Source organism: Paramormyrops kingsleyae, chromosome 14, assembly GCF_048594095.1.
Source record: "Paramormyrops kingsleyae isolate MSU_618 chromosome 14, PKINGS_0.4, whole genome shotgun sequence".
Classification (NCBI taxonomy): domain Eukaryota; kingdom Metazoa; phylum Chordata; class Actinopteri; order Osteoglossiformes; family Mormyridae; genus Paramormyrops; species Paramormyrops kingsleyae.
The window spans coordinates 1,486,476-1,605,192 of record NC_132810.1 but is presented as its reverse complement, the minus strand read 5'-3'; the positions used below and the strand labels follow the sequence as shown (position 1 = coordinate 1,605,192).

Sequence of the window (118,717 nt, the reverse complement as noted above, 5' to 3'; positions counted from 1 at the left end):
AACTGTTAGTTTTGGATAATGTGGATTTGCTACCAATGAGGATAACCTCAGTTTTATCACTGTTAAGTTTAAGAAAGTTAAGAGTAAACCAGGATTTTATTTCAGCAATACAATCAGTGAGAGTAGTGGGTGGTAAAGTGGCTGAAGGCTTTGTAGTGAGATAGAGTTGGGTGTCATCCGCATAGCAGTGGAAATTAACATTGAATTTACGTAAAATATTACCGAGGGGAAGAAGGTAAATGATAAAAAGAAGGGGCCCCAGGACAGAGCCCTGGGGCACACCTGTAGTGAAAGAAGACACGATACACTCTTTTTGGAAACCATTACCCATCGTAAACGACACCCAATTCATGCCTAGGATGCTGACCCAATTTTTGCTCTATTTATACCGAAAATGAAGTGAAATGATGCTTTATTTGTCATTTGCAACTACAGGTATATTGCAATTCTTTTTTTTTTTACATCACATCTTGCTCTCCTTTTTTGAGACATAAACTGCGTGCAAACTCATCAGAAGCAGCTTGTTCTTGGAGTCTGGCCAAGTCCAGCCTCATTCTCCTAGTAGGTGGTACTCTGATGAATCTAAGCTGAATCTTCAGAGTAGCAACAACAACTCTGTGGTCAGAATTCACAAACTGAACCCTTCTGCAGAGCCTGCAGTGTCTGCCTATGAGAATGTGATCAATCTCCTTTGCCGCGCAACAGTACTGGAGTACCAAGTCACATTGAAGTCACCCATACATTTTGGGGACAGGGGGGGCAAGTTTGTTATTGCCCTATCATTCACTGGGGATAATTCCTTTCTTACACCCTGCTCACTAGAAGAGGTCAACTTATAAAACAAAATGTGTAAATAAATTTGTCAAATATGTGGCAGTGCACATAATATGTAACATTTATTGAATGCATGTAAAATATTTAAAATTAAATTAGGAATATTAATAAAACGTAAATATAGTAAAATGAGCAAAATCTTACATAAATATATACAGGACACATAATAATTAATTTAATATTTTGTAGATTTAAGAGCTTTTTAAAATGTGAAACCTGCCATGTTCAGGCATTAGTTCAGCTATTAATATATGCTTATTTGTGTACCAGTATTGTAAAGTGATACGACTTTATTCAGTGTTTAAACAAATTACCTAAAGTTAAATCAGGAAAGTCCACGACTTATCGTCTGTGATGTCAAAGTGCTTCCTGCGTCTGCACATGAGGAGGTGGTTCCTGCATTTTGACCTCTTTTTTTCGGTGTCAGTTACCAACTGAGAGGTTTGCGGACTCATGAACCCACAAGTCGGTTTTAGTTTGACAGCATCATCTCTGCGACCTATTTTGCGAAGAAGTCGAATGCACAGGCCGCTTACAGCCCTTTCTCCCTTCTCCCCTTTAATGCTCGGCCTGAAAATAAGTCAGTTAACCTAGTTTCTGGAATTTGATAACGCCGCTGATCATTATCATGAGCACAAAGTCATTCTTCGAAACCAGAAACGGAGAGCCAGGATTTTTTTTTTACTTTGGAGAAGTCATTTTCGTAACACGTTACTTAAAGCAGTCAACATAATGCATTATAGATACTTTCATAATGCAATATTAAAGTTATATAAACATGGCTGTAAATTATAAACATAGCTATAACTATTTAGAAAAAGGCATACATTATAGCCATGTTTATTATGCATTATGAATGCTCTATGAAGCTCTCATCTATTATGCACTATAGATACCTTAATAATGCATTATAATGGTCAGTAAAAGAATTAAGGATGCTTTATAAACGTAGTAATAGTGCATTATAGATGAGTTTCATAGAGCAGTCATAAGGCATAATAAACATGGCTATAATGTATTTATAATACTTTATGAATCCATTATAATGTATTATGAAGGTATCTATAATGCGTTATACATAATGGCTTTAAGTAACGATTAATAATAGTTCTTTTTCACTATATTCAGGACTGCAGTAAAATGTGAATTTTCCAGCAGATACAGATTTAAAAATTATTTCACTGTTTAAAACATTAATATACTGTTTAGTTATATTGTAGCCTGAATTACACTGTAACCTTTGCATGTCTGTTTGAACCACAATGCTAAGCTATAAAGAATTTGGTTCTGGTCCATAGTGAGTGATATTTCAATGTGTCTTCTATCAGAGTAATTAGCACTGCATTCTCACACCTCTAGGGCTTTGTCAGCTCCAATTGTAAAATAATGAAACAATTATGGCTATGATTTGTGTATGCTTATACAATTCTGGCAGTTACTAAACTCAAAGTCACATGCATGCCCTTGGGGAAATTGTTCTGCATTGTATGGCCAACATCACTCAGAGCCATAAACATTGGCAGGGTACCCATACAGTTTTGGGAGGTGGGATCCCATAGGATTCACCACTGTTCTTTGGTTGCAGGTTCGATTCCCATTGCTAGTTTGGTGTATGTGTGTGTAGAAGTAGACTTTTCTGTCTGTGTTTGTGCAATTTCCTTAGGTACTCTTCTTTACTCCTACAGGTTAATAAGTGTATCTGAGGTGCCCATAATGAGTGTGTACTCTGTGGTGGCCTGGCTTCGTGCCACATGCATCCTGGGAAAGGCTCCAAGTTCACCTTATGATGAATGGATGCATTACATAAAGAGTGGACATGATGATCTATCAGTGAAAGGCAGCAATCCACAGTCTGGGATTTACCGAGGTTCACATTCTAGAGTTTATGTCTACTGTTATAATGATCCTAGAATGTCAAAAAAAAATACAACCATATCAATTTGATAGGTTGTTGCAGGCATGACAGATAACAACATACTGAAATATACCCATATAATGAAGACAAACTGTGTTATAAAGAATTAGCAGAAACGTGTTGGCTTTAGGTCAACAGTTCTTATAAATAATAATAATAATAAAAATATATATATATATATATACTATACAACCAAGGGTACAGAGGATTATTCATTGAATGATTACTTGATGGGGAGGCACAGTGGTTAACACTGTTGCTTTGGGCCTCTGGGACTGAGGTTCGAGTCTCCGCTGTGGAGTTTGCCTGTTCTCCCCATGTCATCTTGGGGCTTCCTCTGGGTGCTCTGCTTTCCATCCACAGTCCAAAAACATGCTGAGGTTCACTGGATTTACAAAACTGCCCGTGTGTGAGTGAATGGTGTGTGATTGTGCCCTGCAATGGGTTGGCACCCCATCCTGGGCTGTTCCCTGCCTTGTGCCCTGCGATGAGTTGGTGCCCCATCCTGGGCTGTTCCCTGCCTTGTGCCCATAGGCTCTGGACCCCCCCCCCCCCCCACACCCAGAATAAGATTAATGGTTTCAGAAAATGAATGAATTACTAGATTCTTTTCCCTAACAAAAAGTTGCACTTTTTGGCAAACAAGCAGGACTGAAACAAAATGTAACAATAGCCTTTTCAATGCTTCATTCATGCATTCACCATGCAACATCCAGTCTGGATTGCATCCCCAAAAGCCCAGGAGACAAGGGTTGGAAATATCCTGGACAGGATGCCTGTCCATCGTATACTTAGCAATACTTAATTATCTTTAATACTATCACATTTTATAGGTGTCATAAAGACTCTTTGATAATTAAAATGTCAGTATTGGCATATACATATCATCCACCGCATTAGCATCATTTGCTTCTGGTGTACAATCTGCGGTGAGACTTATTGGAAGTGAATAGCTATTTGTCACTCATGTTTCCTCTTCCTCCTATTTGATCATCATCACAATGAGGACGCCACCGGAAATGCTTACATAAGAAACGACGCCTTTAAATCAGTATATAAATTTGCTGCCCTGACTACAAAAACAGCCCACAGAAACTGCAGTCACTGTAGGTGAGATAAGAGGAAAAATGACTTCAGTGATCAGTCTGCTGACTTTGACGGTGAGTGCTAATTGCAAATGCTCCTTTTAAAACAATTAAATTACATGGGCACTATCATCTTGCATATTGTGCAATATTCTAATTAAATCTGGATTTCTAGTCACAGGGTTTAGGCATTATGCAATTATTATCTTTCTTTTTGACTAGTCAGGCTGAGAGATTTTTTTGGCATTTTTCTGTTGCATTACAGATTCATTTTCTTTATGAAGCAGCTTTGGTAACTTGAGGAGGCACAAATAACGTAGTAAAACTCTTACTTAATGCATTGGTTGACTGGTTGACTAGAAATTAAGTGTCAATTACCGTGACAGTTTACAGGTTGCTATACATTTGAGATCTGACAGATATTACAAAATAAGTTAGCATGTTGCAAGTTTTTGCACTATTATCCTAGGAAAATATATTTAACTATGCATTCATGGCAATGAATAGAACATAGAATTACCAAATGCAAGAATCTGCTATATGGAAATTATATAACCATCATACAGTAACATTTATTTGTAACTTATTTCTAAGAAGTACTGTATTGGTTATGTATGGGTGATCTTTAGCGTAAACAGAGAACAACTGTCTGACTGTGTAAACTGCCTAATGGTTACTCACTGTCAGTTTTCTCTCATGGCTGTTCCTAGAATGCAGTGGGAACAATTAATGTAATAGTACACTCTTAATGTATTGATTAGCCAGAAACTAAGTATTAATTACATACCGATTCCATATTTGTTCATCATTAATCAATCCGAACAGTTCATGTATTTAATTCAGTTACTATATTGTGATTTGTACCTGAGTAGTAACTGAGTTACTAAGTTACTTGTGCCCCCTCTAATAAAGTGGGTAACACTTTACTTAAGGCCATGTTTTTAGTAATTTATAAACACATTTATAATGCATTATAATGCATCCATAAAGCATTATAAACACAGTTATAAATATTTATAAAGAGGCATGACATATTATAGCCATATGTATTGAGCATTGTAACAGCCTTACGAAGATCTCATCTACAATGCACTAGATACCTTTATAATGCAGGACAAAGCATCCGTAATGCTTTTACCAGTCATTATAATGCACTATAAAAGTAGTGCATTATGGATGAGAGCTTCATAAGGCTGTTGTAATGCATAACACGCATAGTTATAATGTGGTATGCCTTTTGCAAAATATTTATAGCCTTGTTTATAATGCTTTATGAATGCATTATTATTTGTTATGTAGGTGTCTATAAATTACTAAAAACATGGCATTTAGTGTTCCCGCGTAGTTTTAAGAAGGCGGTGTTTACCTAGTTAAGCTGCTCATGTGAGATTCTTTAGATGTCGTGCAGTGAATTTCCTTGGCATATTTATTTGCTTTAATGCCTGCGTTCTCCAGGTTCTCGCAGCATTGGGAGTTCTCGTGGCCATCCGGGGCTCCGAGGCGCTACCTAGACTGAGGGTTAGCCGAGCAGAGTATCGACTGGAGAAAACCAAGAGGGCTTCCAAAGGGATGGAGTCACAGGCTCACACAGAAATGGTGAACCTCATGCTGGACCCCAGTGTTTTGATCACCTCTGACCCAGTACCCCAGCTGGCTAATCACTCCTTGTCCCCATGGATGTACAGGTGACATGTTAATAACTCATTTTCCTGAATCTATAGTGTATATTAAAGCACTGAAGTGAAAAGCATTATTTTAGTTGCTTAATCTGGCTCAGGGGCATAGTTAGAGATGAATGGACAGGGGGCTGAGTCTTTACTAGGGGGCGCTGATGGCAAACCATTTATGACTTAACCAATAAATACACATTTACTTGGGGGGGGGGGGGGGGGGGGGAGCAAAAATGTGGGAGCAAGAATGTGGACTGTCCTGTCTGGCAGGGAGCTCAAAGGGAGCAAAAACATGGACTGATTGTGGGTCCTTGAGGACCGGATTGGGAAACACTGAGCTAAATAACCAGCAAGCTGGTTAAAATGAGTAAGACTAATGCCCTGGTTCTCTATCTGCTTGCACCTACAGAACCACCCACGATGACACACGATTTCCTGTAGACATCGCCCAGGCCAAGTGTTTGTTAGCTGGCTGTCGGAATTCACTGGGGGAGGAAGTGATGGATGTGGAGTCCCGACCAATTTTCCAGCAGATCCTGGTCCTGAAGAGGGTGGAGGGGAACCAGAGGAAGTACTACTATAAGCTGGAGAGCCAGACCATCGAAGTGGGCTGTACTTGTGTCCGCCCAAACACAGTGCATCAGAAGTAGCAGGCTCCAGCGATGGAGGCTGCAGTACTTCAGAATCTACCAGAGGTAGACAGTTCAGGTCCAGAAAGTACAAATCCAGACCAAGGTTTTTTTTCCCAACCAACAAGTTGAGTACTCTGTGACTGTGACTCTTTATGCTCATGGGAGTTTTACTTACACAAAAATGTTATGAGGGCATAAGGAAAAATGATTGGTTCAGAGAGATAACCAATCAGATTGTAGAAGAGGTGGGTCCAACCAATCAGATGTCTTGGTCCTGCCTCCTCTAGTCGCTTGTCCCCACCTCCTCTACAATCCACCTCTGGAATGAACATTACTGTTAGCGTTTTCATAATCATTGTTTATCTTCTTTTTAATCCATTTTTACTCTAACTCATTATGGAGGATGTATTTATTTAATTTATTAATGTATTTGATTGTGCATTAACATTTAGGAAATAAGGTTTTAAGATTTTATCTATTTATTGAAATAATACATACATTTGAATAATCAGTGACTCAATAAAGTTAAATATAATTGCTATAAAATGGAAATACAAATAGTAGCCATTCAATGTTCAGTCTTTCCTGAAATCCCCCTAAGATTTTACGTAATATGAAGCCACCAGAGCATTTTTTGAAGCATCATTGTGTAACTTGAAGGCACGAATGGATTAACCAAAAAGCAGGTTGTTCTAAGCACTGAATAAAGTGGTTGCTACAAATGTACATTGTTATTACAGTTTTGTAATGTGCTACTGTGCAATTTTAAAACATAAATTTTGTGCAATAAACCCACAAGGGAACAGTGGTATTGAACAGCAGTTTTAATGATCTTTGCTTAAAATATATTTCTGTACATCACTGAACAGACATATCAAATGTGTTCAGAGAATTGTTAATTTGATTAACATTTACACTGGCTTTGCCAGATCCTTCCATAAAAACAACTAAATCAGCCATCGACGGCATATCGTGGGCTGAAAGCACATCACGCAGTCCACTCAGCACTAAACACGCACACACTCATACATGTTCGCACACATGCGAGCACGCACTCATGCACACGCTTGGTTACGGTAGCCTTTCTTCTTAATGTAGGTCTTAAGATGAGCACAGGACCACCACGTACAAACTCACGCTGTTGGCACTATTGGCGCGGGAGCAAAAGACAGAGACGGCTTCTCTAGAGCCTTATAATCAGTCCAGAATTTGTATCAGTCTAGGTCCACACTTTGAGGTAGACCAGGCACTGTTCTGCTCTGTAAGCTTTTCCATCTCTTCGGTTGTTCACTGTTTGTTCTTCCAGGGAACAAGCTGAGTAGTAAAGTCAGTCCTTTGGTGAGATGCCTTCGAAATGTTTGTCGTGGGAACCCCTCATGGGACCTGAAATGCAGAAACGTTGAGAGGAAAAGCCCGGCACAAATATGACAATGAAGTTGTGCTGTATGAGATATACCACCAGCCAGACGTTTTTGCACACCACAGGTTTTCCATTTATTTCATAAACTGCCGATTTTTTATTCCTGTTAAGCACTGGAAACTTGCGTGAACAACTATAAATGAAATTACAAGTCAAACAGAGCAAGTTTCCTTTATAACATGGAAAGAGTATGTAACGTCCTACATGTCTGACATCCTACTGTGTGGTTGTGTGGTGATGGAATAGTCAAATTCTAGGCCGTCCTTTAGCTTTACATACACTAGTTAACTGTTTCATCCCATGAAACAGAGCAGTATGTAATGTCCCTTGTAGAAAAGAATGCCTCGAATTTTCTCTGCTGTTATAACTGCTAGAGGAAGTTACTTTGATGAATCAAAGATGTGTCATTTTCTTGCTGGTAAAGGTACTCAAATGGTGAACATACTGTACATGTAAATGTATTTGTTTATGTATTTGTTATTTCTTTATTTATTTATTTGCTAGCAAGGAATATTGAGTGTGTTTTTAGTAACTGTTAAGTGAATCTTAGTGTGTGCAAAAACCTTTGACTGGTAGCATTAACGGATATATAGAAACACTCTTCCGCTAAGTGTTCGGTTAATCCAGGACTAAGGGTGTAGGTTTGCTTTCAACATCGGAAGGGACCGAATCAACCCTGAACCGCCCACCCCCCTAAACATACAGTAGCCCCACAATATGGGCAGGGACACGTCTACTGCCACACCCAAATCTATGCCCTTGCCCAGAACCGACCGTAGGAAGCAGAAGGCCAAAGGCAGGGTAAAGGCTGAATGGAAGTTTATCCGTTGCATTCATATAGTAACAGGCTAAAGATTTATTTAGAATTTAGAACTGCAGATTTATCTATATGATGCGTCTTTGTATTGAGAGCTGAAAACGGGGAATTGAAGGTGGGGGTACATGAAGCCACTGGATTACTGTATTTAGAAGCCACTGGATTGCTGTATTTAGCAGCCACTGGATTGCTGTATTTAGCAGCCACTGGATTGCTGAATTTAGAATCCACTGGATTGCTGTATTTAGCAGCCACTGGATTGCTGTATCTTTGAATCCTTTTAAATGAAAATGACTAAAAGAAGGATATTTATCCTGCATGTATTTTATTAGATTAAGCAAAAAATAACAATTGCAATACCTTTTCCTCCTGGCTTTCAGCAGAAAGGATGGCTTCTGTATTGCTCAACTCTTCTTTGATCCTGCGTTCAGAGTGTAGACCCTCGTCACCATACTTTTGCGTAGTTTTATGTTTCCTCTCCTCCACTGGGGGCTCTAGCAGTTCAGCTTTCTCACACTAGGGGGCAGATGAAATTCTTTGTGAGATCATTTGGATGCGGTCATCAGGATATGCAGGATATGCTCAGCTAATATGTAATTATCTCATGTAATGAATGTGGCTAAGATATATGGACAGCAACTGTTCAAATGACTTCAAAGTATTAAAGACCTTCCTCGAGTCAAGAGTCAACAATGAACCAATCAATCAAAGTGATTTGTCATAATGCATTTTTTAATAAATAAACTTCAAACATCAAACCTAAATAGGAATTCAATAAACACTATACAGAAATGAACAATAAGTGGCATCAACACTATAATATGACTTTGCAGCCTCTAGAAAAGTGATCAGTTACAATGGAAAAGAAAATCCTAAGAAAACAATATGGAGCAAATGGAAATTTGATTATTGAAGCCTAAAGATGTACAAAATGATCCATTTTCCATGACCACTGGTCCTATTCAGGGTCACGGGGGGGCCCATAGCCTACCCCGAAGGCAGGGAGAAACCCGACATGAGGCGCTAACTAAAGAAAACGTGGTTTACTGATAATTAGAAGGACGTCACCAGCACACCTATGTCTCCCCTTAAGTTTCTCCACCTCAGGTTTCTCACCTTCCTTCTTTCTTCTGCGATGGGCAGCTTCCTCTGGATTTGTCCCTGGGATGGCTCTCCACGCTGGGGCAGGGCTGCACTAACCTCGGGCACGCCATCGAAAGAGGGGGGCCTGAGAATGACCTCGAAGGCCTGTCCGGACACCCGCTTATTCAACTCAATTACTTCCATGTCCTTGATGACGCATAAGTTGAGGTCCACAACATCTGCAGAGGCTGGACCAGTAGATAGAAAGACCAAATAGAAACAATAGATAAGCTTAAAATATATAAGCATGGTGCTAGCGTGATGCTAAACAGTGTTGCCCACAGCAAATGAGAAGCCACAACGAGGGACTAGGCATCAGCTATCGGTATCTTACTGCATAAGTGTGAGCATTTTGCTTGCAATTGGAATAAACTTACTCAGTTACTCCTGAGGTAAGTCAAGCATAGAAGACGAGGGGTTTCTCCTCTTTACCTTTTGTTTTCTGAGGCTTCCCTTCAGCATCACGGAGCAGACAGGTACAGAAGAGAGACACTAGGGGGAGCTCTTTTATCTTCTCTTTGTATGCTGATGGAGGAAACAGTGAAACCACTAAGCCTGTCATAAATACTCAAAGCATACCATGGCTGCCTTATCGATACTAATCTAGATCATAGTGGAGTAGAATTATCTGTGCACACTGGATTATCTCTGACGCAATACTGATTGTCCACTAATGGAGGCTTTTGATGTGATTTCCTATCAGATGCTATTCAGTGCTTCACTGTGTCATTCAAAAACCATGTTCGTTTGAATGACTAATCTTTGAAACCCCTCAAAAGCAGCCAATTCCCAGTAATTCTTTTCATATCAACAAATATGTCCCAGTTAAAATTATTTTCCTTTGAGGACTTTATTTTCAGGTATGTTCACAAACACCAAAAACAGAAACAAAGGCAAAGGGTAAGCTCTCTAACATACCTGAAAGTGTCATTTTGCCACAGTTGTTAAACATCTCAGTGTGAAATGTGTAGCGGCTCTTGTAGAGTGGGACCTGGTACGAAAGGGTATGAAAGTTGGATTAAAAATCCTGCCAAGACATTACTATCAACAAAACTGCACTTTAGCCTCATCCTATAATACCACAAATGTGCCAAGAATATTCACCAACAATCCTGAGAAGTATCCTACATGATACTGAAAACTCCTTGAATGTTTTTCCACACCATGTTTGAGTTTGGTCTCCTAACAATCAGGGCCTACTTCCTGGTTCATTCCAATTCTTAAACATCTGTTGCTATGATCTCTGCCAACATAAAGATCAATTGAAGATATACAGAACATTACCTAATTAACTTATAATGTTAATTAACTACCAAAGTATCACTTTAGTAACAGGGCAATTTCAGGTAAGAGGAAGATAACCACCCAGGTTAATTATATATGCTAAGCCATTGCATAAATTAAAAATATCTGGTCTTAAATAAACTGCTATGAAGTAGGACACTAATCAGTAAATTCTGAAAAACATAATTAGCTACCATTCAGAAAACATTATTTTCACTTAGCAGAAATTATCATAAAAAAATCCCACTGCATTTCTAAATGAAGCAAATGAAATAATGAAAGTCCCGCAGTAAAGGTTCCCATACCGCCCACACAATCGGTTTGGTTTTTTTTTTTTTTTTTGCAGGGGAAGTTGAGTCAGAACTGACAGAACAGTAAATCAGAAGAGAGAGAAACATCCAGAAGACTGTGGCCATAAATTGGCAACATGCCAAAATAGAAACAGCACAATTTTTGAAGAAATGCTGCTGTGGGAGAAATTTAGACTCTGATTTTTTTTTCCCCCCAAGACAAAATCGTCATCTACGAGAGGACCTCCTCTGCTTAAATGTGTCAGATTTTTAAAAATCTATTCTAAAGAGTGACACACAGCAACTGTGCAATAGCTTAGCATGCTGACATGAGTCTGCATTCATATCTGTAGATTTAATATATCTGCCAGTCTGACCTGCAATGCAGACAATATTTTATTACTTGCAAATATTTATTTTAGAAGGTGGTCTAAGAATAAAGGCCCCTATAATATGCATGCAATCCTCTTCATGTCAAGCCAAACACCTTGAAATCCCACTTAATCACAGAGCAGAAAAAAATGTAACTGAAATGCACTTGTGGGTATTTCAGTAGTATAGCTAATTCACAGTCTGTCCACAAATCAGAACAACCACAACCAAAGTGTGAGGACGTAGTACTTCGACGACAGTGTGACATCATATCAGAGCCTAAAGTCATTTTTATAGTCTGATCATTGCTATTTATGGATCTGTCTTGCACACATTAGGAGCATTAACTTCTTATTTATACTGTGGCCTGCATGCATTCGGAGTGACAGGTGGTTCAGTCACACTCAGAGCTGGGCCTCGTTGATGAGTCAGTGGGTTCATAATTAGACACACAGTCATCTCTGATGAGCAATACATATTTTTCCCTCTTCATTCAGTATATTAAATCCAGGCTCAATTTTTAAAAAATCCTCAGTTATTCACCATTATTGTTTTTATCCCTTTAAATTATGATCTGTTTGCTATAACAGTTAGAATGGCATCCAGGCAGACTGATGAGTTTGGTAGCTACTGATGTACAGAGAAGCAAATCCCCAAGCTAAAAATATATCAAATATATATCAAAAATACACATTATGGTGTAGGTCACAGTATCAGCCACCCAATTTAAATGGGAGTTATTAAAAAGTTTGTCTCTTGTGTGAGGATGGCAAGCTCCTCTGCATCAACAAAACTCAGCAACATCCCCATTTCTAAGAACTCTCAGCCCACACTCTGCAAGCACCCGCTTTCAAATAAAACTCTGATCAATACGAGCTTCCTGCACAGGTGAACATTTAATGACGTCCTGTCAGTCTAAAGGAAAAGGGGAAACCCCAGTCTGTAGCTCTTTACGGGGCTGTTTGAAGCATGCATGCTTTTGCATTGTCTTTCACATTCCTCACTTATAAAACACTCCCCAGTAACCTATGTCCAAAGCTCCCAATGCAGTGAATAATATGACCATTTTTTTGCTTGTAACACTATGCATTGATTACCATTTAGTATCTTTTCCTAAAAAAAAGATAATGCATGCCCGATTTCATTCCACAGCTTTTTTGTGCAACAGTTTCCTCAAACCCAGGAAAAAAACACACTGTGCAAAGTCAAAACAACAACTGAGCAACTGCATATGATTCATAATTTATGGCATCAGCAAATGTGCTAAAACCAAGTCCTTTTGAAACTGCAATTGCAGTGGTAGGGAAGCAGTGCAGGATGCCTGTTTCATTAAGGATATACTCAAAAGAATGATTTAACAGTAACTGCTTATTAACTATCATTAAAATAATTAGCCTACTGCAATTATGAAAGCTGACTTACCTCTCTAAAGACAGGTTATATTCTTCAGCTTCTCTCTTGTCAAGCTGCTGTTGTTCTGATACAGAGCTCGCAGCAGCAGCACCACCAGCCTTACAGCATGACATCACCTCCTAGCCACGCCATTGGGCGAGAGGGATGCTGGCTGCTGATGGGCTAGCATCTTTCAGAGCACAGCACACGGGTGGGGGAGAGTGGGATTACCTGTTAACTCTTTGTTGCAAGCAGCAGGCATCAATCAAGAATAACAAAGAGAAGCTTCCCCTGCTGTGTGCACTAAAGAATTCAAACGGGAGATTTTTATGCAGTTATTGTTATAAAATTATACATATATACATATAAGACAAGCCCGTTCTGGTGTAAAGGCATATACTGTAGAGTATGAATTATACATCTACAGAAATGTGCAAAGCCATGTTTTCTTTTAGCCACAGCAAAGGGAAATCTGAGCCCTTTTGTCCTGAATAATGTGATCTTTGGATGGCTTCGTAGCAACTAACATGTGCTGGCCTGTTTGTAAATTTAGGCACTTCTAAAAATAAGCACACAAAGGCTCTCTCTTCTGGGTCCCCCAATGCATCAGTGCAAAAGCACCAGTGGTATCGGAGCCAGAGCACTTGTTTGGCTAATCTGAAAGCTTGCTTGTAATGTTTGAGCAGTCTGTCAATGGCTCTTTCAAGCTTTCAATCTCTCTCTCTGGTTCTTACCCAAATGCTGCCTTTTATTTATTTCCTCCTTTGCACTATCTATACCCAGTTCAGGAAAACGACTTCTGATGATCTCAGGTCAGTTTTGTATATTAAACAAAAAAACAAGATGCAGTCGATTTATCTGTAGTTGAGTTCTATTTTCCTTAATTGCTACTGTGATTAAAGTGTAAAGTGAAAATAATTTTAATATTGTTTCACTGCATATTATGCAATACCATCTGATCTATTTCGATGAAGAATTGATGATGAAGAATTAATAACACCAAGAAATCCTACTTTATATTCAAATATTCTTATGACTATTGCTTTTGAAAATGAAATGTTTTTGAAAATGTTTTTGAAAATGAAACACATTAAATGCAATAAAATCCTGCAGTAAAATTCTTACAACAAACATGTATGTCTTTGCACGTAATTCTTCATTCACATCATACACATCATTGCACATCACTCATCATTTTTCTTTGGACATCATTCTTCTGCAACAGTTAATTCTCCTATGCAAAATAAAACCCAATTTAAACTAATTTAAACGAATTCCCGCTATCACTTAGCATAAGTAGAAACAAATAGGCACATATTTGTCCACTTTTTGCCTAATAAAACAATGAAATATTTTTACTCTATGAAAGGTTATGTAAAGCAAGCATTACTACTGTAGATGAGACAATCCAGTTTTACAGAAGACAAATGTTCACCAGATTCAAAAGAACATAACTGAGTGCAAAACTTTCCTTTATTACTTTGCATTACAGGCATTGATAGGTTTATGACTGTATACCCAAAAACTGGAGGAGATTTCATGCCGCACAATAACAATAATAATAATTTTAAAAAAAAGGGTCATATTCCATCTCGAATGTCATAATATAAATTTTTAATATTGGTTAATCCAAAATGAATAAACCACTACCCACATTTTGATTACAGTTCTTTAATATTTCAATTCACAGCAATAAAACACAGACACTGCAGTTTATATAGACTTCTGACGTTTTAATATAAGAATGGTCTTAATTGTAAATGCTTGCAGCGGTCATGTCACAAAACATTAATCAGAGCTTTGCTGCATTGATTGGACACTGCTTGTGAGGTTTAAATGTCTTGTATATGTCATAAATAATGTTTTAGCATATTTTATAACAAGTTATTTTGGGTTAAAGAGTCTGCCACAATGACAAGTAAACTGACAACAAATAAAAGCAGTAAAGCATGTGAATGAGCTCTTGTAGAGTTTCTGATGCTGTTTTGCATGATGTTGTATGCATGCATCCCAGTGGAAAATTAATAAACACAGGTTATGTGAGGACAGAACATTTCAGGCTTATTCTCTGGGGTCTCTGTCAGCGCATGTCCGGTGTGAACGTGGCATCACACATTTACAACAAACCTTACATCTGCAATAAATGACTTTAAAATCATTTACAAATGCAGCAATCAGGCCTAATAAGCAGGATAAAGTGGCTCCAAGACTTGCGATTAAAACGACGAATCCCATAAGAGCAGCATGCGAGATATAAGGTAACAGAAGTTGGCAGTGCAATGCAATGCATGCAGGGTTTAGTTCACTATTGGTGGGTGGAGTGGGGGGGAGTGGCCACATTTAGGGAGACACACGTCGTCTTGTTTTGCTGCTTGGCTTGCACCGGCGAGATGATGTCATCCAGCTGCAAGGCTGCCGTGGGCACGCAGCCCTGCCCCCGCCCTCACTGGAGGGGAGAACGTGGAGTAGAGGAGGAAGACGTGGGGGTGGAGCTGTTGGAGGGAATCCAGGAGAGGAGCAGAGGGACATTATGTTCAAGGGGGGAAAAAGAGAGGAGAGAAGGGGTGACAGGGAGGGGAGGCAGAGAGAAGCGGAGGGAAAAGGGGAGGAGTCGCGGCTGCCCTGCATCATCTCTTTGGGCTGTTTGTGGAATCAGCTGCATCTAGCTCTGTTCAAAGACGTGAACAGAGCCAGTGCAAAATAAACCTGTATGAGCCTCTGACCTCAACCTTGGGTTGGAGGGGGAGGGAGGCAGGGAGGGGGGATGAAAAACAATGTGCTGGAAAGGAACATCTCATCATCAGGGACAATCTCCCAGTGATGTAATTTCCAGCCAATCCAGTGAAGCCTTTATTCGTATTTTCAATACAGTGCAGATGCATTAACCCTTGTGCGCCGACAATGCTCTGAAACCAGGAACAAACGGACGCATGCAAACAGGCTCCCGAAATCGCATTTGTCAGTCACCCTTTGCACGTTAGGGCCATTGCATGCAGCATAGTTATTATCGTTGCATGTGGCAATTTAAGAGTTATACATTATTTACCAGAAAAAATACACCAGCTATATTTTATTTAAAGGCTATAATTGCTAGCTTTGGCGACAGTATTTTATTGCTTGATAAAAATGCAAATAAAAATGATCAATGCAGAAAATGTGATCATAATACACAGCTCTGCCTCAATGGTCATACATATTAGACCAGCGGGGAAAACCTATTAGCTGTCTACCAGCTGGGGCTGGGCAAATTCAGGTATCCAAGCAACAGGGTGGAGCTGGAAAGGGCCATGTGCTCTACGGTGATGTCATTGCCAAATATTGATCACTTACCCTAACAAAACTGCATGATGAATAATTCATTAAGCATCTTTTTCTCCTTGGAATGGAATCTGTGGTCTTTTTAATAGTAGTGGCTCTTTTATGAAGTCTTACCTGTGTTCACAGATCATATAGATCAACAAAAAAACAATATAGTAAACAATATAGCACATAGAATATTCTACGTTTTATCTCTGACAAGTAGGCCCTATGAGTTGTGTATCATAGCAACACTTAATTCAGGACCCAAAAAAGCAAATTAAGATTAATAAGCACAAATTAGGAAAAAAAAGATCAATCTGGAAGAGAAATGTATTATTCACCGCTTGGGTAATTTCTCGATGATGATGAAGAGGTTGATGAGGTCCATTCCCAGGTCATGGTTAACCTGATACCTTCCACCATGTCTGACAATGTCGTCACCCCAAAGCCTACTTCAGCCACAACAGAGAACCATGCTGACCTATTTCAAAGGGGTGACGAACCCATTAGGTAATAAATGTGTCACATTTCCTTCATGACATACCTTTGGAGTCTTGGTTAATGGGGTGGGGGTGAAGCATATGCAGATTTCCTTTAACAGAAGACAAATAAAACTGTCAATCACAGTGGGGAGGGGAGGGGGGGGAGTATAGTTTGCCAAACAGCCACTAACCAGCGATTCCCCCCCCCACAGCACAGCTTAAATAACATGCCCACAGGAGGCGTGGATCGGAGCGGCGTTAAATACCACCGCGGAGGTGATTCACGCTCTGCGGCCGAACTGGCATCTGCCACTGCCCCCCCCCACACCCCCCGCAGCCGCGGCAATGGGAGCGCCGCTCGTCCGCCTCGAATGAAGTCACCTCCGCTGGGAGATGGGCGCCGCCGCCCACCCGCTTTCAGCGAGGAACAAGAGCTCTGTGACAGGGGGCCGTCACCACGTGCGAGGAGGTGGTCACGATGCCGCTCTTCGGGACCGGGGGGCTCGCCGGGGGGCTGTTACTGTCTCGCTGCCTTTGGCAGGCCCTTTGAAATGTATAGACTGAAGCTGTGCGCTTCTCAGAGCTGAAACAGCACGGCAAATAGCTGCTACTGCCTCCCACAAGCTGCAAAATGTTTAGATGCTGTGAGTTTTACACCTGAGCGATTCGGGTTACCTAAGGGGCCGATCGCCAGCCTGTAGGCTGTGATTTCGTAACGTTAACCACCTCAATACTTATCAAACCTATCAATATGAAACCTTTTACCCTAGCCAGCCAGACAGCCCACATTTTTACTCCCTCTAAGCTCCTAGCACACCTGTACCAGGAATTTGATGTTCTTGAATGTTTGACTGTTTGGTTCAGGGGGACAGTGTGGAGGTTCCTGAGGACCGAGTTGAGAAACATTGGTTTATGTCAGGGGTCTCCAACGCCGGTCCTGGAGAGTTACTATCCAGTAGGTTTTCTCTCCCACTTGGCTTCTGATGAGCCACACCTGCTCCTGCTGGGTAGGATAGAAAACCGACTGGACGGTAGCTCTCCAGGACCGGAGTTGGAGACCCCTGGCTTATGTAGTACAGGTTCACGGTGAAGCTGCAGGTTACCTCAGGCAGCTCTGTCACCTCAGACCTGCAGGACGTCGTGTTGGGGATCCATGTGAATCTATGTTTGTTCCATGCATGCTCCATGTATGTATGTTTGCAGTTTGTGTGTTTGCCCTATGCTGTGCAGATTTCCGCCTGCGGGGCAGTTAGACTGTCTCTACAATTCCCCAAACTGACTATAACCATGAGCTGCCATGAATTTGCAACCTGTCCATGATGCATCGCAGCCAGAATTTGCAACCTGTCCATGATGCATCGCAGCCTGAATTTGCAACCTGTCCATGATGCATCGCAGCCTGAATTTGCAACCTGCCCATGATGCATCGCAGCCTGAATTTGCAACCTGCCCATGATGCATCGCAGCCTGAATTTGCAACCTGTCCATGATGCATCGCAGCCTGAATTTGCAACCTGCCCATGATGCATCGCAGCCTGAATTTGCAACCTGTCCATGATGCATCGCAGCCTGAATTTGCAACCTGTCCATGATGCATCGCAGCCTGAATTTGCAACCTGCCCATGATGCATCGCAGCCTGCCTCAGAACCGGCTCCCTGGACTCTATACTGGGTTAGAAGCTGGAAGACAGATGGATGGATAAATGCAATATGGATTCACCAATCCCTGTCCAACGACATCATAGCTGCAGCAAGATCACACTGGGTCTTTTGCATTGTGGACGACACCCATTACCTTCCCCAGAGCAAACACAATGGTATATCCCCTAGTCAAAAATGCATGCAGTTGCAATGTATAGTCAGTGTTTCCAAACCCGGTCCTTGGGGGGCCACCAGACTGTTCACATTTTTGCTCGCTTCCGCCACACCTGAACCAAACAATCAAGAACATCGGAACACCTGGTACGAGTGTCCTGGGGGGGGAGAACACGGACAGTCCGGGGGGGTCCGCAAGGACTGGGACTGAGAAACACATCTAAAGTGAATGGAAAGAGTTTCACAGAGAAACAGAAGAGGGCACCTGCCACGGAAGTGTCATCGGCGTGCTGGAGAGCCAGAGGGCCGGGGTCTCCATGCAGAGACACTGCGAAGCGTGCCGAGTGGCAGATGGTGGGGGTGGAAGCGTAGGACCCGGCATCTGAAGGCCGCTCCGCGTTTCCGCGCCTCTTTGTTTCATTCACATTTGGCATTTCACAGCAGCAGCCCACACTGAGACATTCACGAGCACAGGCTCTGCTAGACATCCTCACGCCTTTATTCAGCTCAAACTGGCTAGAACCTGATTTTTCCAGGCACAGCGGAACACTGATAGTACATTCATCCAGTAAAGCCATCACTTGCCATGACAATCCATTGAACATATAACTTCTCCGAAATACTCTATTTCAACTTCTATATGCTGGTAATTATGAAACAATAATTGTAAAAAGCATATCAAAACAATTTATTAGGGGATTTGGAGAAGGATATACTTCAGGAAAAACTATGTTGATTTAATTTACATTTACAGAAAACGGTAAAACTTTCAAATTCAAAATTTACATTATAGATTTTAATAAAATCAAAAATAATCATTCATGCGCAAAAACTGCCTTTGCCATTCACTGAAAAGATGTCTTTAATGTCCCTCGCTGAAAGAGCTTTGTACAAACATACAAAAATAAATGCGGGAAGCAGCAGTCAGACGACCAGTTTATCCGACTGGTTTTTACCTACAGCAGTGTTTAACTTCCCAGTCCTTGGGGGCCCCAGACAGTCCACATTGTCACTTCCTCCCAGTGGGCTCTCTGGGGGCTCCTTGAGGACCGGGCTGGGAAACACTGACCGCCAGTGCTGGCTGCAGTGACCAGGCAAACCTCACACCAGTTAGAATGTGAGCAAAACATGAAAGACGAGAAAAGGCTCTCCAGCGTGCGGCTGGCATATGTCATAGCTTCTTGTTGCGGATGTCGACCACATCTCTCCGCTCCTGCAGGAAATTCTTGAAGGCCGTGGCCTCCTTGCTCTCATCTGTGGCTGAAGGACAGCAGAGAGACAGAAATGGGCACTGAACCTCAAGCCTGGAGGTGTCACATTAGAACACAGCGTGAGGCGTGTCGTCCCCAAACAGGAGGCCAGTGTGAGGTGGGTCAACATGTGACCAACGGCCTCATTTACGTGACGAGCCTCCGAATTGAGGACATTGTAGGGGGGTGGGATGGAAATAAAAAGATAGCATCTATCATTCCAGTAACGCCATTATGGTGGCACTTAGGCCATGTAAAGCCAAACGTACCTGTATGGTCAATATCATCAGTGTCACTGTCAATCTCCTCATCCTTGTCATCCACATTCCCCCGGGTGAAGATGAGGTCACTGGGCCCACTCTGCTCTGAAGCTTCTAGAAAATGTGCAATTGCGCAAAGAAATCAGCTGCTACCACAAAACTAAAGGACAAACGAACAGAAACCCGGGGGGGGGGGGCATTATTATCACAAAACCAGCTGAGAAACTCACTGTGGCCGTCACCTTATAAATGACGGGACCCAAAAGCAGACCCCAGCAGGTACGGCCTTCCTCAATCAGCTGACTTTTGAGACAAACCGACTTCCTTATTTGTCTATGCAACATTATTTAGTACCCAAGCTTCAACACTGCACAAGGAGAGGGTCACACTAACCTGTTGCAGTGCAGGTTTCCATGGGAACAGCTCCCATATCCTTTCTTAGTCGTTCTAGCTGTTCATGCTGTTTTTTGTTCTGGGCTTCGATCTGAGGTAATCACGCACCAAAAGAGAGACAGTCAGTGACACACACGGTTCCACTCGTTTGCTATTCCGCTTCCCTGTTTTTCATATGGATTGAGCTCGACACATCACACACGGGGAAACCCTGCAGACCCCTTTAAATGATCTAGATTTCCTCACAAATGGCTCCAAAAAAGTGATTTAATCCAAGGTATACCAATTACTATTTAACACACAACACAGAGTCCAACATACGAAACAAAAGTTACCACAGAGTGATTGCGGCATGGCTCAAGTTTCCTAAATACCAACTGGATGTTCCACAGCAATAATGGACTGATGTTCTATACATAGACAAGCACCAAGTGGGATTTTCTGGTTAAGCTACAATACTTTAAAAAACATGAAAGCATGACATTGTTGCACTAAGGTCTCATCCCAGCCCAGAAGCATGGTGAAGGAACAACATATAAAGCTGTGATCCTGTATTGTGGTTTGTGCGGCTTGCACACATTGAGCAACTAATGAATTGCAAATAGTATCAGAAAATCCCACAGTAGAATGTCAGTGATAAAGTCAAAAGAAGCTGGGTCACGCAGCATGACAGTGATCCAGAAACAGGAGTAAATCAACAAGAAAACAGCTCAAATGGCAGAGGTGGAGGTCTCAGGTCCAGAGAATACAAATCCAGACCAGGATTTTGTTTCAACCAACCAGTTGAGTATAAAGAGTCACAGTCACAGAGTCCTCAACTGGGTGGTTGAAGCAAAATCTTGGTCTGGATTTGTACTCCCTGGACATGACACCTCCCACCTCTATCAAATGGGATGCCTTCCATACTTCAGAATGGCCAAGTCAGACCTCAGTTCCACTGAAACGTGGGAGTGTCATCAGAAGCAGCCCATTCAAGCAAGTCGTAGCATAAATATGAAAAAAGTCAAACAGATCTTAATGACGCAAAATACCACCGGACCACTGCAAAGGTCCAATGAGTAGGTAAAGAAAGCAATTCATTGCATTTATTGCCAATAAAGGGATGTTCACATACTTTTTCCATCAATGATTGTTTAAACTGCCTGTTACATAAGACTATCTACAAACATAGATGAAGATAATGCAATTTTAGAGCCATTGATGCAGCAATTCAGATAATTCCAAAGGTTACGCAAATCTTTTCTCATATCTGTATATAGTAACATATTTAGTCACCAAAAGGTACCTGCAGTGACTTGCCGATGAGCTGAATCACTTAACAGAAGGAATCATCGGACGCCTCCCTCTTCCCAAGCAAATGTACCATTTTAAATTCCGTACCAGGCTTGACTGTCCACCCACGCTTAAGCAGGGTGAGATGTCCTCTGATTAACCCCATGCCAAGCCAATCACCTCCTCTGAAGAGCACATTTTACCAGGTGCTGTGCAAAAGTGCCTAACCTGCAGGCCCCTGACGGGTGAGGAAGTGAGTATTGATCAGCCTACATTAGCGGTTCCCAACCCTTTTGCTCCCTCCCAGTTGCCGGTAGGTAGGGAACAAAAACGTGGATCATCTACAGGTCCCTGAGGACCGGAGCGGCACACTGGGCTACATAACCCAGCCGATTTTAACCTGGACCACCCTCCTGCACATGGCAATCATGCTCTGGAATCCTGACAACCAGGATGAACACCAAGAAACAGCACGACGACATCACAGCTGACGAGGAGAACTGTGCTGAGACAAGCATCTAAAAATGCGATACAGATCTGCCGTCGATAATAACGGAAGCGATGTGAGCAGACTGAAGCGCAAAAAGAAAGAAAAATGTTTCGTATGCAATTTATATATTGGCTTACTTATATTTCATTTAAACTATATAACTAGTATAAATTATTTTGCTGCTACTGCTACACTGACAGGCAAAACCAAAATTCAGACACTTAAATAATCAGGAAATGGCACTGCAATGTGTCACAACCTGTAGCTACAGTAAGCAAACTCATACTTGTCTCAGTTAAACTATGATGTCCATGTGTATATGATGCATCATTCTTATTGATACAAATAAAAATCTCTCCATGTTTTTATTCAGGGAATGACGTACAGAGCACATGATACTTACCAACTCTCTGTGAAGTCTTTCGTATTCTGGCCGATATTCCCTGAAAGGAGATACACCGTATTGTGTTACACGGACTTTAATGTTTAATGGCACACAGCAGCCACTCCACCGACATACCATGAACCGTCACAGACACATTACTTTATTTCAAGTCACTGCAGATGCAGTTATTCTCTATTATTTGTTACATTGTTTCTCAACCCAGTCAGTCAATGTTTCTGCTCCCTCCCAGCACACCTGAAACAAACAATCAAGCAATGAAACACTGTATACCTGGTACAGCTGTGCTGCCAGCTGGAAGGGAGCACAGGAAAGGACTGGCTTGAGAAGACACTGATTTGGACCATATCAGATCCATGCCATCTGGTACATTCGGCCACGTGCCATGCTCGTACACGACATATTTTAGAAACGGAAAGATGGCCTATCATCTCAGCAAAAATGCATTTCAGACGTCTTTATCGGCTAGTGAAAAAGTAGTTCAAGCAGAAAGTCCAGGTAGTAGGGGAAGTTGGGTGAGAGCACAACTCCTTTGTCAGGGTTTTATAATGGAGATTACTGGGCAGAGCCGCTGAGTCAGACCCCGTGGCACATCAAGCCACTTGCTGGGCCGACAACTCAAGCCTGTTCAACGTGGGCCAGGTTTTAGGATTATAGATGTGGATTTTGTGTGTTCAGATAAGCTCCCTCCGAGCATAAACCCTCCACATGCTTTACATGCCGACGACTGATGATGCTTCAAAGGAAAGAGCACTTATTTAAAAATAACTCTTAATCCCCCCCTCTTTTAATTAACAAAGTTGCGTAACGTAAAAGGACGCGCCGTCTCAGAATAGCAGGAACTTGGAGCCCAGCTCGCAAACTGTTTACAGAGCAGATAGCAAACACAGTTGTGCCCTGGCAGGTTTTTCTTTAAAAAAGAACTATTGCGGGAATTTTGCCACCTCCAAGCGGCGAAAAGCCCAGAGAGAAATCCACAAAGGAAATGGAAAAGCAATTTTACATGACTCACGTTTCGTACTCTTTCGCAGCCTCTGACACCTGCACAAACATCTCATCCAGCCCACTGCCCGTAACCGCAGACACTCCAACCACCTGTGTGTGGAACACAAACCAAAGTGCACAAGAGAAACTGGCAGCACATCGTGCCCAAGGTCTGATAAAACATGCATTTTCAATTGCCGTTCTAATATCCTGCACTTGCATATGAATAGCCCCCGCTAACAAAGCCTGGGACATTAACATTTTCTTTATTCAAGAGATGTTTACTGTCAGCCCATTAATATACATGTATTCATCTAGGACGAAAAACATTTCTGTGTACCGTGCTGTTACATTTACATACTAAATAATGTACCAGGACATACTAACATGCACATATTAACTACACAGTATACTACATTTACAGCGACTAGACGACATGCTGCATACTACACTAAGACATGACGCGACAGTGCTAGAACTTGATGGAAACTGTGTACAAGTGCAGACAGGGCAGTGCAAGTATTGCTCTGATTTAGGACGTTAATTTTTTTTAAAGTATCCTTGTGCAATGAGTTTGGGATTAGGTAGCAGTGCAAGGAGGTGGAAGGGTGTTCAGTCCCCAAATAAAAACTTAAGATGATATCAAAATTTATTTTTGAGTAGTTGAGTAGTTCTTTTCCTAGTACCCGTAGATTGCTGTAGAACTCATCCAGGACCAAACTCATAGAGCGGGTCAGATTGCTGACGTAAGATGTCTCCTGGTTCAGGGAATCCTGAAACGCTTCAAAGTCTTGCATCCACTCCACTGCAAAGCTGTGATCGATTATGTCTGTCTGGAGTACCAGAAGGACAAATGAATGTTAGGGCGCATTATCTCGGAACTCTACAGGAAGACTGATAGTAGCCGTTTTTGAAACCATACACAGCAACAAAGACAAACTAGTTTCTTGATGCTTTCTTTTACGTACATCCATATACATGAATGGACACATCTAATGAACACTGTACTTCCTATATCACTTCAAAATATCAAGGCTGAAATTAGCCCAGTTCTCACCACATGAATCATAATCTGCACAAATTATTTAAATGAAATCCTTGGTTGCATGATTAGTCTAAAGCACCTGAGAAAGCTTCGATTCCAATTTCTTACATATTCAAAGCATTACAGCAGAGGCAGCAACACAAACCCTTAAAAAATTGACATTAAATATACATAGACATGTGCACAAACATTTTGACATTTTATTACCGTAAATTGTTGGTTGCTAACGTTACAGAAAGCAGCACAGACTTTATATCCATACCTTATTCATAACCACAATGAAGGGAAGCTTGGTCTTGTACAGAATGCTGTGGGAACAATGTAACAAGATGAGAAACACCGAACAATGTAACAAGATGAGAAACACCGAACAATGTAACAAGATGAGAAACACCGAACAATGTAACAAGATGAGAAACACCGAACAATGTAAAAAGATGAGAAACACCGAACAATGTAAAAAGATGAGAAACACCGAACAATGTAATAAGATGAGAAACACCGAACAATGTAATAAGATGAGAAACACCGAACAATGTAAAAAGATGAGAAACACCGAACAATGTAATAAGATGAGAAACACCGAACAATGTAAAAAGATGAGAAACACCGAACAATGTAAAAAGATGAGAAACACCGAACAATGTAAAAAGATGAGAAACACCGAACAATGTAAAAAGATGAGAAACACCGAACAATGTAATAAGATGAGAAACACCGAACAATGTAAAAAGATGAGAAACACCGAACAATGTAAAAAGATGAGAAACACCGAACAATGTAAAAAGATGAGAAACACCGAACAATGTAACAAGATGAGAAACACCGAACAATGTAACAAGATGAGAAACACTGAACAATGTAAAAAGATGAGAAACACCGAACAATGTAAAAAGATGAGAAACACTGAACAATGTAAAAAGATGAGAAACACTGAACAATGTAAACTTGATGTCATTTGTAACTGGGGGACCACATTTTATTAACATGTTGTTGTAGTACAGCAGGCTGTTCAGGACAATTTGCCACTTATAAATATAAAAACTGATTAGCGTAATACAGAGGCAATGATCCTGAGAGCAGTTGATCATAATGGCCGAGTGTGTAGTTGTGCATTCATGTTCCTCTTATTCGTGTTGTGGGGAATGAGAGCAGATGGGAGCACTGACCTGCAGGCATACAGCATGTTGGACATGAACGTCACGGGGCTGACGCTCCGGGAAGTGTCCATCACATACACGACAACACAGGGGAAGGAGGAGGCCTGTGGGATGAGTGTCACCATCAGCTCCTCTCTGCAGCACCAGCTTTCTGGCCTTACAGCACTCAGGAATGGGCTGACTCACATTAACGATATGTGCAGTTTGAAGCCCCCTTACAGGGCTACAGCAGTGCAAATGGAGAGTAAAGTTGTGGAGGGCAGAGTAAGCGGCATGGCGCTCGCCTTTCACAGCACAGGTGAATGAGACCACAGTTATTGATTACGAGTGTGTCAGAAAGCAGTGGCTGTCCATGGCTGAGGTCAACCATTTAGGTTACACGCGTGTTTTCACATACATACCAGAGCTTCCGTGATGATGGTTCCGGAAGCCGACCACGTGAACACTTCAATCTGCCCTGGTGTGTCGATCAGAACATACCTATAGGTGGATGGATTCCACATTATAATACCAACATTATTTAACAGAAACTTTTTCCAAAGAGACATACGGGTGAGAATGAGAGAGTAGGGTTCAGTAGTATCCCCGGAGCTGACCACTGAATACTTCAATACCTCACACCAGTAAGTACATTCAGTCTCAAGAGTGCTAAATTAAGAGTCAATTCTGTAAGAAGAAACAGTCAAAAATACTAACAAATTGTGTCAAACTTACTTGTGATTATTCTGTTTTTTCTCAATGAACTTCATAACCTGGGGTTAAGATGTTGAGAAAGCATTATTATATGCAAATTAATACAAAGTGACGCTATCAACAGCAAAGGTGACATCTAGTGGCAAGTGATCAATGCAGCAAACAGGCATTTCTGCTATAACAAGATGAATCCACAGTCGAGTCAAAATCTAAACAAACCATTACATTGAAAATGCTTTACAATGTTAAGCTTGTCTTAGAATCACAACTTTTACATTCCAGAGATTTCACTATTACATTCCTGTAAGCCTTTACACTTCACATCAAGTGCATTTCACCATGGACCAGTGAGATTGGGTGTCCGAGTGAAAATATGTACAAGACAATGAGAGATTTCCATCATAAAGACTCCCCTATTTACGTTCTGGAAACTCACATAATAGCTTCTGTTATTCACATCAAAAGGGTGAAAAGTTGTTTCATTTTATTATTGTTACCTGGTCAAATCTGGTTGCAAACAGATTCAAAGACGTGACTATTCCACCATTAGGGCCCAAGCCATATCTGCATGTACGTTGAGGGAAAATTTAATTTTATCAGCTATGGATCTAAAAACTTTCCACCTACAAGCTCAGTAATTCAGATCAGCTAGTGCCAGTTTCACTGTCTGTACATTATGCTAATCATTTTTTTATATTTAAAACTGGAGAAGCAATTGTTGCGAACAGTCAGTCTGTTGTACTACACAGCATGCTAATAGCACTGCAGTACTAAAGAAGCATGCAAGTTTAAATATGCGATTCTAAAATCCATATTGCAGGACTGATCATTCCACCTTTCCAAAGCAAGAAAAAACCTTGCAAAAGTATAGAATTAATAACAAAAAGGATACTGCTTCATGACTTCTTTGTAGTTGACAGTGTCACGAATATCTGCAAATCAAAAGTGAGAGATTAACCAAGCCGCTAAGTGCACTGTGCATGGAAAAAGCTGGAGATGAACATGCACTGACCTGGTTACGGTTCATTTCTAATTTTACACTAAGTTACTCCACAAATAAAAGATACAGAGGAGAACCGAGTAGACATGTGTACTGTTTAAGCACAGGGGCTGTTTAACACAGCAAGGCAATAAACAGACTTCTTTATGAGTTATAGTTGAGGTGATGCTGATGCACAAACTCAACAACAGATGGGGCCAGGATTTACACCTGCAGCTGAGTGGAACAGCTGGTAAAACAAATGGACAAGTTTTGTAAAGGTAGAGGTAAAAATGGGTTGCAAAGCAATTAACAGAAAAGAACCAAAGGTAACACTAATGTGTTAAGGAATTAATAGTAACTGTTTTAAGATCAACAAAAGAGAGAGATAATGAATATGAAATTTTGCTCCCTCCCAGACAGTCCACATTTTTGCTTATTCCCAGTTGGGAGTAAAAATGAGGATTATCTGGGGGTCCCTGACGACCGGGTTGGGAAACACTGGTTTAACTGAAAGGCAATTGGTAAGTAGACATCATCACAAAGGTTAGAAGATACAGAAGACTACCAAAAGCACGCCTCTATATTATTACATTGTTTGACCAGCCAGTGTGAAATTGCTTACCGATATTAGCTGGAAAAGGAACCTCGTGAACAGCGGGGTCAAGATTTATTACATAAGGAGGAGACTTTTTGGTGTGGAGGAAGGCTGTAAGTCGCTGGAAGTAAAAGAACCATCATTTCTTAGGTAAAAAATAATGTACTTATTTTGGTAACTTTACAGCAACCCCTACACGCTACTAAAGTCATTTTTTCTATCCAATTAAAAAAAATTCTATCTGCATAAAAATTGTTAAAAATTATTTTTCAGTAAACCATGTAACATATCAGCTAAGCTTGTCCAATATTTATAAAGTTAATATAGAGTTGAGTTAGCTATCCAAAGGGAAAACACGACTCAGACGTTGCTCCTACACGTGGTGTTTTTGGGCAGATAATGTAAGAAACGGGCACTACAAACATCTCTTCAAAATTGCTCATTATGACAGACATGCAGACACGCACGAGCCCGATAACGGTAACCGCGAATGACATTAGCGTGCCAGCTAACTACCTGAACAAAAGTGGTCTTCCCAGACCCGGCCATGCCGAGCACGATGAGACACACGGGTTTCTGGTCCAGACATTTTGCCGATGCACACTCCTGAGGTGTTCCCGAATGTCCTTCTCCGCCACAGTCTTCATTTTCCCTTAAAAAAGACCCATCTCCACCCGGACTGCTTGACGCTGCCGCCATCTCTGTCTACGTAAAACAGTCGATGCCGTAAAGAATATATACTGTCGTAAAGTAGTCCCAATGTACGACAGTTAATATTTGTACCACCTCAGAACTGTACCACAGTTTGACAGAAACCTATAACCTATAATTTACGGTGGCTGTACAGATATTTTCAGGAAAGAATGTTAAATGACACATTATATAATTTCTAACATATAGGCCAAGACGCCGCAAACCCTGACCAGGATAGGCGGTTGTAAGACGGATGGGGAAGGAGACAGCGACAGGACGATTACATAATTATTTCAAAATCCTTGTAAAAGGTATGATTAAATTATATTGGATAATGATATTGATTAGATTAGATGCAAAATGATATTCTTATACACTTTAATTCGTGGTCGCCAAAACTAAGGGATGTAATAATAAAAATAGACACTAGAGGGCAGGCTGTCCGTTTTCCCTAGACAAAAAATGTTCAGGTCCTATGAATAAACGCGAAAATGAAGGGAAAAAAATCAGAATATTTTTCTTTTAAAAATGAAGTCAAAAAAATTCTAACATGTTTTGCTTGTTTTATTGTAGCTTACAAGGGACCTGAAAATAGTCATGAAAAGCCACCCCCACTCCACCAGGATTTGGCCCTCCAAAGACAATAATCGGCCAGACCTGATTTTCCCACTCAGCCAGTGCATGGTGGCGATGAGCCATCAGGAAATACACATAAAGTAAGTTACACACTGCATATATGCAATTTAGAGATACTAGATGACTGGGCACTGAGAGAAGGGGGCATCCTTCTTCTTCGTATTATTATTGTTATTATTCCTAAATGCAAGCAGCGCTATTGGAAATAACAGGTCACCATTTACCAATTATATGGCACGGCTTTGGTTGCCTCGCCAGGGATTTTCTTCCGGTAAGTGTTCCAGCCTCAGGGGTCACTGAAAGTGATGACTGTGGAGGAATGTAAACAGAGGAATGGCTGTTATTTAATTTAAGGGTAAGCACCTCTGTAAAGATATGGAGCAGATGTTCAGTGTAAAAATCAAATGCTAACTTTGGGGAATATGGTTTGTGCCTTGAAGGCCATAAATTTGAATGCAATTTAGGATGGCCATCCAGGACAATGTACTGCTCCTTTGATATGGCATGTCCATCCAGGTTTTTTCATGCACCATGTGTGATCTGTTAGTTATTATACTGCAATTTCTGTTCTAATATCATCTTACAAAAATATAAGAAAAAAAAACAATGATATTCAACCAAGTAGCACCAGTAGCATTTAAATTCAGAGGTCAATGTTCCACTAAATACTGACAAGAATATATATATATATATATATTAGGGTTATTGTTATATATGTTGCTCTCCAAAACAAAAACGCACGAGCCACAATTATTGGCACCCCTAAGAAATTATAGTGAATGCAATGTATCTGAAATATGCTCCCCATGTAATCTTTGAGTTGATTGGAGTTGACTGAGTGGAACGTTCAAACTGTAATCCATGACTTCGTGATTGAATGGGGAACAAACATGAGGTGACAAAGAGGCCAAATACCCTTAGTCATCCATCAGTATGGGAAAGGTAAGAGAAAACACAGACCAAATGAGGGAGAAGTGTGCTGACCTTCATAAGTCAGGGAATGGGTGTAAAAAATAGCTACTCGCCTTAAAATGCCCTTTTCTACTGTTAGGGCAATAATAAAAAAGTGGACATCAACTGGAATTGTTACAAACCTGCCTGGAAGAGGACCCAAGTTTATTTTGCCCCTATGAACAGTGAGGAGGAATGTAAGAGAGGCAAAAAAAATCCTATTGGTGAATTAGAAGACCAAGTAAAATCTTGGAGTCACCACGTCTCCGAAAAAGCCATCAGACGCCACCTTCATGCTAACAGATTATTTGGAAGGTGTGCCAGAAGGAAGCCTTGTCTGTCGGTCAACCACAAACGTAAGTGCCTGGAGTTTGCGAAACACTGCTACAACTTTGACTGGAACCATGTTCTATGGTCTGATGAAACAAAAATGGAGCTTTTTGGCAATAAAAATTCGAGGTGGGTTTGGCGTTAAGAGAAGGATAGCTATAAGGGAAATAACCGTATCCCCACTGTAAAATATGATGGAGGTTCTGTCATGTTGTGAGGCTGTTTTTCCTCCAAAGGCCCTGGAAACCTCGTTAGGGTACATTGCACTATGGGCTCTATGAAATATAAGGATATTTTAAATCAAAATTTGGCTGCTTCTGCCAGGAAACTAAGACTGGGTCATTATTGGATCTTCCAGCAGGACAATGATCCTAAGCACATGTCCAAATAAACACAAAAATGGTTGACTGACCGCAGAATCAAGCTTCTGCCATGGCCATCTCAGTCCCCTGACTGGAACCCCACTGAAAACCAGTGGGCTGAGCTGAAGAGCAGAGTGTACAAGAGAGGGCCGAGGACCCTGGGTGATCTGGAGAGATTCTGTACAGAGGAATGGACTCAGATGCCCTGCTCTGTATTCTCCAACCTTATAAAATGTTATAGGAGACTCAGTGCTGGTATACTGGCAAAGGGAGGTTGTACAAAGTATTAAATGCTGGGATGTCAATAGTTGTGGCACATGTGTTTTGTTGAAAATAATTATTTCTCGATGAAGGATTTGTTTTTCTTTGATGAAATTCATTTCAATGAAATGTTGGATTTTTTTCATTTTTTTCATCACTGTGACATGAAGCTACTTATCCAAAAGGTGGATTTTTTTATAACCCCTTTTGCAAATATTTACAAGGGGTGCCAGTTATTGTGTAGGGCACACACAGATATATGTATATATATATATACACACACACACAGACACACCTTAATTTTTATTTTTTTATCAGTGTTTTTTCCGTCTCAGGTTTATATGGATAATATGTGGGGTGACGCAGAGAGCTGGAGGGATTTTACTTTCATTTTAGACACAGGTGATACAAGCTTTATGTATTTGCACTTATTGTGTGCGGAAATTCATACTGTTTTTGCTCCAAACATTCACATGCTCTTCCACATACAACAATAAACAACACACAGGACAATGCAGAATGGGAAACCATCCACGTCACACACAAATGCAATCCCTCTTGCTCAACAGTATGGCAGTAAAATCAGTATGATGCTAGGGGTCAGACACAGCTGGGATATGTCTAATCGTATCTCAAAGAGTTACGGTGGCCCTGCGATTTGCAGTTGTGTAAACGTCATTAACAGTTGTCAGGTGCAGATCCTAGTACATATGACAGTGCGATTTCAACCACTGCCAAGTATGAAAGAAATAGTCCTCAGCAATGCATCTTAAAACCTCCTGTCATCTCTTAGCATCAGCATAGTGGTTTAAAAAAAAGAAGAAACAAAGCAAAGCGTTTTATTAGCTTTTCTCAGGTGGTCTGTCATATGCCACGACGTGTTGCAGATCATAAATAATATAAACACGTGGATATACACATACAGGCAGACATTTGTGAGTGTGCTTACCTTCAGTGCAGATAATCATCATTCCTTCATGGCTCATGTCCAGATGAATCAGTCCTGCCCCTCATTGGCCACAGCTTGAGCATGAAGCGAAATGATATACTGTAAGGGAGCACTGCCAGAGGTAAAAACTTCTAGTTTGGAAATAAATAAATAACAGAGCCTTGGAACAGTTTACACAGTAGATTTGACTTCATTTTGAAAGGTCAGGTCACTGTCTGCTGTTTCCATCACTGACTGGGTTTACACAACCTCTTTTTCCTTTTGTTTATGTGGTTTAATGCTATAGCAGGCACAGAAGGATTTACTGAAAGATTGTATACAGTGATTTGTTTTTTGCCTGTAACATAACTAAACCTTGGCAAGGTAAAGCGTGTATAATACTTAAATTATCATAAAGCATTTTCAACAGCATTCCCACTTTTTTAAGAGTGCAATGTCCCTATTGTAAAAAAGGATTTCATATTCTTTATTGACTCATTAATGAAAAATAATAAATGATAAAGTTTAAACACTGGTGTGTGTCTTCTAACTGCTAAAATGCAGTTAACTTTTATGCATGATTTTCCAGTATCCAGCAAAAATCTTTAAATTTGCAACATTTATTAATGTATGAGTCTTGTTGTTATAGTTCAAACCGTTTGTAATTAAAATGCCTGCTTTGTAAATACATTGTGGTTGGTGTTTGTTGGCCATCCTGAGTTTTTTGACATAAGAATAATATGAATAACAGGAACATGGTTATTGCTGGATGTTGTGTATTTTGTACAGGATATTTCTGATATAAAATATGGGAGGTTTTATTTTACAGTCCATCAGCTGTGTTAGCATGTGATGTCTAAGCACTGATGGATCTAAGGATAACCTGTGTTGTAGACAGCAGTTATCAATGCCCAGCTTTGTTCTCATAATTCCTTATAAAAGCAGAGTACTCTGCAGCTGCTTCCCTAATAACAAAGTTGTGTTCTGCGTCGTGACAGAAATATGACTGTGGACAGAGCCACACCTCTCTGAGCTGAGTGACATACACTCACCTCCCTCTCAGGAACACCACTTTAAACACCCCCTTGTAACAGAATAGCCATTATTATCCATAGGGCTGTGTGCAGAAAAATGGGGCCAGCTATTAAAGTATCACGGAAACTATTTTACATTGTTTCATAATATTTGCATCTAACATTGCTACATGCTCAGGATTCTTTAAAGTAATAGTAACCTTAATTCAATTTGTCTTTTTATTTTAAGTCTATTTTTAATCCCTAACCTGATTTACAATGTTGGTGCAATGCTTATTGTGGCTGGAACTAGGGTCCCATGTGTAAGTGCATTGACTGGAGGAAAGTGTAAAAACTGGTCCGAAATGCTTCAGATTCAACTTCTCATATCTGTGTCCAGAAATGTCACATTTAAATATTTCTTTTCAAGAAAGTAAAGGATATTTCTCACTCATTTTGCCAACCTATGCACCAAGCTATGTCCTTATTTCTTTCAAAAGCCACACTGAAAGTTTCCATTGACATGCAATGAGGTTAGACCAAAAATATTAGTCAATGTCACCCTAAATTTTCATCTAGAAGCCTACAAAAAGCCCAACTAAACTAGATACTAAAGTAAACCTTGAACAAGTAAGATTTTTTAGAGATTTGTAGCAAAATCCCATAATCAATGTCGGAAATGTGCCATGGAAATGAAATTGAGGTCTCCCCACTCATGTGGTCTGGGAGTACCCTGAGAGCCATATCTCAAAAACTATTCATTGAATTCTTGTGTGACCTTATTTGATATCCATCCATCCATCCATCCATCCATACATTTCTGCTACTTTTCTGAGGTCAGGTCACAGGGTCCAAAGGTGAGGGTAGGAACAACCAGTAAACTGAAGGCTTTGCCTTCCAGCTCAGCTCCCTCTTTCCCACAACAGACCAGTACAGTGTCCGCAGTACTGCTAACGCTGCACCGGTCTGTCTGTCCATCTCCCACTCCCTTTATCCCTCACTCGTAAACAAGACTCTGAGATACTTAAACTCCTCTGCTTGAAGCAGCATCTCATCCCCCACCAGGAAGGGGCAATCCACCCTTTTCCGGTCGAGAACCATGGCCTTAGACTTGGAGGTGCTGATCCGCATTCTGGCCGCCTCACACTCAGCTGCAAACCGCCCCAGTGCAGGCTGCAGGTCTCAGTCTGCCGACGGCAACAGGATCACATCATCCGCAAAAAGCAAAGACGCGATCCGGAGGCCCCCAAACCAGACCCCCTCTGCCCCTTTGCTACGCCTAGAAATTCTGTCCATAAAAGTTAAGAACAGAACCAGTGACAAAAAGCAGCCCTTGCGGAGTCCAACACCCACCGAAAATTAGTCTGACTTACTGGTGGCAATGTGAACCAAACTCTCGCTCAATTTATACAGCTACCTGATGGCCCACAGCAAGAGACCCCGTACCCCATACTCCTGGAGCACCCCTCACAGGACCCTCGGTCGTGTGCCTTTTCCACAGTAAAGAATTCTGACATCTAACCTCTGCCAATTTTCAATTTGCACTTGCTGATACATATTGGAACATACAGTACCAGTCACATGTCTGGATGCAGCTTCTAAATATCATTTGTTTTTCACCAAGATAACGACCCCAAGCGCACCTCTGAGTCATATAGTAAGTATGCCTTGTGAACACAGAAATAGCTGGAGTGCTGTGACAGATGACCTGGCCCCCACAACCCCACAACCAACCAAAACCCTATAGAGCTGCTTTGGGATGAGCTGGATCAAAGAGTAAGAGCAAAGTAGGCAACTTGTGCCCAGAACTTGTGGAAACTCCTTCAGGACTGTTGGAGAAGCATTCCAGGTGGCTACATCTGCAAGCTGGTTGAACGAATGCCAAGAATCTGCAATGCTCAGTGAAGCAAAAGGCGGCTATTTAGAAGAGTCTAACATTTCGGAGATGTTTAACACTACTCTTGGTTGTTGCGGTAATTGATTTGTGTTACCTCAAAGCCCTTTACTATAAGGTGAATAACAGATCTAAAATAGAGACAAATGCATTAAAAGCAAGTGTGTCCAGACTTTTGACTGACACTGCATGGAATGATGACTCACACTTTCTTTTTGATGGTCCCTTCTGGGATGCAGTGTGCGATGTAAGAATCGCTGTTTCGTTTACGCGTCTTGTTGCTTGTGCCTAGCCACCCAAAACAGCAGCCTCCTTTTCCCATTAGCACCACCAGGAGCTCATGCCAGCAGCAGCGGGAACAGAAGTCTGCCACGTGTGTCTTTGTGTGTGTGTGGTGCTGCTGTCGGGTGCGTTTCATGCTCCCTCTGGATCATAACAAGCTGGTATGCGGGTGCGAGCCGAGACCATTGGGTAATCACTCCCGGAGACCCCCTGCTGTTCCTCTGAAGCCCTGCGTGGGGCGCAGTAATGAGCGCTATCCTCGCCTCCATTCTCATTTACCTGCTCGTTTTCCGTCTCCGGTGTCTTTGTTGTGACCGTGTTTCTGCTGTGTTGTGGTTCGACCTTAATGTAAAAATGGACCCTGAGAGAGACCAACAACCATTGATGTTTTATTAGCACAGTTAATGGTGCCTGACATTTGGTTCTGATCAGTGTTGAGTTGGCACCACCCATATAGGTCTGCTGCTCATTACAGAACAAACAAACAGCAGTTAGATTTGGTTATTCTACCACCCCATTGCTTTACTGGCTACGATATGCATGCACCTCTACATCTATGCTATTTTGGCCTCAGTAGTGGAAAAATAAAAGCAGTAGGCCTATTACAAATATACACCAACGACAGTCTTAGAATTTATGTCAATGATGAGGTTGGAAGTGCAGTACAGAAATACATGAATTCTTGGTTTTTGCAGTGCGCTACATCTGGTGCTATAAAATAAATAATCAAGTGAGCGACAACGAAGTGGTTTGCATGACGCATTACATTCATCCTGGGTGTCTGGCTATACTTTCTAATCTGGTCTGTCAGCCGCCGCGACGTTACACTCTATATCTCGTAATCATCAGCGCCACTTAGTTCATAAACCGTCACCCACTCCAGATACTACATCCAGCCCTTTGTTTTTTTTTAGTTTGCATTTTTTTTCAGCAGATAACAGTGGTTCACAACAGAAATGGGGACATTGTGCCTTAAGTTTAATGAAGAGCTGAGATTTTAAAGTCAGTGATGAAGAGGAAATATATTTTGTCTCTTTATTCAGGGACATTTACCTATATTCAGTCACCAAGATCAATTTATACGTGACTATTAACACCTGATAACATGAAATTCCTTTATCAACCATCTGCTCTGCCGAAAGGACCATAATTCTTGGGTGACCTTTGCTCGTAGTGAAGTATCGAGATCCAGCGTGATTGAAGTTTCCAAATGCAAACTGGATTTAGTGAAGATACCAAGCTAATTGTGTTGCTGTGTGTCTCATTTCCCGTGATGAGACAGCGAAGGGATACAGCTTTGATTTATGTATTTGGCTAAGCGTAAATGTGCTTTCTGGGCCAAAGAGCACATGCTGCAATCTCAACAGATGTGTTTATCAAGACCGTTGCTGTCTCCGGCCGACCTCGCAAATTTACACATGCGTGTATGCAGCAGTGACAAACGGTGCCCCTCTGAGCAGAGGGTTTTCAGTAGTGTCTTGTCACAATTCAAAGATTTTGATATCTTAGGTTCTAAAGAGGGTGTTCCTCCACATCATACTGGAACCTGAATACACCACAATTGCTTTTTATCAGTCTTATTCTCTGGCTGTTCAACAAAGAGTAGTTTTGTTGAATATTCAGGAGTATCGCTAATGTCATAGCAAGCAGAGGCCAGTTTCAGGGCCTGTTCCAGAGAGTGCGTTGCCTGATTGGGAGATCCCTCTGAGATGCCCTGACTAACTCAGCTGACTCCTCTGGATCCAAAAGAGCAGTGGCTCTATTTCGTGCTGAACCTGGCAACCCAGTAGAGGAACCTTTTTTAGGTCTCTTGTCCCCATGACCTTTGTCGTTACTTGCGGCTCATGACCATAGGTGAGCGTGGTCTTATAACTCGCCATCTGCTTCTCCACTGTAAACCTACTTGGTTCCCAGAAAACTGCAGGCACCGAACATGTGCAGTTTAGTCTGTTTTCCTCTTTCATAGTTAACCATATGTATGTATATACTGTATATCAGCTTCAATTTCAGCTTTTACCTTCCTGCAAATCTCAACAGGTTTATTTACTTGCCTCATTTCATGCTGAAACTTGAAATGCACATGTATGATGGAAGAATTTAAAATAATTACAGTGTAAATCGGAGTTCCTGTCCTGGTATATTCCCTGCCTTGCTGGTATATTCCCTGCCTTGCTGGTATATTCCCTGCCTTGCTGGTATATTCCCTGCCCTGCTGGTATATTCCCTGCCTTGCTGGTATATTCCCTGCCTTGCTGGTATATTCCCCGTCTTGCTGGTATATTCCCCGCCTTGCTGGTATATTCCCCGCCTTGCTGGTATATTCCCCGCCTTGCACCGTAGCGCCTGTGATAGGGGCTCTGCACCCCCTGAATAGGACAAGCAGGTGTGGAAAATGAATGAATCAATGTATTTTTTCCCCCCACTGTACTTGCAAAAATACTGTCAAATGTATGTCTTAAAATAAGTGTGTTCATTTCACCTAGTTTATAAATGATTGCTCATTGGTTAATTAGTAAGTCACTGTTGGAAAAAAGCAATTCTTGTATCTTATCTTTAACACAGATGCCACAAGAGCAAATGCAGATTTAGTTTCTTTCATTTCTAAACAGGGAAATGTACTCAAGTCTGAAGAGAACGTCTGTTTAGAGCCAAACTAAACAACCTTACAGGCTCGTTGATGTCAAGAGTGTCATAGTTACACAAATGCCATCAAGCTTGCTTGGCCCTGATGTTTGGAGAATATCTTGGTGGTGAAACTGGAAACTAGTCTAATTATTTCTTCAGGTGTTACCAGTTTCCAGGAGTTAAATACTGGAAGACTGCATATAGAGTAAAACATAAATTGAAACATAAACCGCATTTGTATCCATATAGAAACATCTATGAAAAATCTTTGAAAGTCGTGACATGGAAATATTTAATATTTTTTTATTAATTTTTTTTTACATATAACTATGAATTCAATTAGGGAAGCAGAGGGTTATGTAGTGTGTATTTGATTAACGTCAGCTTGACTATTTAATTTTGTTTTTTTTCCTTCCTACATTTTTTCACCAGTTTGCCAAAAATAAGCATCAAAAAGCTACAGTGATCAAAATTTACTGTGCTTTCATGCACACAAAAATACGGCACAGAACACAAACACAAGCCAAGTGAACACCATCCACCATCCCAGATGCTATTCTATATGAGATGTACCACATATATTTTATAACGGTACTTTTAACATTTAATTTGTATTCAGCAATATATCATAACTGCCTTGAAATTCGTAGTGATCTCATTTAAGTTATTAGCTATGAGGGAATTAAATTATAAAGTCATCTAATAAAATACAACATGCACATACAGTATGAATATGACATGTATAGTTACGAAGAAAGAAAGGAAAAACAAATATTCCACTCAATTATTTGCAGGGAACTTGTAACATTTCAGTGTTAATTATTAAAATTATCAGTATTTCATGGCACATTCAAATTCCAAAAAAAGGATAACCCAAAAAAATGGATCAAAACAGAACCAGGCCCATAAAGCACTGAAAAACATCACCAATTAAATGGGAAGATGAAGGAATATTTTACTGCCTTCTGGCATAGTATAGCACTATTATGTAATTCCTGGTTATTTTTTATGCACTTGGTTGAAACAGATGAAGAAATAGTCACATAAATCAAATGGAATATCATACAGTACCAAAATAAATTCTATCATGCATTTCAAAGGCTTGTTCTTTACCTCTCGATGTCAAAGTCTGCTCTTAAAGGTGGTCAAATATTCTTTGACAGTGCAGGCAGCTTAACGTTCTAACATAGTGGAGGTTCTGTATTCTGAGTGCTTTGAGGTGTGAAGTATAGATTCTGAAATTACATTAAAGTAGGTTAATCTATTGAACTAGAAGGAAGAATTTGGGTTCCCCAAGAATCAGCCGTTTAAAGGAGGATTCCTCACTTTCTCTCTCCCTCCATCACCGTAACTTATAATCCCATGGGCTTGGCACAGTTTAAGACAGGAAACACTCAACACTATCCAAACAGATGGAAACACTGCGATGTAGTCACAGCACAACTTCAAACAACAGTCAATCCAAGAACATTTCCACACAACTGTTTCAGAGGGAGTTTGTGTTATAGGTCAAAATGGTGTTCACAGAATAATAATATATACAATAAGAAAAAGAACATTTTCACCTTGGAATGTATGGTGACTCTTTGCCATTATAAGAGAACTATATTCAATGTATTGCTTTTACATTGTTTTAAGGCTGTAAATCATGTTAACTACAATCACTAAGCAGGCAGCTCCTTTGTACTAATAGAGTCATCATACACTATATATTAAGTTCTGGTTCTGAAGATTTAGAAAGATATTTTTTCCAGCCAGAGACTGAACAACGAAGTTAATCTTGGGATATCCTCAACTAATAAAATTTCACTGGTTTACTGCTATTGATTTATCCAGAAGTGCCTTTTGTTGAAATTTTACGACATAAGAGTTTTTCCTGGAGTTCTGTCATCCAAATACTAATACCATTTAATCCTGCTTGTGTGTTTGACTAGCTAGTGTGAAAAGTTGGATTTGTCCACAAAGTATAAGACCTGTGTTTTCAGGTTTGAAAATCAATGGAAATTTTACCTTGACTTGAAGGGCTGACGAAACCATTGTAGCAGAAGGACACGGTGAAGACACCCTACTCTCTCTGTGGTTTCAGTGGCATGTACATCTCTGCATGCTGGTATTCGGTTCTTTGAGTTTTGGGACTATTACACTCTCCTAGGAAGATTTATTATTGTTCCAAAGTTCTACATTTGGAAAATACGGCTCTGCCTGTAATTTAGAGGAGCCCTAGAACCTTAGAAATATGGCTTCTGCAGACTGATAGGCATCAACAACCCCCCCCCCCCCCCACCAGGAGTCTTCAGGAAACTTATTTGACCATGGAGTAATGTAGCTCTTGAACCTATGATCACTTTCCTCTGATAGTAAGAGTCATTATTAGTCATATTTATACTGGGTAAGGCTAAATCAAGTCTTGTATAATTATTCAAACCAGTGCAACCAAGTTGTCCCTTTATTTGGGTTAAATTAACTGTATCTTCTTGGTTGCATGTCTGATTACCAAAAGCAGAAACAAACTTTACCATCATTTCTTGATCAGTAAACATGCTGCAAAAATATCTGGTGTGATGGCATTATGGCATCGTGCAGTAGGCAACAATCCATTTAAGCAGCTCCAAGACAACAGAAAGGTTTAATGGGGAAACTGAACACACCAGGTGAACTAGAAAACAAAAAGGCCACGTGTGGTCAAAAGCAAATGGAAACAGGAACTAACTATAAAAATCTCGAAAAAGGTAACAAGAGAAGAGCAACACAGGGATGAGACGTAGGAAAACCAAACGGGGCAGCGGCACAATAACAGTAATTAACACAGCGCAGGCACCACATACAGTGACTCACTGAAGAGCAGAGTAGGGCAGGCATGTGAATACACAAAAACCTGGGGCAAATAAGGAACAGGTGGAAGAAGATCAATTAACAACAAGCAACAGAACAATCAACAAACACTGGCACGAAGAAACGGGCAACCGGTGGAACTAATAACAATTAATAGGCACAGAAACTAGGGAGCTTTACAAATACCAGAAACTAGGAAACATTAACTGGGAATTAAATACTAGGAATAGAATGTAAGGATAATTAAACAGAACCAGAAAGGAGCAGAACAGAACACAAGCAGGGAAAACCTTGGACAAGAAAACTAATATAGAAAATAAACACTGAGAAACAAAAATCCAAGAAATACAAATGAACAGAGGAGGCTGAGCGGCACGACTCATTCTGTGAGCCGCACATTCAGCCCAATGAGCTGTGCAGCAGTTGGGGAAGCTTAAGAAAACACACAAGGGTTTGACAGGGGGTGACAAGATGGGATGGCTACTGACACCTGCTGGCCAAATAGGGAAGAGACATGAGGTACAGGACCAGAAGAGTGCTGATCCTGACAATCTGGCAAGATCAAATGTGAGGAATATGTAAAGAAAACAAAAAAAAGAACATCAAACAAGTAAATACTTTATCGTGGATGCTGAATCATCACTTGTAGCATGTTTTATTACAATAATTATTGTACCCTCTATTGTTAATTTTAAGAGGAGCAGTATGGGGTCTGCAGCAAGCCTTGTCACTTCATACATTGAGCTTTGACTGTTCAAGTATTTCCAGTGTTAACTGTCCTTTCGGAGTTTGTGTGAGCTTCCTCTGAGGTCTTTGGCCTGCTGCTTGGGAGGTTTGGCAGTTATGAATCATGCTTACTGTATGACTTTGCGAGTGAATGTACTGCATGATGGGCTGATTTTTACATGGATGCACATTACTGGTCCTAGGGGAAATTCCTGCGCATACACAAGCAAATAAATATAAAGTGTTGAGATGCATGTGTAGGTCTGCTGTGTGCTTCCCAGGATAGGTGCTGAATGACTGTAACAGATTTCATTAAACACTAGAAAATCCAGCCAAAACACAGCATTTAGACTATGCATTTACTGTCACTTTCGGCATGACTGCTAATTGTCTGGATCCCCTGACAGGTAGATGCCCCTTAAACTTCTTGAAGCACTAAGAGAATCCATTTTGTCAAGAACCTTCTTAATTGAACAGGATAAAATCATGTGATGTGCATTACTTCAGAAGGCAGAGCATGCACAACATCAGCACGGAATGACAAATGGCCTGTACTGTCCCCAGTCAGCCTGGTCCGTTAGGGGCCGTGACATGCAGGGGTGGAGTCGCGAGAGGTCCTGGAACAATAGCTAGTGAGACAGGAGGCTTCCTCTGCAGCACGACTGTCCGGTCTCCGGGGGCGCAGTGGTGAGAGTAGCTGGCCATGAGTGGGCATCAGCCCAGGCTTTTCTTTATTTAAGAATGAAAGAATGACAGCAGAGGGTGGATCAGGAGGTGGACCAGGAGGATATCCACGAATTAACAAGTGACCTTGCAGACGGCTTCCTTCTTGTCAGGAATAATTCAATGCAGGGTGCTGTGTTTTTGAAGGAAGGTTCCCATATTCATTTCCAAGAATATCCCACTGAATACAAATGAATCACATGACCTCGCTTTCCTTTAGGTCACATCCACATTAATACTAATTTCAAATAACTTTTGAAAAACGCAAACTTATTTAAAATTTGTAGTCTAAGCGGTTTTTTTTTGTGTGTTTTCTTACTATTTTCACTGTATCCACTACTTTATATGAACCATATTATGATTCAGGTCTACTGAGATGTTTTAAGCAAATAAGAAGCAGCTTTCCTTTGAGAGCAGGGTTCATTGAGGATTTCCATTTGCCGGAACAGATGACAGCTTTCCAGACACTGTCAAAGTTTACTGAGGTTATTAATGGCCCTTCATTAGTTGGTGACGTACAGGATATGCCTTTCACGCCCCACTTATTTTTCCCTTTGCTTATAGCACTTATTCCCGAACAAAGTCAAATGTCAGTGTTGTAACCTCTTCTATATCTTCATTGTTATTCTCTAGTTTATGGCTGGGATCTCCATCCATTCTTTTGTTGTGTACTAATATCATCAATTTTACAACCCAAAACTGAGTAAAGGAGGATTGAAAGAAACAGAAATAACGTTTGTTCGCTTCAGGAACTAGTAATATTTATCCATATGTCTGTATTGCTAAAGAATATAGAATGTCTGAATGAAAATTCAGCCAGTCAGTGGTGTTTTCTAAGTAGTTCTTTTTGTGGGATTTTTATTTTTTTTTTTGCAATCAGGGAATTAATTATGTTTAGTCAGAAAAGAGCTCTGTAGCTAAAAATCAGCTACTGACTGAAAGTGGCAGTACATAGGTTATTGACGTTTGCAACGGTGCTGTTTTGTATCCAGAAAATGACTTTAATTAATCAGTGAAGTCCTGGGATTTGGTGACAACCCCCCAGACCATGAATCTGGCAGCTATTTCAAACACCTTTTGACCCTTGGGTCAAACATGCATAATGTCACTCCTGGGGAACTGGTTTAAAAAGTAAATCATTAAATCAATGTCAACATACCGAGTGAAAAATGGTTTAAAAACCAAAATTCTTTCTCCCTTTTGTCTTGTATAATGATATGGGACAAAGCAGTGCATTTGGGGTAATCTGGCACATTCCAAGATAACATTTATTGATCTGAAAGACAACTTTTATATGACAAGTAGCTTGCTAGTAAAGCAGAGGTCTACATATGAATGGTGCAACTCCAGATGGTAATTATATCAACTGTTATATATTTTTATTGTACAGCATTGTATTGCAAACTAGGTTTTGAAGCTCACATTTTTAAACCAGTTCTGATGTTTTCCAGGATGTTGTTTTGTCGTACTAGCTGTCATATGTTATAAAGGAATCATCATTGCATGATGTCTTTGAGGTACTTTGGGCAACTGAGTACTTATTAAACGTTTTTTTCCCATTGCCTTCAAGAATGAGAAGATGACTTTAAAGCTTGCAGTAGAAATATCACTTTCTGTTTCAGAATGCAGTTAAAACGCAAGGAATAAATATAGCAATATATACAAATCTCTGACATGACATGTTTCTCTATACATGCCGAGGTGGACATATCAGGTCCAGAAAGTAAAACTACAGACCAGGATTTTGTTTCAACCAGCCAGTTGAGTTTAAAGAGTCAGAGTCACAGAGTCCTCAACTGGTTGGTTGAAACAACCTTGGTCTGGATTTGTACTTTCTGGACCTGAAATGGCCGCCTCTGTATGAATGTGAATGTCATAGTGACATAGTCATAATGTGTCACAGTCTTTTTTGGAGAGTGACCTGGAAAGCTATATGGGACATTAGTGAATTTGCGATTAAAACACACATTGATTGTCTGATTTGTAAGTGCAGCTGCTGTACAGGCTTCTGCCAGTGTGGGAAGGCCTTTCAATCAAACTCCAAACCTCTGAGATCTGATTTCAAAACATAATCCATTTACTTCTCCTCAGGTATACACTTAAGATATCATTTGTAGAGGAATATTCCCACAGCCTCTGCTTTTCAAATTCACTAACGTTGAGTACGTAAGCGTCAATAATGCTAAACCTTCACCACAGATCAAGTATCAAACTACCAGTCAAACCAAATGTAATATATTTGAGGAAATATTAAATTATTTTTTATTCTGAAATTTAAGACTAAGTCTATCATTTTTTATGACAACAAAGTTCTTTACTGCCATTAATAAATTTTATGTGCAACAGATGAAAACTAAATTTAATCTGCATACAGAATCAGCTGTCTTTGTCAGGTCAGGCAGTTGAGTTATATGCTTTTCAATGAGAACAATTGTTGCGCGTGTGCAACATTGTAAAATGTAGCACCTTTGTCCGTCCGCGTCCGCCATGCATAACGTCAGGCTCATTACATTTGTCGGGAGGCATGATGAATGGAGGCTCTGTCCCTTTGTTCAATTTCCCTCTTGAGCTAACTAATAGAAAGCACATTGGCCCCCTCTGAACACTTGATGGTACTGGGGGTGGACAGGTCGCCCCTTGGACTAAGGACCTCCAAAGTGGCTTCAGGAAGTCCTCTGAAGTACGCCGCCCTCTCTCCCTGTCTCTCTTGCTCACCCTACCAGGGCATGAAAGGTCTCTCCGTCACAGTCATCTCTCTGTATTCTTTGTAATTGTATACCCAATGGAAGTATTTCAAATAGGATTTGCCCTTCCACTGTTCTGGCCAATGGCCAGTACAGGCCAAGTGAAAGTGCTTGACTGGTATTATTTGCAGCTAGAAATATTGGAGCTCTCTGCTTTTTCAGAGAGCAGGCATCTTGAGGCCGAACAGAATCTCTGTGCTCTGCTGTCTGATGAGCCAGACTAATACAAAATGTGAGGTTCCTGGCTGGGACATAAAGAGCATGTCAACACATTTTGGCATTAGATTGGTTTTGCTTTGTGACGTGAGACACAAAGGTTTGGAAAGGAGGTGATACAAGGACTCACATCTGGAGGAAAGTTTTCTTCACTGGGGCCGGAACTGCTTTTCCATTCATTTAAAAGTGGTATAACGAGACTGCGGTTCTGGCAAAGGTCTATTGTGGAGTCAGAGGGGGCTTAGAGAAAAAGAAATCAATTAGGAATCTGACATGATACAGAGGACCATGATCTGGTCCTTTTGGCGGATGTCAGAGGACCATGATCTGGTCCTTTTGGCGGATGTCAGAGGACCACGATCTGTTCCTTTTGGCGGATGTCAGAGGACCATGATCTGGTCCTTTTGGGCGAGGCACTGATGTAAAGCAAATCACACTCAAAGTCTTCACTACCATTTTTTTAAATGTCATAATGTGTCACAAACCTGTTAAACACTCCAGAAGGACTTTAGAAATGACGTCATTTAAATGCACACTTTCTGGAGGCGAATAATTTCTTTCTAGAAATCTGAGCTTTAACGGTAGGTGTGTTTTATTAGGGGGGAGTGCCCCCTCCCCGTAACTCTGGAAATAGTGCACAGCCCGTCAGCAACATGGGCCTCACTGCAAGCAAGTTGCTTGTTTATTCAGGGGGTCTGGGTCACGCGGAGAAAGCATGCACCCATCCAAAAGCCAGAGCTCAGGCTCACTCAAGGGGAGGGGCTGTGATCTGTTAAAGGAAAGGGAACGAAACTCTGGCAGGATCCCACTAAACGATCATGTTTCAGGATACAAGTTCATTTGTAACTTCAAACATCCCGTCACTGCGGAGATGCACCATCGACGGCTAAAGAGATCGCTGAATTCGCAAGAATAACATAATACGGTCGGAGGGAAGAACTTTTGAAGCCAACAGAATTAAGGTTTAAAAACCATGTAGCACCGTGTGTTTTTAAAAACACAACTTGTTCGTCAATGCTCGAGTTCTCAACTAAGTGGGTAAAAAAATTCGCTTCCAAAGTTTCCTAAAATTGGACCATAATTTAAATGTTAGGTATGCTGCCATGTGATGGTGCCATGGTGACCCATCCTGAGTTATTCCCTGCTCCCGTCTTGGATCGGCTCCGGATGGATGGATGGATATTATACATGTTCAACAATTACACATTAAATTGTGTTGCTTAGTGGAAGGTCTGAAACCTGCTGGGTTTGCAGTTTATTAACAGCTGGATGCTTCCAGCAGAATAGCTCACATTAAGTGTATTTTGGTGTTTTTACTAGTGCATGTTAAGTGTCTCACTCATGAGCAGAGTCCCTGCTGAAACTCAGGTGATAATTCACTTTTAGCCATACGCTACCTACTGCCCCTTTATAAGGTATCAGAAGCCTTTATCGTTTAATGAAAGTGACTATAGTTGACCAGCATGATATTTATTCAGAAAAGAACTTTGCCATGCTACATTCTTTTAGTCCTTGTAAACAGACTCTGTGTATGGGAATAAATAATCTTTTAGCAGTATTTCATTTTTACTGTTGAGTAACCACAGGGATTTTATAAACACTTGTCAGTATCGCATGGCAGACACAAAATGCAAAAGCAAAATCATCCCAGAGGTGGCTTCTGCAGCACTGCCAGTGAAACGGGGGGTGAGGCTACATAAATCGCATTCTTCTACGCTCTGTTCAGTTAAGCTTCTTCTTAATACATTAAATGTTCTACCTGTATTGTAAAATATATAGTGTCTACAGCAGTTGGTAGTATTTTTGAGTGCCTGGAGTTTCTGGAGTTTGTTAAGGAAACTTGGTCTAGGGCTGAGGACAGAAATAAAATGTAGCGTTTCTCCTGGTAGAGTTGGCCTGAGATGTGCTTTTTTCCTGTGCAATGGACAGAAAACAGAAACAAAGAGTATTCCCAGATCCATCATCAATATATACTAGTGGCTCAATAGCTCAGTGGCTTCAACTGCTGTGAGTAACCAGTGTGTGCTTTACTATAGGTACACTGGTTTTATTATGGATTCCATGTTTATGTGGTTTAGGTATATTATTCTTTTCTGTGGGATTCATAATTATGTGACGGTATATAATGACAAAATTGTACCCATTTTAGGGAATGAATATTTGCCAGGAAAAGTTATGCAGACAAAATATGTGGATGTGATTCGTTTGTTTTAAAAGGCCAAATGTTTTTCCTGTGTCAGTCTTTTTTTCCTGGATGGAATTTCCCCAATCTCGATTTTCTGAAGGAAAAAAAGACCTTTAGATTGAATAAATTTCCTTAAAAAATGGCACTGATCCTTGTGTGTCATTGAAACTGTACTCCAATATTGTGTATTTCTTGTAATATTGTAACATTTACTGAGAGGCAATTGGTAGATAGTATCCTATGTTGTTCTGGCTTTAATGTCGGGTATAAATTTTTCAATTCGTTCCAAGAATTCTCCTGAGGGTCTGGAAAGGAAAGGAATTTTATATTTTGGGAGTCTCCTGCACAATAACAAAATTGTTGATTCCCATATGAGGGATAAGTATGATCTTATTTCATTCTTATTTGTCCTGATATAATTTTGGCTTGATTTTATACTTTGATCAATACACTGGCTTATTATGGCAATACAATAGCTCATTGTGAACCAACTGCGGACTTCATTGACTCAGCTGTGCAAAAACACTTGTCATTGGTTGACTGCCTTTGTAAAAGAGCTTCTGATGGCAGAGAAAGAAATGTAAGCGAGCATGTAAATTACTCATATAAACATGACACAAAAAAAGTAACAGGCAGTAATGTTTTAAAGACTGCTGAAAATATTCATGTTATTAAAAATCACTGGTATGGAGGTAGGGGGGGGGGTGACTTTATTTGGGATGTGGGTTTAACGGATGGTGACGAGGGAGAGAAAGAAAAGACAGGCATTTTGACTGCGGCAGAGTCAAAAGGAAATAAGCTGAGTAACAAATTAATTATTAGGGTCTTGGAAAGGACAGCTAGGTCTAGGAGTGTTGTCCAAGGCAAGAAGAAAACAGAGGGCTTTTATGTTTTTAAGTTCCTGCTACTTTATGTTGTATTATACGTTAGTTTATATTACTGATGAGTAAATGGGCTTATCACCTAACCCTGCCCCAGGAAGTCTATGCCCCCCCCCCCCAGCCCATCTTAAAATCATCTTGGCTCCCACCTATGAAAATATTTCACAGTTAAGTCCCATGTTAAATTTTAAGTGGGCAATATTTTCCATCTGGGAAATGAATAGCCCGTAAAAATCCTGGTATCCCACAATCACTGGGGTAGGAACAATGCTACGTTGTTACATGTTTTTTGTCATGTAGCTGCATTGAGCAGTAAATACGTACATCTACCCATTTTCTGTAGGTATTTCATTTTGCTTACATGCCATAGATGGATCTGGACACAATAAATCTTGATTAAGTTCTAATTAATTGTCACATCGCACCATTTTGAATAAGGAAGAGCATAATACTCCAGTAAAAGCTGGATGCAGGACCTTTACTGGTGAAGTGCTGTGTAATAAAATATTCATTTCATGCAACAATGAAACCCAATGACAATGAACATATTAAAATATAAAACTTCTAAAAGCCATACATCCATTTTCTGTACCCGCTTATCCTATTCAGAGTCACGGGGATCTGGAGCTTATGAGCACAAGAGAGGGAATAACCCAGGATGGGGTGCCAGCCTATCACAGGGCACGCCCACACACCATTCACTCACACGTACAAGGCAGGGAATAACCCTGGATGGGGTGCCAGCCTATCACAGGGCACGCCCACACACCATTCACTCACACATACAAGGCAGGGAATAACCCAGGATGGGGTGCCAGCCTATCGCAGGGCACGCCCACACACCATTCACTCACACGTACAAGGCAGGGAATAACCCAGGATGGGGTGCCAGCCTATCACAGGGCACGCCCACACACCATTCACTCACACATACAAGGCAGGGAATAACCCAGGATGGGGTGCCAGCCTATCGCAGGGCACGCCCACACACCATTCACTCAGTCACACACACACACCTACCGGCAATTTGGAATTAACCTCAGCATGTTTTTGGACTTTGGGGTTAAACCCCACAATCACACGGAAAACATGCAAACTCCCCACACATGGAACCATGGGGGAGACTTGATTCCTCTTCCCAGAGGTGGCCACTGCAGCACCATGCTGCCCCACAGAATGATCAAAAATATGAATAAATATCATAAATATAACCAGGGACCTCATTTATGTCGCATGTTCAGTTGTAGTCCTTTTATGGATTGAATGAGTTTGAGTATGTTATAGTGTGTGGTTATAGTAAGGATATGGTCTGAACAGTTAAATGATGTTGCAGGAAGAAGACTAGCTGGAAATGACACATATGGAGGAAGGGATGGACCTTTACAGTCATAGCAACTGCAGTAAAGTGCAGTGAGCTAAGCTGCGGCCAGCCACTGCATCTATATATTTATGTCTGAATAACTGGTAACAGTTTGGACCTTGTGGAAAATGTGTTTTAGGTAAAACAAACAAAAAAAAAACACTGCAATGTCGTTACCGAGTTTGCATAAGAACAGACAATAACTTCCTTTTACATACATAGTAGCAGTTTTACCTACATCTACCAAAAATTGGTGACACTATATAATCTTTATATTCAAGAGCTGTGAATCTAGACAAATGACAAGTAGGACAGGAAGTTACTCAGAATTAGCATTTTGATGCTTATGAAATCTATTTTATGTGGCCATATAATTAGAAAAAAATCTGGAGAATATTTCAAGTTCCCAACATAAACCTACTTCAGCCAAAACAGTACTGAAACTGGCTTGGCGTCTAGGGAATGTGACGGGAATTTAATGAGCTGCGGGGCTTTAGTCATATCAGGGTCTCCAGCCTTGAACTCATCGGGCCACAGCATGTTTGAGGTATGAAGCTGGCCACTTGGACCAGTCCTGGAGCTCTCCTGAGGCTTATACCCAGTACGTGGTTTGCATGGAAATAAGATCATGTAGCTTCTGAGTTCTCTTATTACAGTCTCACTTTACTCCCTGCAGCAGCACATTTGTGCATAGATGTTTGATAAAGTGGCTGTCGCTGGACAAGTGGGGGAACAAGGAGAAGAAGCAGCTGTTCCTGATGCATCATAATGCTGAGGAATGGATTTGTGTTGACTAAGGGCCGAATAAAATCCAAACTCAACCACTTGCTAAACACAAATTATATAGTAAATGTTATCAGTGGTTTGGTTTAGGGTCAGAGTTGTAGGATTTTCATTTTATTTTATTTGTTTAGATTTTGAAAGTCAGTGCTTTCATTTTGTCTGCCTTAACTTTAATTGCACTAATTGCACACATTTTGTTAAAATATTTTATTAGATGGAGAAATATTTCTAACATGCAGAGTGTCTTCTCGTCAATGAATGAAAATGTTGATTTTAGGGTATTGCATGAAATTCTGAACAGAATTAACAATGGTTTAGCTCTACTTACCTTGACAAGAACATTTAGAACATAAATGTAGGAAAGGAATAATAAAGAGGTGCAATATAAGCCATTTTTATTATGCACACGTCAAACTCCAGACTCTTCATTCTTCATCTCATTTGAAACGGTATAAGTCAATTGTGCAGGTTGTAGAGCAGAAACTAAATAGACTCCATAATACCTCTTCACTGCATCAATTGGCACCAGTAGATCAACATATGTCTAATATAGAGCATGGCAATACATGCAAACAAATGTTTATTTCATATGTAAACAGTACAGCACATATTTAAATTTGTATTGTTTGACGGTTAATTTGATACTTGTTTTATTGCAGAGACTCAGCATCATGAAGCAGTAGTCAGGATACTAAAGCACTAATAGAATGAGAAATACAAAAATATACAAAATTTCTACATATAAAATCATAATTTTTAGCTGGTTGGCTTTTGTTTTGTTTATGAATCGTTTGTTTCCATACTACCCCAGGACTGTTCACGCTGTTGTCAGAAAGTGATTTGTTGTTGGTGGACATATTTGCTGTGGAGACCTTTAATGGGTGTCAATGAATTTTCGTGCTGGGACAGTATAAGGCAGCGTGGCAGAGCGTATAATAAATACTATAGGTACTCATCCAGTGCAGGAAGCAAAAGGTACAAGGCAAGTGACATCCTGGACAGAGTAACAGTCACACTCACACACAATCAAGTGCACACTCATCAAGTGCACACTCAAAAATAATAAAAATAAAAAAATAATAATAATAATAATAACAAACAGCAAATGGATATGCAATCATTACATCTACATTGTACATTCAGACTCAAAATTTTACAAGGAAAGACAGTATCAAAAAAAGTAATGGCAAAAGGGCTCATAATGTCATTTAGGTTTTACATGCTTCCAAGATTCACCTCAGTTGTTAAATCTCAGGTTAAATTCTAATGTAACAATATTATGTTGAAATTTATTTTTATCCACATAAGTTACATTTGCTTTATTTTTAATTTTAGCAATGAATTTATTGACTTGGAAGACGGTTTCATTGTACGTCATCTGGACTACTAAGGCATTTCTTTTTTTTACATCTAGATTATGCTGGAACAAATTATTCTCAGAATGTGATTGTGTTTTCAATTACGGAAATGTGTTCTAAATTTCAGGGTCGGTTCTGATAATATGAAAGAAGTAGCATTTATTTATTGTTTGTTTGCCACCCATAAAGAAGATATAAACTGACAGCTCATAAACAGATTTTCTTCTGGGCTGCCATCGACACTTTGAAATTAACATTGAATTCACATGGGTTTGTATTTAAAATTCTTCACTTATAATCTGCCACCTCAATTTAGCATACTGCTGATTCTAGATTTAGCTTCTTGTGGATCACCTCTATCTCCCTGGGACTTGAAACAGTGACCTAAGCATTAATTCAGTAGGCTACTTAAAAACATTTTATAGGTGAAATTCGTGCATGACAATAACAACCCTTTTGAAGAGCAGGAAATGCCCTCCGTAACATAGAGAGCCTCACATACTGGGATTACCAAGTAAGTACATGATGAGTCCCTAGATGGGATGGTACTGCAACCTATTTCCTCTTATGGATGAATGGGTTTCCATCGTGTGTAGCCTGCCTTGTCAGCTGTCAGAAGGGCTCTTACCAAAGTTTATGCCTTTTTACCCAGTTTTCTTCCATGTGGCATAATGCTTGGTTGACACGTAGCTGTTTCTTTGCGTCAGCTGACAAGGGCGAAAAACAGCGTAATCAAACCAAAGGCTGAGCGACTGCATTCGCCAGTGAATAGGCAATGTGCTCTAAGTCCGACATGGCGCACTGCAGGCTGCTGTTTGTAGCTGAGGAACACAGATAACTTTGAAGCATATGAGCTGTCCCACATACAACAGCTCTGCAAGATGCAGAGACCACAGTTCCTAATAACTGTATATAGCATCAGCAGCCAACTTGGTCATTTTTGAGTACAATGACATCACTGCATTATTGGCGCACTGGAGGCTATAATAAATTGCCTTGGGCTCAATCTCCCAAAATGGCCCACCAACATTACACACATCTATTTCCAGAATAAAACTAAGCCCACCAGTGCACCATATTAGGTTATACAGTATGTAGCGCAGTAATTCCACCCAGGATGTTAACACTATTCCACCCATCTCTGTTTTCTCATGCATTTCGGGTTTGCAATTTTGCTATTTTTTTTTTTTGATAGATTCTTTTGTTTTATTTTGCTGTAAGTTAGGAGCTAAAACAAACCACAATTTATTCTTTGTAGTGGTTTTACAAAAGCTGTATATTAATTCGACTCAAGTCATGCAACTGAATGGCATCTAGCTAAGTAAATGTTTTACTTCAGAGTTTTTTGTAATACACAGGAATAAAACTGGAGGACGGGCTGAAACATTAATCAGATGTATGGACTTCCTACACTTTGAGATGACTGATATAAATACTTTGCAGCAGATATTTGGGGAATATAGAACTCCATCTGATTTTAGGTGAGCGATTTTTAGTCAAAAAATGCGATGGTTAGTTACGTGACCTATTTAATGCTGAATAATTCAAGTAACCAGTTCCAGATGTTGTCCAGCCAAACAGCCTCTTGGCTACTATACTTGAGGCTGTATTCTGCTTCAAGTTCTGCCATCCTCTTTTAAAACCAACACGTCAGCGATCTGTCCGCACAATCCTTGGGAGACGTTTGTGTCATGTGTGTTTCTCTGCGCTTACACTACATAGTTTTCTCACAGAGCAGCATGAATCAGCCTTATTGTTCTGTAGAATGAATCTGAAGAAGAAATGACAGGAATTACTCTGAAAACAGATTTTTCCTTAGAGACGTAGAACTACAAGACTTGTAATCCACATTGTGATACAAACGTTTAGTTTTACCACGATTATAAAGTTAACTTAATAAGCAGTGTCTGTAGATGTCTTGCCTTCATCCAGACAATTTTTATCCCAGTTTTATTTGTGCAGTGAGTTAAGGTAAAATCCACCCACCATTGATAGGGTGGATGTGAACACATAAAAATCCATCCATCCATCCATCCATCTCCTATACCCGTTTCTCTTAGGCGGGGTCATGGGGGCCTGGAGCCTATTCCAGAAATTATTGGTGTTTTTGGTGCAAATGGCTAACAAACTATTTAAGATCCACCCTTAATTGAAGATTAACGACACTGTTGAAAACAGGAAAGCAGCACTTCAATTGTAATTTTATATTGGTGACATTCTACCCAAAAGCCCTGTAGCATAAGTGATTTTGTTTCTATGATTCTGTTACAAATATGTATTTTGATCACAAAGGCCATCGGGTAGTAAAGTTAATAGGAATTCAGTTCAGAATGTGTCATGCCAGCCTTTTTAAACAAGAAGCATTTACCCAGAACACAAGGTTATTTTTCCTGGCATCAAATGGCAAAACACCGCAGTTGACTCAGGGTACAAAGCATCCTTAATGTTGCATTATGAAGGTACTGTATCTATAGTGCATCACAGATGAGAGCTTCGTAAAGCATTCATTATGCTTAATAAACATGGATATAATGTGTTATGCCTTTTATGTTATGCCTAATATTATAAAGTATTATAATCAACACTATAATTCGTTATGACTGTCAATAGAAAATGCTATAATGCTGTATTAATTTCTATACTGACCATTATAATGCTTGAACACCGTTTGTATTGCCTACCACCCACCTGGCAGGTTCTCTACCTGTCAATCCTGTCCTCTTGAGCTAGCATGCCTCTGTGTTCTCACTGCTGACAGGACCTGGGTTGCTGACTGCGAATCATAGAAACAAAATCACTTATGCCACTGGGCTTTGGGTAGAATGTCCCCTATATAAAATTACAATTGAGGTGTCTGTCAGGTACAAAAAGCAAGTTTTCAGAACAGCAATAATGTTGGATATGATAGCATGTTAACATATGGGAAAATACTGAAGTATTAAGGATAATATTAAGGAATGTAGAAAAAATGATACTTGGGTGATGTAAAACCTGTGTATGTACTTCATTTGTACATCAAATATAACCAGGAAAATAAACACAACACAATGTAAGTGTAAAATACTAGTAAGTGAGTAAACATAGCATTAAGTTCAATATAAATCTTTTCAAAGTGTTCTGGTTTCATATCCAACCTCTGGTTCACGACAATAAAATCCTCACTTGACAAGCCGCTTTTGATTTTCAGTAACTCATTTCCTTTAAGCCCTTTTTAAAGCGCCCTTTAATTTGTGCAGCAAATCACAGTAATTTTCGTAACCATGGAATCAGCCACACGCCCTCACACTTCGTTGTACTTACCACAGTATGAGTCCCAGTCAACCTCTTCTATACTCTTTACTGATTCACGATTATTCTAATGTCTTAGTGGATGTTACTGGATTTTTAGCAGAGATGTTCTGCTGACACTGTTTGTCTGTCCATATTGCGTCTTCTCGTCCTGGTGATGGGTGCAGGTTTTCCTAGGCAGCATAGGGCACAAGGCAAGCTTACTGCCCGGACAGGATGCCAGTGTATCACGCAGCATGCACACTGTGGACAATTTAAAGACACCAACTCACCTCACTGCATATTTTTACATAGAACATGCAAACTCCACATACAGAATTGATGAAGGTGGGATTCAACCCTAAACCCTGGCGGCGTGAGGCAAGAGATATACCAACTAATCCATCATGCCATCCCCATGCTGTTTGTTTCATTTTGTATTTATTTACTTGCTTACTCATTTACTTGCTTACTCATTTACTTATTTATTGAGTTGGCACTCAAACTCAGACAGATGGAGATGAAAATAAATGACTTTCTTTGCAGGATTCTGCGCATGTTCTATTTTACTTGAAATAGTCTCAAAATCACCATTACCATAACTGGATTATCTGAGACCAATGGGGGAAATCTACTATAGATATATTGTTACTTTAACAATTATGGAAAAAATGGCCTGTAGAACAATGGAAATGAGCTGCTGGCGAGTAGCTTAGCATTGAACGACAATCTGAACAATTTCACAGAAGTCATGCATAGTGTATGAGCCTATGAGTAACAGAATTTTTTTTGAGTTCACATTTATTTACAATTGACAACAGCTGTGCTTAAAAAATCTTTCTTAAAGAGCCAAAAGAGAGTGGCTGACTTGATTGATTTTGCTTTTTGGCAAATTCCATAAAACCTTTAAACTGTCTGAAGTTTTCCAGAGTACACTGTTACAAAGGCTCTGTATGAAGTTTAAATCATTTTTAAGGACTGGTTTTCATCCTTCCCCTTCCATTAAAGCATTTTAAATAATTGTATCCATCCGCAATATATATGTGTGTCTAATATATATAACATGCACATACTATAACTGTCTTTTGTTTGAATATAATAGTATGATAAATCAATCTCTTATAATAGTGTCATAGATAGATCTACAGGACGTCTTCATGGAGTTCCCAGACCTGTTCCAGCAGAAGCCACTTTTGACCCAGGTGTTGCGGGACACTTTCCATCTAAAAGATCCAATGCCTTTCCATCAAAGGTCATGCCAGAACACTGATAACTGTGTTCATATGGTGGCAGACCATGAAAGATCGCAATATCTGCGTGACCTGCCGGTACTTGGTTTTGCAGCCCTATAAGTTTCATATCCATGACGAGGAAGTTTTAATTTTTACTGTTCCGGGGGAAAAAAAGAGAAAAAAACAGTGCAGTACAGGACTGACGGCAGTGCAATAAAAGACAAGACCATGCAAGACAAAGACAATATAAGAATGAAGGAACAATAAATAATCAATAAATGGATGATACAATGGGCATAATGATGTGTAAATAACCACAAAGTAGTTATGGCAAACCGCCCTTCGTAACTGCTGGCCTTCAGCAATCCTCAGGGGGAAGGTTGTGATGTCACAGAGGGCTTTGTCACCAGCTATGAAAGTGCTGCCACATAACATCCTCTTACCACTTTTCTGTCCCTCAGCTTATAGATAGTTAGTTCTGCAGTCTCAGAAGCAGCAGACTGATCTATTCTCATAAACCCAAAGACAGCCATGCCAAAATCTGAAAATTAACACTCCATACCCCTCTTATAATGCACTTACTAGTAAATACATGTTTATTTGTAATCATTTGTTGCAGTGTTTCCCAATCTGGTCCTTGGGGACCCACAGTCGGCCCCTGTTTCTGCTCCCTCGCAGCTCCCTGCCAGACAGTCCACATTTTTGCCAGGAGCTGGGAGGGAGCAAAAACATGGACTGGTTGCCGGCCCCGGAGGACCGGATTGGGAAACAGGGAAATTGGTATTTATTGTATCTGTTTTGTGTTTTTTGTAAAGCTGCTTTTGTGACATCTGTCTTAGTACAAAGTAGCACAACTGCTGGCTGATGCTGAATGGGACCTAACTGGGTGAGAACCTCCAGACTGGTTTTTACACACCTGTCCTGCATATGTGCTTAAGATTAGTGGAAGAAGTCACTTAGAATATTGCAATATATAATCCAAACTGTTTATAAACTTTGGATCGAGTTATATCATTTATTTATGTGTATTTACTAATAAGGCTTATTAGTGGACGTGTGGTACTAGACAGGGTGAAGTATTTCTGAACTATTTCTAGTAAACTTGACTGTTGGTTTGAAGAAGGAGCAGGATTTCAGGTAGAAGAGGAGCCTACACTGACCTTTTGACCACTGTGTGCTGTTTCTGGCCGCCTTATATTAAAGTGTACTGTTGCACTTTATGCTGCTTCTATATTTTTTTATTTTGCAAATATGAACCATCATGCAATAACATGCTATTGCAATTTTATGAGAATCTGTGCTGCATTCCCTGACAGTGTTCTACATTGGAGCTTAACAACATTTTATTTTTCTATTCTATTTTTCTTCATTCTGAATAAAATGTAATTATATGTAAATTCAAGTGATCATTATCATTCTGTAACTATGTCATAATTTGTGGTGTAATAGATCATCCATGCATCCATTTTCCATAACTGATTGTCCAATGCAGGGTAGCCGTGAGCTTGGAGCACGTTCTGGGAAGCGTAGCGTTTGTTGTGGATTCTCATCCCATCACAGGACAAATCAGCACCGAGTCACGGTTAGAAACGCCAATACACCAAAACCTTTAACCTAAATCTTTAAAATGTGGAAGGAAAATGCTGATATAATATTTACATATTTACATAGCTACATATTTACATAGCTACATAGCTACATTTTAAATTCTGTCTTTATATACGCAGAGACCACATCTGGTTATCCGGTGATAAAGATTTATTTATTTTCCTGATCCTCACTCTAATTTTGCTGAGATTACTCCTGTACCAAACGGGTCTGTCTGTGACACCCTCTGACTTGTCTGGATGCCTCAAATTACACTGTATGCACATCTGCAGTGGCAGCAACAGGAAGAACAACACATACCTCAACTGGAGGTTTAAAGGCATATAACAGATCTGTAGACAGATCTAGTGTAACATTACTTCACTCATCAGCCTTGGTTACACAATTACATTTTCAGTATTTTAAAGTAGTTTCTGCAGTGTAGGCATAGAACTTGGGAAGCACTTGAAGTTGAAATCAGATGTTGGTTAGTCGTGAATTCTTTTGTCTTTGCGGATGCAATGTTTTCCCCTAGATAGCTGTGATCAAATAGAGATTTGTGTTCATAGTTTTTGTGCAACAGCCATTCCATAATCTCTCTCTGTGCCAAGAGTAAAATCAAAGTTAAAATCTGCCCAAAATTCCATTAATAACAGGAAAACACCTGTTTGGACAGTGAGGGGGGGGGGGGGGGCTGTCACCTCTGCAGATTTTTTTCCAGAAGCAAAGCTTTGTGGCGAATGTCACTCTGACATTCCACCTACATACCATGGCAGAACACTTGCAAAAAAGTGCCCAGTGTGGACTTAAAGTTTTGACGTGCTGCGACTCTCTCTGTTCCAGCCCCCCCATTTTTCATCTGCCGGGTGGGTCGCCAGCCCAATCATAAATTTAAGCGCCGCTCCACAAGGGCCGGGGGTTAGGCGACACGACACTTACTTTGCCCATTCAGTCGCCCCCGTTTATGGGGGCAGGTGAGACACTGCTCACAGGGGGGAATGTGCTGAGTTTGGTGTTGGCACCATCCCGGTCTCCACCCACCCACCCCCTTTTCACCCGTGGTATGTCAGCACCTCCAGATGGACCCCCTGGATCACACGGAGCTACGAGTTTGTCTGAGGCATGTTGGCACAGTTCATCCCCACAGCAGGCTGCTCCGAGTGAAAGATTTACTCTATTACCGCGTCTCACTTTTCACATCACGGCTGCCTGCAATAGCAAAGGTATAAAACACTTATATGGGATGAATCTCTGGTATTTATTGACACAACCAGTTACACATTCAGCTCTCTGATCCATATTTAACACAGTCGGGAGGGAGGGTAGATTCTTTGTTTGAACCTTTTTTTTATTTTTGGATGTGTGTGTGCATGCATTCTCTCCCAGAGAAGGATATCAAATATCAGAGTCATGATAGTCATGGCAGGGGAATATTGCGCGATCGACTTCGCCAGATGTTTCAATTGGTCACCTCTCTTCACTTAGCCCCAGTAAACCATGAAGACACCTGCTTCCCCACCTGCAGGATGTACAGAGGTCCACGGCAAGATCTGTTGTCGTCCTGAGCATGATAACATGGTGAACATTGCCTCCATCCTCCAGAGTTCAGGCGTCTTTTGTGTGTGTGTGTGTGTGTGTGTGTGTGTGTGGGGGGAGGGGGGTCATGTATATATTATACTGTGGGAACCAAATGTCCCCACAATGTAATAAAAACCTGTTATTTTAACGTTGTGGGGGTCACCTTTTCAGTCCCCACAAGGGGAAACTCAACTTTATAAAAAGTTATTGACTGCAATCAAAAAACTAAAAAGCCAGAAGTCTTGTATTTTGTTTGCTTACTTATGGTTATGGTTAGGGCTGAGTGGGGGTTAAGATTGTTATTGTTGGGATTAGAGTTTTGCCCATAGAAATGAATGGACGGTCCCCACAAAGATATGAATACAAATGTGTGTGTGTGTGTGTGTGTGTGTGTGTGTGTGTTTGTGCGCGTGTGTGTGCGCGTGCGTGCTCGTGCATGCGTGCATGCGTGCATGTGTGTGTGTGGAGTTTGAATGTTCTCCCAATATTGCGTGGGTTTCTCCTAGGTAGTCTGGCTTCCTTCAGATCCTATCTCCCTCGGGTCTCTGCTGCCTGAGATGGGCTCCAGGCCCACAATGACCCTGACCAAGATAAGCGGTTGATGGATGTATGACTGGATGGATGGAACAACACAGCCATTGAAACATTCACCTTCAGACAAGTTAAATATACTGAGTTGTTTTTATTCTTATTTTAGAACAACACAGGCTCTGAACAATGCAACAGACTATGACATCATTCGCAAAATCCTGTTTCAATTTTAGCTTGGAGAAATGACGGCAAGCAGGGATCATTTATTGTTAGTACTCTCTAATTTAGCTTTAAACATAATGTCTGTCTGCTTGTTCTTAAAAACCTATTTTGCTCGGCTGAAACATTTTGTACAACAGAAGTATTACATTAGTCTGAATATTCTCTGGGTACCTGGGTTGTCCTTCAACCTATTTTGAATGTGTGTGTCTGAAAAAGGTGGCCCTCAACAAAATCTGTGCATTATTCCAAAAAATAACAGAACTAGGCTGTAAGGCGACCTTTCACATCAAATTTAGTATGGGGAATGTAGATGGAAAGCGTGTAAAAATGGGATTTTACAGTTACTGCAATATCACAGTCTTCATTGGGAAAATGGGAGCTAAAATGAGTCTTGATGTTGACTGCATTCCAGCCGATAGATAGATAGATAGATAGATAGATAGATAGATAGATAGATAGATAGATAGATAGATAGATAGATAGATGATAGATTAAACTTCTTTGTCTCACAAATCTGTGAGAACCAGCCCAATTGATGCAATCATGTTTGCAATACCTAATTTTGTTTTAAATAATCTAATGTTACATAAAGGATACAACTCTGGCAACATTATTAGTAAAAAATACAAATGGCATGTCACATATTTTGAATCTTGAAGGATGGTTAGTTTTATTTTGATTGCATATTCCATACTCCAAAATAAACCCTTTAACACAGCTGAAAACTGAGCCTGGTTTTTATTAACAGGAAAATGAAACACCATGCACAGGTCTTAGATGGCATCTATTCATTTGGCAACTGCTTTATGTACTTTCAAATTTATGTGACGTTAAAAGCGGGTGGGTACTTTGTTTTTGTTATTTCCTGATTAATTTGGGCTCTGCAGGGCAAAGTCACAGGTTTAGACAGGAGTAAACTTGAAATAAGATAGCATAAGATAAACTTTATTGATCCCAGGGGAAAATTCTTATGCATACAGTAGAAAGGTACATAAAGTACAGACAAACAAACATGTAATGTGAAACAAACACATAGTATGAAGAAGTAAACATAATGCAAACAAATTTTTTAAATCATTCAGTTCACGAACAAAACATTCTGAAAAAGAATATTAGGAATTAAATAACTGGGACGTTTCCCTAACATGTTATTGGTGGGGAGTCTCATGTCAGCACGTCGTTTGTGCTTTTCTCCAATTCTAATGGTGAAAAATAGAAAGTTCTACCAAAACGAAACATTTAAACATTTTAGCAATAACTAAACCAAGTCATGGTGACCACATTTTACTTTTTTGTACACAGACCAGAGCACTGCAACCAGTTTAGCACATAAAAACAATCCTGTTTTTCTCCATGACACATTTTCAACAGTAGATAATGAGTTAGAATTCTATCTTGATTTATTTTGCTGTGAATGACTTTAAGTAAAGCTGTAAGAATAATGATCTCTTACAAGATTAAACAATATAAAAGCAAAAATGGGCATTTTGATTAAACATTTAAGTGTGTTTACTAATGGGCACTTGCATGGCATATTAGAGAATGTAGAGAACTTTTTCTGCTTCTGTGTATTTTTCTGAAAATCTTATTGTTCTACTATTTTAATGTTTTTGTTCGGCATTTCAGTTTGTTTTCAAGATTTAAACTGTATTGCAAATACTCTGTGAAATCTGATATTATATTAGTCATCACTCACAGCTCATGGGTTTAATGGAATAAACATCTGCCTTGGACTGTGCCTTACATTGGGGGGGGGGGCTTTCCTCCAACAGACTGGTGCTGCAGCTGGTACCTTAGATCTGGCTTTGTGAACAGGGGTCATAGTTGAGGAAATTTCATTTATGCTGTTTTAGTGATTTTTTTCATTGAAGATATTCAGTAAGGTATTTTTAGTAATATAGCAGTTGCATGATTCAGTTGCATCTTTCACACATCCTCAAAATGTATTTCCAAGGGTATGCATTTTGAGATGTTTTTCATTTAACATTGTCATCGATTATTTAAAATTTGGCATTTTTCTATTGTAAGATGAAAGTGTAAAACTGAAATGTGTATGCATTCAATTTCTACCATTGTTACTTCTAATGAATTTTGTATCCTGCGTCTAAATAAGAAAGAAAACACATGATTCATAATTCATTGAATACTGTGGATGACATAAGCTTCTATTCTGCATGAAAATGCTGGAATCTTTTCATGGTTCTGTAGCCACTATGACGTCACCGCTATTCCAAGGCCTCACATGACAAAACACCCAGCATGCATATGGAATCGGTTACTGTAGCCGTAATTCATCTGAGAACTAACATGAGATTAAGTGAAATGTGCAACTGCGGTGCTCAAAACATTGTGATGAGTCTGCAGGCAGAAAAGTGAGATAACTGAAGCTCCGCAGAAAGAAGGCAAGCATCTTACACATATTTAATATTAGACGGTACATCTCATGTGTCTGTTAAAGGCGTATGTTTCTAGGTTATAGTCTGAGATAGTGTCTGTAAGGTATTTGTGTCAGATCGAGGTAAACATGTTCCTGAGTTTGGTGGAGGGAGGCTCTTGTCTCCGGTTCTTTCCCACGTAGCCGCCTGATCTGATGCTTCCCCGTTGTCACCCTACCTACACACAACATTTCATTGCCAGTTCCCACCAGTTACAGGGCACCGGGATCAATGTCATGAAAGATAAGCTTTGTTCACAAGGCATTAACTCTCATCTGGAATTCATCAGGGCCTAAAGGTGCCTGAAGACTTGGCCCCTCTAGATATTTCTGGTGCCTTGGCCAAGCGCCCAAACTAGCCGATAAAGCCAGATAAGGTTTTCTTCAAAATGAGCAACGGGGCTTCAATCTTGATACTGTTGCAAAATAGCTGGGGGCCTGATTATATTTTGGTTGTGTATTTTTTTTCTGCTACTACTGCTTGAATGAGGACAGCGAAGTCACTGCAGGCTCTTCTCGATATGAGGACAGCGAAGTCACAGCAGGCTCTTCTCGATATGAGAACAGTGAAGTCACTGCAGGCTCTTCTCGATATGAGGACAGTGAAGTCACTGCAGGCTCTTCTCGATATGAGAACAGCGAAGTCACAACAGGCTCTTCTCGATATGAGGACAGCGAAGTCACTGCAGGCTCTTCTCGATATGAGGACAGCGAAGTCACTGCAGGCTCTTCTCGATATGAGAACAGCGAAGTCACAGCAGGCTCTTCTCGATATGAGGACAGTGAAGTCACAGCAGGCTCTTCTCGATATGAGGACAGCGAAGTCACTGCAGGCTCTTCTCGATATGAGGACAGTGAAGTCACAGCGGGCTCTTCTCGATATGAGGACAGCGAAGTCACTGCAGGCTCTTCTCGATATGAGGACAGCGAAGTCACAGCAGGCTCTTCTCCATATGAGGACAGCGAAGTCACTGCAGGCTCTTCTCCATATGAGGACAGCGAAGTCACTGCAGGCTCTTCTCGATATGAGAACAGTGAAGTCCTAGCAGGCTCTTCTCGATATGAGGACAGCGAAGTCCTAGCAGGCTCTTCTCGATATGAGGACAGCGAAGTCACAGCAGGCTCTTCTCGATATGAGGACAGCGAAGTCACAGCGGGCTCTTCTCGATATGAGGACAGCGAAGTCACTGCAGGCTCTTCTCGATATGAGAACAGTGAAGTCCTAGCAGGCTCTTCTCGATATGAGGACAGCGAAGTCACTGCAGGCTCTTCTCGATATGAGGACAGTGAAGTCACAGCAGGCTCTTCTCGATATGGACAGTGAAGTCGTAGCAGGCTCTTCTCGATATGAGAACAGTGAAGTCCTAGCAGGCTCTTCTCGATATGAGGACAGCGAAGTCACTGCAGGCTCTTCTCGATATGAGGACAGCGAAGTCACAGCAGGCTCTTCTCCATATGAGAACAGCGAAGTCACAGCAGGCTCTTCTCGATATGAGGACAGCGAAGTCACAGCAGGCTCTTCTCGATATGCATATGCATTTTTTCAAGAACTTTTCTCCTGGTAAATTCTCTATTTTTTTTCAAGCATGTATTATTGTACAGTTTTTGAATAACAATGCAAACCACCCTGGACAGTTTCTGGTTTAAAAGAAATTAAATGTGCTTAATTAAAGTGCTTCCCTGCTGAAAAGACCTTTCGAATGCTTTTATCGCCAAGCTGGATCAAACACCGCAAATTAGTTTTGAAACACACTGAGGCCCGGAAGCTCTGTGCGCATGGAAACTTCAGGGTGTGATTCCTGCCAAGTTAACTGAGCGTGTCTGTGACTTCAGTGGATCACAGTTTATGAGTCTGTTAAAGATAATTTATGACACCAATGGGAATATATAATGGAAATGAGAATATATTCCAGGATATTATATTTTAAATTAAACTGAACAAAATAATGAATTAATGTAAATTAAAAAGCCGTGAAAGGAAAGCGTGGCCCATTTCCCCTTGGCCAACTAAAGTAATTATAATGCTGAAATATAATTTTATTGGCTGAGAGAGGAAGAGGGGGGTGGGGTAATAGGGGGGTGGGGTAATGGTGCTGTTTCGGCCTGGAAGGTTCAATTAAATTTCCTCCAACAGTCAAGCCCAATTGCTGCCTATGTTAAGTTTAAAAATTGTTCAGAAAAATACAAAGCAAAAATATCCACGAAGAAGTGCTTCAGTATTACCGTATGGTCTGTATAATAATTACCAAAGAAGGCACCTCAGTATTACCGTATGGTCTGTATAATAATTACCAAAGAAGGCACCTCAGTATTACTGTATGGTATGTATAATAATTACCAAAGAAGGCACCTCAGTATTACCGTATGGTCTGTATAATAATTACCAAAGAAGGCACCTCAGTATTACCGTATGGTCTGTATAATAATTACCAAAGAAGGCACCTCAGTATTACTGTATGGTCTGTATAATAATTACCAAAGAAGGCACCTCAGTATTACTGTATGGTCTGTATAATAATTACCAAAGAAGGCACCTCAGTATTACTGTATGGTCTGTATAATAATTACCAAAGAAGGCACCTCAGTATTACTGTATGGTCTGTATAATAATTACCAAAGAAGGCACCTCAGTATTACCGTATGGTCTGTATAATAATTACCAAAGAAGGCACCTCAGTATTACCGTATGGTCTGTATAATAATTACCAATATTCCCAAGGCTGCCCAAGCAACATAAGGTGCCAGCTTCACAGATACCCATTCCACAGCCCATACTGCTTATCCAGAAAATATTATTTAAAACATTAAATAAATTCTGGATTTGCTGGGTTTTTTAGATAAAAAAAAACATTTGGGGTTTTGTCAAAGTGGAGAACATTGGCAATGTAAATCACTGCAGATACAGATCAGAGTTACGATTATTAATCTACTATACTGGACCACCTATACTTGCCCATATTCCTATATTCATTGATATGTGCTTCCATAAGAAAGGCTCAGATCATACAACACGCATCTAATATGCATTATACATATTAGAAAAAAAAATAGTTCCTTTTCCCACAGTTTTCCCACAGATTCTAGGTCTCAATGCTACTGTGTTCCACCACGATATTCATCTCACAATTTTGGGCTTTTGGCATCGTTTATTTGTGGAAATATTTTTAGGATACAACATAGCATAACATAAAAATATTTACAAAAGTTTAATAAATGTGACATATTATCCCAGAACAGCTGCTTATAAAATTAAATACATAAATAAAAACCTTGGAAAATTACCTGGGAACTATCAGGACTGGCTAATTCCCAGGCATCACAAACACCATTACAATAGTTCTGACCCCATATGAATGTGTATAAATATAGCTCTGTATACTGAGTTGTGTAAACTAGTCACAATAGTGAAGTAATAAAAATATCCATTGACAGACAAAATGTCCTGTTATTTATATGTTATCGATAGAATGCTTTTAAAATATACTCCACAATTTATTGACATAATGACAGGAGTACAGAGACTGAAATACACAACGTACTTTTGTGTTTTACCCAAAATGTCACAATGAAGATTAAACTTAACCGAAGGGCAGCTCATTTATCTAACAAGAATATTATTTGAAGTACTGTTACAGGGATTTAGCACATAATTTATGTTATGCCTTGGACATTTTCCATTAGCTTTTCTCCTTAATGCATTTCCAACAGCCGACAACAATTATTTCTACAGGGAAAATGAGTAACACTGGGATCTGATGATCATGCTACAATTGTATTTAATTTGCAATGAAAAAGGAAATGCAGGAACCATAGCTTGTAGGTAGACTGCATTCCAATTCAGCTTAACATTAATGACAGTTAATGAAATCTGAGAGATTAGTAATGTGCTGAGTTTAAACAAGACTCTATTAAAATTGAAGAGTTCTGCTGAGCCATGTAACCTATGATCTGAAACCTTAAAGGTAGCCATTATCTCAGGATTTACCAGCTGGGCTTTTCAACTGTTATTTACTGTATTTAATCCCAAGTCAAAAAACAGGGCATGAGAGCAGCAATGGACCTAAAAATATGCATTTGAATTGTTCTTCATTTTCAGCACAGATCTGCATTTCAGGAGCAATCACTGATAACTGTTTGAGGACTCTGTGAACTATGAGGAAGCATTGATGATACATCAATCCATCATTCATTCATTCATTTATTCATTCGCCCCATATATGAGCAAAACACGTGACCATGACCAAAATAAGCAGATGGAAGATGGATGGATGGATGGATGGATGGACAATATAACTCAGGGGTGAACTGACAATGATTCCCAGAATCTTGTAACTCGATCAAAAGTACCAGAAAGTGACTGGCTAATAAAAGAAAGTATGTAATCCAAAAATAAAACAAAAATACTTTATATACAGTTGGTTGTTATTCAAAAATGCACTGGATCATAACAGCACTGCTGTTTATGAATCTGATTTGCAACTTAATCCCAAAAGTCTTCTAAGCGCTGTGAGAATGTGTACTGGTCACTAGTGAGTGCTACCGCACAAAGAAGTGAAAATGCACAGCTCCTGTGTTCTCTTGGCTGGCACCAGTTTACCAAAAATCCCATTTTAATTTCTGTAATGAGACTGGTTTATGGTTGACTGAGTAGCCACAGGGCCTGTTTAGTCTGAAGCTGAGAAGCCCCTTAATTCTTAAATAAACTCACTATTGCTTTTCAGGTAAAGATGCTCGTCAAACAAAAGAAACATTTTTAGGGGAGCGTGAAGCTCAAGGCTGTATATACACTTTGGGGGGGAGGGAAGCATATTAGTCATAAACTGAAACCAGAAGTGGAGCTTTTTTTAGGAGGGAATGAGAGCGCTTACTTCCCAGTGGAGTCCCAGCCAGGGCCTCTGTTCAGGGGCTGCAGGCACTGGAGGAGAGACCATCTGCCAAAGAGAGCCCCCCAGCAATGGTCACTGAAGGTCTACTGAGTCGATGCATATGAGGAAACAAAAAAACATGACAATGGCCTGTCTACTAGTCAGCCTGTTGTGGGGTACAATTTTATGGCTACAATGAAGATTAGTCATCCTTTAAAAAATATCCGAATGCCATACAATTCTTTTTGTTTCCCTCTATAGATCAAAGCACATTTTCGCAGTTCTCAATTAGCATAAATTAAATGCAAAAAATGCGAAGGATTCTGACAAATACACAATGAACGGCCAATTACGTAATCAGATCTGAGACTGTCTGCGATTTACTGTGGCTATTATTTCAATGCTGTGGTTTGAAATCTGATGACTGCTTCACCACTGGAAGGCTCCGTTTACCACCTATGTGTTGCAATGCTTCTCACACATTCGCTGTCTCTCCGTCACCAGATCATTGTAAACCCACTGCCAGGGCCTATAGGCGACATAGGCAGCCATCTGGGGTGCCACCTTCTGATGGTGCCGACGTAGCCAGCCGATTCGGCATATACAACCATGCTGTTATACTACATGAAAAGGCATAAAGAGTCACAGTCACAGAGCACTCAACTGGTTGGTTGAAACAAAATCCCGGTCTGGACTTTTACTCTCTGGACCTGAATTACTCACCTCTGGTAATCCTTGCCTAGGGCTCCACATTGGCTAGGAACAGGCATGCCATGGGTGATGGTTTTATTGTGATTCATTAGAAGAGGCTCAGGGGTATTTGTTTGAGGGAATAAGTCCAGAGGATATCAGTGTATAACTTTAGAATCCTTACAATTATGTTCACCACACATACAGCTGTGGAAAAAATTAAGAGACCACTGTATTTTGAAAATCTGAATTTTTAAATCCTGGTTTAATCCCGGTTCTGCTGGCAGGAGGCTACACTGCGAGACAGGCTGCTTCCAGACTCAAATGTTTCTAAAACGGCGGTACAGAAGGACAAGGTGAAGCAGGAGACACTGGGAACGACCAGAAACCAGCCAGGTAGAGGGCGGAAGAAACTTTTTAATGCCAGAAATGACTGTCAACTTATCCGGCAGTGCTTCATCAGAGGATGACCTCAAGTGACCTTCAAACAGAATGGGGAACATTAAGGGGTGTGAAGTGCACTGCTAGGGCAATTCATAACAGGCTCCTAGAAGCAGGACTGAAGTCCCATAAAGCAAGAAAGAAGCCCTTCAATGAGAAGCAGGGAAGAACCAGGCTGCAGTTTGCAAAAAAATATATGTTTTACACAGACGCAGACCCATAAACTGAGAAGTAAGTGAAACTATAAAGGTTGCTGTGGTCTCTTAACTTTTTCCAGAGTTATATACTGTATGGATAGTGCTCATGGGGTTAAGAAGGAATTTGTTTTGTGTCAGGAAACTTTTAATTGCTTCTTTCACATTTTTTAGAAAAATCAATTGTTCCATCCAACAGGATGCGTTTTAGATGCCAGTACATGGAATACTACTCAGCATTCGTGTGAGGTTCCTAATAACATTAATAAGAAAAAGGCAAGCATTATTTTCTCTAAAAAAATATTTAAATTTAATTTATATGAAATCAAAACCATCCACGTTTTTGACCCAGAAACCCAGTCATCCACTAACATTGTTACTTTTTCCATGAGATTCCAGTGACTAACAAAAGCACAAGCAAAGGCATTACTCTCCAAAGCTATGAGCAAATCCAGCTGGTAAACATTAAAAGCAATGAGAGTCCTGTAAACTTAATACATCAAAAAATTACTATTTTTTCCAGACCATTGTCTTATTGCTGTTTTACCCATTGCTTTCAGTCCCTACCATGTACACTGTTAAAGTGAAGGATGAACTGACATTATATCAATCTGCAACTGAGCTTTAAACTATGCATGAAAAGTATCCATCCATCCATCCATCCTTCCTTCCGGGGCCATGGGGCCTATTAAAGCTTTCAATCTAAAAAATTAAGCATTTATTGCTTTTAGCAGAATAATACATTGAAAATAAAGAGAATAACACAATTCAGATTAAAGCTGGATCCTACTTTACTCATTATATAAGAGACTGGCTACACAGTGAATATGGGGTTACCTGCATAGAGGTCCAAAGCATTATTTACATATTATAGAAATAAACTCACAGTAATAATATGTTCAATATTAACATAAACTAGATTTGTGAGGATTTATTTTTATTTTTTGCACCTAATGTTTTCACAAACCCGAGACACTGTAGCACGGACACCTACAGATAGGCCACTGGCAAGGAGTGCCGTATAAACAAACGCTGCTGGAGAATCTGCCAGAGGAGGTTTCTTGGGGTGATATACATGCAGTAGAAATAGGAAAAGGATAATAAATTATCAGGGTTTTAAAGTATGATAAAGATCAGGCCAGCGAGCTAACAACACGCCACCCTCTGAGTTTAGAAAAAAATGTGGCTTTATAACCACATCTCCAGCTGGAGGGGCCACCATGGAGGCCACATAAACACAGCTATTATTAAAGCCCACAGAATGAGCTGTCATTCAGACAGCCAACCACAGCAATCCCGGACATTTATCCTGCAATACTTCAATCTTGTAGCCTCTTGTAAGCATTGAAATTCAGAAATATACTTATCTTTCCATGCTGCAAATATAGGTCGACGAATAAATTACAATTGCTGGTTTACTAAAGTCACTCTGCTGTACGGTACCCGGAATTTCTTTGAGATCTCTTGGATTAAACTGCAAGTGCATAAAAATTGAGGGGATGCATTAGGGCTCGTTAAGGCTTGTATGGTGCAGCGGAGGTTTGGAGATTCAGAAATTGACCATAATAGCCTTGTGATTTCCCAAATGGTCCAGCTGCTTATCCTCAGCAGAGCCGAGAGCTGCTGCCAGCGAATGGCAAAGAAACATCCAGCCTACTGCTTCCCATCACTGTCTCTGTCTGTGTAAACAGGCACGGTAAGTACAAGCTGTATCTGCAAGGGTAATAAAACGTGCTTGTGATCAGTGCTTTATAAAACATCACTGACTGCTTCAGAGTAGGACTGTAATACTTATGAATACAGTTACATTTATGTAATTAACAGACATTTGTCCAAAGTGAGGTACGACTGAGGCAAAGAGTACATTATAAGAGTTGTTATTGAGCATAACAATGCAATAACAAAGTGTCATTTATGTAAACGTAATATTTCCATCACTTTAATGGCAGCACCATGTAGCGTTTTAGTAATTAGTTGTTATAATCCAAAATATAGAAGAATCTAGGTGATATTAGTACAGAATCCAGGCATGTTGGCGATTAGCAGAGATTATGTTGACAAATAATTCTCCACACAGAGAGTGCAGAGGTCAGCGTGCGGCCCAGGCCTTCTGTGCTTAGTGAGCGGCGCCGGTGGCCTGCAGGCCAAAATTGCCTCTTGTCCCTCTTATTATATACTTAGTCCCAGTGGGTGTTTCTCTCTGCAGGCTCTTAATGAGACCACGGCCAGGAATGCAGGTTGCAGACCCTTTCTGGGAATCGAACACCTGGAAACACCTGGAGTGCCTTCCAGGCAAGCATTGAAAACAGGTGAGAGAGGTGGAAAAAAATAAAACAGCACAGACACCCCATGAGTTGCAAATCACAGTAATTCAATAACCATGGACTTAAAAAACAATCACCACACTTCACTTACACTTGTAGTTATTGTAGTATAACCCACTCATACTCATTTGTACTTTTTTGTTTATTGAATCTGTTAGTGGATATTTCTCATATTAAAATAAAACCCTGTAAGAGATGTTCATTTTATCCATCCATCCATCCATCCATCCATCTTCCTGCACTTATAGGTCTGAAGGGTTGCAAGTCTGAAGCATCCAAAACAGCATGGGGCCAGGGTACCTTCTAAACAGGATGTCAGTCCATCGTAGAGCATGCATGTCCACACATGCAAACACACTATGGGTATTTTAGAACCATCAGCCTACATTACTGCGTGTCTTTGGACTGTGGGAGACAAGCAGACTAATCAGGAGAAACAAGTACGACGCGAGGAGGACGTACAACCTCCTCACACGCAGGAGAGAGGTGGAATTCCAGCCCCCAACCATGGAGGTGCAAGGAAATGTGTGAGTGCGCTACCCACTGAGCAGTCATGCACAGTCATGTGCTTCTTGTCCGTCTTGTTTAAGTGAAACATTTATTTTTTGTTCTGGAAGCGGTACAGACTCCCCTTCATTCACGGAAGTAAAAGACATGGAAAATTTCACTATGCAGAATTACAATGTATGGAATTTCAATCATATGGATATAACATAATGGAATAAAACGTAGAAGTAAAATAAAACAACATGAATAAAAATTAATCATATACCATAAAATTAAAGTAATAACTGACTGCTCTCTTCCTGGTGAGTCTCCCAACCCTCATCAGGGCAACTATAAACAAATCAGGCATTTACACCAATTGAACACATTGAAACAGGTGTCCTTTCCCAGAGCTTCAGTTTAAAGCATCATTTCCTCAATGTAGCACATCTGCTTTTAATCAGCAGTCTGAGGGGAAGCACAGGACTGCCTGGGCAGCCATGGAGATCCCGAATGGGGGAATCCCAAACATTCATTATTCCAAAGAACTGTCCTTCCACTTTTGCTTCACCTAGAGTTACTACATAACCCTTCCCAGCTCACTGGATTCCACTTCCTCTATGGAATCTGTAGCAGAAACTCAAGAGCATTTAGATTTAAACATATTAATAGGGATGCACACAACTGCACACAAATACACATCTGCTGTATACTGCAATACGTGTGGCAATTTTCTGTTGTAACAGTGGAAAAAAAAAATTATGTGCATTATGACAAGAAATTACCATGCATTTTAACCTTTATATGGCTAATTTGTTCAAATCCATCTCTGCTTAATTACAAATTATGCATTTTCCCATTTAACTGTACCGCATGTTTCATTATTAAACTGTGCGAAAAAGAATGCAAAAAATATAAGGAATGAAGAAAACTGATACTGAGCCAATACTAACTAATTAGCAAGAACTTCATAAATAGTTTATAAATATTAGCAAGATCTGCAGTGTGTATACATTTTATAGCTAGGTGACAAAAGTAACATTGTAATTAATTTGAAGTTATACGTTGTAACACAGATTGTAGGCAATCTGAGAACAGACCTTAACAGGTCCCTAACATAAACAGTGCAGAGAGACAGAGGGATGAGATTCATTTTGAAATCAAATCATCTGCCCACTGCTTTTCAGTATATTGAAGACAAGTTGAATGCATGACAAGCTTAGGTAATGTGGACAGCAAAAAAAGAAGGGTAGTATTTGCAATATGTGGGTGGTCTTTCTAAAGAGCCCCAGTGCTACAAAAGATAAAAACAAATTGTTCGTTATATAGCGGAAGAGCCTATTCAGTAATTACTGCTGTTCGCCCCAATAGGCAAAACAGCCCTGGTGCTCCTGGTCTGCGAGTTACAACAATAGAGATTCTTTGGCTCCCATATAAGCCAAGAAATAAATGGTTCAAAACACTTCAAAGGAATCCCATACACCAGGATATAACTTCATATTATCATAGGTGCCCCATTTCTTAAGAGGAACCGTGTGTGTTCCTGTGTCTGAGTGATTCAGGGATTCCATCTATATGGAATCATTGCTTTCTCCTATTATTAAGGTATGACAACATGCAAACATTCCGAAAATCTTTTCAGTTTGCCACTGACAGCAGCAAGACACCAAGCAAGACATCTAAACTCCTCAACATACAGAAGATATTTTATGGTATGTCACCTGTTTATAAAGCTTATTTGCTCTTGATTAATTTTTAGAGAGATGGGGCAAAAGAAAGAGGATGTTTATGGCCTTTTCACTTCTGCAGAAGTGGAGGATTTCCTGCTCTTCCTGATGTCAGTTATATTTTTTTTCATAAAAGATGTTTATAAATATCTTTGAAGACTGTTGCCAGAGTGACAGTTTACTACAACAAAACTAAAGATCAGTTTCCTTTTGGGTTCATGTGCAGAGAGGTCTAATTCTAGTAGAGCCAATATGGTAAGAGAGATTTACAGTCAATGCTGAAAATATCCAAGAGCTTATTTCACCTCTATCCAGCCAGTACACCCATAGTGGCCCCACTGTTTTCCTCCTCTGTATATCACTGAGTCATAGTTCACATGGAATCACAGTTCAAAGTCACATACCACTAGACTCAGTAATCCTGCAGATTAACTGTATACTGCAGGCCCCAGTGTGTTACTAAAATTTCCAGTTCATGGCTGAGCTGAAGCAAGATTGATAGTCAGTCAATGAGTAGCTGATAATCACTGCATTTCCTTCCATCTTCTTTCATTATCAACTTCTTTTGCAACTTATCCTACTTTACTCCTATAACAACTTGTTAGACAATACTTTTATTTAATGGTTTCTTAAGGCGTATGCACACCATCCTACCCACACACAAAATTATGGTCTTGCTTTAGGCGTCTAGCAAGGTTAACACAAACTGGGTACAGACAGTCCTGTGCTGGGCTATTGCTGCGGCAGTGCAGGCACATACAAGCTCCAGGAATTCTGCTGGCCCAAAAGCATGGTGTTTTATTGGGGTTTTAAGCTCAGTCAGTGGTCAACCAAGCCGCATTTGGAGGTTTAGGCGTGGCCAACTAGTAGCTGAATAATAATGGCGTTTGCACACTAAGTGCAATAATTCAGATGATAAATTCTGATGATATATCACTTCCTAGCTGAACATGAAACTTGCTGCTAAAAGAAAGTGCATCCAGAGGTCAAGGTTCTGTGTTCACTTCAGTGATTTATTTCATTGTTATGCTGTTCTTTTTTGCTAAAGGCATTATTATTCATTGTTAAAAGACAATGAATGCATTAAAATCAATATATATTTTTTAAAAAGTGATAATTAAAACAAGTGACTTTAATCAGTAGTCTCAGTTCATATAAATCATCTGGTGTTTAATCAACGCATAGAAATGGTAATTAAACATATAAGTAAATGACACATATTTGTTATGTTAAGAAACTATGTTAATGATAGGCCTTTGCGTTTCTTAACGTGGTTTTGTTTCTTGTGCGTCAATCTCCCCACACCCTTACTTTTTGCCCTGAGCACTGATTTTGGTTGTTTCCTATTCAGGTCCTACAAACTGTTATCTGGTCACGATGTAATTGTTGTCAAATTTCCGAGGTTAGAAACTGCTCAAGGGATAAGGGCGAGGGGAGAGCAAAAGGCTTTAAAGCCAAAAACTTCCACTGCCCTCCGGGGGACTGAGGTAAACAGGATAACAGAAATACTATCATTTTTGTTCTACTGTATGGATACAGTGTAGTTCTGTAAACACCAGGAGTTAAATACATTGCAGTAGTCAGCTTTCAGTATTCTGCTGACATGAGTTACTGAGCTGATAAGTATTCTAGTCTGTTGGACATTTGCTATGGAAGTAAGGCAGTTGAGTACATTTATTTATTTAGCCCACACTTTTGTCCAAAGTGATGTACAAGTGAGGAAAGCTTGGGGTTAGACGACAGGGTTAGCCAACATCTCTGGAGCAGTTGGGATTAATGGCCTTGCTTAAGGGTCCAAATGACATTTGACACAGGACTGGAAACCACAGGCTTCCAGACACTGATCCCTAATCCCTGAGCTGTAGACCAGCACCACTTCAGCTTATTATAACACATGTTTCTCCTCCATTAACACTGGAATGGTTGTCCAGCTCTCTTATAATTGATAGGAAGACACAGTTTTGCATCAGTACAGAATTCTGCAGAATCCAGGATATTTTCTATCTGCCCCCCCCCCCCCCCCCCATCCCTCCGATGTAGATGTCTCTTCTGTGTGATCTTCTCTTCTACCTCTTGCCTTAATATAGCAGATAAGGCCACTTAGCCAAAAAGTGTCAGGGTCGGTACCCGTCTGTCCCTGTCCTATGTGTATTGTCCCCTGTTGGCCAGCAGGTGTCGCTGGTCATCCTGCTTCCCCCCCCTGTCTGTCTTGTAGTCCTTCATCCCCTAGTCTGTTTCCCTGCTCCCTGGGCTACTGGGCTGAACAAGGAGCTCAGATGCTAAACCTCGCTAGACATGAGTCACCTTTTTAATTTATAGTTTTATTTTATTCCTTTGTGTTTTGTATCTCTCAAGTCTTTCTCATGTCTAGTGCTGTTTAATTATTGTTGTCTTGGAGCTGCTACATGGACCTCCATTCCAGATGTCCCACCATAACAACTGGAGCTTATGAAGTATTATAATCAACACTATAATGCCTTATGACTTATGTCGATAGAAGATACTGTAATGATTTATTAATTCTTACACCAACCATTATAATGTATTATGAAGGTATCTATAGTTTATTATAGATTATAGCTTCAAGTAAAATGTTACTCTAGTGATATATCAAACTTTTAGTACTTTAAAGTTCCTGGTACCATTGAAATTAAGCATTCTAATCAAGAGAAAATGGTTTTCCTTCAAATTTCAACCTGCTTCAGTAAAAAAAATCCAGTTACTATTTGCTGACAGAAAACATGTACAATGGTACAGGTTAAGTATTTGTCTCTGGCACCCTTAAAAAAATTTCTTTTTTTTTCTTTTTTGATTTGCCACACTGCCAAGAGTATGGTTGGTAGGTAAATCAGATTAAATATGTTCTTTTGAAGATTACAGAAGGATGAAAAGGATAAAAGGACGTCTGAAGACACTGAGAAAGCCGTGGATGTGGGTGTGGAACCTGACCATTCTCTCTTCGAGTGAACCGATAAAACCGGCTGGAGAAGAACGCCAACAAAATCCGACGAATGCTACACTTAACTTTTGAAGGCAATGCTATAAGCACGGGGATGTTTCCAGAAACAGCGCACGTCACATCATTGTAGCAAACAAATCAAATACGCAATCAGGAAATGCAGCCGTGTTCCCAATAAACAAACAATAAACAAACAAACAGATAAATCTGTTCGGTGTCTAACCGCCGGTCAAGGTCGTGGGCCAAACAAACCACCAAGCAAACAAATAAATTTTCCTTCCACATTGACACTGCCAGCTTCACATTTTAATATATTTATTGTGTAACTAATCTAGGTTAGAACTAAATTCTGGAAGGATTCCATTAGAATTGTATAATTACCTAGGAGTGGAATGAATCGCTGTAGGCAAATACAGCGTGTAGACAGATAAATTGGAAGCAATGAGTCATATCTTAAAAAATAAATGTAATTTAGATACCATATATTTTTTCTAGTCAAAACAAGTAATACGATGCAATAATAATAATAATAATAATAATAATAATAATAATAATAAACTGGGTCGACAGAATCGGACGATGTAGTGCAAATAAATATTTCTCTCAGGGCAAATATTTGCGCCTGCTCCCCGAAGCGATGGTGGGTGTGATTATTTTGAAAGGCTTGTCATCTGCGGCGGGGCTGGATGCCGGCCGTAGGTGGCGAAGGGGATGGAGAGGGCTTTAAGTTAGACCAGAAGAAGGGCAGGCTTATTACGGGGTTTTGCTGCTGCGCAAGTATCGCCGTGGTCTCGTAAAATGGCACAAACTAACTCATTATTATTCTAATCTCCAGGATTTGAGCGTGAAGAGGTTGAAACGGAGCAGATATATACACGAACATAACTTTTTGCAGGACTGGCCGTTATCGGGATAAAAGCAGATCCTGAAGAATGGATACATACTGTATATAATAAAGAGATAGGATTTTTTCCAACTCGGAGGACTGCGCCACCACGCACACGGGATTGTTCTCCTTTCCCCAGTTTTTTGTGGAATTAAATTTAAATTTTAAACGTAGCGCCCGGGATTCATCACTTTTCGGCGGAAGTATTATACTTTTCATAAAACCTGTTGCGTGCAAGGATGGCTGGACCTATTCTGTATGTACTGCTTTCAGTTATGACTTTGTGTGGATGGACCAGGAGTGCGAGCTTCCCCCAAAGATATAATCTGTACTCGGGACAGAGTCAGTCCCAATCGTTTACACAGAATGGAGTGAAGGCAGCTAGCAGACACAGGTAATGCCAATCCATATTCAGTCCCCTTAAAACATACTTTGCATGTTTCCTAGAAACCCGAGGCTCGTTTATTTAGTCTCTTTAAACAGGTCCTTCAAGAATTTTATTTCTTGTTGCAGTGGACTGCTTATTTGGACGGGCTGTTAAAGTCCCGTACTGCATACAGGAGCGTTATAATACGTGAATCTGATACGATGTCAGAGCGCTGGATCCTTCGACGTAAATAGGTGATAGTAAGTGATAGTGATAGTAACATTTTCCGTTTTCCCCGTTTAATTTTGCATATGGGTGCAAAATTTATCCACGTGCATTGGGGTTTGTCTGGCATGTAAACTGACCGTACCTGCTAAACCCTGCTGGACGCCAGCAGCATCTGTAATCCGTCGTATTTTATGAATCGTGCCGTCCTTTGTAAGGGGAATATAGACATACTGAAGTAAAAAATTAAATGTCATTTCTGTAATCGCTGAACACCCAAAGCACTCTCAAGGTGACAAAGTTGGAAACAGGAGAGTTCATCATATAAAACACATTTTGCATACAGTTACACATACTGGCTCAACCTTACTACCTGTGCTGGTTGGTGGAGTTCATATCCATATTGGCATCCTTGATAAAAAATAAGCAAAAAATATAAATAAACAATACTAGCCTACTAGTGTTCTGTAACTTTGTTTATGGACTCTCCTCTTTCATTCAAACCTCATGTTTTCTCTGTTTTTGTGAGTGTTTTTGCCCAGTTAATCATTTCTTTGTGTTTTTTTTTTTTGTGCGCGGGGTGGGGGGGGGGGGGTGGTCAGTGTCCACTTCAAGCAAAGTTTTAATCGCCTAGCAAAAGCAAATGGGTTTTGGCTAAAATGTTCCTGAGCCAATTTGAGCTCGTTATGCTGTGGAAGTAATAAGGGCTCCAAGACAAGTGGAAACAAACATATTCCCAAGATCCGTCTCTATGTTTAACACTAGGTGTAGTTTTCATTTGCGCGGATACATTTCCCTTTCAAAGCCAAACCCAATTCTGGTAGATTTCGGGAAAGTTCCTCTACTGAGCCCCGAAATCTGATTCCAGTTCTGGGACCATTTACCAAATAGTTGTCATGGAGGGAGCATCTGTGGCTCAGACCCACTTAGTTACCTGCCGAATATGGTTCTTGGGATTTACGTCCTCTTCAGTGCTCCCAGTGCATGTAGAGGAAAGACACAGTTGTATCCACTATGACTCAGAATTTCCACTGTTGTCCATCCATCCATCCATCCATTTCCTATACCCGCTTGTCCTATGCAGGGTGACAGGGGCCCGGAGCCAATCCTGGAAGCTATGGACACAAGGCGGAGAATAACCCAAACAGTGATGGATAGAGTTGGATATCATGAACTCATTTTGCTGTAGTAGTCTTGTGATCTGATTGCAGTAGGATGGAAACACTAAAGGTCCTTCAGTCTTTCATATTGATTTAACAGCTAAGTAATGAGCCTGCTCTCTCACCTGCCGGGCTGCCAGATCAGTCATCGTGTTGTGAAGCCGGTAGTCAAAAATCTGATGGCATCAGAATAAAGCATTAAACATTTTGGCTGCATTTCCCGCTGACCAATGGCGTGATCACAGTTGCAAAATACATGTAGGAAAATACAACAAACAGGTCACATCCCATTACCAGAACAGACCCATGCAAGTAAGATAACCAAACCAAACCAACTGACCGGCTTAGTTATCAAAAATCAGTTGAAAAGTATGCTCTGTTTTTTCAAATTCTGGGAATCAGAAAGTCTAAGGAAGGCTATTTGTATTTTTGTTACATATAATTCATTGATGCATACACCTGCTATTTACCACAGCAAGTACTGAGTAAACATTGATGTCAAGTGATAGTTCAGTTCAGATTTATTAACACAACTGGCACAGTGAAAATGAAACAGTAACTGTGAGTATGACTCTTGTATTTAATGATTTAGCTATTTCTGGACTCTGAATTAGCGATTTGTAATGAAATGACGTCATACACAGGCCCTATCTGGAGGTTTGCATGTGAAGTGCATTGTCATCTGCATGTTGTCCTGCATTGTCAGCTGCATGTTGTCCTGCATTGTCAGCTGCATGTTGTCCTGCATTGTCAGCTGCATGTTGTCCTGCATTGTCAGCTGCATGTTGTCCTGCTTTGGCAGAGCTCGGATTTTAGGGGCAGACCTTGCTATCTTCATGGATTGTGTCCCACACTGGAAAATCAAATGTATTTCATTGCCCCCAGTTGATTTTTCAGGAGCTGCATCCTGGTGACTTTTATCTGTTTGTGTTTCAGCATACATTGTGTGTATTCTACAGGTAGTGCATTTGACTTTTTCTTATTGAGTTTTCTTTTTTCTGCCACGTTTGGTCCTGATCGTACATTTCTTTAGCTATATGATCTGTCACCTTGTAATGAAGGCATCATGCATGCGTTTTAAAGGAAAGCCACAAATTTTATCCGATTTATAAAAGTATGCATGGCTCAAATGTAGTGGATTTTATGGTGAAAATTGTGTAGACAGTGACAGCAGCTGGACTTCATTGTGGAATTTCCTTAGGCCAATCTTTTAGCCTTGAACTACGTCTAATCCACTAATACACACATACTATAGCCTAGATTCTAGGTCAGGTTAAAGTTAGTAAGATTATTTATGTTTTTAGCAGTGTGTGATCTAGTAATGGGAGTGGCACAATGCTTGGAGGGTTCAAGTCTCTGCTATGGCTCTATGTTTATGGATTTTGCATGTTCTCCCCATGTTGTCGTGGGGTTTCGTCTGGGTTCTCCTGTTTCTCCCCACGGTCCAGAAACATGCTGAGGTTAATTGGAGTTATCAAACAGCCCATAGGTGTGAACATGCCCAGCAATGGGTTAGTGCCCCATCTGAGGTTGTTCTCTACCTTGCTTGATCCCTAGGGTCTCTACCCCCCCTTCACCCTGAATATGATAAGCAGTTACTGAAGATGGATAGATAACTTCGTAGTGAAATATTTGCTCATGTTTATAAGTGATGCCTGGATGTAAAATGTTTGTTTGAGCCCTTATATATTTATCTATATGCAATATACTGTCAGGGTCTCAGGTGTCCTGGAGCCTATCTCAGATACTTTAGGGTTCAAGGCTTGGGATAGCCTGGTTGGTATGTCAGTCCATCACAGGGCACAGAAATGTACACACTCAATTTAGCAACATCAGTTAGCCTAACTGCATGTCTTTGGGCTGCAGGAGATAAGCCACATGACATGGCGAGAAGATGCATGCAAGCTTCACACACAGAGCAGAGGCGGCACTCGAACCCCTAACCATAGCGGCGTGAAGCACCAGTGCAGCCCACTGAGCAGGAGATGAGATAGCTTGTGGAACATAAACACACTCACACCTCTTGGGATATCTGCATGGTTAAAGGTTGGCTGTGATATAGAAAAGGGCGTCGTGTAAAAGGCATGGCCATAATTTAAAGGCACTCAGGTTTATCACTATAACCAATGTGCTCTGGTGCTGGTGATATGGTCTGGGGGGTGGTACTTGTCCCTAAAACTCTACTAGGTTTAGCCTGTGGAAAGTGAGGGATAGTGCTGAGTGGAGGGTTTTGTCTCCAAGAGCAACAAAAGAATAATAGAAAAGTTTATTGCATAGTCCAACCTTGATGGTATTCTGCAGCCAGTTCCATCTGGAGATATTTATCTACATAACGCATAAAAGCATTCTTTTTTTTCCTTTTACTTGGGATGTATTCTGAAGCACTCAGTATGCAGGGGTCATCAACGGAGTCATTGCCCATAAAGCAATCTATCTCACTTAGTAAATATATGTTTAATGTCTATTTAAATTATCTGTAAGGATATTCTTACAATCGAAATGTTTCCGTTTTTAGAATGGAATGCATGTAGTTGTAGAGGTCGGTTTCAATCTAAATTATTTTTTATGGTTTATTGAAATCCATGAGGATAACATTCATTGTAGATTGTAGGGGGAGGGGCATTTACTATGTAAATAAGTCAAAACTGGTAGAACTACAGAAGTCTGTAGTGTTTAAGGACACATACACATACATATGTGTGTGTGTGTGTGTGTGTGTGTGTGTGTGTGTGTATGAGCGGATTTACTAAATAAACAGGGAAAAAATAAATCATGGTAATGTCATTTTAGGGATTATATGCAGACTTGGTACCAAGAATAAATCCTGTCAAGTTCTTTGACTTCCACCCCCCACTGCTGCTGATGATTTTGAAGAAGGAAGAGGGGTGACCTCCTCAATACTATCAGTGTAGGAATGCAATAAGCCCCTGAAAGAGGCAGCACATCACAGGCCAGTGTTCCCAACACCGTGAATACCTCCGTTCTCTTGAGCCGATAAGGACACAAACTGGTTCCGGGAGCCACTTCTGAGGATTATCAGAGGGAGCCCCTTTCGATACTCATACCCCTTTTGATCCAACCTTTTGATCTCACGTTTGATCAGTGGGTACATTCAAGGCCGGACTTATGCAGTGCTAACCTGGGCTGTAGCTTTGGGCCCCAAGCTGCAGGGGCCCCAGATTGTTTTCTGGTTACAGCAGCATTGAATTCTGTGGGTAGGGTGCCAACAGTGACTTTAGGCCAGGGGCCCCCACCCCATAATAAATCAGCCCTGGGCACATTGCAATACAGTGCAGATAGGCTTTCAGTCTTATAACCTATTTTCTCTAGTTTGTCCAAACAATTTAACTTTCACCAAAAAACTGAATTTGTTGCACCTGCATTTCTGATTCACTGTTCCAATGTTCCAAACACTCATTCCTTCAGATGATATATTGTAGCCTGCCGGTACCGTTCCCCGCCTCCCTACCCTCCGTTTAGTTCTGCCTTGATCCGATGCAGTCCATGGTTTTTTAACTTTGGGGACTGCCAGCCTCTGTGGGGGATGAATTCCCTCCTTGAATAGTAGAGGACCTTGGCTGCTTGTCATCATCTCAGTGATCGGTCTGAACTCCATGACCCCGTCGCATGGAGGTAAAGCAGGCCCTTGAAGGGAAGGGGTACGTAGCGGAATGTGTCGCGTGAACAAAAGGAGTTACAGCAGGTCAGTTTGGACAAGACTCACCTTTTTTCAGGGCAGATTGTACTCATTTCTGTTATTTGAACAGACCCTAGTTAAACTGTAACTAGGAGTACTAAGTTCAGTCCAGGCAGTGTGTTGGTTGCCATTGTCGCTGGATTACTGAACCATTCCTAACGATACACACCTGTATATGAGTAATTCAAGTCATTTTAGACTGTTACCACCATATCCTAATCAAATCCAAGTCATTGTTCAAACTATTACTTTGAAGATAAAGAAAATTCCTTATAGACATATTTGCATTCATCTTTAAACTTTTTTTTTATTTTTTTTATCCAGTTCAGGGTCACATGCTACACACAGCCTGTTTAATTTAGTTGGAAAAAAACTGCACTTTAGTTAGCAAGGCATTGTGAAGATACAGTTGCCTAAGAAGTGTTTTATATTATTTAGTGTTTTAATAATCTGTATCTGCATGCAGATACAGACGCTCCTCTACTTTCAACTTACGAACTTTCAGACATACGAACAAAGAGGACTGTAAGTCCAAATTGTGTTCGTTGGGCTCCTGTTTCCTGTCCGCAACATTAAGTTTTTTTTCTGCACCTCATTTCCGCCTAGTACTACTTCTGGCCGCTACTTCCGCCACGCAGCGGCGTAGCGTGCGAACTCCCAGCATCCTAGTGCTTTGTAGTTGCTGTTGAATAACGACTTACGAACATTTCAAGTTACGAACAGCACTTCAGAACGCAACTCGTTGGAATGTACTGTAGAGGAGCGTCTGTAGTTTATTTTACATTACATGCTCGGTTAATTGCAACCATGTTATTATTATCTTATTTATTTGTTTGTTTATTATCATTTTTTTACATTTAACTGTACACCAGTATCCCTTTACGTAAAAGTATTGTCGTAAGACTTGCAGTTCATCAGTCAGCTATTAGAAGGCTCAGTCTTCTCCAGGTTTACTCTTCATGAAATGCAGCTTCCATTCAAAGAATGTTCAGAAGGGTCAAAGCTTATACAACAATGTTTCATGTAGATTTCTAATTTCTTTAATATGTTTTCTAGATATCAGTATGAAGTAAATATATCTTTTAGCCCCTGGTCATTAACTTGCATTTTTTTCTTTCTTTGTTTTTTAATCTTTATTTTTACATTTCCACATTCATAAATTTCTCGTCATTTGTATGTTTTCCATGCGTGACAGTATATACATCCGATTCTCAGTACATGCATCTTGATTTTCAGTGATTTCGCAATGTATGTACAGTGTTCACTGTTGCCAAATGATTTGTGCGCTAACAATAAACATACTCGACGTAGCGTGGGATTGAAATCGCATAGTTTTCTTGCCAAGTAGCATTTTCATTAAGTGTGAAACCAAAAGAAGAAAACAGAAACTCCCCAATGGCTAGTAATGAAGAAATAATGCAACAGCAACTAAACGTTACTTGCTGTTTGGCACATCTTTAGCAGCTCAAAAACAGATCCGCTGAATTAACCAGCGTCAGTCATCTGGCAAAGGGCACAGCCCATTAAGTTTGGTTATACTATGAAAAATAAAACCTTTGACTGGTGCTTAATTATATACTAAACATTGTAAATACATTAAATAAATGGCGACTTTCACAATAGGGTTATACACTAGTTTATATACTGATGGTTTGCTATTTACAATTCACTCTTTGTGCTGAAAAACTCACTTATTTATCGTATTCTGCATAGTGAAGAAGTACATCATGCAAGAGTGGTCAACATCTGGCTATGAGCAAACTGCCCATGACGCATATTGTTAAGGTGTTGTCCCTGACTCTAGGGAAATTGTTTTAAACTGAACCCTCCCTTCATCTGGTTAGCCCTGCACTGATCTGCGGTTGGAGGAGTATCGACCGCTTATTAGGAGAGAAGATGTTAATTCTACCTGCAGTCTAGACTAGTGGGAAGACTCGAGGAAGGAGTGGGTCTCCAAATGGGGCAGGAATGAAACAGCAGTGTAGGGTGTTGCACTGAGCTCTCGGAGAATTCTTGATTAAACAAACCATGTTGTGATGCTTTTACTAGTATGGAAATTGACAGTAATGGAGTTTGTATAGTCATCTGATGAAAGAAAGGGTTTCACATGACATGATATGACGAGATTAATTTGTACCCTTACAGATTTGTTCACAAGAAACTGAATTGTGATAGCAGGGGAGATCAAGGAAGAACTCACATATAATGTTTAATCCTAAAATAGAAGTAGTTTCCAGTAAATGTGATGTCATTACTTAAAATCAAGGCATTTGAAGGACGATTCACATTGCCTACTGAAACAGAAACTTTTTTTCTTTGATGTCTAATCCCAAAAGTGAGATGGTGACCAGTAAATGTGATGTGATTATCTAGGATCGTGGCATTTTTGAGGAGGATGCATACTCAAACTGCTTACTCAAACCGAAAACCAACTATGGGAAAAGGGGAATTCCTGTAAGCCTAAAATCAACCAGAAGCACAACAGTTTTGTTTCAGCGTGTTAGCAAAGTCCCCTGGCTGTCGTCCAGCTTGACGTCATGCGAAAATGAAACCGGGGAGCAGGAAAGTCTCCAAGAAAAATGTATGCATCTTACTGTTTTATGATTAATGCCTGGATAAGCTGTTATCAGGTGAATGGAATTGTCAGGCAGTTATTAATATGGACTAATTGGCAGCAGTTATCGTAGTGGCCATGGACTGACATCTGTGATCGGCCTTTTAAGTCTGTGTAGGGCACCACTGTTGCTAATGAGATTCAGTGAATTTAGTGTGGAATTTACTCAAAATTAATAATTGTTATTTGTTGCAGAAACTGTTAAGGCATCTATGCTAAAATTGTATAAAGTAATGTACAACCTTTGAACCACTGGATTTCTATGCAGATTCATATTCCGATAGTTTATTATTCTATAATCAGATGGGTTTTTTTTCATCCCTCCCATTCTGTTTGCTGGATGTGAATTGATATGAGCCACGCTTGCTGGATGCATTAATTTCCCTTTGGCGTTGATTGGCTTCTTTTTTTTTTTTTATACTCGATGCTGTTCGCAAATGTGTTTTTTACTTGAAATTACTTTGAATCTGGTGGCGTGTGACCAGGGGACTGAAGACTGACTCCACCCCTCGGACAAAAGAGGCAGAAGCTGTGCTGTGAGCAAAACAAAGAAATGTATGATATGCAGCGTGAAGCCACATTTTCAAACAATCATTAAGGAGTGTGAAACACATATCTGCTCATCACCCTCGAAGTCCTCAAGCAGCCGGACGTATCTGTGCTTGTGTTGTCATACAAGTTGGACATAGGAACATTCTTCAAGCATGAAAGCCTCCAGTTTGTGGAGGGGTGACAAAGGTGAAAATTTACCTTGTCTGTATATAGGATAAATATGACTGATAAAACCATATTACTTGTTTCTGTTAACCAGTGGTCCAGCTTTTTGGCTCCCTTCACCGGATTATGCGTCCTTGTGAGTTAGTTTTGGATGCATGAGGTTTCTTAATGGAAGTCATGCTATAGACTCTAGCTACGTGAATTAAAGCCACACCCTCCAGTTTTTCTTGAGACTGTGCCAATGAGGTATTAAGTTTGATTGTCATGCTTAGCTGTGGCATGTTAATCTGTCCTTATTCATGAACTCTGACCACTGACCACTCTTGCACTTTGCTGATGCAGTTTTATCCTTGTTTGTCATATTTTGTCATGATGTTTGAGACTGGACACATTAAATACTACTACGCCTTTTCTGCCCATTTCAGCAATTCCAGAACCGACTATTGGACCTCTTTGGAGCTCTCTTAGTTGCTTCATACCATAGTGCTTATTGTCAATTTACATGTAACCCAATATGACTCACCTTTGAAGCCACGTTTGTAATTATAAATTCTATAGTACTTTTCAATGCGGCGTTTCTGTTATTTTGTCCAACTCCTGTATGTCTTTATGATAGGCTGTGATTTAAAATATACAGGTATGCATTGACTTATGTCTGGATTTCTTCCTGGAAGTGAATTGCCAGTCAGTCTGGTCATTATAGAGGAGAGACCAAATATACTTCGTAACATATATCATAAACATTTAACTAAACCTCTATGATGGCAGCACAGTGGGTACGGGTTGGTTCTATGATGGCAGCACAGTGGGTATGGGCTGGTTCTATGATGGCAGCACAGTGGGTATGGGTTGGTTCTATGATGGCAGCACAGTGGGTATGGGTTGGTTCTATGATGGCAGCACAGTGGGTATGGGCTGGTTCTATGATGGCAGCACAGTGGGTATGGGCTGGTTCTATGATGGCAGCACAGTGTGTATGGGTTGGTTCTATGATGGCAGCACAGTGGGTATGGGTTGGTTCTATGATGGCAGCACAGTGGGTATGGGCTGGTTCTATGATGGCAGCACAGTGGGTATGGGCTGGTTCTTGCCGCATGCTGCCACATGGCAAAATACATCCACTATTCACTACATCCGCTTTGGACGTTTCTCAATAAATTTTATTAAGGCTGCTATGGATGACTGTACAGTGAACCAATGGGTTTTGCATTTGGCCTAAATGCCTCCCGGACATTAATCTAAAGTAATCTTTTTTAGTATAAGGGTGAAATCTAACCTGTTGACATTGGGTGTATGGCAGTAAAATAAGGACCACAAGCTTTGCTGCTGCTGTTTCACTCTCTTGCAGATGCTATGGGACGGCTGTGTATAAACCTCTGTCCATTCATCGCCAGGAAGTGAGGATGTCATGGGTCATAAACGCCAATTGAGCCATTGGAAATATTTCAGATTTAAAAAAAAAAATCTGTCAAAGGGGAATCTTATTGTTCCCGCGTGCTTCCCCAGACTCAGCGTCGCAATATCTGTCCCTGTTCTTCCCAGTACTATATTAAGCAGTTACATGAAATTGGGGGTAATTACTGTTGGGTGGGGGGATAGTAAATGTCTGTTTTCTGCTGGAGCAACACCAAATGCCAACAGCTCCTTAACATCAGCTGCCTCTCATCAGGGGCAGAGTCACGGACAATGGCCTGAGTGTCTTCTCAGGTTAATGCATCATGGCTTTACTCGGATGGTCAGTGTAATTAGAAAGACACGTCTTTCAGCATCTATATCTGCTTATCTGAAATACTGAGTACACCAAGGAAAATGTTTCCTTGACAGGTAAATGCAATGTAAGTTAGATTTGTTTGTAGAATACCTTTATTGAGTTTCTGTTACATACACATTTTACACATATATTACTGTCTAACTTGTTAATCACATGCCTCGTGATCCTCACAGAGTAAGAGGATAAAACTGAGCATAAAGAGTCACAGTCACGGAGTACTCAACTGGGTGGCTGAAACAAAATCCTGGTCTGGAATTTTACTTTCTGGACCTGAACTATCCACTTCTGACTACACTCTTTTCCATTTTCAGTGCTCAGTTTCAGCTACATAAATCAAAAGAGAATACTGTGGCACTCCTCATAGTATACAACCTACTGTAATTGAGATTAGGTGACACCATTCATAGCAGATAATTACCCAGCAAAGCTGGCATCTAATCCACACAGACACACCCATGTTTACTGTACATGATGCATTGTGAATGAAATGGAATAGTTGTGCAGGTATTGGATGATATTAAAGAGATTTGATATCAGCACATTTCTTTTTGTGTATGAACTCAACAAATTCTCTCCTTTGCATAATGGAAGTTCAATGTAGAATACTGATCAACAGTGATGAAAGGACTATTTGCAGATTCTCCACGATTCCCCTTTAAAGTTGTCATGGCGCAGCATGATTTAAACATCTACAGTATCCACAGCTGCCTCACCAGCTCAGAGGCATCGCATATACCACACAGCAAGCCCATCCAAGAAACAAGGAAGGCAGAACATACCAGCATATTTTGTGCCTGTGGGCAGTTTCATTACATTCGCTTCCCAGTTCGCTTCTCAGCAGCTGCTCACTCTTGTAAACTAATGGTGGAGAATAAACTGTCCTCTGGGAAACATTACAAATCCTTCTGAACCAGAACCAGAACCACTTAGCACATTTTCCCAGAGCTTCCCCCACCAAAGTGAAATATATTCTTTCTGATGTTTAGAATTTACATCTACCTGCAGACACAGATTCTAAATACAGAATCTACTACTGGCCAAGAATAGCAGCAGCTCTGGCTGGGAAGGAAACAGGTTGCCATGAGAGGTTGCTGGTGACATTAGGCAGAGAATCATCTATCACTATCAGGCAGCCTTTTTTCCTGAGTTACAGTGAGCCCAGCTATTTTAAGTGAAGCCATACATAAATGGGTCACCCAGGTCCTGTCCTGTCAAGCACCACAGAGCTATCAGCAGGAGACATGTCACCACGAGCCAGCAGTGCAAAATCTCTTGATAAAAGTCACCCAAAAGGAGCCACAAGGACCAGAAATAACCAATCAAGCTGAAGGTGTGTGTGACCTTCACAAGAGGCTCACCTCAGCCCAGACGGACATGCTCCTTAAGCATGTGAATATCATGATATCATGAACTCAAACACAATATGAAATCATGAAACATTGGAATAACAGTAACACAATAAAAACTAAATCAGAATTTCTTCTGTTCTCCAAAACGTTACTGATATTGTGTTGGATGGCTAGATGAACACCGATTTGGTTCCCAAACGTCTCCTCAGGGGCACCTCAGCCGTTCCATGTATTCGTCAAATTTCACCACCAGCTCAGTTAATGGAGTTAAATACCTCAACGAGGTATTGATTAGCCAAACAGGGTGAGTACTAGACGTCAGAATCAAAAAATATATTGGGTGTAACTTCCAATACTGGATTGACCTTACGAGTAGTTTTGACATGGCAAAGGTGACACACTTTGACAGACATAATATCATAGTTTTACACCAAGATGAAGATCATTTAAATATAATTTTCTTTGACTGCTTAAGACTTATGCAGAATACTATACATATTATTGAAAGCCAGGGGATGTCAGCTGCTTGGTCACCCAGAAAGAAAGGTTATTCATTACAAACCTAATTTTTCAACCTCTAACAAGGCTTGCCATTGCTGAGATGCTTTTCTGAAATTCATTTTCCTGCCATCCATATGATACTCCCAGATGATGACCATCTGTTATGTCATCCTTGGGTCCTTCTCAGTACCAAGAACGCAAAGATTGTACTTGTGGTCCTGGCAAGACCGGTCTTGCTAACTTGCCTTCCCAAGAATGAACTTGAGGCACAATGGATTATGGTATTGGTCTCGTTCGGCAAGGATGCAACTGTAGTATCCTTGGTATTTGGGGCGGGAATGACATTCAGGTTTTTTACTGTTCTCCGTACTTCTGTTCTTGAATATTGGAAATGGTCGGCAATGGAAGATGGCATAAAACGGGTACGTGAGAACACAAGTATGGTCAAGTGTGCACATTGAGAGACATCCCTTAAGTTGATTGACTGAAACCAAGCTGGCGTGTGGGAAACACAGTCAGATACTCCCCAGTCTCCACAAGTGGCTTATGATGCATGGGTCTCCTTAGACAGCAAAACAAAACACTCAAGTGCATGGGTGAGTACTCTGAAATAACTGAGTACTTGAACAAAATGCTTCACAAGTAGAACTCTCCAGCTATGACCCCTTCGAACTGAACAACTGTGCAAACCTCCACTGTCTTTGTCCTGAAACATTTCATATTTCCAGTTTACTTTTATTTTGATGCATCATTGACTGTATGCTCCCTGCTTATAATAGAGACCATGTCTCTTGACATTTCATACTGTAGTTATTTTGTTACCGGTGGATAATTAAACTCATTTCTAGATTCTAGATTTTTAGATCAACTGCACTGCCTATAGCGTCAGATAAACAGAACCCAAATTTTCTTCATCCTGTCTGGCGGTCCTGCCATTTAATGCAGCTAATGTCTTTTATTCTGCTACTTCAAAGTGTAACTATCTGTTATGTATATGCAATGCTTTGGAATTACCACTTGGATATTATTAAAGCTGTGAAAACCACTATGATGCATGTACACACGCTCAAGTACCTCTGGCAGAAAGATTCAAAATAAAACCAAGCTGGAAGACCTATATAACATCAAGATCTATAGCTCTGTCAGTACATAATTGCAATTGTTTCTGTTGGAAAACGAAGCAAATTGGATTTACACACATTACTGAACATCTGAGGATGGCAAGAATGTCAAGCCTGAAAGAAATTCCTTCTACAAAAAAAGAAAATTCTTGTTGCTGCTGATGTTCTTTTCCATGCTCTTAATTTTAAATTGTTTTCTTCTTCTTTGAATTCATACAAGGATGCTAAAGTTAAAATGCAAACTTATGAGTAAACTGTTTATCAGACAATTTCTGTTATCCGTAGTTTTCTAAAAATCATTATGGATACATGTTCAGACTCCTGCCTGTAGGTTCGTGCCTAGAAAAATTTCAGAAAACTTGTCCCTTAGCACTGGTACTTTTCAAATAATTAATGTGTTTGATTAATGCATCTAAATAAAAAAGGCATTTTACAATCATAGAAGTTCTTTAATCCTGTTGAAACTGTACACCAGTGTCTCCCAATCTAGTCCTTGGGGACCCACAGACAGTCCACGTTTTTGCTCCCTGGGAGGAAGCAAAAACGTGGACCGACTGTGGGTCCCTGAGGACCGGATTGGGAAACACTGCTGTACACAATCATATACACAGGTAATAAAACTGCTATGTTTAAATGACCTGAAGTCACTTTTTCTGTCTCTCTTCACAGAAATTGGTGTGCATATGTGGTGACCCGGACCGTGAGCTGCGTGGTGGAGGATGGAGTGGAAACCTACGTGAAACCAGATTACCAGCCTTGTTCCTGGGGACAGGTCCAGTGCTCTCGTGTGGTGTCGTAAGTTTTATTTTCACTCCTGTTGCTTATGCATGAGAAACGGTGCAACAAATTGTGTTATACAGGAAATGAAATGTCGCCTCCCCGCTCTGCATGTTCCTCCCATGTTGAGCAGGTTTGCACACGCAGTACAGCGACATGCTGTCAGGCGACATGGCACCTCTGAACGGCCCCTAGCGCGTGACTGGGTGTATGTGCGCGTAACTGGGTGTATGTGCGCGTGACTGTGTATATGTGCGCGTGACTGGGTGTATGCGCGCGTGACTGGATGTATGCGCGCGTGACTGGGTGTATGCGCGCGTGACTGGGTGTATGTGCGCGTGACTGTGTATATGTGCGCGTGACTGGGTGTATGTGCGCGCCCTTCAGTGGACCGAGGTCCTGTCTAGGGTGTCTCCTGTCTTGTGCCTTCGAGGCTCCCCAAGACCCCGAATAAGCAGTTGGAAGATGGATAAATTATTTAATTAAATCTTTTGTACAGATATGAAGTCTGACTGGGGACATCTTAACATTCACCTCCATTAATGATATGCTTAAAATAAACAATAATAAAAATTAACAATAATAAAAATAGTACTTGTATTAATAGTAGCAGTAACAGCCCCCGCAGCTGCCTCGACTTAGCAAACCTCTTTTTTATGAGTTTCTTCCACATTTCAAGAACTTGTGCATTTATCATGGCAAATGGGTGAATGTCATTTCTGCTCCGCATACATTATTGTATCCCCAATGAGCTGAGCTCCTCTGTATGTTATTAACCACAATGGATTAATAATTGTCCTGGTACCTCCTCTGTGGAAAAAAATAATCTGAGCTGGTACATCACTGAGACCTTCATATGAAAACTGGCAGCAGGACAGCTGCGCGGCAGATGTGCACGTATTTCTAAATCAGAACTTACACGACCAAGACAGGGGAATTGCTTTTACATGTGCAGGAAATTAGAAGTGCAAAATTTATTCTCTCTTTGGTAAAATAACAACAATCTTAAAAACAAGCTATTTACAAATACGTTTCATCAGTGTACTGAGTGCACGCATGAGTCTAAATTTATTTTGGGGTTTGGCATTGATGTTTTATTGTGTCCATTTATTGGACCCCCAAGACTCTGAAGGTCAGATAGCTTAGAACTGGAGGGAAAAGTCTGTATGATTTTCAGCTGGTTTTATACTCCTGACAAAAGTTGAGGGAATACATGCTGCCTAATAAACACAGAAAAGGCCTAAAGCAGTCTTCTGATAAGAAAACTATGGAAAACAATAGTTATTCTCTGATGTGGTGCAGAAATTCATATGCATATTGCTTTGTAATATAGCCAATGTTTTGCCCCAGAATTCTGAATGATTTTTCAATTGTTTTCTTTTGTTGAATCTTTTCCTTCACTGGTTTTTAATGTTTTTAAAATAAATTATTGGATTGTGTCCATTTATTCTGTACTTTGAAAGTATACAATAAGGCAGAAGTTTTCAATTATTCTTTTTTATCGGCCTAGTCCATTTTCCGATCTGGAACAACGCTGCATGCCAGGGTGGGGGAAGGGAAGGGTCAGCTATATAGCAGAGGGGGGGGATTTCTTGAAAAGATTTGCCTTGGTGGTGGTTTTTGCAATAATAAAAATAAATTTAATGTGTTATCAAATTATGGGTTTATATAGGGAAAATATAATGGGAAAAGCAAAGAAGCAATTAAGCAGGTTAATAGTTAAGTATGTTGTTCTAACTTTGAAAAGCATAACTCCTCCAGAAACTGATTGCTTCGTTAGATGCTCTTGTGTCCACAAGGTTGTATTTTAAAATATCCAGAACAGCTCAGTAATGAGACATTCTAGTCATATTTGTGGAAATCATTTTCAGAGACATATAAAAACACTCTACAAGTGATTCAACAAATTCACCGGGAAATCCATTGTCTATATTTTACTAAATTGAGATTTGTGTTCTTTTTTTCTCCTGTAGGTACCGGACATACATGAGACCCAAGTATAAGGTGGCATATAAGATGGTAACAGAGATGGAATGGAAGTGTTGTCGTGGATACACTGGAGATGACTGCAGTGAGGGGCCAAATGGAGGGTCAGACACCCAGATCTCCACAACCAGACCACGGCCCAACCCTTCCAGTCCAGTACACACTGGTGCTGGCAGTAGCACTGGGCAAACGGGTGGAGGTAAATAGACATTCCCTATCACTAAAAAGCCTGTCATCTAAGGTAGGAATCACAAGATGCTGAGAGTAATCTCTAGGAAATAAATCCTGCTGCAAGACTGACTCTGAGCTGCTTCTTTTCAAAACTCCACATATCTATCTGTTTTAGGAAGAGGAGATAATGATAAAATTAAGCAGCTGGAAGAAAAGATTCAGAGTTTGACTAAGAACCTCCAGGACCTGCAGTCCACTTTGCATGGCATGAACAAGAAGATTGAGGAGGAAATGCAGACGCCTGGTTTCAGTGGAAAGACACCAGCTGATGCTGCTCAGCCAGAGATGAAGGCGACCATCCACAGCATCCAGACAAAACTAGACCAACTGGACAACAGAACACGTGCACATGACAAAACTCTGGTCAGTATCAACAATCACCTTGTCAATGGCAAGAGCAGCAGCAATGACTTGGATAACAAGAGTGGTGGCAGCTGGTTAGACACACTAAAGGAGGAGATCCTCAGAGAACTTGAGACAAGGGTTACTCACTCCTGCTCTGCCTGCCAGTCTGGAGTAGATGACCTCAAACAGCAGCAAGAAGAAGACCGTGAGAGGATCCGTGCCTTGGAGAAGCATGTCTATACCATGAACCAACAACATCGTCAGGCCCTCGAAAGCCTGCGGCAGGACCAGACTAACTATCAAGACTGCTGCAATCGTGTGGACGACATTAAAGGAAATCTTGACGATTTAGATAGGAAGTTCACCTCAGTATCTGAGACCTACAACCGGTTAGATGGAGAGTTATCTAGTGGTGCAATTGCAAGAGAAGATAAATTCAAAGATCTGTTGGGTGACCTTGAAAGGAAGCTTAACAGTACAGCACAAAAGGTAGAGGAGAAATTTTCTTACATGGAAAGTGACCTAAAAGATTATTGCCAGAGGGAACTCAGTGACACACGGAATGTGCTTCTTGACCACTTTGATGATATAACTGCCAAAATACCTGAACTTGAGGTCGACATCAATATCCTTAAAGACACCATTTTTGATCACGATGAACGCTTGGTCCGAATTGAGAATATGACCTCTGACATTGATAGCAGGCTGACATCGGCAATGACCACCTGTCTAGAATCCTGCCAGCCCAAACCTGTTCCAGGAGAAGATGAAGCTACTGAAGATACAGTTAAAACACTGCAGTGGAAAGTCATAGATAATGAGGGTGCAATCAGGAGGTTTAATGATAGATTGAAGGACATAACAATGTCAGGAGACTCTCTCATGGACAAAGTTGTTGACCTTGGGCATGATGTCCGCAAGATTAAAGCCCTGACTGGAGAAAATGGGGAGCACTTTAACAGGGTAGTCACAGAAATTGAGAACTTGGGTAGAAATGTAGAAGACTGTGAAATCTGCAAGTCAGTAGCAAAAGAGCTTAGCACATTGAGGAACAGTACTAACAATGCCCTTCAGAGATGGCAGACAGACATCAAGAACATGCACAACAGAATAGACTCTGATGAAACTGCTTGCTCTCAGGTGTGCTCCAACTTACAGGAGGAAGTGGGAAAACTGAAGGAGGACGTACAGAAGTGTAGTGGACACTGCAAGATCAGTTTAGAAGAACCAACGGGAACAGGAGACCTTGAACCACAAAAGCCCCTAGATGGCCATAGTGTTGTTGGAAGCACGTTAAATGGTAACTTGAAATCTCTACAAGGGGAACTGTCTGGGGTCATCTTAACATTCACGTCCATCAATGATACGCTCAAGGGCCTTGAGCACACCGTCCAAAAGCACGACAGTGTCATTACTGACCTCAGCAACACAAAGAACAAGATCATCACTGAGATAGACAAAATCCAGCAAGAGCTGAGCGAGCACATGGAGGATACCAGAGGTCAGTTTGACCACATAGATAAAGAAATCCAGCAATTAGGGAGGAACATTTTATTGGAGATGGGTGACTGTAAGCAGTCAAAGGATGGGTTAGAGAAGAGACTTTCCAAAATGGAGACTGTCTGTGATCGGCTGGACACACTTACTGATAACATGCAAAAAATAAAAGAAGGTCTAAACAAGCATGTCACTGGACTATGGACTTGTATCAATGAGCTTAATGCTACCGTCACCTTTCACAGTGGATTCATTGACACGGTTCACAACACAGAACTAAGCGGCATTCATCGCAAGATCAAACACCTTAACTCTTCTTTGCTTCACATTCTCAATGAGTTCCAGAGTTTCTCCAGCCAGGATCATGTGGGTAAGTTTTTCGTTAAATAGTCTGTAATACCGTTTGATTCTACACTTAAAGATATTCAGTATATGTAACACTGTATCTCCCCGTAAGTCCTATGAGAGTGGTTTTTGAACCCTGTGGGGCCCCTTCTCGCACGTACCCAGTTCACTCTCTTTTCATTGGCTGTGCCAGATAGTCGTTTGGCCGTAGATGAGACTTCCAGGCTGTTAAGCCATAATTCAGCCTGCGTCAGGTATTGTGTTCCCTCAATGTGGGTGGAAGTTTAGACTAACTGCAAACTGGAGTCTTTTCTTCTTCATTCACGGGCAGCAGTCAGCAGGCCTCTCTCTCTGAGTGCTTCTTACAAACAGCACACACGCAGTATAGGAGTACCTCTCTGGCAAGCAATTTGCTGTCTGCCCCGTTTTGAAATGTCTTGTACCGTCCAGCACATTCAGAACCCTCTCACTAGAGAACAGAGCTGTAACTCTCACAGAGATTACATAGCACTTTGTCACCTGTCCTCAGGCTCTCCAACCCCCCTTTGGCCACATGACCCAACAGTTTACATCTCTCTTTAACAAGGATCTATATAGGGGGGTGGGGCAACAGGAGCACTTGCCCCAGCTAAAAGTTTATTGGGCCCTGGAGTGCCCCTGCCCTGTCACTCACTGATGCAAAACATATCATTGGCTAATTATAAGGTTAGCCTCTGTATGAATTATGACCCCTTTTATGTCCTAAAAAATCATAGAATCCTAAAATCGCTTACTACTACTTACTACGCCATACTAAATCATTCCCTAACTTCCGATTCACTCACCAGGCTGAACTATACAAGTAATCCATCATGTTATTTGAGATTACTGTTTACATGCCAAATCCAGGGGGCTACATATACTAACTAATATCTAAATGAAAGATTTTATGAAAGTAAGGTAGAGATGTGTCTCAGGGGATGATTAATTCTCAGTTACCATGTTTCCATTCAGGGCTTCCCGGTCCTCCAGGCCCTAAAGGAGAGAGAGGGTACCTGGGACCTCCAGGACCGAGAGGGGCTCCAGGAAGGGACGGGTCACCAGGGAGACCAGGAGATGAGGGTCCAAGGGGACAGCCAGGTAAACCACTGTACCTCATTACCACTGTACCTCATTACCAATGTACCTCATTACAACTGTACCACATTACCACTGTACCACATTACCACTGTACCTCATTACCACTGTACCTCATTGACAAATGAGAGAGCACACAGTCACTGGCACTTAAAGATAATTTCTGCTTACATCTGCCATGGGAATAAAGGTTTGCCCTTTTGTTTGTAGTTCTGGTATGATTCCATGTGTTGAAAATAATGTTTTGTTTCTTTGCCTCTAGGGCCGAGAGGAGAACCAGGTATGTTCTCATGTTTCTTCTTAGAAGCAACTTAGTTTTACTTAGTTTGAATCTGAAGAACATGTGACCTCCTATCACAGGTCTGTGGCGTCCAGTCAGGTTCCTGGCATCATATTGTGGATGCAGTGTGATTTGAGCAAGGATTTTCATTTTAACCAATGAGATTTGTAATTCTACTTTGACTCATTTTTTATTTTATTGGAAAATAATGAAAGATGGTGTTTATTCATTCTTTAGGAAACAAATTCTGTGTCCATCTTCCAGTGACTTTTCCTGGTCAGGGTCACGGGGGGGCTTATCCCAAGCAGTAACGGTACACCCTGGACAGAATGCCAGCCCTTCACATAACACACACACCATCAGGCAATTTAGAGATGCCAGTCATGTCTTTGCACAGCGGAAGGAAACTGTCACGCCCAGCGGACTCCCACATGACACGGGGAGAACATGCCAACTACATATGGTATATATACACACGGAACAAGCAGTACTAGAAACCACAACAGTAGAGAAGAGAGGCAGCAGTGCTCAATATAATAAATCATTTAAATTGTGATTTTGTAGTAGTTCTAGTTTGTGCATATTTCCATCCATCCTTCTAATCATTTAATCAATGTCAGTATATACTAATTTGCCGTATCTTGTTCCCTAGAGATAAAAGAACACAATAATGTAAAGATGATACATTTAAGCTTAATCGCAGGTTTTCTTAGAAGGTGTTTAGTTAGAAGCAGTAGTAGCTATAGGTATTATAACTGGCCAGTCAAGTCTCATTAGACAGAAGCTGTTAAGGCCATAGGGGGAAAAAAAACTTGCATTTAAAGGCAATCAATAAGACCAGTGCTGGGAAAATTGTGACAGGCAAAACGTGTTGACGTGAAACCTGAGTAACTTTATGTGGGCAAGGGTCATTCCTGGGCAGGAAGTTGAGGAAGGACTGGGGAAATCAAGGCCATGAATACAGTCCACCGCCTTTGACCACGTGTTTACGGTCAATGTTTACTGTCAGTGGTGGGTTTATAGGTGCTCAGTGTGGAGTCGGAATCGGAGTCATATGCATTCCAGTTCTACCGGATTGGTTTTGGTTCTGGTAGTTAATATTATGTAACTCTTCTGATTGACCTATAAAATGATGAACTTTCTTTTTCATCCCCCACAGGTCTGGCTGGGGCTGATGCCCACGTACCGCAGTTGTCCTTCTCCGCCGCCTTAACATACCCCAAGGTTACTTCCGGAACGATCATCTTTGACAAGGTCTTTGTTAATAAGGGTGATTTCTATAACCCACAAACAGGTAAAAAGGACTAGTGTGTTTCTTTTCATATATTACATCATATTTTGATGATGATTACAATCATATTAATGCAATTTTCTTATGCTTTGCACATTGTCCTGCATCCATGCATTGACTCAAACTGTGATTTTCTTTTAGGAATCTTCACTGCTCCTCTGGACGGGCATTACTTCTTCAGCGCTATTCTGACTGGCCAAAAGAATGTGAAAATCGAAGCAGTCTTGTCCAAGTCTAACTATGGCGTAGCCCGTGCAGACTCTGCTGGTTACCAGCCAGAGGGTCTGGAGAACAAGCCAACGGCCGAGGTCAAACCCATCCCAGGGTCTCTGGTTGTGTTCAATGTCATCCTCCCCTTGCAGGTGGGAGACACGGTTTGCGTGGACCTTGTCATGGGCAAGCTAGCCCATTCTGTGGAACCGCTCACTATTTTCAGTGGGATGCTCCTGTATGAAGACATGTAGGAGACACTCAGCCAAGCGCCTGCAAGCCGCAGGGTCACAGTCTTGGGAGCGATGGACTAAATCCAAAATGACACTAGAAATACTTTTTGAGGTTTTTTTTGTTTCTTGTTTAACTTCACTGACAAACTTTCTGGACCACTAAAAGGCTTGGATATAGTAGAACCCGGAACAGACTTTACAATATTCTAACTGCCTTTTAATCGGAGAAATATTCTAACAGATGCTATTGCAGGGTCTCCTTCTCTTGCCATTATCGTTATTACTGTATTACATAAATTATGACTAATCTTCAGTGCACCAAAGCTGTCTTTGAAGCCTTGTCTTTGATTATGCATACCTCACTTAACGGTCTTTTAAAAGTTAACACCCATAACTGGTTGCTTATGGGCTTAAGCTCCCTTGTGGCAGAGGGGGAAGGCATGGAAAAAACGTAGCATTTTTTTCGATGCAGTCGTTATGGCAAAAACCAAAAAGAAAACCAATGAAATGGACACACCTTGCGCCAGAGGCCTTATGGTCAAGAGCTGCTTTTGCAAGTGAAAGAGGCCAATTTAATATATCTGTGATCGGTGACTGTAATGGTTTCCAGTTTTTCATTGTACTGAAGAGCCCCAGTCATAAAAAAAAAAATGAAAACAAGAATGGATGTGTTATCATACTTTTGTAAAACCAAAACAAAAATTAACTAAAGAAAAAAGGAATTCTAAATAGGCATTGCGTTCCTAAAATATCAGAATGACATCATAAATTGAAAACTTCCTTAAAAGGTTTATCCAAAACCAGATGTCCAACAGGAAGCAGTTTAACTTGACTTCTCTAAAGATTAATGTGGGGACATAATGGGTTTCTAACTAATGTGTGTAACAGTACTTGTGAGTCTGACATGGTCTGTTTCGACATTGGTAGACCCACACTGATGTTTTTCCATTGTCTTTGTGAAAATTTGGTTTTGTCTGTACTTTACTCACATTTAACATCTGCAATCATATCTGCATATCATAGATAAATTGCCTGCTGGTAGAATCTAGCATTCCAATGTTGCCTATAGTCTCAGTGTCGGGGAGGACAACAGGCAAAGTCTAGAGGATCTTCTGGACTGTAAAAAGATTGCAAAGAAATATAAGAATCCTTTGTTCCATATTCAAGAGACTACAGAACACTTTCTGATTCTCAAGAAAAATAAGTATTGGTCATCTAGCCGATAGTTCACTGAGTGGTCCAGTTACTTTTGGCTGCACCCCAACAGATGATGTGACCAGTCATTTGTCATTGGTTTTGGTCTTACTTTCCTTAATAGCTTATACTATCTGCAATAAAAAGGAAGATATGCATACCATTCCTGTAGAGTATTACATACCAAGTAGCTGTACATAGTTATTTTTTTATGGTTCATACAGTCTCACTGGTCTTCTAAAATGTGTATGTTGGTTGCTGTGTGGTTCAATAAAAGGTATTTAATTTTACACACCTGGGAAGACCAAATGTGTGTTTCATTTCCACCAGTCAAACAACCTCTGCAATAGTAACTGCTGGGTGTGAAAGCAACAATGGAATATTTTTTTTGAATATTACAATGGAACTTTGAAAGTAATGGCTAGGATATTTAATGGCTAGGATATCTAATGGCTAGGATATCTAATGGCTAGGATATTTAATGGCTAGGATATCTAATGGCTAGGATATCTTCACCTACTCAGAACTTGTGGGTTGTCATTCTCAGTCCAGGAATGGTGCTGCCTGTATCATCACAGTGACAGTGCTGCCAGTTGTGTTGTAGCCCATTTCCCTAGACCAGTGATTCCCAATCCAGTCTTCAGGGACCCACAGACAGTCCACATTTTTGCTTCCTCCCAGTTCCCTACCAGGGAGGTAGCAAAAAAGTGGACTGTCTGGCAGCAAGCTCGGAGGGAACGAATACATGGACTGACAGTGTGTCCCCAAGGAGCGGTTTGGGAAACACTGCACTAGACAATAACATTCTAAGTCTCAGGGTTATGAAAAAGAAACTGATTTTGATATAGATGCTGCCACAGATTCAGTGAAGCTGCACCATACGCACAAATGCTCCTTTTGTGAATATGATCAGACATCTGAAACCTTTGCAACCCTCCCCACCCCCTCCCAACCGAAGGCGAGCTCCCTCACAGGGTAAACACTGGCAGGGGTCTTAACTGTACTGTACAGCTGCAGCATTTTCCAAGATTTGTGCCAGGAATGACGTTTCGAGATTTTGGCTCTTGAATTAACGGAAAAAACAACATGTCTTGTGCCCACATCAGTAGGAATACAAGAGTATGTTTCCTGAATGGCCCAGCTTTGGCATAACCTCTTAAACAATTCTAGGTTCAGAATTCATGCATTAAATTCCAGTGCAAGAATAAATTATGTCAAGTAAAAAAAAAAAAATTAAGCTATAGTTACTGATCATTTTTGTAAGTGATATATACCATGCTTACACTACATGCTACTTGTATTTTAAAACTACCAGGTAGGAGGAGAGAGAAATCAACCTGTACAAGTAATGAATTTTAAACGTTATCCAAATCCTAGTTCTTTCGTAAAGTGGATAAATAAATATAACTATATTTATTTTGTTTAAAACACAAATATCAGGTTTATTGTACAATATCTTCAACATTAGCGTACTTCAACATTTCTGGCACAGTGAACTCTGCTTTCAACACAATGTTTACACATCTAAAGCCAGTTACACCAGTATCGGCTGTCACTTATGGTGAGGGCTGGGTTCTCGGGGATGGGTCAGGTCATGCACCCTTTTCGTCTTTTATCACGTCTAGTCAATATTGGCTGACATGTCGGTCTGGGTGAGGGGTCTTTGCTAAGAAGGCCAGCTGGGTCAGGCTAATGCAGGACTGGATCACGTCAGACATCCTGTTTATCATTACCTTCATGCACACACTGCCAAAAGAGTGTAATCAAGGCTTTTAGAAACCAAATGCAAATATTCCTGGAGCAGCTCGAATGCACACTGGAATAGCGGTCAGGGAGATGATTAGACCACTGGAAAAATTCTGGTGAGAGACGGCTGAACATTTGAGGAGGGAAAGTTTTGGATTTCTTCAAAGATAGTTTGCGCTTTCAGAACCAATGGCTTCCATTACCAATAACTGCAGAAAAATCTTCTTGAAATAACTTGCAACTTTAACATCTCCCTAAAATAATTTTATAATTTTTTTTAATCATAAAACTGACAAAATGCGTTTTCAAGTTTTGTTCTGAATGTGCATCAGGTTTTAGTAGCAAGCAGGTCAATATTAAACTGCAGAAAAATCCTACTTGGCCTGGTCCTTTTAAAGGATCACATATTTCTCCTAACAATGCACATCAATCAAATGGCTCATTTACTGCAAAAGACAGAATTCATTGATTGTAACAAAACTGCCTTAAATTATAACAGTAAACTAGCCGGTCCATTGGAAAAAATAAACAAAGATGCAAGGTTACTTGTGCCCACACAGCACACATGCGTGCATTTGCTCTGCTCTGCTCTTGTCATTTCTTTCCAACACAAGGCACTATCTTACAAGAATCCTTTCTTGTGAGGCTGATGAGAAATTGCCATGACCCATCCCATAGTCATCGGGGACCATTATTTTGATACAATACCATCATATCCATGGATTCCACACTTCCTGCCTGCAATCTGGCAACCAAATGATAGCGCCTCCTGTAGGGCTTTTCCTGTTATGACAGATTACAAAAGGGCAGAGAGACAAAAATAACTTAATTCCTAACTCAGAAAACATGTGTCTTCCATAAACATATTGAAACTATTGAATGAAGTCAGTAAATTAGCTTTTGGTTTCACTTTCCTGATCACCATGTACAACATACATTAAGTGACCTCATGGCTAGTCAATGGCAATCCACTGGTGGTCAATGACATGAAGGCCTTACTGACTTCTACTTGAAGGGCATCATTTTTGACAATTCAAAAGTTATTAAAATGAATGTGATACAACACACAAGACGAGACAGTAACAGCGAACAGGAGACATTACCCATTAGGAGAGACCACGGGATTCTCACCGTTTGAGAGCGAGTAGATAACGGACGCATTGAAGGTGTCTCCCGCCCCCAGCGTGTCCACGAGGGCTGGGGGAGGAAAGGCGTCGGAGTGGACCAGCGTTCCATCCGGACCCATGGCGTCAGCTCCCTTCTCTGCCCAGGCACAGATCAGCACAGCCCTACAAGAATGGGCAGTCTGTGGCTCAGCAGCCTAGGCCATCGGCCCCCTGAGCAGAGCCCAAAAGCCCCAAAAATGCTACTGGGGGATATGTGAAAAGAAGCATTTCTCTAAGTTTGTGTAAGAAGGCAACCCATTCAGAGAAGAGGTAAAGACAAACCCCAGGAGAATACCATACTAAAACGATTAATCAAGGAAAATGATATATAGCAAATTATCTATTATATTTATCTGCTAAGGTGAACATAGAAACACATTTTTGAATATAAATACCTATATCAGTAAGCTCCATGATTTCATAATAGTGACAGCAGTGACACCTGGTGGCAACAAGCCCTAAAATCATAAAAATTGTTTTTCTCTCATTCAACTAGTTAGTCCTAGTGATTGAAAGTATCCCTTTGAGACAATGGCTCTCACAGCACCTGCAAGTACGAACACTGCAACTCTCCAGATGACTGAGATCCAGCTGCTCACATTACAACCATACTATGGCCCACTCTTAAGACGATGATACAAAGGGCAACATTTTGAGCAATGCTGTTGGGCAATTGCCTTCCAGGTGCAAAACAAGACAACTCGTCTGGATCTGGATGATCGAGAAAAGTTGCCCACTTTCAATCAAAGTTTTCAGATAGAAATCTGTTGCCTGATATCAATGGGAAAGTGCCTGAGCAACATTGCCCGTCCACGTTGCACAAAAATCTGCCCTCTTTATCATCACCCTTAGATTCTGCACTTAGATAAACCTTACTGCTCCCCCAGGGGAATTCTTGTGCACAGAGCAGCAAGATACTTGGAGCACAGACAAACCAAATAGAATATTATGGAATATTAATGAAATAAATAAACAGTACATAAATGTGGATTGTTTAGAGAGACAGATGTGGCAGAACAGACTTACCCCTTCTTCACGCGCCCGTACAGTCCCCTCAGGGCATCTGCAGCACAGCAGAACCCCATGCAAGTGGCCACATCCTTACTCACAAAAACCTGTGGGTTTGATAATTCATTAATAAAGTGTAATAAATGTGCTTTCACTTGCACAATTAAAATACTATCAATACTATGTTCGTAATTCAAAAAGAATCACGTGTTTTTGCAAAAGTTGGTTTTATAGAAACTACACTATTTTGAGCTACACTATCTTTCAATCAGTGCTTGCAAACATATATTTTTACACTGAATTAATTCAACAACATGTGGTCATGAAAATAAGCAATTTAAAAGTTCTTACAATTCTTTTTTCCTTTCTCAAAAAAAATCCCTAGTTGCCACTTATCTTTATGGTTCAGTGATTAGAGATCAGGGTTTACACTAATTCATGATATAATTCATGCATTTATTCCCAGGAGATGCTACATTTAATAGCAATAGGGCAGGAAAATTTATTGCATTAAGGAGCTGCATTAATTTTAAAGCTATAACATGTTATTCCTTGGATCACATTAACGCATGCATATTTTGTTTATGATTGTGCATGTGTGCATGTGTGTGCCATGCAATGGACTGGCATCCTGTTCATGGTGTACCCCAACACTGTGCCCTGTGCTGACTGGCATAGTTTCCAGGTACCCCTGCAACTATGATTAGAATATAGTTGGATGGATGGATGGATGGATGGATACTGTTAACTGACTTACATGTAACCATTTGCTTAACTGATATCAATATATAATTATACCTAGCAAAATTTTAGCTGTGTTGCAACACTAGTAGTATTCTAGTAGAAAATATAATACAATTGTACTTTATGTTATATATTTCAACGCTAAATGAATGGGGGATCATACCACATCTCCATAAGGAAAAAGCTGATACAGTTCCTCCCTTGTCTTCTCAATCTCCACCGAAATGGTGATTCTGCACGGTTCTGGAACAGTGCTGTTGTATTTTTCGACCTTCTGAATCATCTTCACCTGCTCCGATGCATTCCGGCCCTGTCCATTCACCAGGAAAGCAGCAAACACCAGCTGATACTGTAACTGGGCCATTCAGCCAAGCGCAACGCAACTTCCTGCTTCTACTCATGAGCCCAACTTTCAAACCAATAATTCACTACAATCTACTGTCTTTACTGGTCATCCACTGTGCTTTTAATGCAACCCTCTGAAGTCCCCTGGTAGCACCCTTACCACTCACCTCCCAGTGAATCCACTTGTACTCAACCAAGTTCACCTTAGCAAAATCCTCCACTGACGCATCTGGGAGGTTCCTGATTGGGTTGAATGATCAAACCATGTTTTCGTACTTTGGTAACAAAGAGAATGTATTCATTTACAAATTTCTTTTACAGTGCTGGCCAAAATTTCAGCATAAACACTAAGAATTCAGTTTATTTATGCATCATGTCTGAAACTGTAAAGGTTCAGCCAGAAACTTTACAGACATATTATAAGAAGGTTCGCACATGGTCTGCTTCCTCTTACCAGTCGTTTCTGGAAATACGACGAGAAGCTGCATGAAAGCATAAATTTGCTGTCTGATTCATATCACACAAATGGCCTGGCCGATTTCGAAGGTACATTTTCCATGAACCAATAATCATGAACCAGCCATTTAAATAACAACAAGGACTACTCCATCCAGTTCCCAAGCCATATCTATCCAGTCAAAAGACGAAGGCATAACCAGAACTTAAGGTCTATGCTAAACTTCTGGCCAGGTTTACATTAAGCACCTTACTGAGGATTGGTGAAAATTAAATACATTAGTGATTATGCAAAAGATCATTACATGATGCTTATGACATCAAACCATTAGACATTAGCGTTATCAACGGGTTTTAATAAATTATGACAAAGTTATTTGAACATGAAACCATAAACAATGCTGATATTCAAATACAGTGTTACTGTGATACCAGTTCAGTAGTTATTCTATATTTGTCTTCTAGTCTTGCAACTGTGTCCTCCACTGATACCAGAGCTTAACATTTTGTCTATGCAGATACTCTCTGAGTCTATATGCTATGAAATAAGCTTCAAGCTTCAAACCAAAGTTTCTGTAGCCATAAAGTCATGTTCTGACAAGGAACATGTGGTAGCATAACATGATACATGACAGTGGTCTCTGGCATTTAAACCCACTTTCAACCAGGATAAATACTTTGGTTTACCACTATGGTCTGCCGGTACATAGTAACTATTCTTTCCTATCAAGGGCAAATAATATAATGTTGCATGTGAAATGGATGGTAAATGTTAGGATTATTATTAGGAAAAACGTTGCAAGCAAAATCTGCCATGTTTGTCCCTACATGTCAAAGTTGCATTGTATCTGCATTCCTAAAGCTTCTTGGTCAAATATTCATATAATAATATTCAACAATAATACTGTATTTATTTGTCAACTTTTTAAATGTTTGAACAAATGCAGATTTATTTCAAAAGTATTTTAAAAAGTTGTACTACTTAAACCAAACGTATTACATAACTGTCACACTATATAGTCATATAATCAATGCTATAAAGATAATTACTGATTAAAGCCAACAAATTTCATGCTTATATTCATTTTTGGGAAACGGAATAATAATGGATCTAAAGGACAAAATTAAACATGGAGAGACTAAAGCAACTTTTCAATTATTCATGATAGTTGTGTAATTAAAGGCAAAAAAAAATCATTTTAATTAATGGAGTGTCACTGCAGAGACCACAAACATGCAGCTACCTAAAAAGCAGTGAAAGCCAAATGAAGCTTCCGGAACCATTTTCTGTATTTTTGACCCCACTAGTGCTCTTGCTTTGCTTTGGGGCATGAATTGAGCCTTTTTTGAATAGAGTGCATCATTCAGTGGTGTCAGAAAATACAGCAATTGGTTCATGAAGATTCATTTGACTGTCACTACTAAAATGAAATTTGCATGTTTTAAACATAAGGACACACATTTCCTACAGTAGCATCCCACACAGACTTTCGGGCCGTGTTTATATAGTGGCCAATTTCATGGAACACTTTTATATACACAGGAATGAGTCAATTCAGGCCCCGCCCCCTTAGTGTGATGACTGTTTGTGGCCAACAGGGGGCCACAAGCAAAAGAGTGTTTTAAGTGGTTCAAAATGCCTTTATATCCAAACCTCGCCGCTAACTGAGAAAACTGTTGGTTCAGTACAGACACATAGAGCAATATGCCGATACTTTGCAGATCTGAGGCCTGTCTCTGCAGGGACAGAGGCACCATCACCAACTGCTGAAGCCAAAATAACACGGGGCCCACATGAGCATCTTACGTGTCGGCGAGAACGACAGTGCGGGAGCCGCTGGAGGGACACACCACGCAGCACGCGCACGGGGTCTCCCCCCCCTGCTGCCACACCACGTGCGACACGTCCACCCCTCGGCGGGAAAAATCCCCCACGATGAAACTGCCACATGAGCAGAAACAGACAGAACAAAACCCATCTGTGTCACTGTCAAACATAATCCAGATGTTCTCGCACCTTCAGGGAGAGGGGAAACGGAGGAATATCTGTAAGAGGTTCTGCTTGTTGCCTGTAAAGAAAGAGGCCTGGAAAGGGAGAAAACTTTACAGTCAGAAACAGATGCGAGCGCAGTGGATGGAGTGAACAGGTCCCCTTGACAAACCATATTTCGGGAAAATGAAAAAAGGAAGTGAGGCAGAAGTACTGGAAGCTTCAGCACCCCCTCTGGTTGTTGATGGTAATGCAGGGTCTGAGTACTTTCCACTCACGTGTCATAAGGTAATTATCCCAGGGCACACCACTGACTAAAACAAACTACTAACTAACTCTCACCAATAAAGCGAATCATGTTGCTGGTTCAGGATCAAGTACGTTTTCTGGAATTTTCCTTTTCAAAAATGTGCGCATGATCTTGTTTTCTTACTACAGGGAAGTTTACAATTTGTCGAACATACCGGTATGTACATGAATGGGTGCTAATTGTAGGGTGGTCTTATTCTGAGCTGCATTTAATTACGTGACAAGTGCACTTAAAACCTATTGGAAAATTAAATTAATTAAAAAGTCACTCACATAAAGCTTTTTCTTCTAAGCCACTTAAAATACATTTATAATTGAACTATTAATACACAAGCTTATTTAGTTTAGTTTCTATATGTGTATGTATGTATGTGTAAGTGTGTGTTGTGTGCTGTGTGCATGTGTGTGTGCGCGTTTGTGTATGCGTGCATGTTTGTGTGTGTGTGTATACAGCACACCTAGCCAATTCTATTGGCACACTAGTGTTCCGTGACACACTGGGTGAAAGACTAGGGCCGTGTGTTCATGCCTTTTCGTCAAAGAAAAACAGCGTCACGTTAATTATCTCGCAATGGCTCAGAGGCGGCAATATTGATTACTTCTACAAAAAGATGACCTTTGCTAGCTGTTGAAACTGAACTCGCAATAAGCTTCCCCTCAAACGTATTTTTAAAAAGTTGTCGTCAGTTTCAACCTTGGATTACTACTGCAAAAGCATAAAGTTACGGTTTGACCATAATGCAAACATTCAAAACGCGATCTGATTGTAATATTACAACTGATAAAATCAAGGATTGTGTGGACAAACATATAATGAACGCAGGCCCCTTATAAATATTGTCCACCATGAAATTCATATGCTTATGCCAATGACAAGATTCATCACTATAACCTTGATTTAGCTAACAATTTGATTCCACCCACAAAACTTTTTAGTAAATTGCAGAGAGCACTGTCATGCATGCATGCGATGCATGCAGCTACCTGGATGCATAAGCCTAATAAACTTGGTACAACTGGTATAACTGTCTAAGTTTAACGGAGATGGAGTTACCAACGACTGACTGACAAAACCAGGCATACATGCACACACACACAAACCTGTTCATATGCAGAATGGTACGACTGCCTGTCCTCGCATTGACGATGACTACAGAAGCTGGGAAGGAGCATTCTGCGTGCTCCACCAGCAACGAGATGTCAATGTTGTACCTGAGGAAGTCTGCAAGGACGAAGCTGGAGCAGACGAGTCACCAACCGACAGGGACAGAATGAGAACCAGGCTGAAATCCCTTAAGCTTTAATGGTTATACAAGCTAAACGCACAGCTACCACTAACATACCTGTATAATAATTCATAGCAGACACCTGAAAGGCGAGCACTGCAAAGGCATCCCCACCGACGCATTTAATTTGCCGACACTGCGTTTTACTGTGCCAGATTCACCATGTGTAGATCCTGAGCCCAGACCGACTTCATTCAGCTAGTGGTTATAAACAACAGCAGAGAACAGTGCCAAAAGAAATTTTGCACCAAAGGCAAACTGTGTTTATTGTACAACAGGCCAATATGCAAGTAATGTAGCTGTATCGTAAACATTAAACCGTTTCCTTTAGGAGTCTGCAGTAGAACAAAGGCTTCATCTTTGTGGGCGTGGCCTGTCAGTGCACAAAAGTGTGACAGCAGATCTAGATGGCAAAAAATAATAACAAGTCTAGCATATGCAGTGTATCCCCCAGGGCCCCCCAGACGTCCACGTTTTTGCTCCCTGCCAGACAGTGCACATTTTTGCTGTGGTAGGGAGCTGGGAGGGAGCAAAAGCACTGACTGTCTGCAGGTCCCCGAGGACCGGCTTGGGACACACGGGATATGCTAGACTTGTTATTATATTTATAAGGACCAGATTAGGAAGAGCTGGTCCAGCATTTGAACAAAGTCATTTTAATTCAGAAAGAGGAATAAAGGATACGGGAAGAACATATTTAACTAATTTTACAGATCAGAATAAGATACAAACCATATGACAGTGAGGAGAACAGCCACCCTCGATACTCAACTTCATAGCTCAAAAGAATAAGGGTATGACACAACAAAGCTTTGCTGTTTATGATTATGCTAACAGGGACAACTTACTCTGCCACGGGGCCAGGTGAGAGGGACCCTAGGAATGCACATGGCGCCCCAAGGAGGGAAAGTACTGTACAGGAGTTTGAAGCATTACCTCCTCGCTGCCAGCGCTGTGACAAACACCTAAGCAAACACAAGGTGCACCAAGAATTTAGATTAGGATCACAACACTTGGGCAGTGGCTGTTCACTACAGAAGAGCAAGATATGCCCCCTGTCCCAAGGATGCAGTGAAGCAGAATTACAACTGAGGTAAACATAGCTCTATTACTCTTACTTTCTGTGTAAAACAAGACATTTTTCTATACACGATTTAACGTCTTCCCTCGTTATTAAATATGTTCTCACTTGGACAGAATTGATCCAGGTACATTGAAGTCATAATCGCCATACGTTTGACAAGCCCCAGAGCAAATCATGAACGAGCCCTCTTGCACACTGCAGTAAAAAGGCGTGTAGTACGGACATGAAGGTTAAACCTTTATCCGCATTGGCAGCTGTAGTATAGTAAGTGGTGTAAATAAGACAATTCACGTGAACGAGTGTCCCACGAACCTGGTGTCAGTATCCTCTTCCGGATATTTGTCCACAACATTAATGATATCTAGACATACCAATCCAATGCACAAAATCTTTTTATCCCCCATGCTGTCTTCACGTAATTTAACTTGTAATTTGGACTTTGAATTGCGACCTGCCCTTGCGTGTTTTGTCTTTCCACTCAACGTCAGTAAAGGGCGATATGTAAATTCTCATGTGATCCCATAGGGTTTAAAAAAACCTTCAATACCATAATTCGTGTTGTATAACAAACATAATTATTTTACAGGTGTTTCTTTATATTTTATATAATGCATGAGATCTGCTGACAATGTTAAGATAAGGAATAACAAATCTGAATTCCCGTAACATCACAGCTCTTTCACATGCTAATGAAAATCGGAAACTTGTCCATCACGTGACCAACGCTTGAAAGTATGGAATAACGTTAGGGACAAACTGTATGTAATTGTACACGGAACGGCGAAAACGAAAATACTTTGTAGCATGTTGAAACCAAATAGTGTAATAATATGTATTAATGATACATATCAATCATATAACCACGATGAATCCATTTTAACAGTGTTGCAATAGGTCAAGTCATTCAAATCTAATAAACACAAAACTTTATTTACAAAAGTAAATAGATAAATAAGTTAAGGTGGATTATTTACTGAATTTGGTCACAAAACACCCTCCATAGTTTTAGCCAGTGCTTGAAGTGGGGAAAAAAACTCCTGTTATTCGGCACCAGGCGCCGGTCTCCTCGTGTTATTCGGTACCAGGCGCCGGTCTACCTTGATATTCATTACTAGGTGCTAGTACTCCGCTTATTAATTCAGTGCCAAAAGATATTCTGAGGTGCCGGTACTCTAAAAAGAAAAACAAAAAGTGTACCGGCTCACTTCCAGTTTTAGCTAATAAATGTCAGTCACTGGTCAAAACAATATCATCTTAGGCTTCTCCATTTCAAAGAATTTAAAGGTGGTACCAAAAACTGCTTTGGTTATCTAAAGAATAAAATAAAATAATGTGTAGTTGTATGATGTATGGGTTTTGACAGGCAATTATATGGTGATCGAAAGGAATAAAATAATCAAATAAATTATTAAACCTTAAAATAAACACTTTTTGTTTAATTTCCAGACATCAGATTCACTGGCAGGTTGTTGATCACAGAGTAATCGTGGAACCTGAAATGTGAAACTGGTTTCCAGAGCATCTCTAGATTCTCTACCACAGGCACCAGGTCCTTCATGAGCTGAAATGACCTGTGGTGTGTATATAAACAGTGTCTCCTATGTGTTTCTACTGCCTGCTACCCAGCTCTGAATGCTCTGAATTACACTGATTGCCTTCAATAATCACTTCCTTCATAGGAATTCTTAGGAATTTCTGAATAATGTGCATTTTTTTTGTGCAAAATACTGATGCAAAATTATTGAGCTTTTATGTATAATGTATTAGCATGATTTTTCCAGTGGAACATAAAATCATATTCACTATATTTTAATCTCATTTTACACACATTCAATTTGGTACACAATGTTAAATGCATCATTTCACTTAAATTTGCCTCTTACTTTCCTTTTTGATCCGGTTATAAAGCCTAGAGTTTTGTTCTTCATTCAGATTAATGCCTCTTTCAGTTCCACATGAGATTCTGACCCGTCTGGCCAGTGAAGCATGGCATTTCCCACAGTCCAATCATGAAAAAACCAAGTAGAACCATGATTCATTATAGGCCTTTATCACTAGAGCACCATTTGTTTTTAAGATTAATTGTGCATCAGTTGTGCTTTGTTTAAATGGAAAATTGGAATCAATATGTGTTTCGTCTGAATGCTGTGTTTCAAAGATGGATAATCGATTTGGTGCCGGCTTAGTGTGACTAAATATGAAGACAATGATAGAAGGAAGGATACCAAATTTTAAATTCCACATTTTCCTAATTTCCACATAACAGTTACAGCATAACGTAAACAAATAGGTTTGTTTCAATCATGGTGCCTGATAAGACATTCTACTTATTTAAATTTGTACAGCAAACTTAATGTCTAGGTTGATTTAAGTGTTTGTTTTACTTTTGCCTTCATCAAGTTTTCCTGTCCCTGGATTTTTCACATTTAGAGTAAAGACAGTTATTGAACCACATCAAGGCAGATGAAGTCAGATGGAAATTTTATGTACATCATAAAAGTCAAGTGGGAATTTTATGCGCAGCATGAATATAATCACAATGCACTTAGAAACAACATTGCAGTAGTAACATTTAGCAGTGTTATGTGTCTATCCATTTTCCATAATCTCAATTTTAATACAGAATGAACCCGAAATCTACGCAAAGAAGCACAAGACACAAGTGCACTAGATGGGGTGCACAGTAGATAAGACTGTAGGCTGTTGCAAGAAGCACACGTGCACTCAGGTGATATAGAGAAGCCTATTCAGCTCACTGCATGCTTTTGGATGCATGCAAATCCATACACAAAGAGCTGGTACTAAAATGGAATCCATAGCCCTGAAGTTTTGAGCTGCTGAAACAGGTTGCCCCATAAAATGAATGCTTTGCTGTTATTATTTTCCTTATTACATGTTTGGAACACATGGTAGGACTAAAACAGGATAGTATCATAGCCTAACAGCAAGCAATGGATTTGTTCTGCATTACCACAATGGCTTAGCCGGCTCCCCAGGGATCCCGAAGACTTTGCAATAGATGAGCTCATGTGACTAAGCTGTGGGGGTCACTCTGGGTTCACAGCACTTGATTTAGTTATATTACTGTCTGTCCTGTGCAATGTCAATATGTCACGCTAGTCCCACCTTCCTGATCATGAAGAACAGCTCGAAATTCAAAATGTCTTCTGGTCCAGAAGAAGAATCAGATGGAAAATTTTTCTGGCCAAGAAATCTTATTGGACAAGAACCGTTCTATGAGTGCTGCTATAACCGCACTTGGACATTTCACATCAGATATATACTGCTCTGTTTTACAGGTGTATCTAAAAACAGGCCTGCAGCCTCGTGCCTATGACCGAATCGCAGCCGTGATATATACTGGAGTACAACCACAGTCCTTCTCGTATGTTACTGCTTAAATATTAGAGATATTACGGTATGAGAGGCTGGCTGAAACACAAGGAAACCAGAAGACAACAGATGACACTCATTGGCCACTGTAATAGTATATAAAGCTAGTACTACATAGGACCCTTTTCTGCCCCAGAGTCACTTTAGTGGTAAATGATTGGTGCATTCATAGAATGCTTTCTGCACACACTAAACACCCCAGTGCCTGAAAATGCCAGGATGCTGCCTATTTCTGAGATGGGGGAACCCCAATGCCTGAAAATGCCAGGATGCTGCCTATTTCTGAGATGGGGGAACCCCAATGCCTGAAAATGCCAGGATGCTGCCTATTTCTGAGATGGGGGAACCCAATGCCTGAAAATGCCAGGATGCTGCCTATTTCTGAGATGGGGGAACCCCAATGCCTGAAAATGCCAGGATGCTGCCTATTTCTGAGATGGGGGAACCCAATGCCTGAAAATGCCAGGATGCTGCCTATTTCTGAGATGGGGGAACCCCAATGCCTGAAAATGCCAGGATGCTGCCTATTTCTGAGATGGGGGAACCCCAATGCCTGAAAATGCCAGGATGCTGCCTATTTCTGAGATAGGGGAACCCCAATGCCTGAAAATGCCAGGATGCTGCCTATTTCTGAGATGGGGGAACCCCAATGCCTGAAAATGCCAGGATGCTGCCTATTTCTGAGATGGGGGAACCCCAATGCCTGAAAATGCCAGGATGCTGCCTATTTCTGAGATGGGGGAACCCCAATGCCTGAAAATGCCAGGATGCTGCCTATTTCTGAGATGGGGGAACCCCAGTGCCTGAAAATGCCAGGATGCTGCCTATTTCTGAGATGGGGGAACCCCAATGCCTGAAAATGCCAGGATGCTGCCTATTTCTGAGATGGGGGAACCCAATGCCTGAAAATGCCAGGATGCTGCCTATTTCTGAGATGGGGGAACCCCAATGCCTGAAAATGCCAGGATGCTGCCTATTTCTGAGATGGGGGAACCCCAATGCCTGAAAATGCCAGGATGCTGCCTATTTCTGAGATGGGGGAACCCCAATGCCTGAAAATGCCAGGATGCTGCCTATTTCTGAGATGGGGGAACCCCAATGCCTGAAAATGCCAGGATGCTGCCTATTTCTGAGATGGGGGAACCCCAATGCCTGAAAATGCCAGGATGCTGCCTATTTCTGAGATGGGGGAACCCCAATGCCTGAAAATGCCAGGATGCTGCCTATTTCTGAGATGGGGGAACCCCAATGCCTGAAAATGCCAGGATGCTGCCTATTTCTGAGATGGGGGAACCCCAATGCCTGAAAATGCCAGGATGCTGCCTATTTCTGAGATGGGGGAACCCCAATGCCTGAAAATGCCAGGATGCTGCCTATTTCTGAGATGGGGGAACCCCAATGCCTGGCACCAGCAATCACAGCACACTCAAAATCACTTAGATCCTGCCCATCTAATGCTTAGCTGATAAGTAGTTGAACCTCTTGACACTGTATGTGTGCTGCATATATTACGTTACAGTCACATGATACATATATATATATAGAGAGAGAGAGGGGGGGGGGCAGAATGGAGGTCCTGGATTCCATGTGTGTGGAGTACACACACACACGTGTATGCATGTATATATAATATATAGATAGTTGTAGTAAGTGTGTGTATATATACATAAAAATGGGTTTTGCCATCTTGTATCATAGTTTGCCAAACATAAAGTTGGTACCTTACCTACATTAGAGGATATATTTGTGTTTTAGAAGTTAAATACAAGCTAATGTAACTAAATTTGATGCCTCAGAGAATGTTTAATGAATAAAAGCAGCTATGATCTTGGGGTAGCTGACATTTTAGCCTTGATTGCTAAGAAAGGCCACCAACCAATCAGCACTAAAGCCACATCCGACGCGTTTGATCTTTCATTCCTGCACCAAGGCATCGCCCTCGTAACTGCACTGTGCTAATCGAGATTTTAAAATGAGCAAACCCTCGACGTAAACATGTCCGCTGCTCCGAGGGTACCTGGCAGACACGCTGCCTCCCGCGAGCGCTTGCCTTCTGTCAACAGCGTCCCTACTGTCCTTCACCTTGTCACAGGCTCCGCCCCCTATCAACTCTGCCGCATCCCACTGCTCCCTGCCACATGGTGGCACCATGGATCCTTTGCTGCCTTGGCCCTCTGCCCGTCTGCAACCTTCTGTAATAAATGAATTATATAACATAATAACATGTTCATACAAAGGCAAAATACCGTAACCGCATGTTGTATCAAAATTGAATTATGACTGAAATTGGATCACATGCACACTGTTTTATTTCCTGACAAAATATATAAAAAAAAAAAAAAAGCCCATTTTCTCATTTTCAGTGTCAGCCTAGTTACTGTGGTTTGCTTATGTGGGCAGAATAGATTAACGGCAACCTGTAAAGGGAAAGCAGAGCTCAGTAGGCATTGTGCTTCCATAAACAATATAACGGTCTGCAAGAAGTAACAAAATCAAGGGAAGATGAGCTATTCACTTTCCACCCTGGGGAACCCTGTGAACTTTATATCCACTAGGAGGACACTTAATATACTCATGCACAGCTTTGCTCAGTTTTTGTCGTGGCATATGACCAAGGTGTAAATTGCTAATTAATTTTCCAATTTTAGTTGAAATGGAGTTGGTGTTCTGAACCGAACCAGCTGTCTTGATTGTGATGAGGATACCAGATTAGATTGATGTGATGAGGATACCAGATTAGTGGCGTCAAATCATTTTTACACTTTACTGTGTTTTTCAGTTTACACTGTCAGACATGGTTATTCACTTGCATGAAGTTACATATAATTTTAGAGGATTCAAAATGTGGGAAGATTTTTCCGGTTCATAATACTATGTTATTTTGAGAGGTTTGCTGGGAGCAGTTCATGCAGGTTGCATGTTTGAACTGTACTCACCACAAATCCTGGTCTGGAAAACATCCTTAGCCCACTGAAGATCAAGCTGAAAAAGCTCAGGAGTCCCAGCAGGGGGCAGTGAACAGCCAAATGTTTCATGTAAACAGCCATTTGTAGTATTAATATATGAGTAATATATTTGTATTAAATACTAGTGTCAAACACTCATTTAGCTGACGTTAATAGTCAAGCAATAAATGTTAAATGCAAAATGTTAAATTCAAAAAAGATGGTCCATTCACTCTTCCACAGTTTTGGCCTGTGAGTACAAGCTTTACTTTCAATCGAAATGTGCTGGATTCCCGTCCAGTGTGGACCCCAGCCCCGTGCCATGTGACGTACTGGATTCCCGTCCAGTGTGGACCCCAGCCCCGTGCCATGTGACGTACTGGATTCCCATCCAGTGTGGACCCCAGCCCCGTGCCATGTGACGTACTGGATTCCCGTCCAGTGTGGACCCCAGCCCCGTGCCATGTGACGTACTGGATTCCCGTCCAGTGTGGACCCCAGCCCCGTGCCATGTGACGTACTGGATTCCCATCCAGTGTGGACCCCAGCCCCGTGCCATGTGACGTACTGGATTCCCATCCAGTGTGGACCCCAGCTTTGCCACTTATGTTGCTTAGGAAAAGCTCCAGGTCCCTCTGAAACTAACCAGGATAAGCAACTGGAAGATAGATGGATATTATATTAAGCTTATATGTATGTGTTATGTTATATTAAGCTTGTGTAGTTCATGCACTGCCACTGAATATAACTCTATATGTCTTTTCTTTGTGAGTTAGGGAGAGAACAAGAAGAAATCACTAAGAACAAGATGCAGCCTTTTAATAACGTGTCCATCACTATGAATGGTTATATCTTGCAGGCACACTGGCCATCGCTATGAATGGTTATATCATGCAGGCACACTGTCCATCACTATGAATGGTTATATCATGCAGGCACACTGGCCATCGCTATGAATGGTTATGTCATGCAGGCACACTGGCCATCGCTATGAATGGTTATGTCATGCAGGCACACTGTCCATCACTATGAATGGTTATATCATGCGGGCACACTGGCCATCGCTATGAATGGTTATGTCATGCAGGCACACTGGCCATCGCTATGAATGGTTATGTCATGCAGGCACACTGGCCATCGCTATGAATGGTTATCTCATGCAGGCACACTGGCCATCGCTATGAATGGTTATATCATGCAGGCACACTGGCCATCGCTATGAATGGTTATGTCATGCAGGCACACTGGCCATCGCTATGAATGGTTATATCATGCAGGCACACTGGCCATCGCTATGAATGGTTATGTCATGCAGGCACACTGGCCATCGCTATGAATGGTTATGTCATGCAGGCACACTGGCCATCGCTATGAATGGTTATATCATGCAGGCACACTGGTCATCGCTATGAATGGTTATATCATGCAGGCACACTGGCCATCGCTATGAATGGTTATGTCATGCAGGCACACTGGCCATCGCTATGAATGGTTATGTCATGCAGGCACACTGGCCATCGCTATGAATGGTTATATCATGCAGGCACACTGGCCATCGCTATGAATGGTTATATCATGCAGGCACACTGGTCATCGCTATGAATGGTTATGTCATGCAGGCACACTGGCCATCGCTATGAATGGTTATGTCATGCAGGCACACTGGCCATCGCTATGAATGGTTATGTCATGCAGGCACACTGGCCATCGCTATGAATGGTTATATCATGCAGGTACACTGGCCATCGCTATGAATGGTTATATCATGCAGGCACACTGGCCATCGCTATGAATGGTTATATCATGCAGGCACACTGGCCATCGCTATGAATGGTTATATCATGCAGGCACACTGGTCATCGCTATGAATGGTTATGTCATGCAGGCACACTGGCCATCGCTATGAATGGTTATGTCATGCAGGCACACTGGCCATCGCTATGAATGGTTATGTCATGCAGGCACACTGGCCATCGCTATGAATGGTTATATCATGCAGGCACACTGGCCATCGCTATGAATGGTTATGTCATG

The 118,717-nt window shown here is 40.7% G+C and overlaps 5 protein-coding genes and 3 long non-coding RNA genes across 15 annotated transcripts; 3 read left to right on the top strand and 5 right to left on the bottom strand.

The window, feature by feature from the left end:
• The first annotated feature begins 3,824 nt into the window (after nt 1-3,824).
• On the top strand, nt 3,825-6,765 carry il17a/f1 (interleukin 17a/f1). The gene is made up of 3 exons (XM_023838740.2): nt 3,825-3,909; nt 5,290-5,519; nt 5,914-6,765. The coding sequence occupies exons 1-3, from the start codon at nt 3,877-3,879 to the stop codon at nt 6,152-6,154; spliced, it is 504 nt and encodes a 167-aa protein (XP_023694508.1). The 5' UTR covers nt 3,825-3,876; the 3' UTR covers nt 6,155-6,765.
• Nucleotides 6,766-6,945: 180 nt separating this feature from the next.
• Nucleotides 6,946-12,983, bottom strand: stmn4l (stathmin-like 4, like). Its single transcript, XM_023838747.2, has 6 exons — nt 12,885-12,983; nt 10,435-10,507; nt 9,949-10,041; nt 9,490-9,704; nt 8,734-8,889; nt 6,946-7,519 (listed from the first exon to the last, which is right to left on the bottom strand). The coding sequence occupies exons 2-6, from the start codon at nt 10,466-10,468 to the stop codon at nt 7,511-7,513; spliced, it is 507 nt and encodes a 168-aa protein (XP_023694515.1). The 5' UTR covers nt 10,469-10,507; nt 12,885-12,983; the 3' UTR covers nt 6,946-7,510.
• Nucleotides 12,984-14,309: 1,326 nt separating this feature from the next.
• On the bottom strand, nt 14,310-17,629 carry LOC111857681 (uncharacterized). Of its 2 annotated transcripts, XR_011982505.1 has the most exons (4): nt 16,699-17,629; nt 16,496-16,606; nt 16,185-16,286; nt 14,310-15,346 (listed from the first exon to the last, which is right to left on the bottom strand). It is a non-coding gene; the product is annotated as an uncharacterized lncRNA (long non-coding RNA). The 2 variants fall into 2 exon arrangements; XR_002841422.2 differs by having other exon boundaries at nt 16,496-17,629.
• Nucleotides 17,630-18,929: 1,300 nt separating this feature from the next.
• On the bottom strand, nt 18,930-28,704 carry gpn1 (GPN-loop GTPase 1). Its single transcript, XM_023838789.2, has 14 exons — nt 28,495-28,704; nt 28,006-28,099; nt 27,294-27,333; nt 26,899-26,965; nt 26,423-26,460; nt 26,110-26,188; nt 25,718-25,812; nt 24,811-24,856; nt 24,190-24,336; nt 23,532-23,614; nt 22,520-22,559; nt 20,355-20,445; nt 19,971-20,075; nt 18,930-19,711 (listed from the first exon to the last, which is right to left on the bottom strand). Exons 1-14 carry the CDS (start codon nt 28,675-28,677, stop codon nt 19,623-19,625), a joined length of 1,197 nt encoding a protein of 398 aa, XP_023694557.2. The 5' UTR covers nt 28,678-28,704; the 3' UTR covers nt 18,930-19,622.
• Nucleotides 28,705-28,737: 33 nt separating this feature from the next.
• On the top strand, nt 28,738-72,334 carry LOC111857686 (uncharacterized). The gene is made up of 5 exons (XR_002841425.2): nt 28,738-28,982; nt 29,245-29,387; nt 70,397-70,498; nt 71,009-71,111; nt 71,375-72,334. It is a non-coding gene; the product is annotated as an uncharacterized lncRNA (long non-coding RNA).
• Nucleotides 29,542-39,185, bottom strand: LOC140578393 (uncharacterized). The gene is made up of 3 exons (XR_011982536.1): nt 39,067-39,185; nt 32,161-32,234; nt 29,542-29,616 (listed from the first exon to the last, which is right to left on the bottom strand). It is a non-coding gene; the product is annotated as an uncharacterized lncRNA (long non-coding RNA).
• Nucleotides 72,335-76,983: 4,649 nt separating the features above from the next.
• On the top strand, nt 76,984-100,505 carry emilin1b (elastin microfibril interfacer 1b). The gene is made up of 8 exons (XM_023838772.2): nt 76,984-77,578; nt 91,376-91,501; nt 93,457-93,668; nt 93,816-95,912; nt 96,881-97,006; nt 97,266-97,283; nt 98,443-98,577; nt 98,716-100,505. Exons 1-8 carry the CDS (start codon nt 77,424-77,426, stop codon nt 99,036-99,038), a joined length of 3,192 nt encoding a protein of 1,063 aa, XP_023694540.2. The 5' UTR covers nt 76,984-77,423; the 3' UTR covers nt 99,039-100,505.
• Nucleotides 100,506-101,630: 1,125 nt separating this feature from the next.
• Nucleotides 101,631-111,060, bottom strand: khk (ketohexokinase). 7 transcript variants are annotated; one of them, XM_023838766.2, is made up of 9 exons: nt 110,658-111,060; nt 110,110-110,226; nt 109,077-109,211; nt 107,484-107,618; nt 105,388-105,460; nt 105,039-105,185; nt 104,150-104,238; nt 103,089-103,246; nt 101,631-102,740 (listed from the first exon to the last, which is right to left on the bottom strand). In XM_023838766.2, exons 1-9 carry the CDS (start codon nt 110,747-110,749, stop codon nt 102,649-102,651), a joined length of 1,038 nt encoding a protein of 345 aa, XP_023694534.2. In that variant the 5' UTR covers nt 110,750-111,060; the 3' UTR covers nt 101,631-102,648. The 7 variants fall into 7 exon arrangements, with proteins under 7 accessions (XP_023694534.2, XP_023694535.2, XP_023694536.1 ...); XM_023838767.2 differs by lacking the exon at nt 107,484-107,618; XM_023838768.2 differs by lacking the exon at nt 109,077-109,211.
• Between the last annotated feature and the right edge of the window lie 7,657 nt (nt 111,061-118,717).

Excerpts from the sequence above, each read along its gene's own strand:
- il17a/f1 (XM_023838740.2), top strand. The coding sequence starts at position 3,877 with ATGACTTCAGTGATCAGTCTGCTGACTTTGACG. Across the intron at positions 3,910-5,289 it reads TCAGTCTGCTGACTTTGACG|GTTCTCGCAGCATTGGGAGT; the intron begins GTGAGTGCTAAT and ends TGCGTTCTCCAG. Across the intron at positions 5,520-5,913 it reads TTGTCCCCATGGATGTACAG|AACCACCCACGATGACACAC; the intron begins GTGACATGTTAA and ends TTGCACCTACAG.
- stmn4l (XM_023838747.2), bottom strand. The coding sequence starts at position 10,468 with ATGTTTAACAACTGTGGCAAAATGACACTTTCAG. Across the intron at positions 10,042-10,434 it reads TGGCAAAATGACACTTTCAG|CATACAAAGAGAAGATAAAA; the intron begins GTATGTTAGAGA and ends TTCCTCCATCAG. Across the intron at positions 9,705-9,948 it reads GAAGCCTCAGAAAACAAAAG|CCTCTGCAGATGTTGTGGAC; the intron begins GTAAAGAGGAGA and ends CTACTGGTCCAG.
- gpn1 (XM_023838789.2), bottom strand. The coding sequence starts at position 28,677 with ATGGCGGCAGCGTCAAGCAGTCCGGGTGGAGATGGGTCTTTTTTAAGG. Across the intron at positions 26,461-26,898 it reads TTGCAACCAGATTTGACCAG|GTTATGAAGTTCATTGAGAA; the intron begins GTAACAATAATA and ends TCTTAACCCCAG. Across the intron at positions 20,076-20,354 it reads GGAAACCTGCACTGCAACAG|AAGCTTCAGAGCAGAGTGGG; the intron begins GTTAGTGTGACC and ends CACATTTTCTAG.
- emilin1b (XM_023838772.2), top strand. The coding sequence starts at position 77,424 with ATGGCTGGACCTATTCTGTATGTACTGCTTTCAGTTATGACTTTGTGT. Across the intron at positions 77,579-91,375 it reads AAGGCAGCTAGCAGACACAG|AAATTGGTGTGCATATGTGG; the intron begins GTAATGCCAATC and ends CTCTCTTCACAG. Across the intron at positions 98,578-98,715 it reads TTTCTATAACCCACAAACAG|GAATCTTCACTGCTCCTCTG; the intron begins GTAAAAAGGACT and ends ATTTTCTTTTAG.
- khk (XM_023838766.2), bottom strand. The coding sequence starts at position 110,749 with ATGGGGGATAAAAAGATTTTGTGCATTGGATTGGTATGTCTAGATATC. Across the intron at positions 104,239-105,038 it reads TTTTTCCTTATGGAGATGTG|GTTTTTGTGAGTAAGGATGT; the intron begins GTATGATCCCCC and ends TCAAACCCACAG. Across the intron at positions 103,247-104,149 it reads TACGGGCGCGTGAAGAAGGG|GGCTGTGCTGATCTGTGCCT; the intron begins GTAAGTCTGTTC and ends CCATTCTTGTAG.